The sequence below is a fragment of the Pholis gunnellus genome (assembly GCF_910591455.1).
Source record: "Pholis gunnellus genome assembly, chromosome: 3".
Lineage (NCBI taxonomy): Eukaryota > Metazoa > Chordata > Actinopteri > Perciformes > Pholidae > Pholis > Pholis gunnellus.
The window spans coordinates 9,274,565-9,418,743 of record NC_136529.1 but is presented as its reverse complement, the minus strand read 5'-3'; the positions used below and the strand labels follow the sequence as shown (position 1 = coordinate 9,418,743).

At 40.3% G+C, this 144,179-nt stretch overlaps 1 protein-coding gene across 1 annotated transcript; it reads left to right on the top strand.

Annotated features, from left to right (window-relative positions):
* Window positions 1-67,553: 67,553 nt before the first annotated feature.
* On the top strand, window positions 67,554-142,874 carry cdh22 (cadherin 22; the record flags this gene model as incomplete). Its single annotated transcript, XM_079186458.1, has 12 exons — window positions 67,554-67,778; window positions 78,746-79,040; window positions 94,419-94,538; window positions 96,630-96,797; window positions 98,535-98,716; window positions 100,169-100,425; window positions 104,608-104,744; window positions 118,456-118,577; window positions 132,121-132,238; window positions 136,731-136,880; window positions 137,213-137,314; window positions 142,333-142,874. 12 exons carry the CDS (start codon window positions 67,554-67,556, stop codon window positions 142,872-142,874), a joined length of 2,418 nt encoding a protein of 805 aa, XP_079042584.1.
* Window positions 142,875-144,179: the final 1,305 nt, after the last annotated feature.

Sequence of the window (144,179 nt, the reverse complement as noted above, 5' to 3'; positions counted from 1 at the left end):
CTTGCAACAACCTGTAACATTTCTAACAGCCTCAGCTCTGCTCCCAGACCATCATTTGTCTGCTTAATGGCCACTGAGGTGCCATGTTGAGTCAGAGTGATGACATATTAAGGTTTATTCCACTGTCCAATTTAAGCTCTGGTGAAAGAGCAGTGCCCATAATTTCTTCTTCCATGTAAGCAGTGCAGCTTTTCCTCATCCTCTTGACTTTCCCAACTAAAAATGCAAAGGTCTTACCAGCTTTGTGTGTGTGCTTGCAGCCATGCTCTCTGGACAAAGTAAATAAGCCCTTCACAGACAAAATGTAACACAGAAATGTCACAGCGATGTCAGCATTTTAAGATCAGCTGAATAGCAACTATGTTCTCAGTTAGCATGTTTATAAATGTTAAAATGATTAATCACTGTATTTCATCTAACTTGCCATTTTGTTGATACAACTGTAACTAAATTAACTAGTTCCACAGGTTCATTAATTAGACTGATATTTGTTGTGTTTCTAATGGTACCAATCATCCGTCATTTTGGCAGATTTCCTGCATCAATACTAAAATGATGGTCCTGTTTATCATGGCTACCGTGGCTTATTCCAATTCCAACCAAAATGAATATTGTAATCGTTGACTCAGCGTATGCCCCGAATATACACATAAGTATATCCAAAACATAAGGTTTTTTTGTATTTTCAGCCTGTTGTATTTGTGAATTAGAAAAATATCATGTTATGATTACTTTTATACGTCATGCACACTTATAATGTAATGGCTTAAAATTGGCACAATTAATATAAACAATTGTGAACATTTGTGGTGGTTGTATCCATTAGTAGTTAATGCAGGAAGAGCCGGTACAAATGACAGTTTTATGACAAACTGGCTTTTATGTGAATTCTGAACACATTTGTAGTGTCACCATTTAAACAAATGGGGTCATATGTCTTATGTTGTAAGTCATCTGTGTTGTTGATTATGCTGCCAAATGGTCTTTATCATATAATACAGTTCAGAACAAAGCAAAATTAACTGCTATTCTCTTAATCACGCACATCATCATCTCAAAGGAGATTTCCAAAACATGTGTGCAGAATATAAAATTAACATTTTCAATTTGAGCTGTGTGTTATATTCATTCAGCATTTACCAGTAACATTACCAGTTACCTTTCAGTGTGGGTATGACATTTTCGAGCAGAGGGCTAATAATAGGCTCGGGGTTAAAGAGTTAAGAAAATGCAATGGGATATCATGCTCATAATTAAACTCATAGATTAAACTCATCATAGTACAGGTATGGTCTCTATCTGTTTAACTCATTTTGCAGAAGTCTACAGTAAGATTTGTGAATATCTGAATCAGCAACCTGTTTCAGTCGTTTTAAACTGTTAATGTGCTGCTTTTTTCTTAAGATAACACAAATCTATAATGTTAAATGCTGGATTAAGTAATAGAGATGACGTTAACTGATATTATCCTCCCCTATTTAGCATTCCCTTCACAAAGCAAAATCCATCCTACTCTTTGTAACAAAATGATGTGCGGTTCAGCTTTAAGGATTGTATATGAAAGATATCTTGGGTATATTAAAGTCTTAAAATACAATAAATACTAAGTCATGTTTTTGCAAAGCGGAAAATAAGTAAAGGAGTGCAATATGTTGTTTAAGTATAAGAAGGCATGGAACAGGGAAATGGACTGCCAATAAACCAGTAAACTGAACAATCCTGTTAGTTTAATGCACAATTTCTAGTAGAAATGAAGAAGGAAGCAAGGTGATGAAAGAAAAACAGAGGATTGGGGTGGGGCTATAACTTGGGAAGATGAAGTACAACATGTGATTTTTGCGGGTTTCTTTCACTGTTTAATATATTCCTAATCTACCCATTAGTGCTTGCTTTGGGACTTTCTGCAGTATTAGAAAAAAGGTATGCTAAGAACCCAATTTTCAATTGAAAGGACATTTCCCATTTTAATGTATAACACTGGAGAAGTTGAAACAGCAACAATAGCTCTGGGGAGCGATACACAGGGAAAATTGCTTTTTTTACTTTCCTGTACTTTGACTTACCTTGTCTTAAAATGGTCTCTTTTTAAAAAATTCTAATGTGCAACTCTAAACCTGCGAAAAAATTAAAATACAATGTGAGCCACAAGTTCATAGTCACCCTGGCTGTGCATCAGTACTTTAATTCTTACAAGCTTTAAAAGCAACCCAGAGAGGAGGAAAAGACAGACAACAATATCAGTCTCAGATTGGATCATGTGCTGCATGACACCCTCAAGAGTATGTTCCTTTCCAGATTTGCAATCCTACAAAACCCTTAAATCTCTCAGAGGCTCAGCCAACAAAGTTAGTAAGGTTGCAAAGCAGATCTGCCAAGACGGTCTGGAAAGTTCCCTCTCCAGTGAGCTGAAGCTCTTTTCACATGTTGACGAGACTCTAAAACATTGATAAGTTGAGCTTTTAGATGAAGATTCGTGGCAGTCTGATTTGAAAAATCTTTGAGCAGTTGCCGTGGTGGTGTCATTTTGAGCAGAAATGTAGTCCCCTACTGGGAACAACACAGCCTCAGTAGTTGGTAGTACTCCACATACAGTGCATTCTAATTCAACTGTATTCATACAGGGTGATTTGAAAACACCAGTTATCTGAAAAGCTATAGAGTTGATAGAGTAAATAATGTGTGCGTCGTACTCCAATGGACTTTTGAACTGGATGGTGGTCGGCTGGAAATTAGAGAAGTGAGTGACTTCTTGCGGTGCCTGCAGTTGAATCTTAATTGAAGAACAGCAGTGCGATCTGCAATTTTGTACACAGTGCGTGTATTTATACTGCAACATGAGTGCTCATTTAACAAAATTATGGGAGACCACGCACACATCCAAATGAGCAAGTGCATATGCCTCCGACAGCACCAGTGATGATGACTCTACTGGCTTAATTCACTGAACATCCACAAGAAATTACAAGCTTCAATGAGTTATGTGCTATAAGTGTTTGGGCGTTTTAATGCATTGTTTACACATTGCTGAATTTGCTGTACTCGCATTATCTGTCTCAGAGAATTTCTGATATGAAGATGTCACATCTGTTTTTAATGGCGCACAGCTGCGTGCACACTTATCAGTAATCCTGGGACACGCTGGGATTTGTACTGATGATACATATCTTTGTAAAGATTAAACCGCCATGCTTGCATATGTCAGTGTGTGTTGTGTGTTTGCTTGCACACTGGAGTTACAGTTCTGGGCCTGTGTCTCTTCGTTGTTTCCGCAGTATAATGGGCTTTGTAAGATAATACCCGAGAGACATAACAATGCTTCTGAGCTAGGGGATTTTGAAGCCGTCCCAGTTCGCAGCACTGCTTTGGCTCCAAGCTTCATCTATGATTGGAAAACCAGCAAAACCTGGATTTACCGGCAAATGATATTAATCGCGGCCGTGGTCCTCTTCACTTTATGATCTCCTCTCTTTTCAATCACTAAGCTCTCGGTTTCAAAGCTATTTTCCCTGTACCTCCTAATTCACTCCTAGAATGACACTCAATGTCAAAATAAGTTCATCCTCAGCAATGTTTTACTTTATCGCACCAGAAAAGAGAGACCTTGGCAGGATCAAGTTGTTGGCCTATACTACTGCAGCCGGTTTACTATTGTCAAACCATTGAAATGCTCAAAGCTTTTTTCTTTTCTAAAATGAAAAAAGGTCCCAAATATTGCTCACAGATTATTCTGAAGTCTATTTTTGTAAAAATGAGGGAAAAAAAAAAATTGCAAAAACATACCTGTCAACATAAGGCTGTAAAAAGAATGTAAACAAATATGTGAAAGTGAAATCAATTAAGTCTTGAATTCATATCAATTAAGTCTTGAATTCATATCAATTAAGTCTTGAATTCATATCTCACAGTAAGTAACCGAAACAATAAAAGAAACGAAATGTGCAAGAAAGCATCATCAAAAGCCAACATCTCAACTTTACATCACAAAACGTTAAGTGCAACCGATGCTGCAAACGTGAGTGAGTGAGTAGGTCTGCAAGCCTCGGGCAGTTTTTTTTTTATAGCCGGGGTTGGGTCGGACTCGGGCTCATTTAACTTCTCAACTTCTCTCCGTGTGTATGTGTGTGTTTGTAAGCATCAAAGAGAGTGTGCGTCAGAGAAAGCTTAAAGTGATGGTGACAGTGTCGGTCTGGGGCTGAAAAATTGCAGACTTTCTCGGGCAGGGGCTGGGCGAGGGCTTGAGCACCACTGGCTTTACTGTGTTTCCAATTTTAATGTGTGGCAGCTGACGGCAGAGCTGAGCGAGCCCAGTTACAGGATCGTTTGACATTGCATGCTCTACACAAATTTAGCGGAATGTGTGAAGAACATTGTACTGTCCTCCAATCGAATATGGCAACGCATATCCCACGCAAACACAAGAACTTGTGAAAATATCGTGGTCAAACATCCCAGTATTGACAGAGAAATAGCTTAACGGTACAACTTTTCTGCTTAAACTCATGGCTATTCTCAGGTTTAACGTTGCAGTATTTACTTACATTAATTGTATCGGTGTTACATCCCTAGCGTTACACCCCTAGCTTATTATAGCTTTGTTTGGCTAACCTTTTAGTAAGCTACTATTTGTGTCAAAATGTGGAGATTAACAGTTACCCAAATTATATCATATTATTTATGTTTGATTAAATGTAAAAACACAATAGCCTTTTGTAATGTATTGTTGAATAAGAATTGACACAACCTGGTTCAGTTAGTAAGGGTCTGTCAAACTAAGCTCTGCTAACTAGCTGCAGGTAAACTGAAGCTAGCTAACATTAGCTTATTAACCACATTTGCCATGGAAAATACTGTCATTTCAATTACAGAGACACATAGTACAGACAGTCTCAAGCTCACAACAAGAGAATTCAAGCCCAACATTTTCACATTGCTTCACTCCTAAGGAAAAATATGTTATATGTTTATATAGATGATGAAACAAGCTACCATAGCGTCAGCTGCTAACAATTGCTAGTTAGCAGCTGACAGCCCATGGAGGTAATTGGGGGATGTTTTTTATTCAGCAGATATCGGTTATCTGTTGTAAATACAATTTAATAAAATATTAGTTCTTATTAAATACTGTACCTAATATTTATCATGGTTGTTAGTATCCATACAGTATACTCTGGCACTCTTAGCTGATAAGCTAATGTTAACTTCTGCTACTAGCGAGCTAACGTAATGGCAATATGGTGTAGGTTACAGGACACATTTTTAAGCTTTAAATGCATCTCTTTTGAGGAAGGGCTACAAAAAAATGCAAAAAGTAAAAACTGAACTTTAAGCCAGATGTGTGCTGGTTTTCGAGAAATATCTCAATCTACCTGTATCGATCTCTATCAGCAGAAATTGGGGGTGAGCTTCTGTCAGAGTGAGATTGTATGTCCTTTTGTTGTTTCCACATGACAGTGAAACAATTCATGTTTTTCTCGCCTGTGGTGCAACCACAGTTTCACCTTTAATTAACAGTTGTTATGGGCCACATCATTGTTGAATAGGTTTGTGCTTTCTGTTGCGGCCCCAGAAGTTAGTCTCTGAATCCAGATGTTTTAGTTTGCCACTGGGATGAGCATGAAACAGTGACATGCTGATGTAAATATTTCACATTCCATCACATTCCATTTAATTAATCATGTAATTTTATCACTCGCAGGTGTAGATAAATACTTGTAATTTATAACACATAAATATTGAATATAACATGACCTTAAGTAACTAACAGGTATGAATTATGATTTTGACAGCAGCGTGTTTCAGGCTGTCCTGATGATTGCTTTGGTATAGGAGACGTTGCACTCCAGAAGGCATTGAAATAGATAGCATAATTCTTTTTTGTGAGGGATGCACTGTTTATTAGTGATCTATCAAGCGAGATGGGATGTTGCACAGTAACGCCACAGTACCTATGTATTTATTGCCCTCGCTTGATGCCTCTGGAATAGAACTGATAAACAGGGCAATTATGCTTGGAGCTCCTTTAGCTTGTATTGATAAGAACATTTGGCACTTAAACATTAACTGTCTGGCTTTCATTTCTCCTGACAGGTTAGAGTTTAGAATGCCCCACAATCTTACAGAAGCTAATTTTGCACCTAACCAGTCACTTTCTCAGCCAGTCAGTTTGCTTATCCAGCCAATTAGGACATTAAAGAGACAGGGATAGAAAATTGAGGTTGCAAACCAGGCCGTCAGTTATTAGCTGTCCAGCCCACTTTTTGCTCTATGTCTGTCAAGTTTTTTCAAACATTCAGTCTGCAGTTTATTCATCAGATTGTTTAACAATTCAACCATTTATTAGCAAACATGTTGGATGGGTGTTCAAATTAGCTAATCTGTTTTCATTTGTTTAGTGTTTGGAAAAGTAGGGCTAACACGTATTCCTGCTGAATCTCATCCTATAGGCTTCTAAACTCCTTGCCCTTCTGATTGGACAAAGTGCTGGACTGTCAAACTGTGCTGTTTACCATCTGTAAGTACAATTGAAAGCACACAGCACACATTAAGTTGTTTTTAATAGAGGAAATGCTTTTGACTCCCAGTTCCTGCTATGTTGTTGTAGCATTTTTGTGCCATGTATGTGTTAGTTGTACCTATTGCCTGCTGTTGTTGGCTCCTCCTGTGCCAGCTTTATAATGGTAATTATGGTTGGGAAATATGAGACGCCTTTCGATGAAATGTTGTGTACCAGGCCTTTGGCCCTATAAAAAAACCCATTATTTTTGTTTAAACACTCATTTGAATTAGAAGTAATACCCCCTCTTGAATCGACTGAATTCCAAATTGTGTTGACCACCTTCTCTGACTGGCATGGACTTCAAGGAGCATATTTGTCTGAATTGACCCTTCGTTAAGTCCTGTCTGTCGAAAACAGACGTGCAAATCATAGTGTGGATTGATCGACCAGGGTCTGACCAGGGTCTGACAACTATCCGCCTGTGGTCCATAGTCTCCCATGCAGTCGTTTCAGATTTTCTTCATTTTCAGGCTGGTTTTGAAGATTTGGAGCTAGTCATGGTTAAATGTTGTGAAATAGGGATCCTCGTTACAGATTGGAAGGAAATGTACGTTTCTAAAACATTACGTTTCTACTTAAAAACATGTTGGCACTAATATTAGCAGAGCACGTTAGCGCACCATTAACTATAGTGTTAGCACTGCTAAGCCATTCAAGCTACTGAAGGTATACTGAATGCAGCGTTTGCTTTTTAATGTTTGTAACAGCGGAAAAAGGACTATTATCCCTATACTCTTCCCTTTCACTGTACTAGTGGGGATAAGATTTGACAGACAGGTTGTTTTTACCCTCCTACCTGCATACTTAAGGGGGATTATGTGGCACCGCAGGTTTAATGTAACGTCTTAGTAATGGATTCTCAACCCTGTATGTTTGGAAGAACATTTACTGCAAAAACAATTAAACTCGCTGGGTCTGTCTGTGCACTTGTGTCTTTGTGATGCCTGAAAGGTTTTGGAGACGACAGCGACTGGTTTGTTAGTCTGAATGATGCATGCACTTAATATAGTCATTTTAATATGCTCACCATTGCTAGCAAGATAGTAACGTGGGGTCATTTTAATAATGCTGATGACTAGGTAGGCTCTGTGACCTGCTCCTTTGTGTATGTGTGAGGTTTTGTAATATATTTTTCCAGCCTTTCTGTCTTCTATCCTAGCTGTCTGGGCTGCCCAATTGTACGAAGCCAAGCGCATACTAAAGACGAAAACATGTTGATTTATCTCACCCATGTGGAAATAAGGAATATAGATTTCTGTTATGTTAGTTTGGCACCGGTGAGGAAAAGGACGTTTTCAGTTGCAGTGTGACGGAGTAACCGTGTCCTAGTTCGTATAGGTTGTGTTTCAACATGTCCGAGATTTGGGTGACAGATGAGGAGAAAAGCGGACTAATGAAAAAGAGGGTAGGGGAGTTGAGGTGAAATGACAAGATGGAGTTTACAGTAAATGTCACCTGCAGGCGGCTATAGCCACAGCGGATTTGTGGAAGCCCTGTCAAACCATCATAAACATTTCTGTCAATGATGAGGTTGCGCATTTAGATTTTGAGGATAATCTGTTGGGTCTCGGTAAAAGAGTTAGCACAGAAATATCTGTCCATTGTGGTGCATTTATATGCCTACGTTTTAACAGTGCTTCGCCTTGCATTGTTGTTGTAGATGTTCCGAAACAAACGTATTCATTTGTTTTATGTATTTAATCCAATTTCACTGCAGAGTAGTTGTTTACCGTGTTTTACCGAATATCATGCTGGCAGCCTTTCAATTCAAAGCACTGTTTCTAAATTATTGTTAAACCAAAACAGAGTGACACATACTATATTCAGTGTTTTAAATATAAAATAATGTGCCTTACAAATATGCATTTAACTTTATAAAAATGATATTGTTCCTCGCTCCGCAGATTCACCTTCATCAAAGTTTATGCTGCTGGTTGATATGTCATACTAAGATGGCTACTGCTGTAACACAAGTAGCATGGGAATATGCTTTTTTCCCTATTGTATAAGGAGATGTGAGAGATACTCTCCATCATACACTAACACTGTAAATTACAACCCTATATTTGTGCAGATGATACTGTCCTTCATCATGAATCATAAAACTCAAAAAATGACATTTAAATGCAGAACCCTCACACATTTGTTCAGGAAGCTACAAAACTTTGAGGAACAGGATCAACAAAAGATTATGTAAACAAGCTACAGGGACTTTAGAAGCTTGAGGCGGGACTTTGAGTTCTATGACCTGGATAACAGAGAAGCTGGAAGTCTTGAAATCCTTCATGCAACCACTTTTTCATTACTAGTATGTTAAAAAGACATTTAACATACTTGGTAAATTAGAACACCAAACGTTGTTATTCTGTTGGTTATTCTTTGAAGCCCAGTGCCCCAGATGTTTACCATGAGAGAGAAAAAAGTTTCTTCTTTGTATCCTTCAACAAAGCCATACGTCTAATGGCCTTCATAGGAATATTTGTCTTTATTCTTTCATTTTTCTCAATAAATACCAACATATAAGTAGAATGCATGGCTCCATTATGTGTCTTCCATTAGCAAAATATCTTTAACATTTCCTGTTTATGAATCATTGGTTGTTAATGGAACATTAACTATTCCAGTCACAGTAAGAGGGAGGGGAGGGGGCAGCTGGGAGTCCCAGGGGGACTCAGACCCGTGGCAGATCCATTATTCATGGTTCACCATGGGCTTGTAGCGAACACTGACACCCGACCTGCCTAAATCAAACAGGGCCAGTGAGTTTAATGCCCCTTGGGAAATGCGAGGCTCAGGTAAAGGTGGGGGCGGGGAGGGTGGAGGGGTGTAGTGGGGGTGAGGGTCAGATCAGAAAGGGAAGAGAGGAGGGCTAAAGAGGAAAAAAGGGAATGGCCCCTCTTCTTACTCCACTGGCTCATGCTTGAAAGCTGCCAGCACAGTAACTGCTACAACAGTCCCTCTCCTTTGCTGTGGTATGCTTGTTCTTCCTTTTCGTCCTTTTGTCAACACTGCTGTTGCTCTCTTTTACCTACTGATGCTACTTTAAATCTAATCATAAAAGCATTTCTTAGGGGATCAGCATGCACAACAACTTCTGCCTCGTGCTGATAAACTTTACATTTACTTTCACTCATTGAGTGATAAGGTAATTGTAATGGGAAAACCCTATCAACTGAATGTTTTGATATTGTAGTTGCGCTTTGCTAAACTCTGTGCCCTTTGCAGACCCGGTACATGCTTTGTGTCTGCACATGTACTGGCATTGATTTAAATGAACCCTCTGTCGTCTTTGTCCGAATTGAAGATCTCAACCTTGGTCGGACCTGAAAAATGCTGTAGTCTATAAATAATACAATATACTGCAAATTTTAAAATATTGTACGTGTATGTATAAAAGCGTAGTCTGGGTGACGAGGTTTCAGTGACGACACCGAAGGCTCAGTAAGCCTTCGGATTGGATGTTAAAATGATGTAAGGGAAATCAGCAAGACCTCACTGGTGTCCTTTCTGTGTCATTGCTATGCAAGAGAGTTGGTAGTAGAGCTCCATTCAGCCCCAGAGCCAGAAGGTGACACTGTATTGAAGCCAAGCACTAAATACCCAGCAAGGGATTGATTGCCGTGTACCAGCATTGGTACGAGTTAAATTCACCTTAATTGCTGTCTCGATGTGATCAGGTCTTGCTTTCACAAATATTCTGAAAACCTTTATCTCAAGTTTGTGCACAATGACAAACAGCATGGTCTCTCTGTACAGTGAAGGGGTTCATTGGCTTCATGAAATAAAAAAACACACAAACTGTAAATTTGAATTAATTCTGTGCTCTTGTTGCTACTGAGCTGAAAAAAAAACAACATACTCACAAACAGATAACATAACATTTTCCCCAATGTAACAAGTCATTACCGCCTTGTTTGTGCATGTCTGGTTTTCATAGAGTGATTTTATGAAATCAGTGAAAAGCATGGCCATGGCAAAACTACATAAATATTGTTTCCTTATTCTGTTTAGATATGGAATCTAATGGATCCAGAGACTGCTTTACTGTGTTCGTACTTGACTCGCAGCTCATTTGCCACAGACAAAGAGACCCTGAAGTCCCTTGTAATTACCCACAGAGATGTTGAGTTCACGGGTTGCGGCTTTATCTCCTTCAACTCGACAAGTCCCATGGGCAGCCCCTCCTGTTCTTACTGAAAACTCTTCAGTAATGTGAAGCATTTCTTTTGATCTTGCAACATTGCTAATCTAAGTCAAATTTCCTGGATTTGCTCATTAGATAACCATTAGCTCGTTTCCACATAATTTGCCATTGCAATCAATAGTCAGAGCACATTTTATTGATTCGAACAGAAGCAGAAAAACAACAGATAAGGATGTGGTGTGTTTGATTGCAATATTATCTGTGATATCTATAATTATTAAGTACTTTGCAAATCTGAACTTTTTATTCAATATGCAAATTCATGTAGACAGTTTCTTAATGCTTTATATTCACAAGGCAGTGAGTAAGAACTTGGTTCATCAGGGGAACTTGTCCCTATTTGTCTGTTTTGGCTTATCAAATGTTTTTTGTTGGGAAGGCAGCCAGGGGCACTCAATGTTTCATCAAACCTGCAGCGTCACCTCATTGAGCTTGTCACTGCATTAGCTATGTTGCTTCTAATTAATATGCAATAGTGTGCATAATATGCATGCAGCAGTTTACAAAGTTTCAACAAGGCACGGCCAAGAAAAGTGCCTTTAATATAAACTTTCTTCTAAGTTTTGAAAGGCTCTCTGCAGATATGCAGCCGCAACTGCAACACAAAAGGCTGAGGAACAAAAGGAAAAGCAAGCAGTACCAATCAAAGTTGAAAGGAGTCTGCTTCTTTATCAAGCCGATTTAGATAATGATGAGGGAGAAATGATCTTACATAAAGCATGAGAAAGTCATTTTCAAGCAATTGTCTTCGTTGGCTATGGGTTAGTCTTTAGACAGACGGAACAAGACATAAAGGATTGCAGTGGTGTTGTCCAGGTGCTTCAATCTCTGCTTTGGCCAAAGATAATCTGTCATAAAAGAATAGAATGAGAAAAAGAAAATGATTTATTATTATTGTTATTTTATATTTTCCTCTCCTCTTCTCTCCTCTTCCTGTTTTCGATAGCTTTCCTCCACTGCCCCCTTCCATCCATTGCAGATTAATGCATTTGACAAACCACTGAGCAAGAAGGGGCATTAATAGCTACTCAAAGCAGAGAGCTATCATGGGAACCCTTGTTGTGAGAAAATTACGCATCTTCAAACCCGCAAGGCGGGACGCAGGGATAACGGAACACTTCTACACACTGTTTTCTAAACACTCTCTTGGCCAAGCCTGAAAAGAAAGAGGCGGGAGAGACTTCAACTGGCAAGACAAGGCAAGGCGAAGTGTGTGTGTGTTTGTGGGGTGGGGGGGGGTCTTTTCCCTGGGTGCATTGGTATAGGCCTCTGCTTCTGAAACAGTTAGACCACAAAGGCCTAATCACCAAATGACATGATGATCCAGCTTACAGTGGCAGACTGAAACTGTTTTCCATTCCTTCAAATGCACCATGGGTCTCAAACAATGTGCGTACACACAGGCTTTAATTTGTGCTCATGCACACACTTGCATGCGTGCGTGCTTCCGTGTGCATGCGTGTGTGTTCACACTTGTGTTCATTTCTTCGTACATCTAGCTGGATTCAAAATATAAACTCTTGCCTAATTCTCTTGTGGTTAATTTGCAACAGTTTGAGAATGTTTTTTTTGTATGTTTGATGTTATTCTCCACAATTGCTCTTGACAAATGACCACAAAAAGGCAGCAGTGTTTACTGGTGTCTAAATACATAGTGTGTTTTGACAACCGTATGACCTTCAGCACGTTGTCCAGCACTCATAAACACTGACGACCCGAGGTGAAAAGAACAGAAATATACTGTAGCTATAATAATTAAAAAGCAAATGCATGACAGTCAAGGGAATGATGTGAATATGTGTAGCTAATTAGCGCTCAACATCGGAACTAGGCAAAACTCATTTCTGTCCCCCATTCCCACCATATGTAATTTTGAAACAGGTTTGTCAGTTTCTCATTTTTAAATATTATTGCGTTTTACTTAATTAAAACATTTGCCCTAAAAAGATGAAGTATTCTTTATGTGGTGAATATTGTAGGTACAGCTTTGCTTTTTCTTTGAGTAAATCCTGAGGCAATTATCAGATATTTACTCAGTTTGTTTCCATAAGATTTAGTGGCACAATCCCTACTGATGCTATTTGTTCCTCCTCATTAGTAATCAAAAGAAGAAATGCATTGTCAATACAGGGTGTTAGTGATGCTGTCAGTATTTAAAGCATCCACCCACCACCAGAAGAAAGAAGAAATGAAAATCTACCTAATTCTGCTCCAAGTGTGTGAATTATATATTTTGAACAAAACACAAATTGGTACTTCCCTCATTTCTTAATGAACATGAATCGAGCAGTCCATTTAGATTCTGCAGCACTCCATTTATGACCAACACCAATGCTCCCTGCCAACACAGGAAGTAGTGTGCCCTTTATGCAGCCAAGTGAAACGTGAGCGTGTGAAGGTCGGTGTAGTGAATGAGCCTTCAGCGTCTCAGAGTGTCATGCTAATGACGGAGGATCACATCCAATCTCAGACCAACACTTAAGGACGTGCTTTCCCTGACCTTTACCAACTGTTTTATTACTTAACCATGCTGTAGTTGCCATGCACAGACATTGCTGACATTGATGTGAAGTTGTTACTTTGTTCTCTTAAATATGGATATGTTTTCCAAAATGGCCCTCCTGTTGTCTGAACCTGATTAAAGTGGCTATGATAGATCTGTTTTACATAAAATGTGCCTCAATTAAAAAAAAACGCATTCATTAAAAAAGGTTTTAATTGACAAGAATTTTAAAACCGTTAATTGACTAATGCATTGACCAAATGGAGTTAACTAAAACAAACAGGACTCAAGTTTCATTAAAAGATACTGTCAATACTACTAATTGTTGCAAAGACTTTTGCCTGTAGTTTGAAGCATTCGCAGGTCATTACAGTATTTACCATATTCAGTAATTAGTACATTTACATTTATGGAGCTATAACAATTAGGTGATAGAAATGTGGACAAGGTTATTAGTATATGAAAACAATTTGATACCTTAAGATTATATAATAATTAAAATATATATATATAAATTACAATTTTATTTTATTAATAATTGGAGCGCTGATGTTAGCAGAAATGAGACATTAATTGAATGTAGTGTGTGTGCGTGTGTAATAATGCCGCAGAGCTCCATATCATCTTTACAATCAACTTCTTAGTAGTAGTAAAAAATAAAAACATGTTAAAACATGTTATTTAGAACTGGTTGCATATTACCAATTTGCATTACCTCCAGTGTCATTTATACCTGTATACTGAACACCTTTTAACAAAGCCTGAACAATTCATAAATAATGCCTGTCCTAACAACACCTTGAATATACAAGTCCCACTATTGTAAATATCAATTACAGTTCTGATTACACTCAGCTAAACCGGCAGAACACAAGGGTAAAGTTGGATGAATCGAGAGCCGATGGAAGGTTAGTAGCGTTTCCTCATATAAACTGCACCTGAGCTAGGCTGTGGAAGATAAAGAACATTCAATTTTCTGTCCCTGATTGAATGTTTGAGAGCTAGACTGTGTAAATAACATTGGACACGCACACGCACACACATCACATCCATGCCCGAGCAAATAGATGGAGTACATTGTCAAGCATACGTTATACACTTCAGAGAAGTGACTAAAATTTCTGAGTGCACCTGCCTCATTCATTACTGCAGTAACTATAGACATAATTGTGCTCTCAAACTGTCTGCGGAGAGTGGTGTGTGTAGGTGTGTGTGTGTGTGTGTGTGTGTGTGTGTGTGTGTGTGTGTGGGAGAGAGCGAGACGGTGAAGAATAGGAAGACAAATAAAATGTAAGCCTCATTTGAATGGCTTTGGGCTGTTGACAAAGGTTGAGAAAAATGCTTTTCCTCTTGTATTAAAAAAAGAAAAGAAAAAAATCCCACATGTGCACACAAACCCTGACACACACGCACACACCAGTACGCACCAACATGTGAACTCACACACACACACACACACACAGAAGCACGCATCTAGGCAGTGATCTGACAGGTGAGAATGGCTTACAGCTAGGTTAAAGGGGAAGCACACTACATAAGCAGGTCACCTCTCCTGGGACACAGCAATTTTTCAGTGTGTTGCACTGGGAAGAACCCCCCCCCCCATGCAACACAATGAATGGGGATACAACCTGGTGATCTTTGAGTTGACGGTTTGTCCCCATCTTACCTCTGTCTTTAGTTTCTTGCAAGTGACTTCTTCATTAAGTCCAATTCTCCACTTCAAAAAAATGTTGGCAGCCTTGAGAAAAAAGTCAGTGAATAATTTAGTGTGTTATATAACAGTAGTAAGTTGTATGACCTTTCCTTGTTAACACTTTACCCATGCAAATGCCGTATTGCTGAGCATTTTATCCTTTGAGTTTGCAAAGCTCGGTGCAGTATGGGCAAGACACGTCTTGACCTTGACCTTTGTTTTCACTGTGTGTGTGTGTGTGTGTGTGTGTGTAGGTGAGAGAGGGGAAGAAAAAAAATAATGTTGGAATTATTAGTCCAAACCACCTCTTACCAAGCAGCATCACTTGCTGTAAGAAGGCTAAAAACCTGCATGTTTTGCAAATCTAACTGAAACTGCAGCAGTGGAATATTATGGTCTGCCAATGGTAACAAGACAGTTACAAGTTGTAGTTTTAGACAGTTTTTTTAGGTATAATGTTTCAAAGGTAGGTAGTTACATACAAAATACATGGTTGGAGAACTGTATGTGGCCATAATGTTTAAATCTTTTGATTTGGGAATCAATGTGAGCACTCTTTCACTACCACCCTCAGGAGAAAACGTGTCCCCTGCAATTTAAATCTAATCCAGTTTAGTAAACATTAGACCTGAGCTGAACAGCTTGGTTAAATAGCATTTGTTCTAATACAATATTTGAAACATGTTCTTATTTAATTCGACAAGACTAGACTGCATGTGAACAACAACAAGTGGTTCATTGTTAAGTAATTGCGGAATAGCTCCATCCCCTGGAATGTCAAGTCCATTTAATTTCTGGGCTTCAACTTCGGTTGACGGAAATTCACATTATAGCTAAAAATCTAAAACTGAATTGACTTTACATTCAGTTTTATTTGATGTCATTAGTTTTTATAACCAGGCAATGTCGTCTCAGTTTAGTTAGCTTTTTCTTGAAGGAAATTGCTTTATTTAGTTTTAATGCACCACAATGTTTTTCACTGCATATGTTTTCATTTTAGTTTCAGTTTTATGTTACAAGATATCCCCGGTGCTTAGTTTACTCAGAATGTCCCTGATAATTTCCCAAATCTACTAAAAGCTATTTGTCCTGTATTAAATATGATTTCATTGTTTTAAGGGGATGTTTGTCTTCTCTTTAGAAAGTCAGACTGCTTGCAGTGGGTCTACTGAATGCAAGTGCACCCTCAACATGTTGCTTAACAATGGTTTGCGTTTGCAGAGGCTGAATGGGCTCTGCTCATCAAACATGTTTGTCTTTCTTGTTTTAAAGATTCTCCAATCAAGCCTGTGTGCATTATTGGCACCACTCAGTTCGAACAAAGTCGAAAAAGGCAGGGAATACTAAAAGACCTCTTACAATACATCTGTCATTATGGGAACAATGGCTCCATTTGGATGGGTCGATAAATGGTAGTTCATGCAGGGTCATTCAGAGCACTGCTTTTTTTCTCCCATTGAATGGTTGGAGAGTTTTAGAAAATATACATGAGTCCCAGCTCTGTCCATCACACTGTGAAGATAAAAGCCTCATGACTAAGGTGACATGCATTTACCTGGCGAGTCGACACTTTGACACTGAAGCAGCGACTGCTTCTGCTCTCTGATGCCTTGTTTCCAGTCTGCTGAAGTCTTGACTGGAGAGATAACTTTCAGATGTTGGCAGGCTGTGAGAAGTCAGGCCTGTGCTCAGCATGCCGCTTATTCTTATATAAATTTCTCCATGGGCCAGTTCTGACAAAGGGAATTTGATAATGGAGCACAGTGATAACAGTAAGGAGGTACTCGTACTTTTAAAGCAGTGTGACCAATTGTTGCAACATGGGTTTAACACCAACACCGGAATATTTATCTTTTCACTTACTGTTGACAAGTTTTTTGAATGTTTTTTGCAACTCTACAATTTATACACGATATATGTGTGTATATATATATATATGGTAGGCTAAAAACAGACACCAGTGTGTTTAACTCCTGTGCATTTGAGAGCCTTTTTCCGACAATGCTGTAGAATCTGAAAATACCTTTTGTATGATAATTTTAAATTTCTTATTCGCTCAGTTGTCAGTGTAACACTGTATGCATTATGGGGCACCATTCTCTCTCGGGTAGTATTAGAAACGGGCTGGAGCTAATGGTACTGGCTAACAAGTGACATTCTCTCATTAAATGGGAAGATTTGTCTGAGAGGCCAGTTCGTTGGAGGACATTACACAAGGTCAGAGCCTCTGGCTGCCATGAGAGAGTAAGTGAAGTAGAAAAGAGGCCAAGCAGACGGGCAGATACTTACTGTGCTGTCTGAAAGTTTCTCTACTCTGTGACTGGCAGGGCTTGATGTGTGAAGAGTTTGAAGTTTGGACTTTGGTCACTGCTGCTTTTGAACACGGAGCTATTTCAGTCCTGAACGGGGCATGTGTGTGTGTGTGTGTATGTGCATGTGTCTGTAAGGCAGGGTGGGTGCTGGTCCATGTATCTATTTAAACTGACTTTGCTGACCATCACCGAGGGGAGAAGCAGGTCCTCTTCCTTCCACAGAGCTATGAGGTTTGCTAGCAGAAATGGAAATCAATAACGTCCATGTGCATTAGGGTGGCCAAGTGGTTTTAACAGCCCCATTGTCATTCCGCCATTTTCGTGAAGCAGTTTGTGGGCTATTCTTTTTCACTTACATTTTCAGAAGGCTGAGGAAGACAGACAGCTACAGAGACAGAGAGACAAAGACAGAGGGAGAGAGGCATAAAGAGGGAGCCCTCAGACAATCAAACTGGAAGCGCATATCTGACACGTCTTCTGTTCGACAGCCATTCACAGAAGCTTTCAAGATGTGAGTTATTTCCAAACCATCAGCCTGAATTGAACCGTAGCGGTTCTCTCATCAGCACTGAACACTGCACACAAGTTGCCCTTCACCAAGCATTCATGAGCAGGTCTCCTAAAAGTGCATTGAACATAAAGTAAATGTTTTCTTCTTTTTATCACAACAGTGATCTTGTATGTCCTTTTATTGAAATGTGACACAGATCTACTGAAAAATGCTCCCTCTGCAGTCGTGTGCGAAGTTGGTTTCAAAGAAAACATGACAAAGCGTATCAACTAGTTTTACATAATAATTCTGTAATATTTCAAACTTATTTCAAAAGTCATTCCACAGGAACCCCTTCAATAGGGCTTTACTATATAGTGTATGCATACTTTGCACCAGTTTCAACACATTTCTGGATGGCTTTGTGCTAGAGTACCACTATCATTCTCAGACAAGAAATTGAAAACCTCGATATCTGAACAATCATCCAAGTCTATCTGGATTGGAGCTATACGCTGGTGTGAAATCAGAAATAATGGCTGTAGGGCAACTTCTTTCTATCTCACTGATTGTGTGAGACAGTAATGAAAGCTTGGTAACACAGACCAGGGCCCGGTGTGGCTCAACTAATTCAGGCTAACATGATTTTATCAAGCTAAATTAAGCCTGTTTATTCGCATCCAGCTAATTTGGCTCTTTGAACACAATTATGGGATTGCTTCGTTGACCCTGCATAAAGTTATGTTGTTGTGTGTACTTATTTAGAAATAAAGGCAAAAAGAGTAGAGTTTGAAACCATGGTCACCATTCATACTGTATGACTCGCTGAGTGCTGATCATGTGATTACAGTTTTAGGTGGGTGTGCGTGTTGGGAAGCAGTGGGACAATAGATTCATAGACTCATTTTATGTCCACTGTTTCCACACTTTGATAGTTGCTATATAATTAGTTGTTATGCGTGAATGTGGTTGGACCGTCAGTAATGTTGTGGTCAAGATGAAGCAGATTTAATTGCAAACTATTTCCCATCGTAATGTCATCGTTAAATGTCTCATTCTCTGTTTCCAACTGTCTTGTAAAGGTCAGAAACTTTTAGCTGAGTTTATATCTTTCTTAGAATAGGATTGGTTATCTATCGTATCAAGACTATCTCTCCACACAGTTACCTATTCCATATGTACGGGAACGGACCCCACTGGGGCAGCTGACGTGGGTCAGTTGATAGAGGTTGCCCCTCTCCCTCTGGGTCAGAATGGGGTCGTCAGAGGAGGATGATGTGTTTCCTCCTGGGTAGCAGGTGACGGTCATCGAGGAACCAGCAGTCGCCTCCCCTCTATGAGTTTGTTAGTAGGGTGGCTGCAGCTCTGAATACCCATCTGCCATCTGATCAGGGGCCCGACCCCTCCCACTTTGATGATGAGGCTAGAATCCAGTATTTCCAGTTGCTTCTTTCTGACTTTGAGGAAGTGGTGCGAAAGCAGTTTCAGACACTGTCGTGGGTTGGTTGCTGGTCTGGGCATAGCTAGCGGATAGACTGTGGGCCGTTACATCATGTGAACCAGGCTTTGGCAGCCTTGGTGTCTCCTTTTATGTCCTTTTTTTAGAGTTCAAGAGTTCAAGAGTAGTAGTTCTAGCAAGAACTACAAAACGGTGGACGCTCTGTTTGCAAAAATGCACGGCTCTATGGTGATCCAGACCCAGCTGGCTAATACAGGGGCCATATTGGCTGTTTGCTCGGTTAGATTGTAACCTTGGTTCTCTGAATAAAGATCCGCCCAGGGCAAGGCAGCTCTGGCACCATTCCAAATATGTTAATCAGTGAACTCCCGATCATGGGCCACGTAGTGGTGTGTCTTAAAGAGGTATCCACGACAACTGCAGTGTAACCGAGTGCTCTTTTCTTAAGAGTACTATGTTTTTGTTGTCTACTTCACTCTACTTATTTCCATCCGTCTGAGATCAGGAGTCATTTGTTTCTAAAAAGAACTTCATGTGTGGGGTTGAAACTAAAACATCTTGGTCATGGTCCAGCAAACTTTTAATAAACCTGCACTTTTGCAGGTTTGGGCAGAAGGACTGGCTGCTCTGACAAGAGCAGACAAGATTACAGACCTGCGTCAAATCCTGTTTCAAGTTAAGGAGAATAGGGCACATGCCAAAAGTGTAAAAATAATGCATTTATGAGTAAAAGACAAAAAGTGCCAACTCATGTTCAAGATGTTACACTCTCAGTCAGTCAGAATATTTGTTCTAGAGCAGAAAAGAATAGTTGACATCGGGAAGCTGCGCTGCTGTCAAACTGGCTGTTTTATGGTAATTTGCCAAGATGCTATTGTTCTCATTAAAGCATCACTTTGAGGCATCATTAGCCTCATATCTGTCCAGAAGCATCACATAGATCATTCTGTTTTGTAGTGACATCGCTTCATACCCAATCCTCCTCATACAGAGAGGTTAATCTAAATCTTAATGTAATCGTAGTCCTGGTCTGTATATATGCTGCTGGGCTGAGACTTGCTTTACACAATTGTTTAATTTAGAAAATTGAATTTAGCAATTCCATTTATCCCATCATAACAGTGTGGATTATTATTATGGGGGAAAGAGTGGTTAATTATTGGTCCTAATAATTTCTCTTAGCGAATGCACAATGAGTCTTTTCAAAGTCATCTTCACTATGATGGCTCAATGTTTCTTTTGCTTTTGTTCTACGTTTACATTGTTGTTCATTGGATGTGAGATTCCATTATGTTTGAAGGATCATCTAGCGTTGGCGGGGAGTTTAAAAGGTTTACTCACAGACGGATACACAGGTATAGTGAGAGGTAGTGAAGAGAGATTGGTGGTCATGAGAGACTGTAGATGACAAGAGAAAGAGTAAACAGTCAAAAGAAAGGATTAATCGATTGTGAGTGCGACATTCAGTTCTCACTTGTTCTCTCATTGTTCTCCTGCGATTCTCACATGTTATTTTCACAGCAAGATTGTAGAAATTGACTATGGAATACTGGTTGCTATACATATAATATAATATATATATATTGCCGCCCGATTCCCAAGAGGATTAAAAATAAATTAAAAGATGTGTATTTGTGCAGCTATGATATATTACAGAGAATTCTGTCCTAACTTTCATTAAAAGTTCATTAAAACTATTTTATGATACAATGTTAAACAAAAATTCTACCTCCATATACAGAGAGGATGAATGCATGAAGACAGACAACATATGTTTCCATTTATTTTCCTGCTCAATTTTAACACCTAATGTACTGTAAAAATGTGGCAAGGCAAGTAAACCAATGGCACTGTAAGATTGTTTTTGTCCATGCTGAGAGTCACATTTATCAAGACAATTGCCTGTTGGGAACTGTCTTATGCAGAAAGCTTGCAAGATGGAGGCATCTGAGACAGATGAAGAGAGCAAATTGTCCATCAAATGGATGTATCTCTTTTCAATTGCAAAGCAGGTAACCTAATGGATAGCAACATGAATCATATCGGAGTTCTGTCATTGTGTATATCTGGCGTGTGCATGTATCCATTATAGCTCATCCTGCATCAGCTTCCACTTAAACGCTAACTATTACAGAGGGAGACGCAGGACGATCAGTCTTCTGTTTCAGGTGTGATTTTTGGGGGGTAGATTGTTCCAGTGGAAGTGTATGAAATGAAACCTTATATAGTATGCTCATTTCGTTTAAACTCTATTAAAACATGCATCCAGAGTTCTTAACTCTAATCTTTGTTGGTCAAATCAGAGACTCTACAGATAATTTACTCTCTTTAAATTTTCTGCCTCCTCATGCCTGTGTGGTGCAACAATTGAGTGTTTCCCTTGGGATGTTAATAGTTACCTGTTTCACTGTTAACCAACAATAACAATTTTATTTAAACGATTAATGCTACCAGTTAATTAAACGGTAAAAAAAAGATATATAAATATACACAACACATTTTCAGTCTTCAGCTTCACTGTATCGGAAAGACCAATTTAACAGGTCTTCCCTTAAGGCTGGCTCCATACACAGATTAAAATAACCCCAAGCAGCTAAGAGAACCTTTTCCTTCCCTTGATCGTGTTATCATAAAGGCGTATTCTCTCACTTCCACCGAATACTGTCATGTTTCTCAGCCCATGTTTTATTTCTCTGCTCTGCACAGGAGAGCCTTGTGCCAACTGAGAAAAGCAAAAGAAATTGCCCTTTCTCTGTCTGTCTTTTTGACTCACTGTAGAGCTCTCCTAGCCCCTTTCTCAGTAGTAAATAATGCTTTTTCATTGCGTGCATACTTTAGCTCAACAGTGTGGTGAAAGGCATTTAATAGAAATCAAGACTTGTTTGAAGTTGAAGCTCATTTCAAACTTAAATCTCTTGGCCTTCTGCACCAGCCCCTCCCCTTTCCGCATTCTCTTTGATATGCAGGCAGTGTACACAGAGCTGATTGAATTTGTATTCATTTTTTCTCAATCTTTTTCTTCTTTGAGACCTAATTTCATCAAATGCATTGGTATGACTTAATTTATTGTGGTTGATAAGCCATCCCTGCAATCATATATCCTTGATGTCTTTTGGCGAAGATTGCTGGATGAGAGAGATGAAGAAAAGGTGGCTGATTGACTTGGATATTTGTTTTGCTTTCTGACTGCTGTTTGAAGTGGTATACACATGAGTGGGATGCTTATGAACCCCTGCGAGTCTCTAAAGCTTCCAGTGTCGATTCATTTGGTGTGGCGTGCTCTTCACAAATTCCACTTGCCCAACCGCACTCACTTTTGCACCACCCCCTATAGCTCCTACATGTTGCCAGCAGACGAGCGCTCACATTTTCTCACATAAACACACACAAAGTCACAGACACACAATGCTCTCACTCACACAATGCACACAATGTGCCGACTTAAACCCAGAAACAAAATACCTCAGTGAGGGCTCTGTCAGGCTTGTCAGATTTGACAGCCTGTCTGCCATTGGCATAGTTTAGGCGAACAAATCAATACACCTCTGGCCTTTAGGAGAACTTGTTGACGTCGGCTTCTGTTTCAAAGTGTCATTTAGTAGAGCAGATTGTTGTGGCTTATGAGTCTGTGTGTATATTTAAATATGGATAAACAGATACGAACAGTGTATACTGGGAAACAGCACATGCCTTCTTTCTCCCACATTTATACACGCACATAAACGCGCACACGCGCTCACACATACTCACTGAATCATAACTTGCTGTGTTTTTAGCCATAGGGAAGTCCTTTATCCACATAACCAGATTAACTCACAGTGAGCTCTGATCAGCTTAATTTGGATTCAGCCTACTTACCCCTCCCTGGTCTTCCTGTCAGTCTGTCTGCATGCTCATCTGTCATTCTGTCTACATGAATGGCAAGGTTTGTGCCCATATGTGCGTGTAACGTCATTTAAGCATCTCTCTCTGTCTAGTCTTTAACAAGGATTACCACCAGCAAGTTACACCCACATCCCCTCAAGGCTCAGTGCACAGTTGTTTTGTTGTGTCATAAATAATATTTTACTGTTACAATGAACAGATGAATATATAATATATTTGGTTTATTCAAAAAAGCAGTACACTTACTGCAGGTATATTCTTTTGTCTTCTTCTTTTTTTAAAACTACATGAACTCATTCTGTCTGATTGGGTGTCAATGCAATATGTTGACTGCAAACATCTCTCAGTGTCTTTGCATTGTAGAATTGCTATGAAGCCCCCAGGGACTGACTGACAATAACAGAGATAGTGGGGAAACTGTCAATTTCCTGAATTTGAAAAGTAAATATTTGTACATGAAGATTTAATGCATTTTTCAATTCACATCCTCTGACAATTCACAAAACATGATGTTTGTTGTGTATTGTTTTCATACATCAATAATTGAGTTTACTCAGAAGCATTCTTGTTATGGTTTACTATTTCAATTAAATTCAGTCACCCTTGAAGTACAGTGGCTCCATCCAAAGCAGCTTTACTGCCCAATCAAAAAGTCACCTCATAGCCAACATGGCAAAACCAAAACCTACCCTGTAAAACATCATCCCGGAATTTTAATTTGTCATTAACATAAATATATTAGTTTATTAATTAAAGTTTTTGGGACTTAAATTGGTAAAGTTGTTTCTTTTCATAAAATCCCCCAAAAAATCCTAGCATGATTAGTAAAATCAGTCACAAAGTTTCACTTCTAATTTAGCAAGATCGCTCGTAGCAGACTTGCATGTTGTATTTGTACCAACTTTGGTAGAAAGTGTTTCAAACAAGACAGGCTGCAGCTGTAAGTTCCTTGTGTCCAATGGGGAACTAACTTTTCAAACTGAGAAAAAGTAAATAGTACTATACTCTGTATGTAAAGTGTGTCATTGTGACTAAACTGTTGTTTATTCAACTTAATATTGAAATAATAAGTTTCACGAACAAGTTCAGTTAACTTAGCTGAATGTGTTTTAAATCTTCATAACTAATAAGACAGTTTGAGACTAATTATTGACCCAAAGTTCGACAGATATAATAGTGCTTGCTCCTAATGGCGTCACTGAACTAATGATGAAATGTTTGTGAGGTTTAAATTTGTGTACTATTTTTTTTTTTACTCTTACATCTTTAATAGAGTGGGTATTGTGGGCTCAATGCCAATGAACCAGTTTCCCCGATTATAAACTAGACACTTAAGACTTGATGGATGAGGAATTGGGAGGACATGGCCTTTTGGGACATAAAAGACGAGTGGCCAAGGCTTAAGAGGCCATTACAGAGCTCAGCCTGGGTTCACAGGACTAAGGTTTCAACACGTAACTATCAGTTCTTTACTCTCCAACTGGCAAAGATGGGCCGCAAGGTGCGTTCATTACTGAAGTCTAGAGAAAGACAGCAAGATGAGGGTAAACGATGGAGAAAAGGATGGACACAAAATGGGAGGGGAACAGGATAAGGAGGTGCAGAAAGGAGAATTATATGAAGGGCCAGAGGGAAGGAGGGGAAAGATAGTAGGGCAGAAAGCATGGGATGCTGAGGAAAAGAAGGGGGATAGAAATAATGAGGGATGGAGGGAAAGTGGGGATAAGCGTGGAAAGGAGGAGAAGGAGGGGGCAGCAAAGAGCGAGCTGAGGAGGCGCTGGGCCCGAGGGATTGCTGTGCGTTTATCCTCCTCTGCAGCAGGCTTCTGAAGCACTACCTCAGGAAAAGACTATAAAGCAGGGTGGCTGCTGCTCTGTGCTGATCTGTTAATACCCACAGATACATGAGGCTTCGCCATAGTACTCTGGGGGTGGGGTGGAGTGGGACAGTGTGTGTAAGTCTGCATCTGAGTTTGTGTGTGTTTTGTGTTCAAGGACCATATCATATCTCTGCAGAAGATATCCATTGCCCACCACTGGCTTCCGCCAAACTCACCCGGAGACATGAAGTTACCGGAGCGATTTAAAAGATTAGATTGAACTATCGTATGGCGGTGTGTCATCTAAAGCAGCTGCAGAGAGTTGGTGGGTGGGTTTTTGACTACCTTGTTTTAGGATCCTGTATAAATAGACTCCTTCCTCCTGGGAAAAGTACTGGGGAGGTGGAGACGCTGCATGGGATTTGTGCTGGTTGCTTCACAGAGGACCATGTCATGTACTCTCATGGGGTGCTTACATGATTAATTCAACGAAAGTAAAAGACCTAAGGGGAGGGATGGAGATGTATGGTGTGAAAGATCAGTTTCTTTATGTTTTACTGATAATGTGAAATCATATATCATCATCAGTTGATCAGCTTTTAATATTGTATTCCTGTGAAGTCATGTCAAAATGCTCTTTATATACTGAATAACAAAGGTACAAATGCCCAATTGGGTAAACTGAAGGTGTTCAACTACAGTCAAAACCCTTTCCTGAAAAATGATTTTGTTTTCCTCGGCTGCCCCATCTTTGTTTTGAGTAATTTATTGTTTTCTGAATTTACTTGAGGAAAAAACTCTATCAGACTAGACAGACTTTTTCATGCAGCTTTGTGCAACAACACCAGAGCTGTCCCGCTTAACTCAGTAAATCTATTTTTTTAGCAAAGCACATGTTATCCATTGGATCTGGCACAATGACTCAATTTGAGTGTCGACGATGTTCTGTCACCTGACTTGCGGGTAAGTCTTGTAGTTTTGGTTGTTCAGCTATAGGCTAATGATGATAAACAACTAGACAAGCAAGCAAGCACAGAAGACACCCATCAATATGCCGTTACTGTCTGAATTTGTGTGTGTGTGTGTGTGTGTGTGTAATCATATTATTCTCTTTGTGTGGTCTATAATCTCTGCACACAATCGCATTGTGGGTACTCACTTTCCAACGGGACAAAAAGCCAGTCCCCACGAGGTAAACCAATAAATATTGACAATTGCTTTTATTAAGGATATAATTATGCTTAAATTAAGGTTTAGGGCAGGGGTCTCAAACTGCTCAGTGCACAGTTGTTTTGTTGTGTCATAAATAATATTTTACTGTTACAATGAACAGATGAATATATAATATATTTGGTTTATTCAAAAAAGCAGTACACTTACTGCAGGTCTATTCTTTTGTCTTCTTCTTCTTTTTTTAAAACTACATGTTATGAACTCATTCTGTCTGATTGGGTGTCAATGCAATATGTTGACTGCAAACATCTCTCAGTGTCTTTGCATTGTAGAATTGCTATGAAGCCCCCAGGGACTGACTGACAATAACAGAGATAGTGGGGAATGCCAAAAATATCGTATTAATATCGCAAAATAATTGTTTTATTTGATATTTTTTTCTAGTTGTTTCATATCAATTTAAAGTACCCCTTAATATACAATTGAAATAAAAACTAAATTCTATTAAAAAATGTATTTAGTTTGGTGCAAAATAATGGCAAAAGTCAAAGCTGACCGCACATGAGCGGATAAGAAGAGAGCAGGTGACGCGGGGCTTTTGTTGTTTGGCTGCGAACAACAAAGATGTCTATTTCCAAACCGAAAAGGAAAGTTGATGATGATCACAGACAGTTTAAAGATAGATGGACGTTGCAGTATTTTTTTGTTGAGTTAAGAGCAGAAGTGAAGAAATTCATGGAAGATGGCAGAATGGTTTCATAACTTGATGATCCAGGATTGGTTATGGACCTTGCATTCCTATTGGACATAAAACAGGAGCTGAACATTCTTAACCTGAAGCACCGGGGCCCTGATCACAGCAGCTTATTTAAATGTCAAAGCCTTCTCCACAGAACTGAAATTGTGGAAAACTCAGCTTTCTGCAAACAAAATCTCAGCCATTTCACAACTTGCAGATATCTTGTGGATGAAGGCTCAGCATTCAGTGGTGATGTAAATGCCTGTGCTATTGAAAACCTACTGCAGGAGTTTGATCAGCGTTTTGCTGACTTCAAGGCATGCCGTGACACTCCAGCTGTTTGCAGACCCCTTCTCAGCTGATGTGGAAAGACATGACATAATAAATGTAATTTATGAGAGAATTACCTCCATCCATTCCCTGAGCTGGCAAAAGTATTCAGTCGGGTAATGTGCCTTTTTGGAAGCACATATCTGTGTGAGAAACTTTTATCGACAATGAACTTTAATAAATGCAAGTGCAGTTCCAGGCTTAGTGATCCATCTTGAAGCTGTTCTCAGGGTTTCATCTCTGACCTCGATCAAGTCAAATGTGGCTCAGCTGTGTGAGCAGAACTGCTGCCAGGTGTCTGGCAAGAAATAGAATGTATAAGTACAAATGTATTCAGGGATAGCATTTGTTGGTTCAGTGCAATGTTTCAATTAGTTAATTAAAATAATGTAAAGAAAAAATATTTGCAATGTTAGAAACTAATCTAAAAATGTCAAGAAACTATGACGAAAATATGTTAGTAATGTAAAGATAAAAAAGGAAATTTTCAAAAGTTGAAGTGGCCCAGCAGCGGCCCCAAGCCAAATTGAGTTTGAGACCCTTGGTTTAGGCCAGGGGTCGACAACCCCCGGCTCCGGAGCCGCATGCGGCTCTTCAGCCCCTCTGTTGCGGCTCCCTGAGTCTACATCCACACTAATACGTTTTTTAAAACGAAAACGATCTCCGTCCACATAGTGTTTCAGCATCGTTTTCGAGATGATCTCCGTCCAGACTAAAACGCCTGAAATCGAATATCACGTGACTATTCACGTACACTGGGCATGCGGGTGGGTGCTGGTGTAAACAGGAAGTAGATTGGTTGCTCAAAGCCGCTAACGTGACTTCAGACGGCCGCTCCGTAGGTCTGGACACGCTGCTCGCTAATCACTCAAATAACAGCTGCTTCCTCCGCAGAAATGCAGACTTTAACTGAACAACAGCTGCTAGTAAAGACAACAAGGTCAGTAACGCCTGTAATCATTTGCCCATGTTGTATTGGTAGTGGATCGGTAATCAAGGCTGTTGTGGTTTGTGATCTTCCGGGTAAGGGTCACATGATAGGGGCGTGACGAATCAGGGAAGGACACGTCATGACTGCTGAGAATCAATCAAGTACCGAACGTGGGTGATCGTTTCTAAACTTATGTGATTACCAGCGTCCACACAAAGAGGTAACTCCGGAGTTTTCAAACTCCTCCGTTTTCGGTGCTTTGAAAACACCTCTTATCTAGGAGTTTGAGGTGATACTGTGTCACTGAAAATAAATAACGTTTTAGTATTTTGTCAACTAAAATGTGCGTCACATCCTATTACGTCGCTGTCAAGCGCCTTTCCCTGCAGGTGGCTAATCATGATTTTCAGACCCCCGCCTGAATTGCACCTGAATTAGGACTGAATTGTCCTAATAAAATGGTTACAACTAAATGATGAATAGAAGACAAATATCACCATCAGTATGAAATACTACTGAGGGTATCACATTGATGTAGTGACTGCTATGTTATTTGTTTGAAGTTGCGGACAAAACTATCGCAAATTGCCACTGTGGGGACAGGTAAATTATACCTTAAAATGAGATGAGATGATGAAAGAAACTCCAGTATCACAGCAACAGGCAAAAGCAATGACAGAAAAAAGATTGAGTGGGAGGAAAAAACAAAGACAAAAAAACCAATGGAACCATTGCTGGCCCAGTGAGGAATCTGCACCACTACATATAGGTGTTTGATCAAGATAAGCTCAGAGCGTCAGCACCTTCTCAAGGCCCTCTGCATCCATTCAGCAAAAAATCTGCAGAAGCTCCCATTTGTTTTCTACTACACACAGTTTGACTTTTCTACGTACTTAAAGGTTAAAACACCATGCTTTACACAAGCCCCGCTTACAAGTTTAACATTTGTTATATCAAACGATATATAAGTGTTCACAAATGTGAGTTTAGCGGGGCGAAGAGAGGAAGAAAATAAGAATAATCTTGGTCGATCAAAGTAACTTATGCTTATATAAATGATCATTCACGTTATCATAATATGTATATTGACTTCCCAACAGGTGGTATAAGTGCCAGGATCCTGCCATTTTCTTCATTCCTATGCTATCATCTCCTATTTAAAGTGTTGCAGCCTTAAATTGAAAAAAAAGTAATAGCATGGGAAAATATGCTTCGTCATGTGCTTGTGTTTTTATAAATGTGTCCACTCACACTCAGTTGGTTATGTCAATACAAGTTAAATGTGGTCTGTAAGACTGTAAGTTGTTTTTTATCGACCAGGGCCACTTATCCACTTGATCAAAATCACCTGTATTCTCAGATAACATGACAGGCTATTAGAAAGACGTGGTTAACCAGGCGTGTGATATTGCCTTCACTAGTCTTTAATGATGGCGCAAACAGCAGTGGTACTGGGTCACTGCTTTGTGGTACATGCAATTGAGTCTCCGCAGCTTGTGCAAGGGAGTATTTTCTTAATGCATAGTACAAGGTGCTCCTACAGTAGAATATAATCTGATTAAACAACCTCACAAACAGACCATCTAAGCGCAAAGAGTTCTGTAGAATCAGCATATCTCTGATACAGCCTCAAAGAAAATGGAACATCATTCAGAAAGTTAGCATTCATTGCCGGGTTATTTTCTGCTGCAGTGGTTTCTACTGTTGTACATTATAGTGTTTCAGCCTCTTGTGATTGCATTGCTGTTTAAAATGATTAAAAGACATTTAGGCTCCGTTGTGCATAAAAATGTTCACAAACATTATGATAAATTTCAGAGGTGACACAGACACCTTACAGCTCTCCTAAACATTAATGGATCGTGTAATGGCCAGACAAAAACACTGGAGTTTAGGAGAGCACACGGAGAGCGCAGACGTCCGCCAAGGTCGATTTCATAACTGAAAAATAATGTGTGTATCCACCACGTGATTTGAATCTGCTCCAAAATGTAATGTGTTCTTCCTACTTCTTCCTTGGCCCGTGCTACATCCTTCCACCAACTTTCATGAAAATCGGGCGGGTAGTTTTCCCATAATCCTGCTGACAAACAAACCAAAGACATTGCCTCCTTGGCCGAGCTAATGAATGTATTTATAATATCTGAAAATATCAGTATGCCAATACCAATGCTTATCATACCTAGTAGCACAATGTGTTGTCATAGTGATTGGCATATGTCCCCAGAAGTGTTGCAACATTGACTGAAGATTTGCTTGCGCTCGCATTTCAGTCACCTAAACATCTACCCAGTTCAAATGACCTCTATTGCAGCCAGTCGAGAAATATTGTAAATAATGTTCCACTGAATTAAGAGGCCTAAATCCTGGAGCTTCATCTTGCTGACAGAGCCCATAGCTTGTAATCTGGACACACAGTTACATGGCAACTGGGTTTCAGCAGAAAGCTGTTTTGTAATGCCATCGTCAGGACAAAGTTTGCGTGATTAGACTCAAGTTGGACTTTAATTAACATAGTTAAATAGCTGCACTGCAGTCTCCATGGACCACTTCATGTTACACCCGTGGTAAGGCAAGAGGAGGGTAGTGGGGGAGGAGGTGGTTTGTCGATGTAAAGCAGGTAATTAAATGAAGATTGTAGGCTATTGAATGATCTCCTGGGAAAATATAGTGCCTCCTCCCTCCCTCATCTCCTCTCCTTCCCTCTCCCAACCCTCGCTCTCTAGCCTTGCACCTGAGATGAAGATGACAGTTAATGATGGTGTTTTTTAAAACCACTTTACCTCCTGCCCTATAGCTCACTCTCACTCTCTCCAGACAGACTGAGTTTTGTTCTTTTCTTCTTTGGCCTCTTCTTTCATCCTTTACTGAGATAGGTCCACACCATTTTTCTCTATGTTCCATTAGCAAATTGCCTCCCCCTCTTTCCCTCCCTCCTTGTTTCCAACTCCCCATCTGCCCCCTAACCCTCCTATTAGAAATCTAACTGGGAAATGTATTCATTTAAACTGGAAAAACACAATGAAATTCACTCCAGGGTCTGTTTTATTTTTCAGAAGTTGGAGCGGAGCCACAGATCTGGAGAGAGACTAATGTGGGATGGCATAAAGACAACCTGAAGGACCTGAAAGCCATCATTCACACAGAGTGGCAGCAAGGTCATCTGGCTAAAGGATGGTGAGTCTGTTATTTGCATATGCCGTGGGCTGCGAGGTAATAAGGTCTGCTTAGCTTCTCTATTTTAACCATTTAAAACAAGTGCTAAGACAATCATTAGTAAACTGACCGGCAGTTTCTTCAATTTGCCAAGCTATTATCTACTTTCATGCATGCGCTGGCCTCGATAAAATAATCCTACCCGACATCCTAAAGTTGAAGAAAGACATCAATTTAGAAAAGGCCAGAAAATGACATGCCTGAGAACGTTACACCCAATAATGAAGATAAATCCTCTCTGAATCACAGGAGATATACTGCATTATTAACTGTAGGCAAGTCTGAGTAGCATATAATCTCAACAAAATATCTTGCTGAATAAATGCATGCATGTGATCCATTATTATTAATCAATCTATTACATTCACGACAAATTTGTATGCACAACACAACAGCTGCCTTACATTTGGGGTAATTATCACCTGATTACCATAATAAAATAAGTCAGTTAGTTAAAGCCGAGTCGATTAAATAGAGAGGGAGACACACGCAATGTTTCCAATCTGTGTGTGATTCACTCTATACTCTGGCCTCATTTGTGTTTCACTACAGTATGTGTTTTCCCAATGCTCTGGATTACCCCATATCCGAAAACTGCTGAGTCAGTCATTTTAGAGCCCTCACAGGCCGCTCCTTCTCCTAATATGTCTAGTACTGTGTCAGGTCTTTGGAAATCCGGGTTAATATCTAACCGAAGGATCCAATCTTCGAGATTATGTGTGTTTTGATTTTGTTTACACCATCTGCCATAAAATGTAATTGAATGTACTGCATGGTATAATCTGATACATCCGTGGGGAGATGTTTTGCTACCGCTGTCGTTGCGTGTGTGTGTGTGTGTGTGTGTGTGTGTGTGCGCAGTGTCCCATAGCCCATAGATGTCCTGCAGGAATTTGTCCCGGCTTCATGGGCAAACCATGCTCTCTAAACTTGATTCCTAACTCATTATGGTAATATCCTCTGCATTTGATTAAGGTGTTGAAGGTTGGCACACATCGTAATGAAAATCATTTTGGTTTGTACTCATTGGTGTATCCGAATTAGGTGACAACAATGCCAACTTTGTTGTTTTCCCGCAGAGACCAGATTTTCAAACAGAGCTGTTCATTGTATGTGTACTTCTTAATTAATGTTGTTAGTAATTGTACTAACTAACTTAAGTATTTATGAAGTGTAAAAGAAGTCCAATTCAGGCTTTTACGGCAGCAATAGGTTATCGCTGGGAACATTTAACAGCACAGTCCTCATTTACTACAACCTGAAGCATTTGATAGTCACACTTGACATATACATTAACATTTTAGACTGATGCTACCATGGAGAGTGATGAGTGAGCAGGTGCAGTAAGGGTTCAGTGTCAGGCTCAAGGACACATCGACAGGGCACAAGGCTGCTGCTGGGACACATCGGCCCTTGAAGTGATTAAAACGTCCCTATTTTAGCCAGGTGTCGCTAATCTGCTGCTACAGAATGAAGTAGTATCAACTGTTTTAGTAACTGTATCTAAATTAAAAGAAAATTATTACTACAATAAGAAATGTATGAAGGAGTTTTACATCCTCTTAAAGGAATAGCATTTTTCAAATATGTTTATTGGCTTTCTTGTCCAGGGATAGTACGATATCTATACAACTCACATATCTGTCTGTTAGTATGAAGCATAGACAGGTGATTGTTAGCTCAATGTATATACAGAACTGGAAACAGAGCAAAAATATCTAGCCTAGCTTTGTCCAAAGGTAAAAAATAAGTTGTATCAAGTGTATTAATAACAATACTAAATTGTGGTCTGCAGGAAGTAACATGATGGACTCTTTCTTTCCTGGGTATCTTCCTGGAGTCTTGTTGATACAGTGAAGTTACAGAAAACTCGCGCAACAAATTGGTGTTTTCACAGTTTTGTATGGATTAAACAAATGAGATTCATCCATTTCACATGTTTGTACAAGGTTCAGCAATGCATTGAAAAAAACAACAGCTACTGTAGACTTCAAAGCTGTATCACAACACATACAAACAGAGGATGTTACATTTGATTTGTTTAGTTTTTTTTCACCCCACAGAGGATGTGTAGTTCAAAGAGGTAGACGAGTGAAAAGTATGTCACTGGTACCAAGCCAGGAAAAGGTATTACTAGCTTTAAATCCTTCTGCACTGATCAAAACTAGACTTACTGCACACACAGAGAGTGGTACATTCAGCACACAGCCCTTCACTCTCACACACACACACACACACACACACAGAAGGACTAATGCTATGACCATAACACCAACAACAGCGACCTTTATGATCCGGTTCACAGGCTAGATAACAGTCAGCAGTTGATCATACCATGTGGCCAGGGATGCTGTTGTATTGTAGTCTTTCTCTTTCTCTCTCGCAGTCTTAGGCTATATTTATTTTTGTCCATTTTTAACAACTGCAGTATTATCAATAATGCATAAACAAACACGGCCTAAACATTGTTGTTTTCTCCCAACCCCACTGTTCTTTCAGATCTGGTTGTTATGCTCTAGTTGCAGTCTCCTTGTGTACAATGATTCTGTTCTTGGTCTACTGTGAAATTATATATTGTTTCACATTCTAACTTTCTATTTTAATCTCTCGTACTTTCACCATTGCACTATGTACGAATGTAGCACATAGGAACAGTTGTACCTTGGGGCACTGAAATGATGGGAGATGGATAATGCTCTTTCGAGTATGTTGCTCCAGCCCCAGAGGTTTAACAAGCAAAGATTTGGATTAACTTCTTCAAATGAAAATATGACCGTTAAGTCTACATGTCTGAGTTGGAGGCTTTTCAGAGGCTTTTCCAAAATCTCAAATTCTCATAGTTTATTTCAGTAAAATGTGTAATATGCAAGCTTTAAAAAACCTGTGTGAATATTAACAGTGTGTCCATCTATATTGGTTTCTCCCATCAGAGTGTTTACAGTTGTGTATGCTGTATCTGCGACTGTGTTAGACTTTCTGAGTTAATTTGCTCGTGCTTGTGTACTCACATGCCTCCATATGTCTCATAATCCAGGGGACTGGCACACATCATAGTGTTGGGAGCCGGGGATTTCAGAGCTGTTCTGCCACATTCATCAGTCAAAAGAAATGGACAGAGAGAACTTATGTGGCTGTGTTTAGCATATTACACAAAATAAAGGAAGATTCTGACTGTGTGCAGGGAACAGCTGCTTCACTAAATGAGGAATCCGCTGTGGAGGAGATTCAAAGGGGCAATTTTACACCAGCTTATGAGCAAGGGAGTGAATAGAGGGACGCATACTGCCTGGAGACCGCCAGATGTTACACAAGGGAATCCATCTACAGCAAGACTGACCAAGGGTGGAATGATTCTAAATTGGCTCTGAAAAAATTGGGTCCTTGCATACAAACAGATGAAGGAAATATTTAAGGAACAGAGTGTCTTATGAAAAACGGTTGCCAGTTTAATTCTACGTCTTTTTCCATTACCTCTGCCAGGGAGTGTATGTTACGAGCTCTGTTCGTCTGCCTGTCGTTAGTTCGTATGATGTCTCAAAAACTAGAGAGCAGATTATAATCACATTTGATGGAATGTCCAGCCAAACTTTTATCATCAACTGTACAAAACTGGCACAGTCAACGGTTCCAAAAGGCACAAAAATGTCATTGCATACAATATGACAAGAGTACGTATTACTTATTATTTATTTAGGTCTCCTTTTCAACAGAGGACTGGCTTAGGCGGCAGTGGGGAGGGAGTTACAAATGGATTAAAAGATGTAAAATGTTACAAATATCACATATCGCACAAGAAAAGAATTATAATTTAACGGTCACAATGGAAAAAAACAACAACATAGGGAAACAGCATATACATACCTTCTGCCATATGTCCTTTGTGCAGGCTGGCTGGCCATTGCCATAGTGGCCAGAAATTAAACTCAGATAACGTTACAAAGAAATAGCCACAAAACCGAACCGTAGAAGTAACATGGTTACTGCAGTTTAGATCAATGTTGAAACCTTTTTCTGGCCACAATGGTGCAAAAGGACGAGATGAATTTGTACTGCAATTCATAGATACTGCTTCAGATGGCTAATCCTATAAACGCAATAAAAACACAACCCAGTGTGAGGCTGATGTTTGTTCAAACCCTGTTATCCATCTCCAGAGATGCTGTGATTTCATGGCAGATGGGAGGTGAGAGGCAACATCATAGTGCACTGCACACTTATCATTACATTGGCCAAACTGTGTGTGTGTGTGTGTGTGTGTGTTATCGTGTGTATCCTCGAGATTGAAGCAACCGCTGGTCTAATCATTCAGTGTGTTAGCTATGGCAGGTGGCTGGCAGTCAGGCGTGCTCCATGCAGCTCCTGTTGCGTTCATTGATCTTTTATCTTTTAAGAAGCAACAGACAGGGATTTAATTTTTTGCATCTGTAAGCACTGACAGTGGTTGCAGACTGTAGGGTTGATTGTTACTGACTGAAGGGCTATGTATGTACAGCAGAGATATGAAGAAGTTGCCCTTCAAACTATAGTGCAACAGATTTTCTTCAACCATACATATACGAGAATTAGGTTAGGTCCTGACTGTTGATCCTTCAATTCTTTTTAGCTTGTCTTGCAGTACATGTTGTTTCCTCTCTATTACTAGAATGTAATGATGTGCCTCTACAAGATAAACAGCCACACTACCGTGATTCTTACATGCTAACTAATAAGCTCCCTTTAAGTCTTTTCTCTCTGTTTGAAAAGGTTTGCTCACATTCTGCATGCTTTCAGTCTCCCTTTGACTTCCCTCCTATCTTGCACCAGCTGAAATAAAAAGAAGAAGAAAAAAAAAAGAAAAGCCACAGACATGAAACCGGAAGGGGAATTCTGCCAGGCTCTGCCACCTCCTCAGATGCAGTACTGAACCATGCAAGGGGATCTTTGAGGAAGCAAAGAGACTTTTAATGAACAGGCCCTTCATTGATCTGTGGACAAAACAGTCGTTAATTATGTGCGGGTGGGCATTTAATTGAGGGAGTGAAACAAGGTTCCTGCTTGCTAAGCTAATGCATGGTCAAGAATGAGGAGAATCTGATTGAGTCCTGTGCCATTGGGGTAAAGGATGAGACACAAACGATCACTCAGCCAATGCCTGTGGACCTTCCTCCCTCTCACACTAGTGTCTTTTTTTTCTCTTCTGACCGTCTCCGCCTCTCCCGTTGTTTGTCTTTTTCGTAAATGACACTTGCTGTGTTATTCAGCTCACTTTTTCTCCAAATCTGGATGAAATGCCCTCCATCTCCTTATTTTCCTCAACATTATGTGCTCTTTTGTCTTCTCTTCATCCCAGTCTGCCTGGGGCATCTTTGATTATCTGACTTGTAAATGGCGGCAGTGAGGAAGTGTCTGAAGCAGCGGAAAATCTGGAAAATGAGCATATTGACTGAATGTGCTGTCAGTGTGCGCGTTTGTTTATTACAGCACCCGTTAGTGCAATCTTGTGTACATTTTTGATTTGTAGTTGTCAGTCATCATCAGGCAGCCAACAGTCGTATGGGTCTTCTCAGTGAGTCTGTTATATTGTCCCGCTCAACACTCTGAAACTGGTGGTCGTTTAATATTTTCTCGGCAGTAGTTTTAGTCAATGATTCTAACTGTTATTTATCAAATATACACGTTATTATGTCCTCTTCCAAGAGTTGAGAAATAAAGCTAAAGAGATGGACAGTTGATGATGAGAAATAAATGAGATTAAGAATGAAGATATGACTTTATAATATGCGATATTTCAAGATAAAAAATAAAGTCACACTGTAAAAGTATTGATTACAATCATTTAGAAACCATACAACACAGCATATGAGTGAAATTCTGATATTATATCTCATTAAATGAAGACACACACACACACACACACACACACACACACATCTGAACACCCTGCCATTTGGGTCTAATGTGTTAGGCAATCAGATCAGGCTTAAGTAATCAATCCCAGTGTGGTGTGTCACATGAGCAACATTATAACCTCCGTCACTCACATCACAGACACATCTGGAGGTGAATGGCGGTCGGGGAACTACACAAGGTGTAATCCCTACAGGGGATAAGTTGCGTTGCGTGAGCATGAGTGTATAAGCTCAGCGTGAGTTAGATTCTCATTAAAAGAGGCTTATTTATCTCTACACCTCCTAAAGAATCAAGGCTGGCGTCTTCAAGTATTTGGGCTGGCAGCAATTACCATACCTATCAAGTAGCTTTTATAACGCCTCTTCTGTGTCACAAGAAAGATGTGCCGAGCTATTACTCAAGCTGCCGGCACTTTTCACAAGGTGTAAGTGCTGAATGCTCTCTCAAAACGGATTTATGTAAAGGGATCAGTTTCTGTGCATGCAACAAAAAAAAGAAAAAAAAAACATCCATTTTAGAAGTTAAAAATATAGCTTTGCTTGTCAGGGGAAAAGGGAATAAGGGAATAGCAGCTTGTATAGTTGCAAGCTGTTAAAACCTCTGCAGCTATGTTTTGCTTTAAGTTTAGAAAATGTCTAAACATTTGCATGAATGATACTGGCAACATAACACAGATTTGCAGAAAATGAATACAAATGAATGTTACTCATTCAATATAATTCGTATTCATCTTTGTTGAAACCATTAAATAATCATCCAAATTATTTAAGGCAGATATACCTTACGACGATATAAAATGAACAAAATGTAGTGATTTAGAAAAAAATTCTAAATGCAAGCACACTGTAGAGTAACAAGACTTTAAGACTTTAAGATGACTTTGAGACATGATTAATTTAATTTTACATGTCTGATGCCATATTCATCACATAGAAGCTGCTATATTTGACAGTTTCTGACATGTAAGTGCTGTGCATAGCAAATATGCAAGTTCCAAATATTTCATCCAGATGTCTAAAAGGTAAATAAACATACAGTAGATTATTTGGCTTTGCACCAGCTCAGTAAACCTAGAAGCTAATTTAGTGTCATTGTGTAGGTTCAACAAAACGCAGCCTATCCTATTTACTCCATGCTGAGAGTGATTGTGAGATGCGCTATCAATAACTTAAGTCATACTGGTAGTTTTAGTGCTAGTTCAACTTTCAGTACTATTCCTTGGACAAATATGAGCACTGATCATGTATGATGAAACACAGAGCAACTCCTTGGAATCAGGGTATCCAATGTTAATTTAGCATATGAAAAGATAAGTCCATTTATTATCCCAAGTTGAGCTATACCTCTTTAATAATGCAAACACTCCTCCAAATGTTCACCCCGTGTCAGGCTCTGGTTGCAGGAATATTCCTCTTCTGAGAGTATTGTGTGACTAGCCATAATATCCTACTGCTGCTCGGAGGGCTATTACTGTCATAGTATCCCAACAGGGTGTCATTAAATGGCTAGCAGCTGCAACTATTTGTTTTTTTCTGCGGTAACAGCCTCATAGCTGTGTTTGTGTCTGTGTATGAGCACAACGAGGAACGTGTACATGCGTGCGTGTGTTTTCTGGCCTGCATGTGTGTGTGTTGTGTGTGTATGTTTAAGATGCGGCATGTATCAAGTGTGTGTGTGTGTGTGTGTAATCTACAATGCAGTTTTCTCCCAGGGTCTTTGACCTCCCATTGCTGTATGATTAATGTGTGGTACTGTTGTGCATGTGTGGCCTTAAAACGATCGGCTAGCTGCTGTGTTCAGACACATCATTACCCCTATGGATCTATTGATTGTTTGTTGGTGTGTTTTCTTTTCTCTCTGTGTTGTTCTTTTTTTCTCTTCAATTAGCTGCACTTTCACACACATTAAACACATGTGCTAAGTGATTTGCACGACTGAAGTACAGTTCGATGCGTCGTCATTAGAGACTGCCCTCATTGAAAAACAACAACAACAGCACTGATCATTGAAATGCTTTAAGTGGCACGTGTTTGAGTTTTTTCTAATAGGAAGCCTTTTGTAGATGTGTGGAAAATGATTCTTCTGGCCCCCAAAAAAGTCTGTTTTGGTTGTTTGTTCATATGAAATGCGTTCGTTAGCATTGTTGGTAGTAGCATTGTTTGCTTCCTGTTTGCGACAAACAAATGATGTTGATTTCTTTTAAACATGAAGCCACTCCTTAGCTGACATTAAGCAAAACTAATTATTTGCCTTAACTTGATAACGCATTACATTACAGTCATTTAGCAGATGCAGACGCTTTTATCCAAAGCGACTTACAATTCAGATTCTATCACATTTCTACACCGTAGGCGCAGCTGCGGGAGCAATTTTTTGGGTTAAGTGTCTTGCTCAAGGACACATCGACATGCAACTAGCGGAGCCAGAGCCGGGGATCGAACGGCCGATCCTCTGATTGAAGGACGGCCCTGCTGTCCACTTAGCCACAGCTGCACCTTTACCATATTAACAGCCAATCAGAAAACTTAATAAAATTGCTTCGGGCACAGATTTGTCGTTCAGATATGATGACTGATGTGATTCTCAATAGATTGTGGCTTCAGATCTCACTTCTTTCTATTGTGCCATTGTGTCTTATATACACACTTAACTGAGTTATAATTACTTTTCGTAAAATTTGATAAAATATCTTTCATTTATCATTAGAAGCACACATCCTATTTTAAGTTGGGCTACACACTTACTTTATATGTACTGGTGCCCTCTATGGACATTTAATAGATATGCCTACATTAAGCAAAACCCTTAAAGCTGCAAAAACAAGGTGATATGACACTCTTAGGCTATTTTGGTTATACAGACTTCTTTCATATCGTCAGTAAAGAAAGTATTAGTCCCTCTAATGGTGTTTAACAGATTTTACCTGAGGAGTCATCAATTACCGTATCTTATAATCAACATTAATTGATCGCAGGGATTATGTAGGCTTTACATGATTAGTGTGACACAAATTTATTTGTGTGTGATGTGCTCCATGTGAGGTCAACGGCAGCAAGTAACTTGCAGTCTTGGATAGGAAGGTGAACCCACAAACCTTCAGGGCCTCACTGTCTCCAGCTCACTACTGTTTGGAACCGATCAATTATTTTATTTTGCAGGTGTCTTTATCAATTCTCAAGCAAATCACTCAGAATTGACACCTTATATTAAATCATAGCGTGGATTTGAAAGTTTAATTTGAAGTATTTTCATTGAAAGTTATGGGCTATACAATTTGGGGTGAAGGGTAGGTGTTGCTCATCTGTGAATAGATAATTTCTCATTTGAATAAGAATACAGGGCACCTTTCTCTTTGATGCCAGAAACCAATCAGTCTTCACGCATCGGTGCGGTTAGACCATCCCTCCTGCTCTCCTTCCCATACAAACTCCTGAAAGCTGACAAGAGAGTTTCAATTTCCAGCAGCGATCTCTGCTAACAACCCTGGCCTAGCAGGATCTATAAGGCCATTACCATTCCTAGGAACAACAAGAAACAAGGCAGAGCAGATGTCCCATAAGACTAACAGCAAATGCATGGTCTTGTCTCATTGTGTTAAATCAACATCATGCTCTGTTTAATTATTTTTTTTGTTCCATGAAGCTTTGCTCCCACTGTTTGCATCTTTGCCGACTGTGAAATGTGTCTTCTCTGAAGTAGGATCAGACGAGCCCTAATGCTTTATTTTGGCAATGCGGCACGGCAAACTTAGAGGACACTGATTGCTTGTGTCCTCCACTCTAATGCTCCTGTTAATTCTCCAATGAAGCTGATTGCCACATTCAGATGTGGATGGGGTTTAGTGAAGAAAACTGTTAGCGGTGCGGCGACGAGGTCCTGCCATTAATTCAACCACTGAGTTCTTTCACTCCTTGTCTTTCCCTCTCGGTCTCTCGCGCTCGTCCTCTCACCCTCTCTCTTATCCCTTTTCTGTCCCTCCACTGCTTCACATAACGCTCTAGGAATTAAATTAGAGCTCGCGAAATCTTCAGACATGCTTATTACCGGGCTGGCATTGTTGTAATGTGTCTGACCTTGACCTGTTACGGATTAATCCAAGCAGACGGGGCTGAGCAGGCACCCTGGCTGATTCCCATTCAGAGCACAGACACCAGTTGTGTTTACCAATCTGAGATAGAAGGGGAGAACAAACATCAAGTGCAGTTCGAACCGGACTCACTGTGTCACTTCAGACAGACGAAAGGGAGAGATGTGACAATGAATGTGTGTGTTCAGGCCTGCATATATGTCTGTGTGTGTGTGTGTGTGTGTGTGTTATGGATGCTCAAACCCGTGTACGGTCAGCATACCCACATCAGTGTGTATTTCAATGTCCACTGTGTTTACTTGGAAAGGTTAAAACTGAAAGAACACATACTGTACATCACAGTCAATACTGGCCACAGTGAGGTTAGTGACTTCGAGGGGCTAGAATTTGGGCTCAGTTTGGACAGCTAACATGTGCTCCATGTGGTCTGCCAGTGTGGATTGCTAATTGGGCCAAAGTGGGTTTCAATTGGGGGCCATGTCAGCAACCAGCCTTGAGACCTACATGGGTCATTTTGTCCCCACTGTTTGGGCCACGGTAGGCCGCCAGAGCGTGTGTTATTTTTTGAATACTTCTCATTTTCATCCCAGCCAATCCCTCTCATTATTTAATACAAAAAACAAACTTTGACTGCATTTACACAAGGAATTAACGATATGTTTTCTTCCGGAAAAAAACGAAAACAATAATGAATCCAACAAGCTTATGATTTGAAAGCAGTACTGGTGTACAGTACTGACCTGCCATAAGTGTCATATATGCATCCAATAAAACAACCTTTAACATTGCATGCAGCCAAACTTCAACTCAAGCAAAAGGCAATAAATGTCATAGCATATTAAGATGAAGCAAACAAAAAATAATCTGTCAATAGAGCTACAAACAAAATGTAGATTTTTACTGCGCAAATGTATCAATAAATATTCAAGTCAATGCAACTTTGTATGTATTGTTTAATACAATACCATACATACTAATTCAGTGTGCTTTGAATAAGGTATTCAAAAACAAAAACAACAGAATGAAGAGGCAGGAAAAGAGATACATAAATCGTAGAGAAAACAACATACTTCATCTCTCATATTTGATTAAAAACACTGACGACAAACATACATTATAGCCGCGATTCAAAAGTAATAATATTTGTTCTCGCACAAAAGCCGAAAGCAGCTTCGTCGTGATTGGAATCAAATTTGGAAACAAGTAAGACCTGAGAGGTGAAGTAGGACAAGGTAAAAGGTCAGAGATGCTGTTTAGTCCTTGAAACATTTATGGCTAGAAGCCAGTGCAAAGGTTTGAGGTGATCAGCTGTCTTTGTTAACACCAAAGCAGCAGTGTTCTGAATTAGCTGTAGCTGCCTGAGAGCTTTTACAGAGACGTGTGGAAAGACCATTACAGTTGTACAAACTACCAGAGATAGCAAAAGTATGAATTAATCGTTCAAGTGTAGAGTTAGTGCAGTCATTTAGTCTGCATTGTTTAGCATGCTGTAGGAGCATTTAATGAGGTACTTTTAAAAACTGATTTAAGGCGGCACATGGGTGCGCATCATGTTTTATATATACAGAATTTAAATGCAGTGGAACCCACAGCGTGGCTTTGGAGCCACATATTTTGTTCCAAAAAGAAACACTCATTTACATTTGATTTGCAGAATTGTTACATTACATGGACTGGAAGATATGATTCCACTGTGAGTTAGGTTTTTTGCGTCTCTGTTATTAGTTTGCCCTGGAGCATATCAAATTAAAACAACACACGAAGTGAATTCCTAATTGGTAAGGTGACACGTTTCTCAAATCGGACAATATGCTCTGCTTCTATGTAGGTCATTAGTTCTGAAAATCCTCCTCTCTCAACGTTGCTAATCGGCTGCCTAAATTTAGTAATCCTGTTGGCAGTGAGGGCAGATATTCTCAGAGTTTGGCTTCTACAACACTTCTGAGGAGCCTGCAGAAATGTTGCCTCGCCAGTTTAGCTAGTTACGTCTTCAAATGAAGAAATAGCTCGAAAAATAGCTCGAAAAAGTTTTACGAATTTCCTTGTTGTTTTGTTGTCATTGAGCCATAATTGTCTCTTTTACAATAAGCAATGCATTGTAATACTAAATATGACTTTGTGAAGCATGTATGCTGTTTTTGGGAGAATATTTAGAGGATACGTTTGTTTCTGAGGGTGTAAAAATATTAGGAGCTCTGTAATGCACAAACACTGCTGTTGGATTAAATTAGACTGTACTGGTCGATATGCTACAGAATGTGTGTGTTTACCCAGGCTGCAATTAGTATAGACTATTCTATGCATTTCTAGCATGCTGAGTCTTATCTACCACATACATATGGAAAACAAAAAGGAATGAAGTTATATCTCTTTCCAGCTATTTCCATAGCAGCAACCTTGAGTCCCTGACCCCTCATTTGGATTCTCACTTGGCCCTCTAGCCCCTATTAGCCCTAAAAGATCCTTTCTCTTCTCTGTATCTCTTATTCTCTGTCCATTTTCCCACCTCTTATTCCTGTAGCTGCAAATGTATCCTCTCTGTCTCACTGTTTTGACCACATTGTTGTGTGTCTCTCTCTTTCTTTTCTTCTTCCTCTCTCCATGTCTTTGTCTCTATTCCTCTTTTCTCCTTCAGCAATGTTTTGTGATTGGCAGGTGAAGCTTGACTGCAGTCGAGTTAATAGAGAATAGAGAGGAATACCTCGAGGATTTACAGCTGAGTGGAGACGCACAAATAAGATAATGACTTGGGAATAACAATTTTGCTGCACCGTTTGGGAAGGCACTGGAGAGAGAGAAAGAGACAGGGGGAAGAAAGAGAGAGAAGCGACAGACAAAGAAAGCCTTCAAGACAGTGAGGAAGAGAGGGAGGAAAAGAGGCACATATAAGGGAACGGAGTCCAGGGGCGCCCCACTTAACACCATTTTTCTAAATTGGAGAAAATAGTCAGAACCCCTGTGAGTTTTCCGGAAAGATAAGCTATGTATTTGTAGACGAGTGGCACTGATGAACTAAAACAGTTATTTTCCCTCCTGATGGATTTCTTTTTTTTTAATACAAGTCCAGTTGATTGCTGACCATGTCTTTTGTTTCCTAATGGAAAACAATACACATTTTGAATAATAATACTTACAAGGCAATGTTCATTGTGTGTGTTTTTGTATGTGTTTAGTGTGGGGTGTCTGCATTTGCGTTATATCTAGCTTGTTTGCACAACCCTCATCTGAAACAATGGCTAAGTACCAACATAAAGACATTTTCCCCCACAACGAGAGAGGCGCCTGGTGAGGGGAGATAACCCACTAAAATTCATAATGCCCGAGCGTCCCTTTAACTTGCCAGACAGGAGTTGGTCACCCATCAAAACCATAATCTATAGTCATTTGGTTGTCAGAGTTGTTGGTTGAGTTATAGAGTGTGGCGGCACTCTGAAGGCCTTCTTACTTAAGGGGCCTAATCTCTGACGAAAGACAAGGGCTCTCGGTGATATCATTTTCCCCCTCTCGCTTCACTGCTCTGTCCCTCCATCATCCCTTTGACATCACTCAATGCTCAACAAAGTATCTAATGAAGCAGAAGAGGAGAGAATATTTGCCCAGTAATTAAGAAAAATGAAAGGAAGTGGAGTTTGAAATCTGACACGGTGCACACTATAATTGTCCTCAACTTGACGTGGGAGTGCGGCGTAGGCTGTACTTTTTCAGTACACTCTTCTTTATTCAAGTCTCATTAGCTTCTCACTCTTTGCCGCCCTAAGATGTCCGTCTGTCTCACAATTTCGTTCTCTATTCCTTTCTCCATGTGTCTCTGTTCACTTTCCCAGTCAAGTTGTCAAGTTATTCATCACATTTTGCAACAAATTGAGGATCTATGGCAAGAAAAAAAAAATGTATAAAGCTGTCAGCTTTTTTCTGTTCAATTTTGTTTCATCTTAGACAGTCGCGTAACAGTCACACAAGATATAATCAGTGTATTTCATGGGACAAACGGCACCAAACCTAAATGATGTCTTAAAGGTCATTCACAATGTTTCCGATATTTCTATGAATCTTCAAAAACACTAAGCAAGGAACAGAGTTCAAAGCTTTCTCTTTAAGCCGCTTCTTTAAACACGTTCTGGAAAATCCACATAAAAGGCTGAGATGCTGACCTCAGATTATTAGCGATGTGGTGATGAATATATCCAGCGCTGAATGCAAAGGTTCGGAAATGTGCTTAAGTGCTTGTAAGCATTAAAGTAAATGTTGCTTTTGTTGAGAACACAGCTACAAGTCTTGAAAATCTCTTCAGAAATCCAGCATCCAGTCTGTCTTCTGTCCAACATGAGAGGACGAAGAAGTAGAAGCTACAGGGTCCGTGTTTGTTTTTATTGTTTCTTTATTAGATTAAATCTTAAGTGGCCGGCGGCGGCGGCGCTGGAAGACGGACCTTCAGTCAGAAGTTAGCAAATTGTGTTCTGTGCAAATCCCAGAATGTACATTGTAACTAGTCAGAACTAAATGTCAGAACATAACAGATTAGAGTATAGCCTCTAATGTTTGTTGTTGTTCATACGTGTAGTCAACATTTACCAGATTACAGGAATCACATTGGTTTGTTTACTCTGTTTCTTAAACTGTATAAATGTATTTTCTTTGATTTTGAGGGGTTACTAAAGATAACAAGCTACCATTAGTGGTTGGGTAATCAAAGCAATTAATAGTTAAATAAAATCCTAAGCACAATATTATATCCCAAAGGGAATAGTCTGTAAGCTCCATTTAAAGAGGTTTTTTTCAGTGCCAAGTGTAGAATTTGACCTTCAGTTTTTACATTGATTAACAATATTTTCACATCTTGATTTAGTTACATTTATCTAATTTCAGGGTGTTATTGTGCAGATTGCACTACAGTAGATTGTTTCTATTTGCAAGGTCATTATTAAATTAGTAACATAAATTATTATGAAACAGTTTTCCACTTAAATTCTCCATTCATAAATCAAGATAAATCCTTACAGTAGCTTGCCATGCATCCGTTCTTTATATCTGTTCATGTCACAACTTTTACTGTAGGACACACTATATCCAGTCTTATATTTTCTGAAGGCTGCGGACTAAAATGTGCACATTACAAGCATTTTTTTAAATCATCTTACAGCTACAGTAGTATAAAATAATAAAGAAAAACAGCATTGCAATCATTGCAATCTAAGGAGCAATGTTCCCTTTGCATCATATTGTACACACCAGCAAAATGAGATATTTTTACTTTACAAAGTCCAAAAAGTCATGCTAACTCGGATGAATATAACCCCACCCCCTCACTAACACAGCCGGCGTCCTCCTGCCGGTCCACTTCTGGCCACATGTTGTGATTCTGATTGACTTCTGATGGACAGTATTATTTTTATGATGGCAATAACAACTTCATCGCAGTCCTAATGATTATGATCATAATGTTGGGAACTCACTCTCCCAATAGTCGGTTGATAGCCGTGCGGCAAACCTCAGCGGGGAGTGAGTGAGCTGACTTCAAAAGGTGTGAATTACCTCACAGTGGAGTGCGGGGCATTGCAGCACCCGTGGGCGGCTGTCATTTTCTTGTTGAACTTCTCCTTTTTGATCCCGTAGTTCAATATTAGTGCTGTTCACTGGCCGGGTACTCGAGGACTGAGAGAAAAGGCTCTGAAGGTGTTCAGGGATTTTCTGTCTCTTGTTTTTTTTGTTGTGTTTCTCATACCTTCCCCTCTGTCTCTATAGATAGTCCATCCATTTTGTAATACCACTATTATGCCAATCTCGGCCATGTACTGTAGTGCCAGTTTGGATTAGACGGTGAGGATAAGTTACACAGAGCTCACCTTGACATAAATATTGATCAGTTCGCCAGTAAACGTCATTACTTTGCTAAGCCGTCAATTGAACCTAAACAATCGCCCACTCTCTTGTCTCTCCTTGGAATTCTTCCTCCACAGGTCTGGTCATTTTCATGCAAAAGATTGCCTTTTCTGCCTTGAGCAGAATACAATGAATAGATTGATTAGGCAATACCGTAATGGGGATAGGGTAATGAACCTGTCAGTCATACAGCAGACAGTGTCTGACAGAGAAAATACGCCCATGCAGCAGAATTACTTTGCTCGCAGATAGGGAGCACAAAAATGGTTTAAGGATGAGTCAAAAAGACAGATGAAACAGAAACTCTTTGAGTGAAAGAAGAGACAAAAGGTAGATTTACATGCTTCAAACTGGAAGCCAGTTATTGAGGGTTTTATTAATTTCATATGTTATTTTTTGTGCGCGAAAGTAACAAGGTACGAAAGAAACACGGTATGAAAGTAACGAGATTTTCTCCTAGCCGATATATGCCAAACCAAGTCAGCATGTAACGCTTACCAGAATCATGGAAAAATGCGTGGAGACTTTGGCAGTGTTTTACCCCTTAAGTTGTATTGGATCACAGTCATTTACAGTAAATTCATTCAAGCTGTCATTTTTTTTTAATGACAAGTTGTGTTTATTGTCGCATGTGTCACAGTCATGATCATTTGAGGGATTATTTAGTATTTTAACACATCCTGAAGTTTGCCATGTCAGAGTTCTTCAGCAGGTTTAACGGTCACGAGTCGTTGGCAGGACGATTCAGATGTTTCTTTTGTCTTTTTCAGGTGTCTTTTGTCTCTCTAGTGAAAGATGTTAACAATAGAGCTGTTATTCTGTTAATACTGTTGTTTTTTATTAAGATAAAGAGACATTTTTCTTTGTGTTAATATTTTAGTAAGGAAATTATTAGACATTTTGATAAAAAAAACATAATATCAACAATTGAAGTTTCCACCCTCGTGTTCCTTTCGTCCCGACTGATGAAGTCGAAAGTAACAATTTGCAATGTTCGCTCAAAGTCAAATTATCAAAGAGAAGCTTTCTTTCTTTGTAGGTTTAGACTGTTGATGGTAATGTTGATTCCTACCTAAATACCCAAACTGCACATCAAAGCATGAAGCTGGTGAATTTGAATCCTCTCATGAAAACAAAGGCTTCCAGCTGACAGCAGTGAACAGTTACGTCCTTATTTACTGGCAATAAACTGACAAGAAGGAAATGAATAATCGTTTGATTTGCATTACATGCCACTCTGTGTGTTCCTCGGTCCTTTTATGTCTAGGATAACTAACCAAGAGGGTCAAGGGTCACACAGTGAGGGCATTTCTCATTTCACACACATCTGACTGATATACTGTAAATGCCATTCGTCGTGCCTAGTCATTTTTAGCATGAGCAAGTGAATTATAAACCCATAAGGAAAGAAACCTCCTCGCCATCCCATTTGTTTTGCTGCTGGGCACAGAGAGCAAATTCGCTTGTATCCAAAGCTGAGGCAATTTGTTTTATTTGACTTTTCGCCCCATAAACTGTCAACTCTGGTTCTCCTAACCCAGAAGATGTTTGCTCCAGAAAACAAATGGCTACCGTAATGACCCTCTCCAACAGAGTTCACTTTTGGGGCGTAAACTATGTATTTATCCAAGAACATTTGCTCTGTTTATCAACTTCTACCGAGTTCCCACCTGTGCGCCTCAGTGCTTTTCCCTATATCTTTTCATGGATCTCATCATTTCCTCAGAGGGCTGTTAGAGATTGGGGAGCAACTTAAAATATTTATAGGGGCTTCAGAGAAGCCGTTATGAAATTCAGGATGATTTTTAATGTTGTGTTTGTCTCAAACACACCTTTACCACATAGACACTACTATTGGTGTCTATGTATGTGCCTATGTGTATACTTGTGTCCGTGTCTGCTGCACAGAAAGGGAGAAACATTTGTTTTCATGTGTGTGAAACTATGAAGAAGTGAATGTTCTGCCAACTATTGATTTTGGAAAAGGCTCTCACTGAGATGATGAGGAGGTGTGTCCTGTGAAGTGCCTATTATGTGAAATCAGTTGCCGTAGCCTGATTCTGTGTGCTCTATATCCATTGCTTCCAATTCTTTGAAACGGCTTAGGCTGCATCTGCTCAGGGTGCACCCATTGCATACAAATCCCCTATAGTTTGAAGAACACAGCAGTGCCTAAACAGGATTCCCATTTGCATCCACCTTAATTGTGCCAGCTCTGAGCACAATTGGATTAATTGTTTTGATTTTCTTTGCCCCTTGCAAGATTTAGAGTCGGATTTGTGTGGAAATCCACCAATTCTGTGTTGGAGGAAAGGGAGAAATGCCTATACCCAACTTTCTTGATTGCTCACAAAGAAGCATGCAAGGATTAACATTGAAATACTGTATTACTAAAAATGTAGGAAGTGTACAGAAACACCGGTTTACAGCAGCAAACTTAACAAAGCAGTCTGTCAATGCACTTAGGACATGAAACTGATGGCAAAAGAGCCTCATCTAGTTTCAGATATTGGTGAGAGTGAATCAACCTCTGCCAAGCAGGCTAAAATCCATTTTGTAGATGGTAAATGCAGAGATGTGCAGTGGAGGAAATGCTGCTCAATACAGTCTTTCAGAGACATTCTGAACAAGATACGAATGGCAAGCAAAGACTTTTAGAAAGTGAATAATGTGAGGAACTGAGTAAAGAAATCGTATTTAATCAATTTCCTTTCTCAATTTCCTCAACACTGGCATTTGCTAAAACCCGTAGATGAGGATTCAAACGGCTTGTATCCTGGCTGTTGACATTTGACATGAGGTTTCCTCTAATTTCTGAGCAGCTACGTAATAATTACTGCAGTTACACAACCCGTCCCCAGGCATGGAGGCTTGACCTTTCCGCAAATAACATGTCCATTTCCTTTAATGTGAAACACGGATATAATCACCTATTGTCCGCATGTTTTAAATATATATAATGAGGAAGCCAGAACTGGCAATAATTACATCAATAACGTCACCAAACTCACCATGGTGTGCTTATATTTCTTCACTGCTGTTCTTTATTTTTCTATTTTGGATTTGATCATCCATCCTTGGCTGGGGTGGTGCTGCACCCAGGACTTGAGAAGAGAGGCATTAGGGAAGGCCTTCACACAATTTCACAACCACACACACACACACACACATACACAAACACACAACCATCACAGGGTTGTGGAGGGGGAGAAGAAACACCCAGTCAGGTTGGGTCCTTTCTGACCACAATCTGGCCTAATGGGAATCTCATGGCTCAGTGCGCCACACAGCGCACAGAGTCAGGATGTATGGCCACCTAGCAAAAGCATTCCAGCAGGAAAAATGAACTACACTGAGAGGAAAAAGTAGGGCAATATCGTGGGAGGAGGGAAACAGGAGGACAGAAAGATGGGGGATTAAAAAGAAACAACATCGGGTTGGTAATAAACAATATATTTCTCTCTTCTTTATGAGACACAGGAGTTTAAGTTCTCAAATTGTCTTTTCACACATGTTTTTAATAACATATGCAAGCCATTATTATTAATTTGTTATTTGTATTCGGTAACTACATATTTATTACTTGGTCCGGGGTTTGATATTGGCTCCTGTCACAGTGTATTGGCTCTTTAGATTCACACAGAGATAAATAGGAAAGTTAAATAAACATGTAACTGCCTCCGAAGTCTATTCCTCTGAATATATTAAAGGATTAGATATTGTATGTAACATAATTATGAACAAAGAAGCTGAAGTGTTATCAAAGTGAGAGAGACTAAACACGCACACACACGCGCACACACACACACACACACACACACACACAAAGCCATATACACAGGAGGTGGAAAAGGTGAGGGATAAACAGAAATTATGAAACGGATTAAGAGATTACTCCAGAACAGGATTTTTTTACATTAATGAAAAAAAACGAACACTAATAACTTATAGAAGAAATGTAAATCCTGGAAAAAAAAACAATCTTGAGGTTTTACCTATGATTTTATGAGAACTCTGCTTAATAAATATCCATTGGGCTCTTACTGATATGCTTTCACCTTCACAGGTTCAGTACACAGTCCAAGCATTCATTTAAGTATCAAAACATGACATCCATGGCAAGCCATATTTGTGTGTCTTGTTTTGTTTTTTTTACAGTATGTTTTCAAAGAAATACCTTTATTCTTACTTTTGCTCTTCTAGCTTTATTTTACATTGGGTTGAGTTAATCGTCAGTGTCCTATTGTTTTTTTCTTAAGGCTATGTTGTTGTTGCTATGTAAAACACAATGGCCACTTAGTCAAGAGTTAAAATAGATACAGTAAAATAGATGTGGTCAACAGGTTTTGATCTCAAATTTTCTTTCTTGTATTTGAGCTACATTTAGTCACCCGATTTCTCTGCTTATCGCTTGCTTTTGCATTAATTAGATACAATTCATAATCCTAGATCTAAAGTACTAATACATATTTTTTGCCAAAGGGCTCAGGTTCATGCATTCACTTTCAAAGTGGTACCGTTTCCTTTATGAGAGCTGTATTCTTTTACTTAAATAATTTCCAGTAGATTGCATCTTACAGTCAGCCAGCAGGGTGCAGGGTATGTGTGGAGCAAGAGGAAGAGGAAGTAAACAGTTAGCCACTAGATGCTCTATTTCCCATGGGCTGGGGACATTTCATCCACCTAAAAGTGAGGGCTGGACTAGACATGTAGGTACCTTACTGAACTTCTTATTTGGTTTTCCAAAGGCCTGCTTCCAAATTACCTCGTAACTTTGTACTTTCACTTCCTCACTTAGCTGTGAGGCTGAACATCAATCTCTGGAAAAAAAAGTAACACTATCCTAAAAACCCTCATCCTCTCTCTTAAGTTCCCTGATTTGGCCCTTCAATACACTGTGCTTTCTCAAAAAACATTGGTGAATAAATAATTTGCAACCAATAAATATGGTGAATTGTGATATTTCTTGCAGAGGGAACGAGGGATGGCAAATTGAGAAAAAGAGTAAAATTGGATGACATGATGTGCAATCCTGAATTTGCCCTCTATACATACATGTCTATTTTTATGTTTCTATACAAGGAACAAATATAGTTAAAAACGCTTGCTGAATAATTGCCTTTCCATGTTGTTGCAGAGTCTTTCCAACATTAAAAGCTTTACACGCCAGAACAAGTTGCACAAGAAACCGGTGCCCATGGCAATGTATACCCATTTATAGGAAGATGTTGTCGGGACTCCATGCCAAGTGAACCTAAGGCTAGTGTGCAATAGCGTAGGATTCTATTGCTCTAAAATGCTCAGTGTAGGAAGTGTATCCCTCTGCTCCAGACTAGTCTCCATGATGAATCAATCCTCCTTTCGTAGCACGATGCTCAACTTGTTGACATAGCAGTCCGTCCAGTTTGCTTAGTTTTGCATTTGCACTGGCTGGAAGAAGCTCTGATAGGACCCTCTAAGGACAACCAGAAAACCACTGGTGCCTAAGCATAGTCGGCCTGAAGCTAAGGGCAGAGTCAGAGCAGTGTGTTGACAGACACCAGCGCTCTTCTACCATCCCGAGCCCATGTGCACTGACAGCTGTCAACTACCTTGGCCATCACCTGTCTTTCACGAAGACACACAAACACACACACACACACGCCTACTGTACATGAATTCGTGAACACACACAGTCACACGCATAATATTTCCTTAGCAAACATGCATGCACATAAGCATAAGTCGAAACACACACACACATACTCAGGCTCTTAGTGCGGTCTACCCCTCCAGATCCCACTGCCCTTTCCTTTTTATTTGTTGCATTCATATGCTGCCTCTCTTGCTCTCTCTTTTTCACCCCCCCCCACTCCCGTCTCTCTCTCTCTCTCTCTCTCCCGGCCAAATCTGGGGATACAGAGCGCCAGCCACCCGTGAGATGAGCGATTTAGTAATTGTGCAGCTAGCAGCCTAGGCATGGGGGCCTGTGCAGCCGTAGTGGACAGTGTGGCATGTATGGACACAAAGGCTAGCCCAATGGGGACAGGCAAGAGAAAGACAGACAGTCAAAGATGGAGAGACAGACCAGAAAGGAATGGAACAGTGGCAGTTCATGAAAAAAGATCCTGAAGAAAAAATTATGGACGTAAAGAAAAAGCGAAGGAATGGGTGCAGGCTCATCTTGGTATGTGGGTGGATGCTTTTGACTTTTGAAGAGTGGCAGCAGTATTGGAATGGGAGATTGGGAACAAGGGAGGTGGTGGGGGAGGGCAGAGATTTAAAGAGAAAGGGATGGACGGGGGTGGAAAAGCAGCAATTAGTGTAATTAGGAGACCAGCTTTAGCAAGGCACTGACAATATGTCACCTCTCATTATAACCCATAAGCAAACACAGCAGACTAATGCAAGGCAGCACCCTTTCTCTAGACAGTTCCCTGTGTCAATGCAGATTTTGTTCTCCCCGGTCACGCTCGGCTGCATATCATTGACTTGCCAATACAACATGGGGTTTTGGATTCAGAATATAGAGTCCGGTTGGGGAGAGAGAAAGAACCAAACAATAGCAAAAACCAACTAGCATGCTGCTGGAGTATAGGATATTTGGCAGCCAATCAGAAAGGAGCCCGGATGCTTGTTAAACTACATGGGGACTGATTAATTCAGATGGATGAAATGTGTTGTTTGTGCAGAGGTGGTTTGAATGAAGGATTTTGTTTGGAGAATTATGGCATGAGAGGACAATTTTATAGACTTTGTTAATGTATGATTGCACAATACTTTATGTATTGAAAACAAATACTGACATTATAAATAGTAACAAATATAACTGTTAACTTTAAAGTTGCATTTAAGTTGCATATATGTTTATAAATAAAGAATGTTTGTCTGTTTAGCAGATCATCATTTCTGCACATTTATAATTTACACAACTTCCATGAGGCTGTACACTTGTTTTCAAAGCAACCCTTCCACACTCCAAAGGAAACTGTTTTTTGTTTCCTTTTATTTTATTCATTTCTGTTTTCATTTTGTCAGTCTCACAGCAAACAGCCCATTAAAACTTTACCATTGCTAGATACACTACATAAACAGACATGTTTTCTGTTGTGCCATTTTTTTCCCACTCCTCTGTGACATGGCACAGGGCTGCTGAGCCAAGTGACTGTGACAAATTGGGATTGGAAATGACAAAATAGGCTATTTAATAAGCATGGCAGAGGGGATTGGACTCTGGTGTCGGGTTCACTCGAATAAGCAGACTGTCTGAACTCCTCCTGGGCCCGGCTTTGATGGCAGCTTTCATCCATCTGATGGGGAGACTCTGGCAGTGGAAGATGGAGCCAATGGAGTCTCGCTATCTCTGGTGTGAGTGTGTTAAGCTTTGCATGTGTGCGTGTGTGTGTGTGCACAGGGATGTTTTTGAGTAAATGCTAAATCAGTGCACACATCAATCTGAGGCCGAGATATATTGTGGCTAGCGAGCAGGCTCGGGGGGAGTAAATGTGGCCATGTGTTAACCTCAGGCTGTTAACTTCCAAATAGAAACCTTCCCTCAGATGGCAATCACTGCCATTATTTGTCACAGTGGCCCTTGAAATACGAAGTTATTATTAGAGAGAGATGCAGCAATATTCCCTAATGATACGAGGCTCAACTGAGTTGGCACATTGTATGTTTGGGTATGTGAGGAATGTTGGTGTATGCATGATAATGTGCAGAAAACACAAGAGGAAGTTAATGAAACATCATACAACACTGACCTGAGAAAATGTGTTTTAAAGTAATACAGGATGGAACTGAAAAACCCCATAAAAAAATGAAAGGAGAGATGGATAAAAACATTGAGAAAAAAAAAGAGGACAAACAGATAAACCTGCAGAGGGAGCCTAACTGAGGGAACCTGCTGAGACTGTTGAGCATACAACGGGCAAAAAAGGTAATAAAAGAACAAATAAAAGTGGCAGTAGAGTGCAAAGGAGAAATGGAGTGAGAAAGACTGTGTGGATGGGCAGACAGCACAAGGGATGATAGAAAAGCTGTAAGGGCAGGGTGACAGAGGAGACGAGTAAGCCGAAGCCAAAGCAAAATACAACTAAACAAAGTGACACAGAGAAAGAATGGAAGACTGAAAAGCAACAGGGTTTAGAACATGTTGACAGTGAGTTAGACACAAGACACAAAGACAGAGAAGGCAAAGAGGTGCATGGAATATAGAATAAGATGGTGAAGGGAGGTGAGAAATGAAGAGTGAAGAAGATAACTAATGGTAGGATAGGTGATGGAGGGACAGAGAGAGGCTCTGTTTGGTGTACACGCATACATTAATAAAATCAAATGATTATCCTTAAGTTTGCATACATTTTCTGTGCATATGCTTGTGTGGGAAAAGTGTCTGTATTTCTGTCTGAGAGAGAGAATGTCTGCATACATTTACTCCTCCCAGGGAGGAAAAATAACGTTTCAGCCCAGCAGGAGCATTTTTGACCAGCTCCAATACACACCAATATCTGTGAAAACATGAATTATGAATTAAAGCATGGCATTTTCTGCTAATGTGCAATTCAATTCTATGATGAATTTCAAATTTCCCTGCCTCAAAACATTGCATGGTTCAAAATTTGGTTCGAGGCTATAACTCACAGCTGCACTGCACTCAGGCAAGTCCAGCTAAGGCAAGTCCAGCTAAGCTGTTAGTGACTGTCATGTTTGAGCTCAGACCTGTAGCCTCCTCTGATGGGAAGAGCTGAGTACAGACTCAATGCTTTTGTTATAATTGTAAGGAATTGTTCAAACGAGTCTGCTTGCCAATGACACTCTGTAGACTTTCTAGCTTTACAGCCTAGAGACCTTGAACCACACCATTCCTGCAGCACATTAGCTATGTTTTTTCTCAGCAGTGATGTAGTGTATTGTTTGGACACATTCACCGTCAATTCTCACTTGTTTAAACCTCTCTGATAGCTTATGTCGCAATGCCCTTTGGACTCCATTTTAAAGCTTTGTCTATTACTGTTGTAGCATTCCCTTTTTCATAAAATCTGTAGGTATGATGATCAATAATGGCCCAAACTATATACATTTTGCTTAATTTCTAAGAACATGTGTATTACTATAATATTAGCTTTGAGCTAAATGTTAACATCAACATGGTAACATGCTCACAAAGACAATGCTAACGTGATGTTGAGCAAGTCTAACATTTAACATGGTCAGGTCTTAATTTTGTGTGTTAGCGTGCTAACAGTTTTGAACACTACAATTTTGACCTAATAATGGAGCTAGATGAAGTGTCTGTACCATATGTCATGGCAATCTATTTAATGTTTTTTGAGATATTTCACTCTCCTGCCAGTACATTAATTAAGTGGTCTAAAGAGGTATTGTCCAGCTACCTGTTTTGCCAGCTTTTGTTGTCTGTGTTTGCAATAACTGTCAGTGCCTTAGAAATAAGCCAGCGTGATGTGCTTTACACGGAAATCACAAATGGTCCAAATCATTGCAGAGACTGATTCATAATTTTCCACCCAAGTTAAACAGTAAAAGAAGCAGCCTTGCATTTTTCACTCAGTAATTCACAGTTCTCATATATGCACTCCACACAGCTCTCTGAAGTGGTATCTAATCTGATTGGTCAGGGAAGGCACAAGAGAGAGGAGAGCGGGCTAATGGCAGTGCAGAGAGGCAAAGATAACAAGCTTATCACAGTTTGAAAAAGTAAGAAAAAACTTGTTTTGGACACAAACTCAAATAAACCACTGACCAATCAGCTGATGCGTCAGCCTCATTTAACAACCAATCCTTAGTATTGAACTTTATATAATCTCCAAGAAAATGGATACAATTTGAAAGAGTACCATTTATATATCTTCCATACTGCTGTTTATATATATATATATATATATATATATATATATATATATACAGTACGTACAGTATAGTATGTGTATGATCCCTTTCCCCTACTACTTGTACTTTTCCCAATCTTCAACAACTCATCAGGAATATCTTCAAAATGGTTAATTCATCACCACATAATAGCACTTTCCCCTTACATTGTTACAATAAAAAAACAACAACAACATACATGATATTAGAATAAGCTATAATGTAGACCGACTAATAGGCGGTCCGGATCCGGTTCGAGACGCCGTTGCATCTGGACCCTAGACCGAAAACCGGTAGAGAAATGAGAATTATTCAATTTTGAATGAGCGCTTCTTTAACACCGACTAATTACATGCGTTGTAAATCATATCACGTGATGCTACTCAGCTAATCAAATATCTGTATTCATATCTGTAAGCATTGAGGTTTATGTGAGATACACACAGACAGGAGAGACAGGACGAGAGGCTGAATAATCGGAATAGTACGTGAGTCAGAGAAGTTATTTCACTTTGGGTTCTCCAAAAAGAAGAATGTGGACAGCGAAACCAGAGCCTTTAATTAACCAAGAATGGACAAACTCTTAAATGTTAATTCTTCCCACAGGCAGTTCAAAACGTCTCATATATTCAGAGATTGTGGCGATTATTAAAAGCGGTAATGTGAAGCGCCACTATGAGACAAAGCACAAATCTTTTAAACAAACACACACAATCACATCTGAAATAACCCTAAGAGCCCAATATGATCAGATTACTAACACATTAATTCACTTTCCAACAATGATGTTAACAGAGAGGAAAATAGAGCTGAAACAAGTGATATCAATAACCACAGATAAAGTCCCTTCATGCTAATTTCTCTTTGTAGAAGATGTATTACATTCGCTACTTGATTGGGTCTTAGCAGTAACATGTCCTTCCCCGATTCGTCATGCCCCTATCATATGACCCTTTTCCGGAAGAAAACAAACAGCCAGCTCTACTAGTGATTAATTTCAACATGGATAACGAATTGCAGGCGTATCAAGCACAACCTTTTATTATTAAAGAGTACAATATACTCTGTCGTATTTTCTGTAACTTAGCAACCAATCTATTTCCTGTTTACACCAGCAACCGCATGCCCGGTGTACGTGAATAGTCATTTGATATTCGTTTTCAGTAGTGGGGTAACGAACCACTATCAATCCACCATCCCTACGAATCGCCCCTCACTGTTCAGCACACATTTAAACCACGGATTAATTACACAATTTAAGATTAATCATCACAGTGTGAAATAAAGTTTTTACGATCAGGACAAAGGCATTCATGCTTTTGTAGTCGGTGATCTCGGATAATGTTACATTGTAAACAACCAATCCGTGTTTAAATTGACAGGAGGATAGCTAGTAAGGTTGGCAGCATTGCTAATGGTCGACGAACGAAGGTTCCGTTCGGTTACATTATGTGTTCCGGCTCTCTTCAGTGAAAATAAGTATTGGGCGGAGGTCAATTCTAACGTTATCATGTGTTCACATGTAATCTTGTAAAATGTAGTTTTGGTGAGAAACTTGAATACATCCAGTTGTTTGAAGGAGATTTTTTCACAGCAACATAAAAATATATTAGAGATGATTTATGACCTGTTTACACTAGCGCTAGCAGCTTATAATACATCATTAAAACTAATAATGACAAGATTTCTTTTAATCCATAAAAATACAATCTTTTAGTTCTTAATCATTTAAGTTGTGTTTATATGCCAGAAAAAACACTATAGATGTCAATAACAAAGTTAAAGGATGACATTTAGAATTTTTGATGGTTTAAGCTGACTTCAGAGCTGTTGAAATGATTTTTGGGACAGATGGAGCCCTATAGACCAGCTACGAAAAGGGATCTGTATCTGCCAATATGGATCATCAATGATCTACAATTAGTATCGGCGGCAAAAAAAACATGATAAGGGATCTCTAAAAGTTATATTTACTCCCTTTTTTATTTTGTGCTGATCCGATCTGTGATCCGATCCGTGACTCTGATCCGTGATACGATCCAAACCGAGACTTGTATGATCCGTTGCACCACTAGTTTTCAGGCGTGCTAGTATGCACGGATATCATTTTGAAATATGCTGAAACGCCTGTTTGAACACCGGTTTTAAACGGAAACGAAGTAGTGTGGATGGATCCTTAGACACTCACACAGTTGTCCCCTGTTGGCTAAAAAAAAATCATCAAAGGCATGATTTTTGCATGATCAACAGGGGTCTTCCAAAATGTCCCGTTTTGGCTAAAGAGTCCCCTTTGGATAAGAAGGCAAGTTCACATACACGCAAACAAACACACACACAGCTACATTGCATAATTGCACACTTGTGGCTATGTGTGCGTGTGTGAGAGTGTGTGTCAGAGACAGAGAGGGCTGTCTGCTCGCCATTGGCCCCATGCCTATCAGTTCACAGTGATCAGTCTTGCCTGGCTGTCGTCTGTCCACTGCCAGCTGTCAAAGGGCATGCTCTGGGCATGCCCACTGATGAGAGGCTGCAGCCATACTCTAGAATCAATCCAGCACTCTAATAGGTCACGTATGGCTGCACAGTGCTTGCCAATAGCTTTGGATTGGAGAATGAGTAGAGGAGGTAGTGGAAAGACTGTAAAAAGATAGATCAGCTAGAGACAGATATGTCAGCCACATTTTAATTTTCAACAACAGGTTTTGCTAGCTATTGCTAGAAAATAAGTTGAAGTAATTGACACAAATTTGCCTCTGCTAGTGACGGCTTCTGACTCGACTGTAGTGACGGCCAAGTTTTAGGGAAATATAAACACACTGACATATTTTTTTTTTCAGTCTTCCCCTCTGACTTATTAGAGTTCCCTACATTTAGACCTACATATAATGATGAGTAAATGTGTACACACTTAATGAAATTCCCCAAGTGGGGAGGAAGAACAGAAGCAGATCCATTGGAGGAGTGCAGATTTTGTTTTTATACCGAACAGTTGGTGCTCAGCAAATGTTTAAGTTTGCAAGGCAATTTCTGGGATGTTGGTGCACGTAGAAAAAAATATTTTATACAACTGCTCTCTAATTAAACATATTCAAACTGCCTGCCGAACTGTTAAGTCATCTACTATAAGGGAACAGGGAAAGTGTAGATAGGCAAAAATAAATTAATGTTATCTTCCCAATGCTGTTTGCCTTAGAGGCACAGAGGAATAAACAGTATATATATATATATATAATTTTTTATTAATAATTTTTTCCTCAAAAATATCTAATTGGAAACATGAAAATAAATATTTTGCTCAATTCCAATCAAACGAGGGCTTAATATGAGTTTTCTGTTTTTTAGATCAACAATCGTCCAAAATGCAACAAGAAATGTACTTCATTTTTATCTCACGTAGGAATAGTTGAATTATTCATAGTAAAATATAAACTCTTAATTTAAATCATTAGGTTAGGTTATGGCAGTGGTGGGCAGTGTATTTTATACCATGGCCTTCAATGCTGTCTACAGTAGAACCAGCTCCTAATAACCTCATTATGACGCCACAGCTACGGGTTATTATTTGTTTCGTGTAAAAAACCCATATTTATGTAACACTGCAACATTTGACAAGTGAAATTAAACATTACATGAAGCTCAACACCAGCAAATACACTAACTACAGATTGCAGATACAAGAATATGCACATGACGGAATGCTTCGTCATTAGCGGATAATGCATATAGTCAAAATCATGGTAATTAACACAATGACAAGAACAAACTCACAACAGTCCTATATATGACAACAAAGCATGACAAAGTAATCCAGCAAACCTGCTGCGCTAAAACACGCATTCCGCCACACACTCAAGAGCTCGGGCCATTCAGATATTATTCACATCAGAGGGAACAAATTTACCATATCATAAAAACGTCACGATAGAAAAATTAACACAGTAGTAACGAAGATGTAAAAACAAAAGCAGTTCACTTACCAAAGCTGCTGTTCACTATTTAAAGACAAAGAATATCCTCCTTTCTTTGATTACAAAGAGTTTAATGACACGGTTGTACAGTACATCGGTTCAGTTCCAGTAAGAGGTCCTCCTGCGAACGTGTTCGTTGAGTTGTAGATCCACTCAGGTTGAAAAAGTTTTTAAAAGCACCGTAGCTTGTAAGTGTCCTGTTGAGTCTTGTTGCTGCCTTAGTCAGGCAACTCAGGTTAGCAAATCCAGCGTAGCTCCAAACACCAAGACACTCAATCGCAAATAAAACGCATTCCCAGCCTTAAAATGTCCAACGCTTCTCCGACACCGGGAATACCATTTGTAGTTGCTGGACTGAAAGTAGCACACAAATTATTTTCCTGGCTGGGTCAGGGCTGATGTCCAGCTTTTCTTGAAATGTCCTTCTCGAGAAATCCGTTTCTGTTCCTTCAGCCTTTGAGTGTTAAAAAAACAGAGCTAGGTAAAAAAAACTCTTACTACAAAGTTCTACTAGCTAGTTTCACAACAGCCATGCTAGCCCACTGACCAATCACGGCACACGTTAATGCTGACGTACTCGGCTAGGCCACCCAGAAGCGAACAAAAAATCTTGATTGGTTGAAGACTATGACAATCAACAATATCGTCCCCATTTACTTCAACTGCAAATGGATTCACTTGTAATTTTGCAGGCCTCGGGCAGATATCTTTACCTAGAGATAGCATAGGGGCGAAATCTCAATGGATAAAAGCTCTACTTAAAACATGCAGCGCTGGAAGCAGGGCAACTGAGGAAGACAGTAGCTATGCAATGAGATAATAAGCTAATGGGAAAAATATTTAGAATATATGTAGTGTATTTATGAAACATTTTAATAAAAAGAATAATATTTTATGTTATGTCTGTGTGTGTTTATCGATCCACAGTGATCTTTAAGCACCAGGCAGATGACCAGGTACCTGCTTGAGGGTTATTACAGATCAGAGCTGCATTGGTGGCTGTGTTGCGAGGTGGTGGTGCTGTGAAATTAAACAAGATCCAGGAAGTCCAGTTTCTAGAATGCCAGACAAAACAGTTAATGAGGCAACATTTTCTACCTCTGGAAAGTTGCCATGGCAGCATTAGTTTTACTAATTAATCTTGATGCAAGGGAAGCAGTAGTACAATGTTACGTTGGTAAGACACAACATATCTGGAATCTCAATGTATTTGTTTGGCAATTACAGTGTGTTGCCCAGTCTCAGAGCTTCGCTAGCAGTCTAAGATTGTGTACGAGTGTTACTATCAGTAGCCGTTCCACCAAAGCAGATGGTGGAGGAGCAGGACATTGTTCATACGTGCAAAGGATGACTAACCCCAGGGTTCTTTGCGTCTCCGGTGGGAGAAAACGCAGCAGACAGACATGCAGTGATATGACAGTAGAATGGTCTGTGACTTTTGCAGACTGTCAGCCACAACCTTGGTTTACAGCGATTATGGAGCTGGAGACTCAAGACTGTTGGAACTTGCTTTTAAACAACACAATATGGGTGTCCAGGCTGTAGAGGGACACAGTTCTGCCTCAGCAGAGAATGATAATAGTATGTCATCATCACTGCCAGGCAGCGTCAATTGGCCGTCATCCTCTGCAGGGGCATGTGGTGGATTTTAGAGACGGTCACAGGGCAAAGTCAGAAGAGCCCAGTTACATTCTGCTTCACTGCTGTCAGAGCAAAGCTGGAGAATGCTGGAAAATAGGCCTATCACTGCCAACAAGCAAACTCCTACTGTTAGTAGACGCAGGCAGCGGCACAAAACGAGTATGGCAACTCACGCCTCCCATCCTTTTTCTCCATTCTGAGCCACTCAAAGCCTGCTCAAAGCCTGCTTTGAGTGGCACAGACCACGCAGAGAGCGGAGAGCGGTGTTCAACAGCCACCAGCCTGCCCGGCCTGCTGCACACTGCCCAAGATTCCCAAGATCCCGCTAGCAGAGGTGGGATCACTTTCAATGCTTTGATGGGATCCTTGCTCCGAGCGACAACATCCATGAGTTGTCCATGACTGCTGTCTCTCTGGAGTTCAGTGTCATGTCTAGTCCTTTATTTAATTTAATTTTGTATTTCATTGTTAATCAAAAAACAATACACTAACTGAACAAAACGAGTATGGCAACTCACACCCCTGCCTCTCATCCCTTTTCTCCATTCTGAGCCACTCAAAGCCTGTGGTACCGACCACGCAGAGAGCGGTGTTCAACAGCCACCAGCCTGCCCGGCCTGCTGAACACTGCCCAAGATTCCCAAGATCCCGCCAGCAGAGGTGGGATCACTTTCAATGCTTTGATAGGATCCTTGCTCCGAGCGACAACATCATGGTCAACGCCCCTGCCGGCAACACTCCGCTGCTGCCTCCCGTCATGTCTGCTGAGACACTGGCTTCGTCTGCAGATGATGACGACAAGATCGTATCGTGTCTGCTACATCAGCATCCCCGGAAGTTCACTGCCAAGATCCTTCCACTGGGATTTCTAGCCCCCGTTGCTATCAAATAACTCTTTGGATTGATTGTATTGGTCACTCAGTGTTTTAAACGCCTGGATGAGGAGAAATCAAAGCTCAGCCGCCATCTGCTGCTCACTCAACCTCAGAGGAAAGCTGAGACAAAGCGTAACAACACAACCCGAAGGGGGTGTTAGCGGGGTAGAGCACCCACTGCCTCTGGCTGCCTTCGTTTCTCGAGCCGCCTCATCAGAGGCACACCAGCATCGCCTTCATTACAGCCAAGATGACCAGGTGCAACCGAGAGCAGAGGCACCGCATCAACACAAGACTTTTGCTTGGAGTGAAGCTAGGGAACAGAAATTACTGTGGAACGGAGCGTCCTGATAGTGGGGGCCGTAGATCTGTGGATCTGTTTGCCAACCGACGGAACACTCACTGCCTGCTATGGTTCTCCCTGGCACAGCAGGACGATCCACCCCTGAGGGTGGAGGCATTTGCACATGTGCCATGGTCATGAAAGCTACTTTCCGCCTTTCCACCGCTTTGCCTTTTCCTTCTCCTGTTGTAGCCTGAAGGTATTGTCATTCAAGACAGCTTTGCTGCTTGCACTGACAGCAGCTAAGAGTGTGTGAACTAGCTGCTCTGATGGTGCACCCCAGTTTCTCTTTGCTCCATTGTGACTGTAGCAGGGCTACCTTCAGACCAAGTCCTTCCTCTGTTCCCAAGAACATAAGGTGTTCTTTCAGATCAAGGGTTGTACAGCTGGATACTTTTTGCCTTCCACCCCATGCGTGGGACAGGGAGGCAAAGTTACATCTTCTTTGCCCAGTTTGTGCGTTGGATTGTTATGTTGAACGCATGGCCCAAATCAGACACACTGAACAGCTGTTCATGTGCTTCCAAGATGGGGTGGCTGGTAAAGCCCTTTCAAGAAATGCCTGGCAGGATGGCTTTGTAAGTGCATCTGCCAAGCTTATAGACAAATTCAACGAGACCCTCCCATTGAGGTCTGCGCACACTGTTTGGTGGGGTGAGTGTATAGGAGATATGGACGGCGGCGTTGTGGTTGATGTCCTGTTCGTTCATATGGTTCATATCGGGTGTCTGTGCTCACTGGAATAAAACAGGACCAACGGGAAGTTGTGGATGTATGTTTACAAGTTTACTAATAACAATACTAATAATTCCTCTGGTCAGGTGTGGTCGTAAGGTGTCTTTCGGGTCCTGTTGATAGGTTATCTATTTGTGACATTAAACTTTTTTAATCTTATAAGAGTCCTACATATCCTGTGAAACACATTGTATAATGTATTTCCTAATAATATAAATAATACCAGTAATGTTATCATGGTTATCTCATGTTTTGTTATCTTTATTTTTATAGAAAGCTTGGAGGGTCTAATGAAAGATGAAATAAATAGATTATTTGTGAGCTTGACCCATATTAGCATCCAAAAGTCAAGATAGCTTAGCCTCTGCTTAAATTATTTTATTGGCCACAACTTTAGTTAAGACAGACATATCCAATATAAAACTAATTAAAGGATTGCCATAAAATTGTTTGAAACTATTCAATGTCCCAAGAGGGTTAAGTCTACTGACCTGGTGATCCTTTGATTTTTCCTATAGCGCCATAAGGAAGTTGATATTTTAGTGTGTCCCCTTTGGGATGAAATGTAATGACTTTAGTTATCCCTGACTTTTTATTTAGTGGTATCATTAGGTCAAAATTTAAAACACTTTTGTTAATTACCATTTAAATAATAAAATTCCCATCAGCCTCATTTGTACTATGAGGCTACTACTAGTATTGAGTGATAGTTACAATGTTAATGTGGCAAATATTTCACTGCATCTACTTAACATCCATGTGTTTGCATGGTCACAGAGAGCATGTTAGCATGCTGACCTTTCACATTTAGCTCAATGGCATGGCAACTCAATTGGGTATTGCGAAGCAACCCCTGCATCACATGACTGAATACACCGTATGTTTGACAACATCACCAATATGTTATATGTGCCCATAACCCCATAGTTCCTCCTTTACCAACATCAAGAGTACTGAGTGAACAACGAGGTCTAAGCTGTTACGCTGCTCCTGACCTGTTTGCTCTGGAGATTGGAAACCCCCAGAGCAGTTGGTTTCCAATACCACGGACATTGCCTTGGCCAAAAGTCTGAGAAGGAATTATTTCCGGAAGCTCCAAGCACGCTACTGGGCAGGAGGAGAGTGAGATTAGAAGTCCTCTTCCAGCCGGCAGAAATACAATAGGTTAAACCACCTACTGGCCTGAGGAGCATTCCTTTGACTGGTGTTATGATCTTCCTTTCTTGAGGTTGGAAGGCCAGAGACGTACTAAATGTTATTGTTTCTCCTTTTTCTGTCATCCGCCTTTTGTTCTGGAAATTTCAAATAGACCATTAATCGCAGCCACACACCGTCTGTCTCCTGTTCTCTGTTTTAATCTATCGCTCATTATTTTCTTTTTCAGTTCTCTTTCATGCTCTTTTTCATTTACTCTCCCTCTAACCTCTCTCTCTCTGTTTCTCTGCTCTGTCAACTCTGTCTTTCTTTCTCACCTCTATGCATGTTTCACAACCGTGAATGACCGTATCTGCTCCCCCCTACCACTCTCCAATGTTTGTCTGAAGTATTAGCGAGTTGTTGCCTTATTGGATAGAATTAATTGATTAATACTTTTATCCAATTAGTGCTCCCTCATGCAATTAATCAGCTGGCTGATGTTAGGGCTGCTCCATCAGTCGGACGAAAGGCAGACAGATGCTTTGGGTCTGGTGGGTGATGATCATTGACCTCTCCCTCTCTCTCTCTGTGTGTCTCTCTCACACCTGGTTTCCTGTCCTCTTCTCACTGTTTTGCAATCGCTCTCGAGCACATTGTTAGAAGTTTTGCTGAACACAAGAAACGCTGGTGGAACAGTTTCCTTCCGATATTCCTAAAAATACCAACATATTATGGGTTTTGTGGCTCAGAACACACATAGGTAAAATGAGCAGAAACGTGGTGTTTGATGATTTATTTTCTTTATTTAATGTTTATGAATTGAAAAACATTATGTGCTGTCAATGCTATATGAATGCTATATGAATGACACAAATTATTCAATCCTAAACCCTGACAGATTTTGAGGCTCAGAAGGACCAAGTACCATGTAAAACATATTTACAGATTCAGCCCAAATTGCAGTTATAACATACATATTCTTTTCTGTTTTACAGGTTTATCCAGCTCTTGCCTTTTAAACACTGATGGAGTTGTCATGATGGTCAAAGAAATACCGTTGGACCTTTGAAGAATGAACTTTCCAAACCACTGGATTGTTCTGGAGGGAAAAGCCGTCGAAGGTCAAAGAAAATCATCAACAGTAATATTAGTTGGCCTTTTCTTAGTTCAAGGATTCTTCTTCGGGAGACAAAATTATTCATGACTTTTCAAGGAGAAGAAGTTCAAAATAGTAATTTTGAAACACACACCAACCATTGGAAAGGACGAGGCTACAAGTAAAATCAGATGCACTGAAGTAGTAAAAAGGACAAATTCAAGAATGGATGGACACCATCAATCTTCAGGGGCGTTTTTCTCACTCCAGTTGTATCCCTGTTTCGCACTAGTTTCCCTACTGATCAGTGAGACAATCCAATAAAATCTTTTATTTTTGTTTCCTTCAAAAATCAGCTTGAAAGGCATTATCCTTAAGGTCATAATTTGAAAAAGTGCTATGAAAGTTGCTATGAAAGGTGGGGCAGATACTTGAAAGAATCAAAATGACTGTTCATGCTACAAAACAAACAGGCACTCTGCAGGTGGTAGGAATCCAATATGCTCCATGACGTACCCTGTATTCAGCAGATAACCTCAGATTTATTTGTGATCTCATGGATTAACTTTTAAATTCTTACACAAAGGCCTTTTGTATTTGGTGTAAAACTACAAACGAAAAAAAAAAAAAAAAGCCACTTCCTGTTCATATGCATCTTTTATATTACATGTAGACCCAGGCTGAATTTATTTTTTCCTTTTCCTATTTTATTTTTAATCAAAATGGCTCTTTCATGGACAGCAGGGGCTTGGACACTGGCAGCATTGGGTTTTCTTAGCTGCTGTAGTTTTGGCTGTGAGGCCTCAAGGACTAGTGGTTCGATCTCAGAAGGAAATAAACAGGAGCAAGAACCCTCATCGTTGGAACGAGTGAAGAGAGGATGGGTGTGGAACCAGTTCTTTGTGGTAGAGGAGTACACGGGCACAGAGCCACTCTACGTAGGAAAGGTAAGGACATTTCTTTCTATAATGTAAATATCGTAATAAGAACTTTGTGTTAATTCCTTAACCTGAAGGGAATTAAGATATGTTTTCAAGTTGTAGTAAAATGAGTGCAAATGCCTGCATGCTCCCTTGTCATCCAGATAAATATCTTATTAGCAAGAGCATTGCCCACTCACATGAGCGCCACATAGCAGCAGATTGTTTTCTAAGAAGCAGAATTAAAATCCAGAGGTTTCCACATTCACTTTCTCCTAAGTGTCGTTTATCTGATAAGTGATTCAAAAAGTTACACTGAGTTAGACAATTGCATGAGAATGTCACCAGTGCGCTGTATTTTCCAAAAGACCAGATTTTGTTGACGTATGTAAATGCATAAAGAAATGCTCCAAAGAAATAGGGGGCAGCATTTCACCTTTACTGCTGGGTCCATACAATCTCAATTACAGTCAACAGTTATAAAAATTGCCATCTAGCAAGAATACATAAAAATCAAACCAAACTGCTCAAACTCTGAGAACTCAAAATATCATTGCAATCTCAATACAGTCTGTGCAACATAACGTTTTGATAGTTTGTTGATTGGTTTGGGTCTGGGCTAGCAGAGACGAGGGAACAACTCATATTTTTGTTTTGTCCTCCCTGCTGATGGAGTACTGCTTCACTCAGAAGGGAGTGTGCAGAGGCTCCGGGGGATGAGTTTGAGTTAGCGGCTGTGGTGGCTCGGATTTGGCTGGCGAAAACACGCAGGGCCGATAGTCACAGTGGGCTGGTGAAGCGCTGGGTCTAAGCTGTGTAACGGCAGCAACAGAAAGTTTGCTGATCAGGTGGGGAGTCAGAGCAGCAGTCCCCTGGGATCTGAGCCCCGATGCTGGGGTTTGCTGAACTGCTAATAGAAGCTCCGTCAGCCTTCTGCAGCCACCTGGTGCTTTGCTCCCGGCAAAGCAGCCTCCGGGCGGTGGTGAGGACGAGGCAAGGGTTAGATTCAGTTTCTCGTTTCTGCCACATTGAAATGAATCCAGTGAACAAACTATTCACAGAGAACTACCTCTTTATTCTCTAAACGGAGGGCAGTCTGGCGCTACAGGCATCTTGCAAGTGGTATTACAACAACGTATGGGCTGGGGCTAATCAGTTAGCATGCTCATTTCCGTTGATATCTCAACACAATACATTGGCATCTTTGACATAAGATCAATATTATAACCTTCTCACTTTCTGTTGATGTTGTTAAATTACAGTGTTGGCCATATCTTACACATTGCAAACGTAAGAAAAAAAAGCTCAGAATGATTCAGCAGTTTTTCAGATATATAATTGTGCATATTTGGCTAGTGTCCAGTGCTTTATTGGAAAATGTGTTTAAGATATCAGCACTGTCTGCTACATATCAGGCAAAAGGCGAAAAATAATGTGCCGTAATTCATTGATATCCCACGAAATTATTTTGTATCTTATCCCAGTAATCATGAACAACGAAGTATTCAGACCACAAAATCTCACATAAAGGGGGGTGGGCACAACAAAGAGTGATCTTTCACCCAGGAGACCACGGTTTGTTCCCCTTGTGAAACGAGAAGTCAGCTTTGTCAGGTAACTTGCTTACTTCAGTAATGGCACTTTGGTGGTTGTTTGAACCCGAACAACACTTTTTTTTTCTATACCTAACTAGGTAGTGTTGTTGCCTAAACCTTACAGAGTTTCCTGTGAAGACTGACATTTAAACAAAAAAAAAGACTGTATACATGTAATAAGCGGAAATTGACACATGTTGCTGGCTTTAGTAGGAAAGCTCACTAGAATGAAGAGTAGCTTTTCATAAGATATACTAACCATTAACATACTTTGCACATCAACAACCATCACTGTTGTTAGTCATTTTCCATTCCATTAATCTAACCCAGTATACAAATGTACCATAATCGCAATTTAGTTTTAATGTGGAAAGAATACGTACAATAATTGTGTGAACTTTGAAAAGTGTAAGTGTTTAGCTCCCCCAACAATAACCACGAACTTGTGCATTTGCGTTGCAGAGATGCAGTTGCAAATTGGCCAAAATTGTTGCCAAACTTGCACAATCACTCAACCCACCTAATCAGTAAAGGGTTATCTGGAACCATTGGATTACTACACTACTACTTACAGATAGTAGAACAAAGAGGGAAAAAAACACATTGGTCATGGGTTTAAGAATAAGAAGAGATAAAGATCAAGTCCCAGTGTTTTTCTGCAAAACACCTCTGGAAGGTGCTATATCACCAGTAGTAATAATCTTTGCCACTGCAAAGAATCTAAAGCTCTTTATACATCTGTTCCTCCATGACATTGCCCAATATTTGTCTTCAACTATACTGTCAATTTTTTAAAAAAACTTATTTTTCTTTTTTCAAGCCCTGGCATCTGTAACCACATGCAATTGAGGAGAAGCAGCCAGTTTTGAAAAGTGTCTAACTTCAGCTGTCACTAGCAGAGCTCCTGTGTAACGTAGGCGTTGCGGTGGTTTTGAGTTTTGTTTCACTCCCACGTTCTTGTTCTCATTGTTATCTACCGGTAGAAACCTCATTGTTCTCTGATCCACTCTGCTTTGTTGTGCTGTAGAATCTCTGAAAGCTGTAAAAGTCCATTGGCTTCTTGTAATGCAAACTGAGTACTTTCTGATGATGCTTCATGTGAAAAGCTTTCCAAGGGTGAATCACTGGAACAGTTTTTGCTCCACTACATTTTGACTTTAAGATCATACAAACTTCAAAGGAAACTTTGCCCAGACACAAACTGTATACTATAGCAAATAATACATACAGATTTTGACATCCTTTCCTGAGCAGAAAATGGAGTCACTCTCAGTCAGTGTTTCTTGTTTTCTGAGCTTTTCCTTGCTTTCTTGACATAGCCGGGTTGGCCAGACGTGCTTTTAGTGCATGTTAGCGTGCCCCAATGGTTAGCTCACAGCCTCCGCTCTACACTGCGCTCATACGGTGGTTAGAGCTGATGATGTCGTCCCGATTGGCAGCATTGTAGCAGAAGCGTAGCTTCAAACCTCTGGTTTCCCATCAAGTAAACACTGTTAGCTCTGTCAGCACTTTAGCCATAGTTTGCACTGTTGGGGCTGTTAGCTCACTCTTGGCTATGAGCCGCCTGTTCGCCGTTTTCGTGTTGAGACAGGCTATTGATTGAGAGGCAATCAAAATGCTCCCAATCTCGGATTTTGCACCTTTAATGGCCAGTGGCATTTCCATTACACATGAAGAATACTAGCACTGGGCCTGAATCACAAGTTCTAATCATACACATCATTTACCATATTTACCTTAAGAGCTGTACCTGTCTTTCCACCAGAGGCACCAGGGGCTGGATCTAGTTCCTTTGCCCTAGTTCTAGGATCACAAAAAGTCTACTTCAGAAGGAAGTACTTTCTGCTCGTCCAGGAACTATCAGGGCAGATTTTACAGTTCACTGATCAAACACAACTCCCAGTGTACAACTTGATGCACACAGTTAGCAACAAGAGAGTGAACACGGCAAACAAATCCTCATTGGCTTATTGTTTCATTGCGGTTGCCTACTAAAGCATTAATAACGGACCATAAATGCTCAACATGCCGATCGCTCGGTAGGCAGGTACTCTGGAGACTACTTTTCCACCTCTGCATGTCTTCTTTGCATGCGCTCATTACATTCGTTCTGTGTTGTTGTTTTTCTGCGTGTTTTTCAATCAGCTATGAGAGTAATTTGTCCAATCTTCACTAGGACTTTGTTTAGTTCCTGTGGTTCCTTTGTTTCTGGAACTGTTTGGTCAGACAGCGGCGTTACTCAGTGATGACCGCCTCAACGATGCCCTTCTCTTTGATGTTGAGGACAATGTGTTGACATCAGAAATGTGATTATTGAATATTATTTGAACGTGATTATAGAGCATGAGTATTGGTCAAATTAAATAGTTTTGCTATAATCTAAGTGCCATTTGTAAATTTGGGTATATTTTGCCCACTTTATTTCACTCTTCTTGGTCAAATCCCATTCATCAGCTGTTTCTCAAATGAAATTCATTGCGTTAATAAGAGTGGACAGCGTGTACGATTCGATTGCCTTACATAGGACGTGATTTGGAAAGACGGGATATTAATGCAGACAGCATGAGACTCAGCGATGAGTCACACACATCAATCCTGTGATCCCCTTGTTTCTAATCGTTTAGACACGGCAATTGACCAGCTAATATTTCATCTGCATATATTGATTCCTACAAATGAATGGAGATGTTCTCCGCAGAAGGGTTGGCTGTTACAGAATAATTATTCTTTGGTCATTATTTGTTTGCCGTCGTGAATGCGCTGCATTCCTGATGGCAAACCAACAACAAGTCCAGCAGAACAGAGAAATAGACAGAGAGTAATTGAGTGGTACGTGTTGAAAGGAACAGAGGAAGAGGGGAGGTTGCAAAGGGAAGCTGGGGAAGAAGAGACTTCACACACTGACTTGTGATTCATTAAAGGACAGGGCGCTAGGGAAGGCAGTGAACTGATATAAAAGGGCTGAGGGGAGCTCGAGAGGGCTGAGGGAAGCTCGAGGGAGTGACACAGCAGGAGGCGAAGGGAGATGATTTTATTAATAAAATTATCCAAAGTTATTGGACTTCATGTGACTAGTTCACCGGCTAGTACCAGTAATATTAATGGTTTGTGTGAGCGTGGATGTCTATGTGCAACTCTCTCTCACATACTGATGGACTATTCTGGGCTTTTTGGTATCAACACTTTAATATGAGCAGTAGAGGATTAAAGCCAGTGTGCCTCTGTACTGGATAATTACAACAAGCTTTCTTTTCATATTACTTCACCCCAACTCAGCAAAGTTGCCAAGCTCGCTCTCTCTCTCTCTCACACTTTGGCTGCCACCACTCTGCTAATGAAATCAGATTTACCAATAAAATGGTCACTCACATGGCGTTAAACTGCCAGCTTTGGGCAGTAAGTTTATATAATAAATACCTGCAGACCTAAATGATACAGCTATATTTTGGAGTGAAGGAAGGAAGGGTGTGGGGAACTTACAGGAAGTGTACTTTTGTAAGTGGCAGAGTTGCTGTTGAGCCCATATAATCCTAAATGGTTGTTAAAGGAAGTAAATGAGGCAAATGACATATTCTTCTCTTCCTTTCTCCACAATTTGACAAAAGCTGTCAGACATAAATCGATTTTGACGGTGTGTGTGTGTGTGTGTGTGTGTGTGTGTGAGAGAGAGACTATGTGCAGCATGTGTATATGCTTTTATATTTCAACAACAAAAAGAGTCTAGTTCAAGGGTTTTGTGTAAAGATTCACAGTCTCTTTTGTATCCATCCACCTCTTTGATTTTGACGGATGTATCTGGAATAGATTTCCTCATCCTGTCTCAGCATGAACTGTGCTTGTCCATGGCCAAGGTGCTTCTTTGTACCTTGTTTTAAAACTCAGCATTCAACTTGAAGCCAGATAAAACAGAATCCCTTATCTTTGTTGTGCCATTTGTGTTTGGGCTGAAGCAGCTTTAGTGTACTTTTGGATATTAAGTATAGCCTAATCCTCACAAATAAGCCTATGTATGTTGTTTCTGATGTGTTTCCTTAACTGCAACAGCAGGTTGTCAGAGAAAAAAAGTAACAGAAGTGAAACAGGAGAAAGCGGTTGGAATTGTTCATCTGTTTTATATTTCTGTGATCCAATACAGAGTTCCTGTGTGATACCCGAGTAGTCTTGGTTGGCATAATTTTAACTCATTGTGTTTGTTTATGAATGAGAGGGAAAAATGTTTGGCCCTGGACACAATCAATCAGACAACAGAAAAATGCACATACTGTTCAACATGCCTGTTGAAGCAATTCTCCCTGTCGTAATGATCCAAGCTATAATTAGTCAAATCTAGGTCCAAACATTGCAAGGAGGAACAAACCAGCTTAAGATGGGAGGAATGGAAAGAATTAAACAAAATAAAAACAAACAGAAAATGTGCTGCTGTGGGACATGGTGTTTTAGGGAGCCACAATTCCCATTTTGGAAGAAGAAAAAGCCTTTTGTTTACTCTGCTTTGTCATCTTAAATAATGTTATATCATTTAATGTGGCTCTTTTATTCTCTATTTGTGCATTTCCATGTTCTGTCTAAGCCTCAGCAGGTCTGCCTCCCATCTCATCTCAACCCAGCACCATCGCCCCTTCCTTTTCACTCTCTCTTCTCCCTCTGACTTTCTTGCCTTTCTTTTTCCTCTTCACTATGCTACAATTTACTCTCGTCTCTGGCTCTGTCTCCCATGGTCTGCACCCTTCCTTCTCTCATAGCTGTCTCCACCTAGGTTGTCTCTGATACAGTCACCTTGTTAACGCTTTGAAGCTGTTAAGATCAGAGAGTTTGACAAGCTGCAGTGAAATGTGGCAGGCCTACTCCTGATTACACAGACTTAAATATAAGACAGCCAATTTGCTCCCACTTTGAAACCCTCAATAAACCAAGGCTTCAGTGTAACCCACGTCCTGATATCTCCACTGGAAGTGTAAAATCGTGCTTCATAAGTATCTCGCCTTTCTATTCTATTTTTTTTATTCTGCCATGTGATTCTGTTATTATATAGTATATTTACTTTTGCTTAAAATCCTGTGAACATTTTTGAATTCGTCAACAGAACAGGGGCGACTTGCAGGTCCTGCAGATGTTTTTAGTTTCTAAAAAGGAATGTCCTTCCAATACCAAATCACCACTCTGTCATACATTTACTCAAGCAAGGCGTGTGCTTTAACATACTTTTAATACACAACTCAAAAGAGCTGACTACCAAATAAGAAGGAACATTTCTGACAGTGCATGTGAGTCACATATCACCCCCTTCAGCAGGTTAGCCTACAGTGACAGCGAGACACTTTCTTATAACCCAAAGGTGAACCTGACAGGGCATCAGCAACCTCACTCTCCCCTGAGTCACCCCACAGCCCTCCACTGTAAACCCTAATGCGTTCCTAACTACTACTCGCATAAAGCTTAACTTAAAGGCAGACACTGGAACATAATATCGGCTCTGCTCTGATTACAAATGCACATTTTTAGTCAGCAATCAAATCTTCAACATGCTACTACTATATTGCTTTGCCGTATGTATGTTGAGAGAGTTATTGTTCTCTGAAATCTTTCCATTTAACAAAATTCTTGTTTCTCATATTATTATAGTAACAAACATTTTTTATTTTAGTATACACATGGTAGTATTAGTATTGCGTGTTCATTATTTGTTAACTTAACAAAACAAAAGGCAACTTAATCCTTTAACTTAAACTTATTTTATAGTTTTTGATCTCCAATAATCATTAAATATTCAGATTCAGTGAGTTATACTGTAGGCTAAAATTTGAGCAAAAAAAATTTGCAATTGTCACGGGATTAATTGACAATAACTCCCTTCCTATTGTTTATGAACACCAGCATTCATCATCCCTTTCACCTCATGCAGTTTCTGTGACCTCATGTCTCTCACCCCCCCCCCACCCCCCCCCCCCCCCCCCCCCCCCCCCCCCCCCCACCCCCCACCCCCTCTCACAGTTCTTGCCTTACAGTTTGAGGTTAGCATAATCACACATGAAGTTAGCAGACCCAAAAGATTCTTTGTAATGTCACACTTTAATTTTTTCAGAGCATGGTCCACTGTGGCTCAGGAGTCTAATCCATCTCCGTCCTTGGGCAAGACCCTTAACCCCAAATTGCTCTCGAAGCCACCGGTGTATGAATGGGTGTGAATGCTTAGATAGTGCATATTTTTAAAATGATTTATGCTCCTGCCTTTAACTGTGATTACATTATGTCCTCAAACAATTGATACAATCCAGTGGCAATCCATTTTCACTGTTGGCTATTGACATTTTTCAAACCGCAAACTCTCAATGACCTGCAGCACAATCCATTCCCGTGGTCATAGTGTCAAACACTCATAGCTGCATTAGTTGTGTCTTTACTGAGTGTTCGATCATCAAAAGGTAGACTTTGTGTTGAGTATCAATGTAACATGTTGATTGTGTTTATACCCTTATCTCTACTAATACTACTGACCTGGCCAACGAAAATCACACACATCAAGTCCAAACACCCCCTGGCAAAGCAAATCTTCATTTTACTGCATTTATGTTTATTATATTCAAGAAGGGACAATGCACATTCATTTGCATGAGCACTTGAGTCCATCATGTAAATGTGCACACACCCATAAACATGAGCACAATAGGAAGCACAATTAAACAATAACATAACCACTGCTCCAGCTGCAAAATCTAGAGACGGAAAAAGCTCAGAAAGATGCAAATATTTGTCCAATGAAGCAGCCATGATTCTTGCCCAGCAGTAGTCGACTTCTCATGGGAATTCGTTAAGGTTAGATTTGCACTCCTGGTTATTTTTTGCTAACAGAGTGACGTCCTGGCTCTGACCTTTAGTTTGCTTAGAACAACTTAGCTAAGCGTAGTGTGTGTTTGTTTTTCAAGCTGCCAACTTGAATCACTCCAGCGAGGATAGACTGACAGACGGATGGGTATATCCAGCCTGAGGGAGGAGAAATAGCATCATCCCAGCAAAATGATGAACTCTCTATTTATATATGTGTGCCTGCTTGTGTGTTTGTCCATATAAGAGCAAGCATGTACAGTAGGTAGGAACCCCATGGTGCCAGAATTTGTGCAATTGAATTAACCAATGATGACAACATTTCACACACATGCTTGTCTGCAGAATCTAATTTAGAAATACAGAGAGCGGGTAAAGGGGAACATAACCAGTGGCGCATGACTATGGAAACTTTTATTGGATAACTCTCAGAGTTTGGACCAATGAAACTTCTTTTATTATAACTGAAATATTGATACCACCGAAGTATCCGGCAGTATATTTCCTCTGACTGTTCATGCATTTGTCTTCAGGATGATTCAGAATGGTGAGAAAAGGCAAAAACAGATAGATAAAAAGGGAGGGGAAAATGGATGAGGGAAGCAATATCAAGGCACAGGCTTGCATTATTCCGCGGTTTTACGACAAATACTTAATGAAACCCCGCAAGGGTGATAGAAGCCTGTATTTAATTAAGCCTTTATAAAATATTAACCAGGGAGGCCAGGGCAATTCCCCCTCCCCTGGTCTTCTCAGTAGATTGAACCACAGTTACACTGCATAGACAGCACTGAATTATAATTCCAGAGAGAGAGAGAGAGAGAGAGAGAGAGAGAGAGAGAGAGAGAGAGAGAGAGAGAGAGAGAAAGAGAGAGAGAGCAGGTCTAGTGCTCACTAAAGAGCCAAAGGGGAGGTTGAGATGGGGGACCAATGCTGCGCCTATTGCTGCCTCTGGAATGTCTTCTAATCACATTAGGGGGGAACTATAGCTCTGATTTATAAGGGCTCTTTTAAGTTCACTTTTCAGCCCCGGCACCTCTATGTCTCTACCTTTAACAATCTTTGAAATGACTTTGATCTCCTAATTTGGGCGTCACATCCTGTGAAGGGCACGGTGTGCAGAAAAGGTGTAAATCATCACTAGAACTGTGGTGTCTTTTTTTTTTCACGACGATGATGGCTGCTCTATAGGGAGCAATGAGAAGGCCTTTAGCTGCAATTGCTATAGGGAATAAGATAAGGGAATGGTCGAAAGGAATATGCATTATTTTGGTCACGGCTGATGGCCAGATGTCTTTTTCTGACTATCAACTTCACAAACTATTAGTATTCACAGCGGTAAAATAAATAGCAAAATTCCATCCAAAATGTCTGATGTTGTGATCTCAATTTAAAGGTCCACGTACTAGTTTTTCTGAACTTTCAAACCAAATCTTGCAGTTTTATCAGTAAATGGTGCAAGCTCAGGTGTCATCAAGTGTTTAATGTCAGTCATGCGATAAGTGGTCATGCACTAGCTGAAGATCGTATCTCCTGATCGCTCTCTGGCAGCTGAATGGCTCCAGGTCGATGATTTTGACCCCTTTCCAGTCAATGCTTGACTAGTGTGACGTGGGCTTTACAGGTATCTTGTGTTGTCATGGTCATAAAATGTAGATTTTATGGTTTGAAAAAGTAGTGTCTTGTTTAGTACTTCTTAGCCTTCAAACACACTGCAACTAAATAGTACTTGAATTTAATCGAAATAAATGATGGTAGCTATCAGGGCATTCATGACTGCTGCATTTTAGTAGTATTCACCTACTTCCAAAAAGTAGTCAATAGCTGATTAATTGCGGTAGATAAGTTATCATTTCTGTTCACCCAATAACGATGATCAAGTATCATCATAAAGTCTCAAATACAACCAGTTAATGATTAACTAGTGTAGGTAGGATCCAGCTGGGGGTATGTGGAATAACAGACTCCTTGATTGGCTCTGAGAGGCTAATTACAAATGAGCTGGAATCTGATTGGACTAAAGCTGGAGATAGATAATGCAACTGTCTTGCCTTCACTAAATAGCTTACTTTAAATTCTGATGATTAAAGTGGGCATATTGTAGAAAAGAATGATTCATACAAATCTAGGATTGACAATTGTAGTCAAGCATTGTGACTTACCACCATCTTCATTTCTGTCGGCTGCGCCCCACACTATTTCCTGTTTGAAGGACAAAAACTAACTTCCTATTCTTTTTAGAACACCAGCATTCACTTTTCCTTTACACCTCACACAGTATCTGTGACCTATGCATTACCACTGCTTTATTACTGCACCATGCTGAAACCACAGATGAACGAGTAGTCCACAATGATGCAAAGTGTCGACTAAAGGTTTTGACAGTCGACTACTGGACTATGTTGTCAAACCCCTTGTAGCCACTGCAACACTCGTCAGTGTCAACATATTCCCCAATAAGTTGGTAAAAAGATAATCTTGGCAGCATTACTTTCTGTTTCTGTTTAAATGTAGTTTCTGTTGCAAAGTAGTATTTTGCAAATATAATTTTGACGTTTTTTTGATCTCAATTTACAGATCCATACAGACTCTGACGAAGGAGAGGGGAACATCAAGTACACTATCTCTGGAGAAGGGGCGGGCTCTATCTTCATCATCGATGAGCTAACAGGAGACATCCATGCCACAGAGAGGCTGGACCGAGAAAAGAAGGCTTTTTACACACTTAGGGCCCGGGCCCGGGACCGGCTTTCCCATGACCCTCTGGAATCAGAGTCTGAGTTTGTCATCAAGGTCCAGGACATCAACGACAGTGAGCCCAAGTTCTTGGAGGGTCCCTACATCGGCAGTGTGGCAGAGCTGTCCCCCATAGGTAAGGCAATAAACATTGCAGCCAGACAGGGGCCATCTGGATAGCAGTTTCAAGCATTGAGCTCAGGATGGCCCAAAGGAGCACACACTGAATGAAATCACCGGTTTTACAGCTATTTTCATGATGCATAAGTAGGACCTGTAACATAATGCTTTGTCCATCTTGGCCCAGGGGAAGCTAGAAAATGCCAAGAAGAGCAATATGCTAAAATTCTCCCCCATTGTCGAGATGGGGAAAAAAAGCAGACATGAGATGGTAGATGAAAGTAAATTTGGAGTCAGTGAATCCATTGTGGATAAGAAAGAAGTAGAATGGTGTCAAGGACATTTGAGGAGGATCCCCTCATGCGCTGTGTCAGAGCTATGCCCCGTAGGTAGGAATAATAAGGAAAATGACGGAGAACGAACAGGCACACAGAGAAAGGAGAGGCGAAATGCACTACTCCCAGATGAGCTTTGTGGCTGTGTTCTCTGACACACTGTTATGAGGTAAATCATGACGGGGGGGGGGGGGGGGGGGGGGTTAAGGGGGAAATAGGAGGGGTGCTCCAGAAGAGTATATAATAGCGAGGGTGCATCATATTTTCAAAGAGGCTTTTGACATTGAAACCACAATGCTTTCAATCTTGACAAACATGTTGTTATTGTGAGCAACAGTATTAGCGGCACACCACGGCTGCTTAAAGTTCTCAGCGAAATGGAAAAGACGGGTGAACGAGGGTGTCAGGGGCTACATTAGCATGCTATTAATGTCACAGGCCCCGCTGATGTTTAATAAACATAATTCTGTTTAGCTGCCAAGCGATATCACAATACCATGTGTGCTCAGAATGTCGTGTGTGATACTGATTTGTCTGTGTGTGTGTGTGTGTGTGTGTGTGTATCTGTGTGTGTGCGTGTATGTCATCATGCATATGCAGTAGAGGTGTGGCTGCTTCTTGGGTGAGTGACTCCAGGAGTGGTGCAGAATGGAATGGCTCTTCCCTGTTCAAGCCTGATTGGAATTAATTCCTGCTTCCTCAGCATGAACCAAACCATGGGCATTTCTGCCTACAGTGCGCTCTAAAACAGAATAGTGTGTGTGTGTGTGTGTGTGTGTGTGTGTGTGTGTGTGTGTGTGTGTGGTTGTGTGTGGGAGGTAGCGGAAGAGGGAGAGAGTGAAAGACATAGCAACTGAAGGGTACCACAAAATAGGAGAGATAAATAGAATAGAAATTTACCCAGAGATTTAGAAAAAGATGTGAAAGCTTCGGAAGCAAGAAAGCTATTATCTCCTCAAGAAGGAGATACATTGGAGTCAAAGAGTTCACGCTCAGTTAATGTTAGTTAAAGTAATCTTAATGATCGCGACCCTTCCACTTTGGCTGCTCCCCCTTGTTCGACCCTGTTGCACCTCAGTCAAATTACGCACTAAGTGAGTGTGCAGTTCATGTTTTAAACATCGTTGTGGAGCGCTGGCACTAATGAAGTAACGGCTACTGCTTAGTCAAGCATTCTTCTGCCCTCTCCCTGTTTCTTTATGTCGCGCTGTTCCACTGTCCAACATCAGCTAGGGCCAGCAGTATTTTTTTGTCATTTCAGTGATAAGGTCACAAGCACAATGACAATAAATGAAAGGATTAAAAAGAAAAGAAAATAAAGGCACCGGACAGACGCTCCTTCCGTGTTTGAAGTATAGCTCAAATAGCTGGAGAATATTATCACTTTAATGTGAAGACAATGTGTTTCTTTTTGTCCAAACCAACAAGACCTACCTTACTAACAAGTATTGCCTTTGTGACCGAGGCCTGAGGTTAGCCTTAGGTAGATATATTCCTCTTTGTCGTAGATGTCTGTTGTTGTCCACAAACTAATACATCAGTGAGCCATGCCGTAACCCTGGGTGATTACGATGGGCTTGGGCACTGCAGTTTATTTGAGGTCAATTCCACATACGCTGTCCGGCTGTTGAATAATCAACCTCAGCACAAAATGTGTATTAATCCACAGATAAAAATAATCCCCAACAAATGTTACTGTTTCAAAAGTTGGGAGTAAAACTTGCTAAAACCTGTAGTGCCCAGCTGTTTTTTGGACATTACTTAGCCTTCTCTGAAAATCAAACTATATTTGTCTAACCTGTTTTGAATTTACATAATTACAAATGGATTTTGGGCTGAGTGCTGTATGCAGAAGGTTAATCAGAATGAATTGAGAGACGGACAAATGCATTGCTGGTTTTAGTCTGAACACAAGGATAATTATGAAAACCAAAGAAACACCAGCCACTTCTTTGCGATATGCCCTTTGAGCTATCTCAACAACATCTACAATTGTTTTCATTTTCCCCAACTGTAGGCAGCTCTTCTATTTATTTTTTGCATTGCCCGAGAATACTGTCCGTTAACACTATCGTCATATATAGACTTGATTTATTCACCTTTCCTGTGTGAACGTGCAATATACTCAAAACCTGGTAACAATCAGTTAATTTTATGTAATTTTGACACGGCTCCTGTGAATTGACACCGGGTTGCTTTTTATGCCGTATTGGAAGTCGGTTGCAAGCGTCAGCCGCACCAGTGATATGCTCACTGTGCTGTTTTAAGCCCAACCGTAAAGAAAACTGCTTTGGAAAACGTGAGGCCATAATAGTAAGAAAGTAATCAGTAGTCAGCTGCCTGAGGCATATTCATTTTTAGTTATCACTCCTGTCATGTCCCCCAGTGCCGGTCTGTGTCATAGCTTTGCCGCCTCAAACCCTCCCTCTTTATGCAGAGGCTTCCTGCCTGCCTGCCTGCCTGCCTGTCTGTCTGCATGCTTGCTCAGCATCTGCTCCAAAAAATATAATACTTTGTCCGTTGGTTTTCAAGGGTTGGTTAACTCTGAAAAAGGAGAAGAGAGGGCAAATAACACACGAGCAGCAAAGATGATGATGATGAAATGTGAGGGCCTGAGCTCTGTGTTGTCCTTTGGAAAATTTGCTGCTAATGAAATTGCAGTCTTAAATCAAATTTGTAGTGCATGGGTGATTGAATGTTGCTTTGAGAACCTTGCATGTCGTTATGTTGGGAAAGAAGAGGGAACATGGATGGAGTCACTGCAGAATGCTAGCTGTGTCCTCTGACTCATGATAAAGACTGTGAAAAATGTATTTAATACAATTTCTTGGTCGAGGACATCCTGGACTAAACACAACCAAAAAGAAACTGACAAGAAGATGGGGTTTCGGGACTACCCATATCAATTACAGCCCTAATAAATATATTTTCTATTTCTTTACTATACAAATTCAAAATCTGCGATATGTAGTCTAGTTGGAGCGAGCTGAGACAACAGTGTGGCCCAGAGGTAAAGTGCTTCACTGACAAATGACAGTTTGCTGGCTCACTAATGACCACCAATTGCAGGGTGTATTTTGAAATAGTGTTGCTGAGAGAATTAAAACACATGAATTACATTGTGATAACAGTTAACCAAGATTGGTTTAATTAATTCATTTATTTCAGTACATGTTACTGACTTGTTGCTTTACTGTACTCCCTTTACGCAGGCGTATGGGTTCGGTTTCTTCATTGGTGGGGACACATGCACTTTATTTCCTGCATTCTAGTGAATTTTTCTACATCAATTTATGGTGTAAATGTCTTTAATCATGAAAGGTAAACACATAATTCAGGTATGTTGAGGTGACATTCCAAAATATGACAATATAATGTTATATATTATCTATATAATATCTATATTGCTTTCAAATATGTATTCTCCTGCAGATAATGTTTTTCTCATTTTATGCTATCTCTGCTAAGTCAACACATATCTAGGCATGATTTCTTCTTCTCTCCTGCATTGTGTCTTTTATTTGGGGCAGTAGGAGCCTCTTTAAATGTGCATGTAACACTTGTTCAACTCAATGATATATTGATTTGTTTTAGTTTATCTATAACGCCCTGGAATTAAATAGCCCATATGTGTTTCAGCAATATTTCATGTTCAATACACTCTGCACATTCAAAACATATCCCATATCAGACAAATATCATATTTGTGTTCTCTGAGATGTCGATAATGAAGTTGTAGTAGATTGAGAAAAAAAGTTGTAATATTAAGAGAATAAAGTGTAAATTGAATGACAATAAAGTCATAATTAAAAAACAATCTTAGCCTGTAAAACCAAATCTAACATAAATCTGATCAGGCATGAATCTCACCACGGTGTGGCTTATTGTTAACTTCACCCCCTCAAATAACGTCCCGGCTAGATCCACTTGTACATTTCAAACCAGCAGTGGTATTTGTACCTAGTAAACAATAACCATTCCACAAGCACCATTGATCTCAAATTCCTTAAAAAATGAATAAATCAACTCCGCTCAATTTTTTCATCAGCACTGCCAGACCATCACATTCCCCACCTTCGGAGTACAAAGAAGAAGGCCGGAGTGTATGCTACTGACACCCAGCTGGTGGCCAGCTGTGGAGCGAACCACTGCTGATGAAATTATTATAGTCGGTTGTAAAAAATCTAATAGCATTAAAAAATGGCACAACAGAGTGTCAATAATCTTTAGTAATTACGTCTACTTATTGTGCTTAGCTTATATGACCAAGTACGATTTTAGTTTTCATATAGTTTTTGTGTGCAGTGAACACTCTGGCAGGTGGGGACACCGCGATTCTGCCTTCTCCAGTCACCTCACCTGAGCAGATAGCTACCCTATTGATAGCTGTCAGTTTTACGCAGATTCACGTCATTCATATGCAGAGAGACAGTGGGCTTTTAATTACCACGGTCCTCATAGTTGGCTGAGGCCATGTTGTCCACACCAGAAGCACATTTCTCCGCGCCTCTCAATAAGCAATTTTGCTCCTCTGTGTGAATATGTGTGACTGTGCACTTTGTTCACTCCAAATTATTATTATTATTTTACATATTTCAGTGTTTTTCAGGTTTAAGGTGCAACACCTGAGATTGGGAGCATTTCTATTGTCTCTAAACGGCTCTCAACATGGTGACGGTGCTGTCAGCGCAAACTACAATGCAGCAAAAGTGCTGACAGAGCTAACAGTGTTTACCTGAGGGGGAAGCGGAGGGTGGGTGTCAGTCAGGACTGAATTGTCAGCTGTAACCGCTGCATGAGTGCAGTGCAGAGCAGCAGCCGTGAGCTAACCAGTGGGGCAAGCTCACATGCACTCAAAGCAGATGCGGGCAGCCCCGCGATGTCCACAAAACAAGCAGAAGCTCCGATAACAATACACACAGAGGGAGAGTGACTTCATTCCCTGTTCAGGTAGACATTACTACACTATATCTTAACATAAATATAGTTTACTTCTATATTAATGGTCAGAATGTTTTACAGCTCCTTTAAAGGAAATGAAGAAATGAATAATTGCTTCATATGTCTATTTGATTAATGGATGTTCACTTACAAACTAACAGGTCATCCTTCTCTTTAAGGCTCACCATCCATGGTATATTTTGTGAATAAAAATGGACCTATACCATTATGTAAATCACCTGCGATTTGAAAAGCTAATGATGCCTGATGTCCATTTGCGAGGTAATCTGAGATTCACAGGTCCGTTCATTTAAAACACCCATCCTGCCATTATAAAAACATCAAATTCATATTTGGCAAAAATGGTAAATGGACATCATACGGCGCCTTTCTTGTCTTCTGACCACTCAAAACGCTGTTTGTCAAAATTCACCCATTCTCACACACACACACACACACACATTCATACACTGACGGCAGATGCTCCCGTGCAAGGTGCCACCTTCCCATCAGGATCTAATCTAAATGTTCATTCACATACACTCACACGCCAAGTACATGAGTAACCATAGCAACAGGGATGCATTCAAAGTCTCCGTTTACAATTTACATGTTAACAAGCTCACATCTAATTACAACATTAGTTACGTCGTGTAACTCCAGAGTGGGTTCATCCCTACACGCAATATTTTTTTTATATTTGAAAATGTAAAGCAGCATTTTATCAGCTGGTTTAAGTGGAGCCAGAGGGGCCCACAGATTAGAGGGCTATCCCTTTACTCATAGAATCAGGAGTTACAAAACGTACTAACAATTTTGTTCGTATCGGCTCTGCTCTCTAAGAGATATCCCTATTGGGTTAAGGGTGAAGCTGGTGTAGTCTAAGACCCAGTGTGACACCAAGGTCCACAAGCAGACAACACAAACCAGTTTTCAAACTGTAGATGCCACCCATAATAAAGAATGGAGGCACAGACTGTTCTACAGTTAACACCATGTCAGCCCTTTTCACAGCACTGCCGTTGCAGAAGAGTCGTGACATTCTCTACGCTAAACGATGATGATCGGATTAGAGGCACACCATACGTGCGTAAAAGTGCAAGATCTGCAGCGCTCCAACTACTGTTAAACACATTTAACACAGGATGAGTCAGGGAGGATTCAGATACATCTCGCCGATAGAAACGGGTGGAATACCACGGAGAAGCCCAGGATGCCGCTGCGCAGATATCTGCCAACGGTCATTCTTCTGGGGAGAACCATGGATGAGGATAAAGCACTTGTGGAGTTTGCAACGACGCCCTGCGGAGGTTCTACTCCCGCTGCACTGTATGCTTGGTGTGATGGCGCCACACAGCCAGTGAGACAAATGCTGCTTTGAAAGGCCACGCCTTGTGAGTGCGCTCTGTAATGAACAAACAGTTGCTGCATCCTCTTCATGTTAAACGTGCGTACGGCGTACTGAGACAAAGCCTGCACTGGGTAGAGTCAGTGAGACATTTCTCCTGCCTCATTCCGATGAGCCGGAGGGAAAGATCCTTTCTTGACGAAAAGGAGTTTTGCAAGAGACTTGCACTTCCGTCCTCTCTAAAAGAAAGGCAGGACGGCGAGACTGACAGCGCACATAGATCACTCACTTTCCTCCTGGGCAATGTCAGTGTTAGGAAGAGTGCTGTATTGAGAGAAGGTATCTTGAGAGAGATTTGCCCTATTGACTCAAAAGGGTGACCCCCTAAGTGCAAGCAGCACCAGGTAAATCCTACTGTGGTGCTAGAGAGTGTGTGCCAGGTGTCCACCCCATCCAGAGAGGGACGCATCCCTCTCCCTACTGGGACCCTGAGTAGTATGCCAGGTCTCACTGCAGTGACCATTCACCTCTTGTTCTGCACTGGATCGAGGCTGAGGTGGCAGAACCATCTCTGGATTTTTCTCATATGGAGGAGTTCCAGGGGCGCACAATACACAAACTAAGATCATAAAAACCGGAATGACCCAGACAAGAATTACCTAAGAGGTTTTATGTCTGCCAGGCCCAGGGATCTGCTGTATCCAATTGCAAATGTCAAGATATGTATGCCCAAATGTCCATCAGATTTGAAATCTTTCTAGCTTCACCCAAAGTGCGCCGTGACCTACAATGTGGGTTAGAGTCACGATTTATCATTTGTTCGTGAACTTTTCCTCGATGGTAAATGAACATGGTATAAGTGGGATAAAGCCCTTGTAGGTGTTCACGAATCAATTCCTGATAAAGGACGCCTCATTGGGCCATTGGGCCTTACATATATCATTTGTTTCTGGAGTCTTTTCATCCCTGTGAGGTTGCAAATCAACCACTGGAGAGGGTTTCTTGCAATGCCAATGAAAGGTTTTGTAGAAAAAAGCAATATTTAATCTGCATGAAGGATTATTTAACGTTAAGGGCTAGGTTGTGTGGATGACTTTTTGTCTTGCTCAAAAAGTCAGGGTCCTTATGTTTTTTAAGAAAAGCATGGTTGTAACTATATTCACATTGTCAATGAATGAATATAGAGTTCTCTTTTATTTTTAAAGTTGGTCCATTAAAAACCGGAATAGTCAAGAGATGTCTTTTACTGTAATAACTAAAACAAATGATGTTATCGTTTGATTTGATTTTCCATCTATTTTTCCGATTTGTTACTGTTTGGAATTGAGTTCATAATAGCATTTACTTAAAGTGTATTTGTTCTTGTCTTATTTTCTCTTTTGCCGTCCTTCATTCGATGTTTTCTAATTGTTTTTAAATGATATGTCTATTCCACATTAGCTTGCTGTTCCTTGTTTATCAAGTATGCATTTTCTTTCGTCTTTGTACTTAGCTTTTCCCCAAAGTAATATTGAGTTTACAGATGCTTGAGAAGAGATTGGTGGGGTGAGATTTGTTTTAATCTGTGCATTTAAGACATTTATTACGAGGATATTGTTGCCTTAGAAACACATTGTTTGTGGTTCAGTATGATTATTTATTTAAAGAAATGTGATGGACATCCCTATGATAAATCATTGTGACTGTAGAATTAAACAGATGGGAAACTATTTCTTTCCTATTTCTTGCTGTCCGGTACCACTGCCACTAACAGATGTGATTTTTAGGCTGTGAATTTCGCTTTATGAAAAACAGCTTCTTCGTGGTTCTTATATGTTAATACCAGGTAGCTTATGTATAACAGGATGACATTTTGGGCAAATATTTATGTTTTGGAAAGCATCATTAATATTTGAATTGGATGCATCTTTTTCCCTTTGATTTTTCCCAGCCATGGAAAGTGTTTAAATATTAATGTAGCCTTGAGTTACGCCTCAAAAGTGTTTAAAACCCAGAGGCTAAAGTACTGTCGAACTAGTATAATGCCCAACAATACTACTTAGGTATAGTTTGGCATATTGTAAGCATTGGATGGATTTAGTTTTTAGACACAATGTCTGGGACACATACTGCACACAGACATTATTGGCAGTGACACAGTGGCACCCCAAGCTAATGCTTATGCTCGACACGCCCAGCTAATATTGAAGTAATAAAGACAGGCCTTGTCCAATTTTAAATCAGTATTACATCATGTTACAACATGCATACTGAGACATCCGTCACTTTTTCTTCAGTCCTTATGTGAGCTGACTGACAAAGCAGCGCAGTTTGTTGGGTTTGAAACCATTTAGTCACCGAGGCAGACATCCTTTCCTACCACTCAAAGGTCGGGTGACAGCAAGGGAGTCTGGTGGAAATGTGGCTAGGAGGGGCAGCTCTTGATGGTGGAATCAGAACGGGTTGAAACGTTTCCACAGAGCTAATCCTGTGATTGATGTGGTTCCATTAGAGAGGACCTGAGGACCTTTGAGTGGCAGAGATGTGGCACGACACGACATCTGTTCCGTAGCCTCTAACCTCAGGTAACGCTGACTGACAAGCCACCGTGTCCAAAAAAACAACAGGCAGGCAAATAGCAGTCTGATAACAGACATTAAGCTGACCGCTATCCTCAGCTATTATCTACTAATGATAAGTTGATTTAGTGTAGAATTACCAAACACAAAGAACCAACAATGCATTATTAGCCTTGGACTGGCATTTATCTTATATGTAATGCCAGGTGGGAGAAATTGACAAACTGCTATGGCTATTTAACGCCAGGGATATGTTTTTAAGAAAATGTCCTGCATTTTTATCTAGTAAACAAATCTCAGCATCTGAGGCTTTCTTGCATTCCTCAATACCTCTAGACGTGTTATCTCTGTAAATGCCATAAAACCCAGTGCATTTTATAGGATTATTTTAATGTAACTGCATTGTAGCAGTTTGTCTTTGGACCAAATGTTAATTTTAACTGAAACTATGAGGAGTTCAAGAATCAAGCACACTTTTTTTTAGGATAACATGACTTAGCACACAGTTCCTAAATAAGTAAAACACAAGCAGTATCTGCATCGGATGATTTGCTCCTGGAAAAGATATATACTAGTAAACTGGTGCTTCATTTTCAAAATATCTGAAATGAGTTATGGGGATAGACAAGACTGAAAGCCAACAGAGCAGCACAGGAGAAGCCTTGTGGAATGTATGATTCAAGGGTCTTTATGAAGGTCAATGCCCCATCTATAATACACACAATAACGGGCATAATGTGTGGTGACACAGAGAATAGCACAAGGCAGAATAAAGCTGGAAGAAAAGGAAGCTGCGCCAATAATGGTTTAACAATATGTACAGATATTTTAAACAATTTTTGTGACACTTGATAAGGAATACGCACTGTGGGCGGTGCAGACTTACTAACCAATTGACGCCTGGGTGCTACGTTAGGCCGCCTACTGTGTTGAACCCTTGACTTGATCAAATGACAACTGTGTGTCCTTGCTGCAGGTTTGAATGCAAATGCCCCCTTCCTGCATTTTGTTACCACTTATAATTTCATTATGTCTGATCATGGCCTTCTCTCACCTTTTGTTCTCTATTATTTACATACAGTATAATCACTGCTTTTGCTCTCTCTCTCTCTCTCTCTCTCTCTCTCTTCTCTTCTCTCTTCTCTCTCTCTCTCTCTCTCTCTCTCTCTCTCTCTCTCTCTCTCTCTCTCTCTCTCTCTCAGCATAGTCAGCTTGAGAGATAAATCCCCCACTCCTTTTGTATGTAATGTGAGACCTCCACAAGTGGATTAAAGTAATAATCACCCTTCCTGTTGCTGTGGTCCAGAGAGGTTGCCCAGGAGGCTGCAAATTACTGCAGTCACCATTAGGACAGCTGGGGCCTGTCATGCTAACAGAAGATGAGACATTTAGGGCAGCAGAATCACAGGAGAGAGAAATGCGACAAGGCAGGAGCAGCTTACAATCAATATTCTCTGCCAACCTCCTTTATGTATATGACCAGTAACATCCACCATTATGTGCCTAACCGCAGTGCTTGACATAATTGATTTGGGCTGATATGTGTGTGTGGCCATGTGTATGAATCAGTATGTATGTGGCAGAGGGAGGGATGGAGAGAGAGAGAGAGAGACAATGCGATTCAGTGTGTGAGGAAGCACGATTGATTCACAATTGTGAAATTAATTAGGGCTTTTAATTGTTTCATTATTGTAGAGGTATCAAGCAAAGCATCGACACAATCAAAAAAGGTTGATACCTGGCTTGCAGATCCAAGGGTGTCGAAAGGTTTCGTTCCTCAATGTTTACTCTTCTAGAATAGCAACTTTTGCCATTGTTTGTCTCGAGACAAATGCTTGAATGTAATAAGATATCCAAATTTAAAGTTGACATGCCATGCTGGTCCACAATATTGTCTCCAAAACAAAGAATGATCTAATCTTTTAAAAGATAAATGTTCAAAGACTAACAAAGAATAGATTTACAATATAGTATGTCAGAATAAATGAAAAATATCCCAAAATTCTTGGAAGAGAGTCAAGGTAAGCAGGCCATTGGCATTTATGACATGGCAGATTTTTCTCCCCTTTAGTCTTCACTCTCTCTCACCCTTATCTTCTCTCCCTCGTTCTCTCCCCGCCTCTCTCTCCTGAGGCATTTATGTGGACGAGAGAGGAATGAATCACAGTGGAAGTAGTGAAGAAATAACTTTTCATGTGAAAACACCTCAGTTTTTATGGCTTTACTAAATGATCCATAATGCGGGCGGGGAGCACTCAGTCCTGCAGATTAAGGCGGGTCGTAGCGGGAAAGAGGCTCAGTGCTGCAGCCGTTAGACCCCTCCACTGAAGCTCGCACCAGTACCACACCAGCTGAGACAGACACAAATCTCTTTTATGAGGCTGTCTCTTAAATAGCTGTCAGTCTAGTGTCTCACACGTGGCACACTCCTCCAGCTCCCCTCACAGTAATTGAACCATCTCTCCCAGAGCTGAAATGGTGTGGGAAGCCATTCCGACAGCCTGTGTTGATACCATTAAACCAAACTTGTGCATAAATCCACGGAATCCTCCAAGACTAGAAAAACAACCCTATTTCTTACTCCATTTAACCAGAGATGGTCCCAGGGTTACTTTGCATCTGAATAGTAATTACATAATCCTTCGAGAGAAACTGTTTGCTTCTTAAATATAATTGGCAACACAGACTGTATGTTCATATTTTGTGATAGCTGTTGCTTCTGTCATGTTCTTCCCACCATGTCAACGTTACAGCATTGTCAGAGGTATTATGTGTACCAGTAAGAAACAGACTAATTCATAGAAAGATTCATAGAAAGGACTAATGTCTGAGCTGCAAATTCTAAGCATATTGTATTTACTTCATTAGTTGCTAAACTCACATACCTGCTGGGACTTTTTAATGCATTAAAGAGGTGTTATACTTTAACAATAGAATTATAGAAACATTAATAATATAATAGAAGTGGTAAGAAGTGTGAAATAAACAGCTGGTATTGAACCCTAATTATGTCTGAAGCATTTTGCTCTGTTAGAGGGTTAAATGATTAACCCAGTCATATACTCGTTAAAGTTGCACGGCAATGAGAAACCTTGCAAAACACGGTTCTCATGAATGCATTGGTGAATGCTAGGGAAACATAACAAAAAAGGAATTTGCTGTCATATCTTTTAATTATACTGAAAATCACTTGAAAAGATTTGCATATGAAAAATAGCACGTTGCTGACTTTTCTATTTTAATATTGTTTTGATGGTGTAAATATCTGCAGGCTCTGAAGGCATGAGTAAGTGAGGTGAATAAATATCCATTTGTTCAGCAAGTGTCACAATTCTAAACGTGTTGTTCCCAGGCCCTCTGACCTCTGGTTGACCCTTGCAATTTTGACCTCACCTGACCTCACCTGACCTCACCAGGTCACCCAACAGTAATGTACTATAATAAACACACACACACACACACCTGGCTACACCATTTCAGTAAGAAGAGAATATCAACCATTGATTGATGGCAATAAGTTTGAATGTTTAAATAAAAAATAACAGCACCAACAGAAGGTATATAATTGACTGGGTCATTCAATTTCATCATTGGTGTTATTGCATAGATATGTTCAGAAAAATAAAGTTTTCTTGTATAATGAAACCAAAAAAACTCATCCAAAACAAATGTGCCCATCAGGGGGAATAAAGAGAAACAAACCTGTATATTTTGGTAATTAAAATTATTATTGCTACGGTGCGTGCTGTCTCATCTGAGAGCAATTTGTGATTGAAGTTTTAGCTGGTGAGAGAAAAACAACTCTTGAGTTAATGAATATCTGGAGCTTCTCTCCATTAGACATACTTCTCCTATTCCAATATGCATTACATTCGAATCTGAGAAAGTCAATAATTTTTATTGAATTCCCACAACACCATCAACAGTAGAATCTGCTTAAGTGAGATTCCAACCACGCCAACAGTTACTGTAAGTAATGACTTCTCCCACTAAAAACACTGATGCAGGCCAGAGCTCTAATAAGAACCCAAGTGCCAAACTCCCTGGTTCACTTCTCTTTTTAATATAAACACAATAAAGAAGCATTTGCATTTATATAGTTCTTCCAAGCCATATGACGTTGCTGCAAGCCTTTACCCAGAAACAGCTGAGCATCAAACTGATTGTTACCTGGGGAAAATTAAGATAAGGGAGTAATCCCATGGACGAAAATGACTTTGTTGGACCCACAGCGGTAGGGCCAACCATGTAGACAGAATTAGCTCTCCCCTGCCTGCTGCCAGTAATGAAAATACCTATAAAGCCTTATGTTTTCAATATGATAAAGACAATATCTCACTCATCCCCCAACTGGTATTCAGCATATCTTGATCTTCTAAGGATCAGGGTGGTGTGCACTTTGGTATGTTTGGATGGAGTAATGTCTGTATTGTACAACTCAGAATATGAATTAAAGGCTCATTCCATCCTATTTAATATGCAGCGCTTTGAATCCACTGGGAGCGGCAATATATCAGGATACAAGGCTGTTGACATTGCCAGAATTCATGATTCTTTGGAATTGCACATGCTGGAGGAATGCTGATCCATCCATCCCTCCCTCCATCCATTTCTGTGTGTCCTCACTTATCCCATTTCACACCAATTGTTTTCTCAGGATAATTTATCTTTGAGCTAATTTGTCACATTCCCATGCAGATCAGAATAGCTGCAAAGCTGAACACCCTCATTTCTTTCACTCTTATCATCGACCAGGTAGACCACATATGCTGTTCGAATGCAAACGGGCCAGTTCCTGTTTACATTAAGGGCGAAGAAAAGAGTGCTATCGGCGACAGTAACAGGATAGTGATCTGAGCTGTCTGATTTAATGGCCAGCTGACTTTAATGATAATCCACTGGCCTCTCCTTCCCTCTTTGCCCCTTAAGAGCTCCATTGGATGACAGGAAACAAACAGTGCTCTGACACTTCCCGCTAATTAGCATCATTAGCATATGGCCATTATGTGGCTGGACAGTAGCATGACAGGGCTCTGAGAAAGGCTTCAGCGGTGACCTTTGGTGGACAACACCAGCTGTCAGTAATTACCCATAGCATTGGCCAGAAGCATGGAGACAAAGACCGACTTCTTGTCCTTGAGGACCTATGGCGCCCAGTAACGTCTCCCTTTTCCTTTTATTTTTCCTGAGAGTGAAATTATTTATAGAAAAGAAAAGAAAATGCTCATTTGCTAAAAGGCAAGTATACAGTTGTTTCTTAACCCAAACATGAAGTTTTAAAGGCTTTAGGTCGAGCTTTCACTAAAATGTGTGACTAAATGGAGAGATGTGCCAGCCTATTTGCTGCCATAGGCTTGTGTATGCACACTGTTGACAAATATACTACTCTGGAAATAATTACTTTAACACCTGCTCCACAAATTCAAATTTTGAGGCTTCATGTGAAAATTATTCTATTCTCTGCCTAAGCGCGGTAAACACAAGTAATTGTTTGTTGTAGATTTCTTCAGCTTCTATCAGTCTTTGAAGATAAATGTTGACTTTATGCCTCCATGTTTCCTTTCATCTCTGAGTGCAACTTCCTTGCCGATGAGAGGCAAAGACAGCTCTGAGCATCGGTGTAGTGAAAAGGTAATTTCAACTTAAAAAAAATGTGTTGAAAAAACGAGATAAAATAGCTACCTGGTGCAGTGCTATCTAAATGCATTAACCTGCCTCTCCCAAGTATACTCACAGAGTATGCATGTACACACAAACAGGTCTCGGCACAAACTCATACATTCATTGCTGTTACTTTACTTGTGAGTCCCCCATATCAATGTGCTGCATTCCCTAGCTCACAACCTTAACCGTAACCATCACATCTGCGTGCTTAACCCCAACTTTAACCCGTCTCTCTTAACCTTGACCTAAACCAACATTTTTGTTGAAGCATAACAACAATGTGTTGCCCTCAGGCCGCTCTTTGAAAGAGCAAGTATGGGCACTACTTTGAACAAATCTCCTCACTCTCAACGTCTTCAACTCATATTGGTCCTTGCAAAGATACAGACGGACGGACGGACGGATGAAATAAACACCCACATTCCCACTTCAGCCTTTCCATATACAGTGTACAATTACAGCACTTGTCTAAAGTTTCCCCAGTGGCCTCCTGGCTCAGAAGCTTTTATTTATTTATTTTTTGACAAAATGTTGTTTCTTTTCAACAGGAACCTCCGTTATGAAGGTTACTGCGTCAGATGCTGACGACCCTGCGTACGGCAGCAGTGCCAGAGTGGTGTACAGTGTACTGGATGGAGAAAGGATTTTCACTGTTGACAGACACACAGGTAAGAATGACAACAGCAACACATTCAGCCCTCCCTACATCTGCTACTTTTTTTGTGCTTCTTCTCTTTTGCTACAAAACATTAATCAATGTCAAGCCCGGAGACCACAATTCCCAGATCAATCAAAATTCTGTGGCCAAAACCATATAATCAATTGGCCCAAAACAAGCATCTTATAAAGTTTCAGCCAATAACTACCAATAGACACAAAAAAAACAACTAACACCTGCATTCATTATCTGGAAATACAACATATTTCTGCAAAATTTTTATAGTAGCCAAGACCCAAATGACAGGATAGATAGTTTTGTAGATACACAGTAGAATTAGATATGCAATGCCTCACGAGATAAGAACATAATGCAATTGATATAAGTAAAACAATCTTCGAACATCATCCTTTTTTAATATTAATGCAATGTATTATCATACTGAGGCTGCTTTATTTCACAGTTGGTGCTCCTTGATATGCATTGGAATGTGGATCGCATAGATTTAACTGACTGCATTCATGCAGTCCATGTAGACCCATCTACATATAGTCCATCATGATGTTGGAGCAATGGTGCTGTATACTAGCTGCGGATTGGGCCCGTACTTGTGACAACCCTAATTTAGATGCATCCCCTCTGGCCTTTGGTGGATGAAAGAGGAGCATGTCATCTGTCTCCTTCCTTAACTCCAGTGCTGCATGTACCATATTTTGGCTACTCATAGAACATGGCCCTGGGCTAAATGTGAATCAGTGAGTTGTGTACCCAACACAATGCAAACCTTTGGGAGTGAGACAGCACACCAAGCCCAGGAAATGCATCAATAGATTCTGATGTGGAAAATCCCAAGGCGTAAAGTGGAATTATATTACTACTGCAGAGTAAACCAGCCAGCTTCTGATGCTGCTGTTACTGGGCCAAGAAAGAGAATGTCTCTTTTAAAATAAGAAGGACTATGTGCTAGTTTGTGAGAGAGACAGATATAGATAGAGAGACAACAGTACTGGCTGTTTGAGTAACCAAATGTAGTTTTTATGGAAACTTCAGGTGGCAAATGCCATATTTTTTCGTCCTGATGACAACAAGACATTGTGGTCCAGAGCCACGTCTAACATATAATCTCGCAACCTATTGGCTCAGTCTGACCACGACAAGCCTCTGGAGACAAGGTCCAATGTCTCTGTGGTTCCAGTGTAGACAGTGGATATCTGGATAACTGATATCTGGATCAAGACTTTCCCGTACCCGGTCATTGTCTTCAATCCGATTAGCAACTTGAGATGCGAGAAAAAGGTTGAGAGATGACCTCTACACCTACTTGTGATTGCGTCACAAGTAGCCAGTTTAATAGCTTAATCGTTGTCAGACGATAGCCGTTGTGTTCCAAAATTTGGGCAAACAAGTTTAGCCTCTTCTGCCCCCCCACACAGACTGTTTACCTGCCTGCCACCGAAGCCTCCCAAACAATAGTACTTGGACTTCAAACAGACTTCAAATGGAAACCAGAACGCTTCCGATGCCAAAATCTTGTTCTGTTGCCTTCAGATTCTGTTTTCATCTCACCACTAACTCTGCTAAAATGCAACAGAATATGCACTCTGGAGTGAACAATGCCATTGCATATAGTTCTCTCTCTCTCTCTCTCTCTCTGTGTGTGTGCGTGCCTTCTAACTCACTCACTATATTATATAACGTTCTCCATGTCCCTTGCTTGCTCTTTGGAGATTCATTTCTTTTAAGTTTTAGTCTCAAGTTTGAGTGCAGTCTTACCTACCATGGATGAGTTTTGATGCCATTCAGTGTGACTGAGGCATGCCTTCATTCCACCCCTATATATTATTCCTTTTAATACAGCTGAGCCATACAATGTTGTATGAGCAGAGGTGCAACTATGACACGATCTCTTCAACCCAGCCAGCCTGAGGAGGGGAAGTGGCATGTGCTGCACATTGTACGTGTCTCCATAATACAGTGCAGAGCATAACTGCTAACCACTAATGCAACCTTTCCCGTGACCTCACTTACTCCTCCTACTTTCCGCCGCTCTCTCGCTCTGTCTCTCTCCTTTAATCTCTCTCCTCCATCCCTCCATCATTAGGAATCATCATGACAGCAGTGGCCGATTTGGACCGTGAGACACAGGAGCGGTATGAGTTGGTCGTCAAGGCAACAGACATGGCAGGACAAATGGGCGGCCTCTCCGGCTCCACCACGGTGACCATAGTGATCACAGATGTTAATGACAACCCGCCGCGCTTCCCACAGAGTGAGTGTCTCCTGCACACGATCTTACTTTAGGGCAGTGACAGAGAGGGTGAGACGCAGGTAGGAAATGTCTGAGAATGTAAAAGACCGAAGTGAGAGTTAAGCGATGGAGGAGAGCAATGAGCCGACACATAGAAACACTGAGAGGATGATTAAAAGACACACAATATAGTTTGCAACCTGCCGGCCGCTGACACCGATATGCAGCGGCAGCATCAGAGACCACATTGAATGGCCTGTGTGTAGTCCAAGAACATCAACTAACTGAACCTGTAGCGCCTAACAAAGTGTGGAGAATTGATACGTTCCACCGCACATTTGATCAGTCTTTTTAAGCGAGGCTCAAGAGAGGACTGAATCAATACTGTTTATTGTTCCCTCATCGTAATGTTACATGTTTATGACGGTCAGGTTGTTTTGGTGGAGAAAGAAGAAAGTCTCTTTAGAGCAAACAGCTTCAAGAGTCTCATTTATTTTTTGACATATTGGACCAACGGAAGTACTTGTAGCACAATAAAAAGTGAGTGTATTTAAAAGTCAGATTTCCCTAGCCACTAATGTTCTTCCCAATTACTGACATGTTATTAATATATTCATGAATAAAATACTGAAATAGTTGGCCTCTTCCTTTTCTTGCTTTCATTTCTACTGTTCATTTTGCCCTCTTTTTTTTTTGGATTTAAACCAGAACACTGTTACTTCTGTTACAGCAGGGGGAACAGCATCTGACAACCTGGTGGATTGTATTTGATATGTCTCCACACACCTTTTCTTATTTCTGTATAAATCCTTTTTTTCCATCTCAGTAAATCATATTTATCCAGTCAGAGGGATAAACCCTGCAGGATTATAGTATCGTCAGTGTATGGTGTGAGGGAATGGAAAGAGATTGGAAAGCAGCTTCATAAATAAGATGCAAGGGAAGATGACATTCTGTATATGCAAGGACTTTGATGTGTTCACATAAAGTTTCATCTTTTTGCTTTTATCTTTGTATCTTGTTCATAATGGACTCTGGCAGACCGTAAACCTTTTCTTCAGTCTGTTCTGTCATTTGAACAGAACTTCAAATTTAGGATTGCCTACAAATAATAGTCATCATATATTTGATCATGCCGATTACTAAATATGATACCTGCTTTGTTGTTGTTGTCTTTTATTAATGCGATTTCAACACAGTTACAACTGCTTATTATATTGATCTAATTATATTTTAACAGGGATACTGTTACTGACTGTTTACTGTCATGTGTTCAGATGGAAGGCATTGATGTGTACCGACAAAATATTACTTTGCACACTCCCTTTTATGTGAATGCAATAGTCACACCTACAATAACTGCCTGAGGTTTACTTGTTGCAGTTCATTCATTACAATCCCAACTTCATTTTCTCACTACCCGTCTCTTCCTCTCTTTAGCTTCTTTATCTTTGTTACTCTCTCATCCCTTCCTCCTCCTTCTTTTCTGTTTCTGCTCCCAATCCATCTCCTCTACCACTATTCTCACTTCCAACCTCTCCACCTACAGCCATCCATCCATCTTTCCTCCACTGCCGTTGTTTTTCCTATTCTTCTCCACGTCACCTTTGTCTCTCATCCTTCCTCTTTTGTGGTGTTCTATTACTCCTACGCTGTTTTTTTTTCCACGTCTTCCCTCTGTTGATTTGCTAAACCTAACTCTCCTTGTTTTATCCGTCAATGCGATTTCCACCTTCGGCCACCTACTCCATATACCAGAGATGTACCAGTTTTCTGTGTCAGAGGGGGCAGCTGTGGGGACACCAGTTGGACGCGTCATTGCAACAGATGCAGACATGGGAGAGAACACAGACATGAGCTATCTGATCAAAGAGGAAGGGGAGCTCTTCAAGGTCACCACAGATGTAGAGACACAGGAAGCTGTTATCTCCATCAAGAAGGTACAGTTAACTTAAACGAATGCTGCGCTGCTGTTTCTGTTGTCTGTTAAGCCGATATTGATTTTCACCAGTGAAAAGGCAAAAAAAAACAAGCACATACAAATACTTTTCATTGCAAACACAGTATCTGGTTATTCAGTCTCTTTCCTCCACAGCATGCCACCAATGAGTTAAATGATCAAGCTTATTCCTTCCTGTGTTTCAAATTATAAACGAGAATCAAGAGATGGCTTATTTACGCTGGAAAAGGGTAACTCAAAAATCTAAGTAGCTACCATCAGGTATCTTTTAAATATTATATCAGGCTTCCTTGTCACACACATCAATCCTTACCATGTATGGTAGAATGGTATGACAAGTGATTGGGATTCTTTTGGCTAGAAATCAGCAAGTGAGGGCCATCTGCAGCTTGACAATCAACAAAAACAGTTTCGGGTCGTTTTGCTCACGGCAGTTAAATCTTTTTAGTCAATAAGCTGAACCACTAATAGGCCCTGTTCCGACAGAGAAACTCAATGCGCGTCTGAGGAGATGTAGGAAGAGAGATGATTGGTCTTCGATGATTGATGATCATTAGTTTCGCACTGGGGTTTGACAGCTACTGTCTGTGCCGAGTTTCTTCAAAACCTTAAAAGAAAATGCTGAATGCTAGCAGTAGTATCTTTTCATTGAAATACACAGATGTTAAAAGTGTTTCTCCTAAGTGACACATTTGTTGTGAATCAGGCCTAATAGCAGAATGGACATGCAACATTCAGCAGAAGTGTTTTGCGTCAATAGACTGTCAACGATGTTTTATCATTTTAGCTACCACCGGTGTTGACTTAGTGGTAAGTTGGTGATGCAGATGCAACAATAACTGGAAAGAATCCATCAACTCGGACAAGAAGGGATACGTGTACACTAGCGGTGTAACGGACCACGGTTGATCCGTGATCCGTACGGATTACTCGTCACAGTTCGGCACGCACGTGAACTGCGGATTAATTACACAGTTTAACGTTAACCACTGCAGTATGAAATAAAGTTTATTGACGATCGTTATCTGATAATATTCAGTAAAATATGTGATTACAATTAGTCTGGAGCCTTGTAGACCAGCTGCTATAATGAAACAACAATATGGATCATCAATGATTGACAATCAGTATCAGCGGCAAAAAAAAAACGGGATCACGGATCACTAAAAGTTATATTTGCTCACTTTTTTATTTTGTGCTGACCCGAAATTTGATCCGATCCGTGACTCTGAAACGTGATACAATCCGAACATTGAGTTTTATGATCCGTTGCACCAGTAGTGTACACTAACACATTGGTTGAAGTGCTGCTGTCATTCATTATTACTGTTACAATATTATGGCCATCAGTGTCAGTAATACACATGATGCCACTTTAAATGGCTTATGTTAAAGGAAACAATCTTGAAACAGAATCTTGTTTTTCTTTTAGCCACTGGACTTCGAGAGCAAGCGCACACACAATGTTGTTGTGGAGGCAGTAAATAAGCACGTTGACCCTCGCTTCGTAGACCTGGGTTCCTTCCGAGACCAGACCATTGTTCGCGTCAGTGTGTCGGACATAGATGAGCCACCCATCTTTCAACCAGCAGAGGGCACTACCATGGCGGTGCAGGAGGATGCAAAAGTAGGAGCGACGGTTGGCATCATCACTGCCAGGGATCCAGATGTGAAGAATAAACCTGTCAGGTATGGCAAGGGCTCAAAGGCCAAATCACCAAAAACTAAAATTCATCCTACTGTTAGAATGGTAGAATATTTACTAGACTTGAGCTACTTGTGTCAGAAAAAAAAGGTTATGGCTAATTTTTAGTCCCTCGAGTTGCATGTGAATTGTTTGTTATATTCTCAAACCTTGATCGGTGTGTACTGTCCATATGGATAACATAGGACAATGTGTACACACAATCAGGGTCCACAATGGAATGCAAACTTCTGCCACTGAAAAAACTATAAAGGGGCAGTCAGTAGAGGGCAGATCACCGCCAGGTGTGTCTGAAATGACAGCTGTTGTATGGTGTGACTGAATGAACACAACTCACAATTGGCTATCCACCCGTTTGGTCCGAAATTGTATCAGACCTGTACTTCATTTGCACGTCTCCCACCCTCTCATTTTAATCTATGCAGATTCCTGCACTGCCTCTGTGAAGGCGCGTCTCAGCTCCATCTCACAGGCGTAACTGCGACTCGAAGCAATTATTTAGGCAAAAATGTGTATATGTGGGGTTGAAGCCCGATAAAAAGGCAAGGAATAGCTGTGTGTGTAGTTCCATTAGCTGCGGCAGAATGCAATATTAGCTGTGGAAACAGAGGTGCACAGTCACTCACCCTCTCACTCACTCACTCACTCACTCACTCACTGATGCACGCACGTACGGATGCAAGCAATCGCAGGATTTCCCTTGCTTAGAAAATAATAATAATAATAACGCATAGAACAGACTGGCGCTTTAATAAAGGACAGAATTTCTTCTGACCCAGTATTACTGATGTTGCTCTGGTGTGAATCTGGGATTTTATTTGATGATCATATTCAATTTGCCATTAATGAAACTATTTTGGCTCTGAAAGAGTGAAACTGTAGAGATAATATCAAAACAGTACTTAGATACTGTAAGCACACAGTTGGTTTTTGCAACAGTGGGTAGTCTGATAAAAAAACATCAACCAAAACATTGGCAATAAACTATTGCTGTGGAAAGATTACTGCTCAAAAGGAATAATAATATTAGAGAGCAATGTTTTGCATGACAATGAATACCTTGTTTTTATATGACTTGGACTCTGCAGCACTGTCACACGGACATTCAATCTACAAACCTACTATTGTGCACTTACTGCACCTTGAATGAACTGTATATTACTTTACGACCATAGATAGATTTGTATTCAAGCAAAAATGTCTACTATGAAAAATCTAACTCAAGAGAACAATAACTCACTAGTTGTAAGTAAATGCACAGATAGCTGATGGGCTTAAAAGCAAAAAAAAAAATTTTTTCTCTTTTTTTAACAATTCCTCTGAAAGATGGAGTGAAAGCCCAAGCAAATGGTGAATAGTGGGACTGGACAATGGATGAAGCTGCGCTGTACGTCTCTTTCTGCTCTCAGATCACTGTGTGTGAGAAAAACAATATCCTCTGGTAATCTTCTGTACCAAGGTCTGTGGTTTATATGTCCTCAGATGAGCAATTGCAGTGTGAGAGGGGAATGTAGATAAGGGCTAAGACAGTCTCACTGACAGAGTACACACAGAGACACGCCGTGCCTGTGCAAATTACCTCGATTAAAAATGCATGAGGCTCAGAGTTTCAGGTGTAATAAAGTGCAACACAACGGCAGAGCTGTCGTTCACCAGTGTCGTGGCAGCCTGGAGCTGAAAGTGTGCGTGTGACATGTGTACAAGCACATATGAGTGAGTGTGTGTGTGTGTGTGTGTGTGTGTGTGTGTGTGTGCATGCATGTGTTTCAGTTAGTGGATAAGTGGGTGAGAGAGAGAGAGAGAGAAGTTGGCTAGGGGCCACCTACTGGGCAAAGTTAGCGAGCTTGTGGCCTCTGGCATTAAGCATCTCTGAACTCTGCATAATCATGCACCCTGAGTGATGAGGTTTTAGTGCAAAATATGCTTGCGCTGTGGATCTGATCAGCAAGACTATACCCTCTATTGCTAAGAGGTCTGCAATTGGAACCGCTCCTCGTGTAATAACTAAAACAGAGAAAGTTTCACATACAACGTTGCAAGCAGGTTATCAAACTTCTGGCAGATGCACTTATCAAAAGCTCTTCAATGCAAAACAAACAAGATAAAACAATTTCTCTAAAGGACACAAATACTACTTCGCCTGTGGTGGGGATGTGGATTACCATGTGTGACGCAGCCAAGTTTGGTCTTTGCGATGTAGGCGTCTTGTGTTGGAAAGAAAGTGCTTTTTTTATCCCAATGGTGAAAAGACTCAAAGGATTGTTAAGAGACTAAAAACATAGGGATGATGTCCCCCCTACTCCCATCCCACAAAAACTGTCATGTACTGGAAACCAAGGATCATTTTTTGTTTACTTTTGAGCAACAGTGATGCAGTATGCATGGAGGGAGACACGGATGGCCAAAACCAATTAAGAGTTGTTTATTTGGACTGTTGAAAACTGGACTGTACTGAAGGAAAAACAAAGATAAAAACAAGATATCGCCAGCACAATAGACCCTTTTACAGCAGACATCATCAAAACCAGCGAACTGCTACGGTATTACGAGCGTTTCAGAGCACCAGGTTTTTTCAGTTAAACAAGTGACTAGGTTAACTGGTGCCCGTGGTTGCAAAGAGTGGCTTGTGTAATTGATTTGTGTAGATAATAAAGACAGATGAGTTATGTATTTAAAATTGATTGAAGGCTTATACTAGAGAAAACCTACATCTTCTGTTGTCCTCAACTGCCGTCACTACGAGCAACCATGGACACATTCGGCTGAGAGTCACTCGTTAAACCCAAACACCTGTGGCATCTATACCTGCAAGATGTTAAACTTGTTTGTTTTGAGTTTATTGAGTTTTAAAACTCAATGGCCACTACAAAGAGTCTATACCATGGTATTTGACGTAATGTAAATGACCACAGATCACATAGTTGCAAGCATCAAGTGACTTGTATGCTTGGTCTTGCTGGTGTAATGTTACACACTAGGTTTCTCCACCAAATACACACATATATCTGTAGCACACAGATCAATTTGTTTCGGTTGCATTTGTGATCTTTGGCGGTTAATGTCCTTGCCTAGCTTGACAAGCCATTGCACTCTGCTGTACTACGGTTGTCGAACTCCTCGCACATCATTGTTTACAAAGGGTGAAAGGGACTATTCAAATTTTGTTAAAGGAGATAGAAATCTGTTGTAATTGTTTATTCTGGAGTGTTAATGACCCGCATAAATGTATTCCAGTCAAATCAAACCACTGAATATGATGCAATTTCAGAATGAACATACACGTAGGCTGTTTGTATCGCTGTGTGTAATCTTTGTTCAGTATCTTAAACAGATGGTTCACTAAATGTTGACTGTTCAGATTTATTCTCAGAGCAGATTATCTTGAGGTCATTGTAACTAGGAAACAGTGAAAGAAATATTTCATATAATGACATGTGCTGATATGAATTAAATACGAATACAAATGCAATTCTACATCCACACTATTTTGAATCAGACACCTTTTTAGTCCTTTTGCTGTTCTTTGTTCTCTTTTGTCTGTCAGTTAAACATATAGTTCTCTTGGAATTATTTTTTTATATACATGTGACCGTCATTCTCATGATACAGGAGACTGCTGGCTGGCATGTTTGTCAGAGGGGCCTTAAGAGCTTATAATGCCCATGGGACATTATTATGGTTTATGTGGGCATGAGTAAGCCAACCGACTGTGTGTGTGTGTGTGTGTGTGTGTAACTAAGAACAAAGAAACCTTTCAGCGGATTTTTGTTGACTCACCAATCTTTACCCAGCACCCAGTACCCCAGGAAGGAAAGTTGCATTTGTGTTTTTTTCTAGAGCGCACAATGACAATTTAATGATTATATTCTTACTCTGAATAGGCAGAGAAAGTGCTATAGCCACTTGCAGTTAAGAGACACATTGCAATATTAGGGTCACTCGACTGGAGACAAGTATGCGGTAAATGTTTTTAAAATAGAACCCTGGCTGCTTCTATATGAGCTGGTATTATTTAGTGCATTCCAAAGTAAAATCTCCAAGTCTTTTTTTAAGGAAAAAAAAACAACTTTCTTGAGATTCCTGTATAATTATTGACTCTTACCTTCCTCTCACTTATAGCTTCTCATATTTAACATCTATATCTTATCTTGTGTATGTTGTTACAGGTTCTCCATCGATCGGTCCACGGACCAGGAGATGATCTTTCATATCGATCCTGGATCGGGTGCCATCACACTGGAAAAGATTTTGGACCGAGAGACCGCAGGATGGCACAATATCACAGTGAGGGCTGTAGAAGCAGGTACATTACTTCCTATCACAAATTGTGCTTATCACACATATGGTTTGTACATCTTCATACTGTTGGGAGGAATGTGATATTACTTAAGTGGTTACCTTTTCACCTTGCCAAAGATTCTCAAGGTTGGTGAAAATACTGTGCAAAATCCAGTTCAACAAGTATGTATAATTACTTCCACCAGGTACATTCTGAGCCAAAATTAGTTTAGATAAATGTGAACATTTTGTCTGTATGAGACATGCAGATTTTAAGATGACAAAACAAAGCCTTGATGAAATGTGCCATTAAGATAACACCAATATAACAGCAATGAAATGAACAAATATTTAAAATGTAACTTTATGATCCTTCACAATTATAGTTAATAGCAGCCATGTACTATGTTCTCATTAGGGATGGGTATCGTTTGGGTTTTTTCCGATACCGGTGCTAAAACGATACTTTTAAAACGATACCGGTGCCTAAACGGTGCCTGAACCGATACTTTTTTTATTGCCAAGTCAAATTTAACAATATATTTAACTGTTTAAAGTATACTATACATATTAGTGCTGGGCAACGATTACAATTTTTAATCGCATGGAATTGTTGCGATTAATCTCATTGTTATGGCAAAGTTCAATAATTAATTCAAAGGTAGTGTAGTGTGCACTTTTATTTTAAAAGTACTGCTATATGAACAAAAGTGCAATAACATTTGGTTTGCAAACACTTTAAACAAATAAGGTTCTTTTTAACAGCAGTATTCCCTTTACACAGTAGCAGTTACATCTCTTCACTATCTGTGCTCAGTGTGTGACTTCATGTGAAACGTTCCACTGCTGTGCAACAGGAATACAATGTTTCAGCACGTTTCATCTAAATGTGTGTCGTCTTCATGACAGAGCATGTGAATGCAGCTCTAATGTTCATCAATATAATGCTGTAACTCAGAGGTGATGATGGTTACCCAGCGATCAAAGAATAAAGACACACTTACGCACAATGTAGGTGTATTTTCCCTTTAACTCACGAGATGCAGGTAGCATGTTTTATACTTAATGTGAATTTAATTCATACTTTGTTGGCATCTTATTCTGAAAATCGGATGTTCCTCTGAAGAAACCGGATGTTGTCTCACGTTAAATCTTTCCGCTAACTTTCAAAGTCCTTCGCTCGCTCCCGATCTGTGCCGTTTGAATGCGTTTACCGTGAATTTCAGCGTATAGGTCACTAACATCTAAGTGTCTGCTGAGTTGACCACGGAGACCTGAGTGTCTGCTGACTTTACCGCAGCGATGTCCAGTAGTCTCCATTCCTCCACCGCTGCCAGTGAGCAACGGACTTTCAAAATAAAAACAACCACACTTTTGACCGTTTACCTTTCGGCATTTTCTCTGTTAAAAGGTTGATGGCTAGCTAGCTGCTGTAGCTATACAAACGGTAGCTATCATTACCTGCTGCCAGGACGGAGTCATCAGAGTAGTGTTAAAAAAAAGTATTTCAATCGGCTCAGGCACTGAAAAGAAGCACCGAAATCTGCGTTGCGTTTCGGTCCGGTAGGTTTCGGTCCGGTAGGTATCGGTCGTATAGGTACCGGTTCCATATTGGCACCGGGTTTCGGTACCCAACCCTAGTTCTCATGTCCCGGGTAAAACTAAATAAACAATGACAATACTTAGATATATAAGGGGCAGCTAATACTGCTCTAATAAAGAACATTTGTATTTGTTTAAAAAAGTCTCGGCCTAGTTATTGAAAGTTAAGGAAAGCTAGAAGTGCTCTGATGATTGGCAAGCTTTGCCTACCCAGTGCCTGCCAGTGATGAAGACTGTGCATGTTGAATTAGCGCTCCTCACATTTGTCTTCTCCCACCAGGGTGATAAGGGGTGACAGACATCCTCAGACTGCTGTGATCATTAGCTACCAAAGCTTCTGGCATATTTACAGCAGAGGAGTATTGTGACTTTCAGCTTTGTGAAAATGGGAAAGTAATGTAGGGCAGCAGAACAGCACTTCAATAGGCAGTGTAAACTAAACTTCAGCTGTATAACTTTTGACCAAAAATAACTCCTTAAATTCTTTGGAACAAAAGAGGGATTTGGTCTGAAGGTAGCCTAGCTGTAGTCCCCATAACGCAGCAAGCAACTGGGATACACACACTATAGATTTCAGGACTGTCACACACTCGTTCAGCTGAGGTCAGTGCAAGCAGCAAAGCTGTTTTGAAGGACAACGCCTTTAGAGAGGAATGCTCCAGAGGCTCAAAGAGGCCCTTTCACTGCCATTGGGGGAGGCAGGTATCACCGTGCGTTGTGACCCTCTGATAGAACAGCGCCACGAGAGGGTGGCCAAAGACTGGTCTGGCGGCAGGAAGAAATGGCTGCTGTGTACACTTAAACATTGGCATGAGACAGCCCTTTATCCACCAAACACTGCAAAAAGGAGAGAATAGACCCAACTGCACAGGACAGGGGATCTAGCCTCCTTTCCATGCATCTGCATCGGAACCCTTACCACTTTTCCCCTAACATGCAATGGTGAATACCTCTCCTGCTGCCTGGTTGGTCTGGACAACCTGCAAAGACAGTGAAGCCCTCCTGAGCCTGTCCCTCTGAGGAGCCAAGCCTGGAGAAGATGGTCCAGGGTAGGCAACGCTCCTGTCGGACCCACCTCCTGAGGCAGAGGCCTCCAGAATTAGGGGATGGTCCAGGGCTGGGCCATCATCTTAGGAATTTATGCATAACATAGCGCCGAGCAGCGACCTGGGGCTACCAGAATTACTTTAAAACTGCTCTTGCCTCACTCCCCAACAGGAAAGGAGGAGTGCAGCAGTGGAAAAAAGTGTAAAGCAGCTTTTTTGGCAATGGCACATGTACAAATGTATCCACCGGCAGGGATGGATTATCCTGCTGTGCTCGTGAGAACTACGGTGGCCAGAGGGGGTTTAGCAAACAGATCCACTTCCTCTTTTCCACCTCTGGGTGAAGCTTCCACTCGTCTGGTAGGTGTCAGCCTCTCGATATGAACACATCACCCTCGTTCTCTAGACTGCGGAGAGCTGTCCGAGACAACAGGTGCTCTGAGGCCAACAACCACAGGCTCTCCGCCATACCCAACAGGGCATCGAAGCTAATTTCACCCAGCTTGTTGATATAGTCCGCAGTGGTGCGATTGTCGGTCCTCACCATCACATACTTCCCTCGTATCAGGGGTCTGAATTGCTGTAGGACCAAGAACACTACATATAGCTCAAGGAGGTTGATGGGTGAAAGAACACTAATCACTCTCACTTGGCCATGACGGTGAGGTCACTGAGATAAAAGAAGACCCTCGTGTCATGGTTGTGTAGCAGCTGCGACGTGTCTTCCATGCTGTAGATGCAGGGGACCAGTTATACTCATAGGCTATCCTCTGGAAGGGGAAACGCATACATTCCCTCTGTTTTGGAGCCACCTCGACATGAAAGCATGCATTCATTAAGTTAATGGTGATAATGAGATATTATCTTTATTATCGGTCTCAGCGTGGATGACCGGAGGAAGCGGTGGAACATTGGTGGCAGGGGCAGGGCTACGGCATCAATCTGAAACTCCAGCTTGCTCTCATCGCAGTGAAGAATCACATCGAAGCATCAGAGGTTACCCCACCGTTGCTAGCTGCTTGCTTTGAATTTTGGGCAGCACTCGGTAGGCAGGCCGGCCAGGCTGCTGGCATTTTATTATAATTACTTTATTCAACATTTCATTGTGCGTAGTTATTAATGGAATTGTTTCCTCATAATGTAATAACTGATTACATTATGCAGTTATTATTCTTATTAAATGATGCACTCATGGTTTACATTATGATCTTTCATTACACTATGAGTTGCGACTGAGCTGGTGGCTTAGTTCTGCCAACTCATCAAGGACATCATAGTCCTCAGTAGTAGCCATGAATGTCATCTTTCTGATACCAGGTTGAAAATACAGTAATCATTCAACGCTTCTCTTAGAGCTGACAAACATCACTGAAAAAGGAGGAAGCGCTTACATTTTGTTTTTCATCTCTTTGGTCGTCTTGCCATAGCAAAGAGAATAAAGAATGTAATAACTTTGGGGAGCTGGGAAGTTATTACTAAACCATTACAAGTAAACTTGAGAAAATGAGGAGGCCTGGTATCCCTCACTTTTTCAATCTCATACAGATGAAGTGATTTTGGGATTGCAGTGAAAGCAGAGGAGATTGCATTCAGAATCTAACTGTTTTTTTCCGCTATCACACACAAGAAGGAAACAATGCACAAAAACAAAGCTGATTTTAAAATGTCTTCATATTTGCTCCTCTCTAATATAGCCACATATTTTGATGTTCTAATAATCAATACAGCCTAAACTGAACACTAAGCACTCACCCAACAGAAACATTAAGACAAAATTAGACTTTCTCTGTCTTTTTTTTTTTTCAAGCTGAATTCCCAGAGCAATTTGGGAGCTTTTGTTCTCATCTTCTTTGTGCTTGGCATTATGTCATAGGCACATTTTAATGTTAATTGAACATTTCCAGCGGCCCTAACCCTTCCAATATCAGACATAAACACATGCCTGCACTTGATAGATAAAGCCTCTCACATTGCCTTCCAAGGAAACATCCCGACAGACGGAGTCAGTGGTCAACGGCATCAGAATTCCCATCCAGAATGTTTCGTTATCACCAGTTAGCTCACGGAGTCCTGAGAGCTGTACACGAACAGACAGGAGACAGAGAATAATACAAAGAGATAGAAAGAAAAAAAGGGCCACAAGAGAGATGGGAGTAGAGGGGGGGGCAGGGACTTGCAGGCAGTATTTTAAGAAAGGACTTCATTTTCAAAATAATGATTTTGTTCTTCTCCTATTTTTTCTTCGGTCCCCATGCTCATTAAGGCTGGAGAGCCACAAGGTCAACTTGTAAGAGGACATTGTTAAAACTACAGTTTTGTGGCACAACTCTTAATTATTCCCCCAGTCCATTACTGACCTTTGAACTATTGCATTGCCACTGTATCAGTATTGGACAAGTGACAGCAGCTTTCGGACCATGCTAGGAGTCTATGCCCGAGGATTAACCCCCACTAGAAAACTGCAAGAAACGCACTAAATGTCAATTACCACACATGAGTCTGTGCAGTGCACAAAGAAAAGACGTTTTAGTTCGAGCACGAGTATGACCAGACACTGTGATGATACCCCACCAATCGAACACAAATATACACTTATGCACAGCATGTCCTCAAATTCACCCAATTAAAAGTAGCACCCGATAGCATCTCTTTCTACAAATATTGTCACTGTAGAGGAAATAGCCTCTCATCTTTATAGTACTTGTCTCCCTTCCACAGAAACACAGAATCTCCTGAGTACAGGAGGAGCATTTAACTGCACTGTCACTAGCTGGGGTACTCGTACTTCCTGACAGTCTTCTCCATAGAAACATATCAGGGTAAGTTAGATTGACATATCATTTTCGAGAACTGATAGCAATTATGATATCACCTTGCAAAACTGCTTTTTTACCCAGACAGGCAGGTGGGAAAAAAAAAAGAGCATCACCCTGAGGGCAAAAAGATACCAAGCTGGAAAGTCTTTATCTTTTGCACTGTTGCAGGGAAAATACATTTTCTACAGCATAACTTTTCTCACCTACTGTCTGGCAAACAAATGCTACACCGTTTGATTTGTATTACCGTTAGAACATTATTCTCCTCCCTCTATGAAAGGGAGATAAGTGTCTCTTTTCAATCACAGTTGGAAAATGCAAATAAAAACGGATCTAAAGAGGGAAGAAAAAAAAAGAAGTAAAACCTATTTGTGGACTACAAAACGTGCTTCACATAAGACTGGGAGTCAAAATGAGACTAAATTTCACCAAACCTGGCATGCTATTTCTTATAAACTATGCACCACAGAGAGTTTAAAGGGCTCTGCTTGGATTAATGTATTAGATGCTATTGTGGTGCAACGCACATCTGTCAACAAGGGAGAGGAGATGTGTAATCAGGGACCAGGGGCTGTGACCTGGTTGATGTGTACTGTTCATCTGTCCTGTTATATAATTACTTACGTGTCCTTACTGTCAGTGTAGCTGCTGTGGAGGAGGAGGAGATCCTGAATACTCAAACAGTTGTATGATGTGTTTTGTTTTCCTAGGTTGACATCATTTATTTGTGCCTGGGGGGAAATTATAGCATTCAAGGCCACAGAGTAAGTCTCAGAATAATGTAAAGATGAATGGTTACATAGACGTGACAGTCATCAGGGTTATGTAAATGTTGTTGTTTGTTGTCCAATTATGTGCTTTATAGAGTAGCAGTCTTCCTTGAGATGAATATGAAGTGAACTTTTTGTTTGGTTGCTTCATCATCTCTGCATTGATGTTTAAAACTCCTCTCAGTAAATGTTGATTAGAGTTGAGGCTTCCGCCTCTGGAGTGCAGCATGTTAATAATCACATTATTGCACTGATTACCATTACTTATTTGTCCCTCGCAAAAACAGCACGGTATTCTGGAGGGATGTGAAATAACTTCACATTGAAGCATTTGACGAGTTTTCTAAACTCAGATTGCACCTCGTTGCCAAAACCAGAAGAGCACCGCGGAAGAGCACCCCACTGATGAGGTTTCAGTCACCAGCAGAGGTGTGTTCTGGGAGGTTACGATCGCTGCCAGTTTAACTCTCCGTTGTCAAACAAACATTGGATATTGAAGATTTTCTTTCTGGAAAATGCCATTCTGGCAGCATTGCCCAAGGCCTTGTGCTATGAAGCAGGATTTGTGGTTAGCAAGGTTTTTGCAGGTTTAACCCTGTTTTTTTTAGTTCGACTACAGGGGTTCACTTCCTAGCGGTGTGAGGTAATGCTAGATAAATATGAAGAATGTTAAAGCCATAATCCAGAAAAACAACACAGTTTAACTGACAAATGCAGAAAAAAAGAGCACAGACTGTATGAATGCGTAAATTAACAGGCCTATAATATCACTGCCCCATAGTGCACCATAGATCTAACTATAATTGCGTGGGTGTATTCATTCAAATGAATGTGTTGCTTAGATGTATTCGAATGGCGTGTATTACAATATTTCAACCTTATTCTTTCATCTGCAAACCCGGTGGTGTGAATCGGATTTGGGAGCAGATAAAAAATAAATAGGCTATAATTCAAAGAGGTAAGTAACCTTAGTGTAGCCTAATTTTTGTCAAATTGAAATGTCAACGTTATAAATAAAGCTTTGAAGTATTCGGTACATCCCTACTTCTAATATTCGTTTGGTATTATACTATTTGTAGAATTAGATTGCAGTGGTGGCTACGTAGGATTGTTTCCGATTCATGTTTTTCCTATTATTTCAAAATGTTGTGAAGTCAAAAGGTCAAAATTTCTTGAAAAAGTGTAAATGTAATCATCTCCAAAATGATTTTTAGTTAACTATATACTGTGCGTTAATCCATATTTCTTGTTGTTAAGCCTTTTAAAAATAAAAATGTTACTGAGGTACAAAAAAAACGTTTGGTCTCCTACATGCAACATGCACCTTAAGGTGATCTAGCAGCAATCTGGCCATAAATTACATTTATATAAACACAATAACACAAAATTATATATTTTTCATATATTGCTCTCATATATTCGCTTATGTGTGTTATCTTCTTAAGCCGTATGTTGCAGTGTGACATGCCGGAGTCATGCACTTACAGTAATGCAGACTTTATGCATTGCCTCGCGTTACTTTGCTCGGGGTTCTTTTATATATGCTGTGGGTGATTATAAAATATGAAAGTCCATTTCACACTGCCTGTGTTGCAGCTGAAAGCTAAAATTGTCAAATAAGCCATAATTTCCCCAATGTGATGCATGAAGCAGCCTTCTGTACTATAAGAATACATCTAAGCAACACTTTAACTTAAAGGAATACACAAACTATAAGTATAATCAGATCTACCAGTGCCCTAGATGGGGCAGTGACATTATACGCCTGAAAATTCACACATTCAGCAATTTTTTACCAGCTGTCTTTCCTGCGTTTGGCAGTTGCAACTGTGTTACTTTTAGCATGAATTATGTGTTTAACTTGTATTTTTCTAATAATATAGTTTGCTTTTCGCTTGTAAAATATGCGGTAATGCTGACGGTTGACTTGTCCATGTTTGCGACTCGTCATACCCTTTTATGTGAACGCCCTTAGAGCCCAATTAAAGAAATGCTTGTTTGAAATACTTGGTTGATAACCATGGTCATAGGGCCGCTTAGTGGGATCGCGTTTGTTAGAGTTAGTGAAGCCAGATAATGCAAATATATCCCTGGTATGTTGAACTTGCTTTGCGCAACAGGACCCAGTTTTATAAAAGTGAAATTGAAAAAACAGTCTCGTATTACGAAGTGAGATATTGGGATTAATGTAGAAAATAAAACATCATTATTGATATTATTTTACAATTCTGCCATAAGATCCCCCTAAATCAGGGGTGGCCAACCAGTCAGAGACCAAGAGCCACATTTTTTACTGTGTTACCGCAAAGAGCCACATCATACACATGGGCACACATGAACATCACCCTATCCCTTCCTCACACACACACATACCTTTGCTCAGCCAGATTTATTGTAAATGTCACACACCAATATGATAATGACAGAAATTGACTCCTAAGACCACAGGCCAGTCATTTTCAACAATGAACATTGTGTGCACTGTCTCACACAGACAAACTCTCAGTTCAACCAAGTCCACAAACAAAAATATAATAATTTACAATAGTGTTTTTCTTTTACTATGCATGTTACTTAGTGGGACTTCTGGCATTCCTTGCCTTGAACAATCCTCTTCAAATCTGGCTTGTATTCCGTTGTTGCCACTCGAAGCAATTCTTTCACATGGGTGTCAGTCAGAACAGATCGATGCTTTGATTTCACGTGTTTCAGGGTAGAAAACACAGACTCGCAGACGTATGTTGACCCAAACATTGACAGTATCTTAAGCGCAGCCCGTTTGACATTGGGGTATTTTTTCATTGGCACACTTTTCCAGAACTCAATGGTCCCGTCCCTTAAAGGTTTGAGTTGGTCCTCCTCACAAAGATCGATCATCTCCAACTCAGCCGCAGCCTCATCTGTGACTAGCGGGGCTTTCAAACAGTCCGTCTCGGCGTTAAATGGGTCGACGAGGAACGTAATCTGTGGCCGCAACATGCGCGTTTGACGAAAATACCGTATTTAACTCAAGCGAAGCGAACACGAACATTAAAAAAACACAAATACAAACTTCGATATGAACATAAGAGCCGCATGAAACCGGGCAAAGAGCCGCATGCGGCTCGGGAGCCGCGGGTTGGCCACCCCTGCCCTAAATCTTACACACTGTTCCTTTAATTTCTTCTCATTGTTTGATCACAACAAAATAATATGAATCTGGATGAGGTTTGAGTTTTGGAGCACAATCTTTTTTTGTGATATTTATAAAGCATCAATGAGTGTGTATAGTAGAGTTTACAGTGAGCATGTCTCACTTGGTGTTTGGATGGAAAGTCCAATTGGGATTTTATGTATTAGATTGGTGCTATAGGTTTAGCAAGATTGTTGTTTACATTCATTTTGTCCATGAGTTTTTTTTGTCATTGAAATGAATGAAAAGCAGCCCAGAGAAAACCTATGCATTTAGAAGCATGTTCTGATTATCCTTGGATCAGACATGTGTGTATTCCCTGTTGCTAAACCTGTTTAATCTTGATGGTGGTGGAAGTTATTTTCCATATTTGTTGGCTGAATATTGTAATGGAATGAGTGGCTGTCACCAGCACCTGAATCTGTTATCTTTTGTGAAAAGCAAATATGAATATTTCCATTATTCAGTGTGTTCAGATGCTCCTGAAATGTTTTGCTTTGTTTTGTTACTTACAAAGCATTTACAGCTGTTATTAATTCTTAAACACACAATAACTCAAACCGTTATGAAGATGTTGTGCTTGTACACTTGTGAGTCTGTGTAATATTGGAACATTGTAGCAGAGGAAAAATGACCATAATATGTCGTAGCCTCTGTGCCTACGTGACTGGCCCTGTGGCTCAGTAAAGAGACCAGAAGCAGACGCTGCTGAGTACATTTGTATTCTGAATTTCCCCTCCTGACAAAAGTGACATTTTAAACCAAACTGTTTCCCCCAGCAAAGAAGATGAGCCTATTGGTCACAAGGAGCATGCGGCTCCTGACACACACCCACACACACACGCAGACACACGCACATGTATTCAAAGACATCCACACACACTTTCACGTCCTCTGTCTTCCCTGAAGTTATGTCAGTATAATGCAGTGCTTGAGAGATCTATTATACAGTCGTTCTGAAAGATTTACAACCGCTGGTGAGTGCCGCGCAGATGCAGAGCAATGCCAATAATCTGTTGAAATTCCTTTATTCTTCTTTTGTATCTGAAGACCAATTTTAGAACGAAGCCACTTGGTCCAGATGAATGAACCTGTCTCACTAAATAACTATTTTTCCCCATGAAGGGAGTTTGGGATGGATAGAGGCGGGGCAGTCTCATATTGTTTCATCTTTTTTCAATTCTGGGAATTGAAATGTAAAATGTGTAACATCCGATGATTGCTGGTTTTCATTCCGACACAGCGGGGACAGCCGCACAATGTGAAGACGAAATTAGAGGAAGAGGAGAACAGAGGAGATATTTAGCACTGGTGGAGCACTCTGTGCATTTATGTTCGTGCTGCTCCGGCAAAAAACAGTCAATTATAACCCTGCATTGATGTAAGGATTATGCTATTAGTCGAGACCAGCATTCTCATTTGCTGCTGTGCCAATATTAGGCAGAACTGTGTGGTGAGATAGAGGGAGAGAGCTTGAATTTGTCCTAAAAAGTCTGTTGATTACCGATTTGCAGGGCTGCTTTTGTAAATCAGTTTTGTCTCTTTTTTCCATCTGACCTGTGGCCCACCTGTATGTCATCTGGCATCAGTTATGCTCTCTGTCCTGCTCGTAGACCCTCGGGAAAAATCATATACACAGTGTCTCTGAGTTCACCAACAGTTTACTTTTACTTTTTTAAGCCTGAATTTTACCCTTGATATCACCCAGCCAGGAAATTACCACGGCTGGGTGTGGAGGAGATTTATCAATTAAAGCAAACACGCCTCCAAACATGTCACCCGTTGAGCCTTAATGTCCTCTTTATGGAACACTTATTTTGAAAATTGCTGTAAAGACACAGATTAGAGGAGTGACTATTGAGACCCAAAATAACACAAAAATGACTTTGTAGAGGAGTTTAGGTTCTTTCTAAGGACATCAGTCCTGTCTCCAGTAGCAGTTATTAACAGAACTAATTACTCGTCTAACTACCAATTTGTAGAGTGACCTCTTGCAACAGTACAAACAATACACATATTTTTTTTTAGAAGAGTGCCGATTGTATATTTATGTTACATGTTTATCTACAGCGGCAGAACCAGCAGTATTGCAAGGTCTACCAACGTTCAACGTTTCCATATTGATCCATATCGGTGTGATAGGGATCACGAAACACTCATGGATATTTGTTTCTGTTAGGACTTGACTTAACTTCTTCTTTGGGTATTTGGCTCAGACTTCCCAAGGATAACATTTTAGCAACAATGCACAGGGGGGCTATGTTTGCCTAATTTCTTATTGTATTACTGTGCAACTATTTCAATGTATGAAAACCAACATGGGCTTTTATGGAACTTCCTTCACCTATTTCTATCCTAAGGTGTTCTTTACCTTTCAGTTTTAGTCTCCAAAGCCTGAGCCCAGTTGTTAAAAACTTCAGGATGTAATATGTTGACTGCAACCAGAGGTTAGCAAACATTCAGCTCCCCAGAGCAGACAATCACCTGCTTCCTACTTCTCAAATTGAGGCCAACTTTTGGACATGCAGGAATGGGTTGATAATGTTTAGTGACCTCTTTATCAAAGGCAAAGTTAACTTCCTTTACATTTCTTAATAATTACAGCTACACTTTTTATTTCCCTTTTTAAACCACTTGAAAAAGCAATAGATGCTATAATTATGTGGGAAAAGGGGGGTGTTAAATGTTTATTTTTGTTTTGTACTCTGAAAATCAATATATATTGTGTCTAAAAATTAGCAAACACTGCCTGGAACCTTTTGATGCAAACTCAAAAAATGCATTTACAAAGTTATAGTTATATTTAGTAGATGTAAGTCACTGCCAGCTTATCTAATTGCAATACTAAGTTACTACTACTTATAATTAACTATCCATTAAAATAGCAAACACTAACCTGGAGCACTTCTAAGTGTTAATTTAGCTTTCACAAGTACATGCATCAGTCGTTTCACAAAGTGAAGGTACTCATTCACAAGAGTGAGTTCACTGAATTGCACTTAACAATTTGCAATATTTACATAATTGCAACTCTTTAAATCCATTCACTGGGGCTCTTTTTACTGCAAAGATTTATGTGTTTTTCTCATCATTGGATAATTGTCAGTAGCTGCATGTCATTACAATTTCTGTAGGGTGCATGAACTGGGTGGTGACAGCTGTGTATACTGATTTATCCATGAGCTATGTACTCTAATTAACCAGGATATCCAGACCACTTGAAGTGAACAGATCACTCATTTAACACAGAAATAATGTTCTCTCTCTTCCTCTGTTACTCACCTCAAACACACACACACACACACACACACACACACACACACACACACACACACGCACACACAGACGTACACACATGCTGGGGGCCTCAGGCTCCCTCCTGTACTGTACATAGTGTTTTATGAATAAAACGGAAACTCCTTCAGACATTATCATATGATGACAAACGGGAATTAAGATTCAAGGAGATAATTTGAAGTGGGTTTTGTTTGTACTAATTATATAATCTTCTCCACCCTCACATTTCCATCCTGGCCTATTAAGAAAAATGTCTTTGTAGTGCATTGTGGTGTTCTTTTGGTGTGTTTTATTTTTTTGAAAATGTTATGAGAAATTAAATTACAGAGGTACATTTGCATTGATTTGTCACTCTTGTGCTGAGGTGGGCCTCTTGCACTCAGACCTTTTAAACAGCTCTATACTGTACCGTCCTTATTGGATAGAGAGGACTTCGAAAACAACAAGGACATTTTTCATTTTCATGTCACTCACTGGTGCCAGAAAGTGTTATTCAGGTAATGGGTGCAATTGAGTAGGCATTCATTCGAGTTAAACCGTTCAGCACTTAGGCACAATGCTTCTTTCTTGTGGGAAATTGCATCCATCTGAGTCTTGTCTTGCTCTTACCAAAGGCAGACAATAAGAGCATTGATGGTCTTGCCCATAGACTCTTACACCTTGTCTACGACAGTGTCTTATGTGAATCCGGTGGTGCTCGCAGCCAAGAGTAAAGATCTGTTTTTGGGTTGGAGCTACTTGCTTAAAGCATAATGAAACGTGTGTTTTTATGCAGCCTGTGTACACAGCTTATTGATTCAAGCTAAATATTTTTTGCAGCTGTGCACAAGATGCACAGCTGAAGACTGTGACGGAAATGCTTTCAGTGTAGACAGCCTCTTATTTGAGAAACAGTCCAACCAGGATCAGAACGTCATGTACTCTTACTTTATCCAACCATGATATACATTGTAATTGTGTTTTAAATATATCAAATGCAACTATAATGTCATGCAATTGACGTTGATGTGTTTTTTTTCTGTCTCTCCTGTAGATAACCACACCATGGCGTCCCACTCAGCAGTGAGCATTCGTATTCTGGATGTAAATGACAATCCTCCTGAACTGGCCACACCGTACGAAGCCTCTATTTGTGAAGATGCCAAACCAGGCCAGGTACGTTTTTCCTGATTCAAAATAAAAAAATCTAGTAATATCATATGTATTTTCACAGAACAAATGTCATCTGTAAATGTCTGAAGTCAACTGAGCAACATGTTAAAGATAAATATTGTGTCACAGATTGATTTTGTGTTGATGATATTGAAGGCAGGAGTTAACTTGAAGAAACAGCGCTGTGCCAAAGCACTAATGAATTACATTAACAGCATAACAAACAAATACTTGTAACAATGCCACAAAGAAACCTATTGCCTGTGGGTAATTCAGATTGAAAGGCAGCACCAAAAACAGTGCACAGCCTACACAATATTGAGCGCACCACATTTATTAGTGTACAACACTCAAAGCTAGTTATTACTGTGAAGCGAGATGAAGTGTACTCAGCCGGGGGTAGAATGATAGAACATCAGTAATTGATTTTTGCATTAGACACATTAATCACAATATTACTATAGGAAGAAGTACTTACTGCAAGTAAGTACTTCATACATGAAACAATTACCCACAAATATCAAAGTTACATAGCTCCATTCCAATAAATATATCACTACATGAAACATTATTAATATTCTTAATTTTCATTAGTCACTATTCCAAAAATACACATTGTTAAAGCATTATTCGACTCTGACCTTTATCTTAACTGAAAATAGGAATAGACAGAAGAAATGTTTTGATCTACGTCAGTAAAGGTGTCTGGTACTAAGAACTCTTTGTTCTGTGAGCTTAAACCTTGATAATACAGCCATTCTATGTGTAACATACTGGAAGAGACTCACCTACAATAATACATAGCATGTGAAAGGATATGTAAAAAGACTGAAGAGTAAAATAGAAGATTTCAATGATGTGTGACAACAAAATGAGGAAATTGAGTCTGAGCCTTTTAACACACTAACAGTAACAAATACATGCGTGTGGTCATTTAAATGTAAAAGCCAAAGCAGAAGCGTGTGAAGATTAAATGTAAGGAGTAAACAAACCTGTACATCAGCATCACAAGATAGATTTGTGACATCTGTGCCAGCGCATTGATACAGCAAAGCAAAAGACCATATCACAATGTATTGTTGAGATTTATTTTGTTTAAGTTTTTTAAGTTGCTCAGGCACGACCTTCAATACATACACACTTCCTATGACATTATTTAATACTGTATATATGACAGTATTTTATCACAGATATTTTCGTATTGAGCTGCTTTGTCCTACTCGCACCTACAAGCCGTTTTTCTTGTCTGTCTATAACTGCCGCATTATTTCCATATTTCTGGTTTGTATCGTTTTCAGTTGCACACTATGCTCTATCTGGCACTTAATACCGATGGCAATTTATAACTCAGCTTTCAGGCAATGGCACAATTTGCCAAAGACTGTCAGGAAGAGGGCCAGAAATAATCAGTTTCCAAAAAAGAATATATTAATTTTCTCAGTTTTTTTAATTTTCATTAAAGCTTGATGCAGATTAAAAGTCAGTAGCTTTGAGTGGTCGGAAAGGTATTGAAAGGTAGGAAAGGCGCTATAAAATACAAGGACATTTACATTTCATATTTCACACATTTCAATATTGGCATCTTTATTTATGTCAGTGCTGTGATTGTTTAAACTAAATACAGTGGAGTTGGGGAATTCCCATCGGAGTAGATACAGAATTTCTCAAAAACAGTCATGAATTTGTTCCATTACAAAAGCTAAACAGTGAATGAAATGTAGTTCTGCTTATTGTCGTTCTCTACCTATTTTTTGTTAAATCATGTCACACTAAAAGTGATACAGCAGCACAGTTGAACATTCATCCCTAAATGGGAAACAGATGACACATTTTATGTTACATCAATACCCAGCACCAATCAATCTATGGGAGCCTGTTGGAAAAATCAAGACAAAAAGGTAATACCATGGTTATATCTGATCCTGTATCACCATTAAAAACGGACAGAGTCATTAGGGTGTTTTATTCTCCTTATGCAGCAGGCCTTGGGCTAAGTTAAACCCAATTATCATGTGCAGAGCAAAGGAATAATTAAAAAAAAGCAAGGCTTTAAAGTGGGGCCTCCATGCTGGAAGCTGCATTTACATGTGTAATGAGACTCAGGCCTCCCCTCTCCTTGATCCACAGACTGTTAACCACTTATAGCCCCCCTGTGCCTCTGCAGTGCTGCCCGTCTGTGCCTTTCTAGGTCTGCTCTCCCTCACTCCCACCTCGCTCCTTCTCCCATCCGCGAGAGCCCGCATTAACCTTCAGCTCCTTATCACCCTGAGATGATTAGTCTTCCAGCAAAAAGATCATTGCTGGCTCTCAGCATTGTAAAATAAAAGGTGTTTAATGCTCTCATTAGAGAGAAATGCAGAGAAATATGTCACAATGTAATTACAAACCGAAGATAGGGATTCCAAAGACCTACAGGAGAATTTGGCATTCAGCTTCATTGCCGTCCGTGCATCTGTCCACCAAATTCTCTTTTATTCTGCACTTATGACCGTCTATCTACAAGTGGCCGGCTGACAGGAACATCTGACAATATCTGTTCATTTTCGTTCATTTTCATTCATTTTCGTCGGCTTGATTTTTTTATCTCAGTTTTTTTGTCTCTTCTCTGTAGGGTCTCTTTTTTATGTTGTTGTGGGGAACTCTGTTGGAGTCGGCTGCTGAGATTGAATGAAAATGTGTTGCTTTGGGTCAAAGGCTTTCTAATGCTCATTTTCACCCTCAGGGGTAACCACCGGGGGGGCATGGGGGAAACAATTTTATCCTCTGTTATTTTGAGAATAATATATAAAAAAAAAAAAAAAGTTTCCTTGTAGTTGTTGGCAGTAAATGCATTTTTACCTTTGAAAAATGGAGTAAGTGGTGTGAAGAAAATGTGTTGGGTCTCTAGATTTGCTTTGTCTGCGCTGGTGCAGAGCGTTGGTATTCGTAGTATTTCTTTTCTCTGATTGATGGCAAGGATAGAGCCTTTCTACTGTGGGCCTTTCAACTCAGAGAGAGAAGTGAATGAGAAAATCACTCAAATGAATTACTCGTATATCATATATATACACCTTTCCATTGAAGTGAGACCAATAAACCTGAATGTAATGACAGGATCAGGATGTTTAACCAAACATTTTTCTTATAAACTGAAGTCAGTTTCATGCTACGGAATTTCTTCTCATCAATAAGTGAAATTTTGATTCACAGTACTCTAAGAAAATCAGAGATGCTGGCACTCTGCCCTCACTGAAAACTCTTTGGTCTCTTGAGAGGTAATCAAGTTGTTTGGCAGCTGTCCAATCAGAGCAATTTGGCCATGTCCGATATCCAAGCCAGCACTTGCACAGGGATTTGGAGCAAACAAGATGTTGTCACACAGCCTTTATGAATCTCTGCCATAAATAAATTGATGCATATTTTGCTCTCCTCATTATGTCTCTGCAACTTAGAAGAGCTCTGTGCCACTTTCTGAAATATCAGCCACAAACACACGCACATACACGCACACACACACACACACACACACACAGCTTCAAGCACATAAACCATTTTTATTATCAAAATCACATCTGTAGTTATACTTTTGACTTCACAATACAAAGGAGCAGAAATGCCACTGTAGAAGGGTTGAATGTATTTAGGTTTGTTTGAGGCAGCATGTTAGCAATGCTGGGCTAACTTAGCCCAATTCATTATCGGCTATACATTCTCTTGTCATTAATTATCATGCAGCAGAGTCACACATTCTTAGCATAACTTATTTGATTCTAATTAATACGATATTTTAGGAGTTCACATAACGTTGTCTGTGCAGTTGGCTTGGATATTAGATACAGGCCAAGTGTAAAATAATTTAATGTGTATATAAAATTCAATAAGGGTAAAGCAGCGGTTATGCCAATGCTCTAGCACGTAAAATAATTGCTTCAATTAACATTTCACAAATGCTAACGTTGTTAATAATTGTTTGCATCTGTGCTTTGTCTCCAGCCTTGTGCAAAACCATGTTTACTAAGTGTCAGCTTGGAATCCAACCAATAATAGTCAAGGATGTCACATTAAATCTCGTCTCATTGTCTTCTCAAAGCAGGTCTGTTGATGCGTACTGTAGTACTGACAGCTGGAAATATATTTGTAGAACATTTTAACTAACATAGTTTACTAAGCAGTGGGGAAGGGGCCTTCCCAGGATGCACTTATTTATTTATTCAGCAAAACAAGATGCCAAAGGAGGAGCCCAGAGATATAAGCATCAGCCAACAGATGTTTGCTTGTAAAACAAGCTTCAATTTAGTTTCACCTCCCCAGCATGTTGTTAATCTTATTTTTTTACTTGGACAGGGCAACAGCTCTTGGAAATATGTATAATTGAGTCCATTTTTCTTTCACCTGGAATAGACGTCAAACAACGGCGAGCTGCCCTCCTTTGCCTAATGCATATGCCTCTGGAGGACCCAGAGCCCTTTGCTCAATTCATCTGGCCTCTGTAAAAAGGAAATCGGAAGTAAGACAGGGCTATTGCTGTTTGTTCAGTGTCTAGCCTGTTTCACCTTTGTTAAAGGCCTGCTACACTGGCAACTCCTTTTATTTTTCAATTGAATCAACTGTGAAATTGCTTGGCTCAAGGTTGACAACTTTTCCATGTTGTCATTGCAAATCAGCTAAAACCCACTCATAAGTCATAATGAGTATCAGTTGATGGATAGCAGGACTTGATTGTGGCTAATTATAAGTAAACAGTCATTTATTTTGTACGTTAAATCAATCAATCAAGCTGTCAGTGGAACAAGGCACATACCATCATGTACTTGGGGTTTTCTGTTGGTGGTGGTGGAGTTTTTTACCTATGCGACACATTCTATAAAAACACAGGTCAGCAAGTCATTTGTTTATGTTACTTTGTTCTTTTTTTTGTATGCGTGTGTTTGCGGGGATCAAAAGCTGTTTTCACAGAGACGTTGTGGGGACTCACCTCCCATTTGGGGACCTTTCCCCACGACAATAAAAATCGTTGCATTCGTCTCGTCCCTCTTGTCTGTCTGTCAGTCTGTATGTCCATATCAGCTGAATCTGCTTACGCTTTCCGTTTACCACAAATTGTATCATAAAGACAATTATACATGCCTGTCGCTTCACAGACGCATGCTACAAGGAACTAAAGAGACGCTACACACACCCACACACATGCTGTATACACACAGCCCTAACTGTCACACTTTTAATACGTCAGATCAAACCCCGGTTTACTAAGCTAATGAGGAGCGTTCCTTTGTCTCCTGTTGTGTGTTGTGTTATCAACCAGTCTCGTTCATGGAGTGTCAGCTCCCTGGCTCAGGTCTTGCTTTCGGTGGAACCACAGAGAAAATCAGATTAACCTAAGCCTTTTAACTGCGGTTGGATTTGATCCCATTCGAGAGTTGGCAGCACAACCTATTTTGTTTGTGTTTAGAGGGAGAATACATGTGGATCGAAGGGGAGGGGTTGGCAGAGAAGTAAATAAAAAAAATGGGTGACACAGGCTAAGCAGCTTTGCTTGGGGACACAGTTGAAGCCAGGGCCATTACGTGTGTTATATAGCTTCTCACCTTTTATCTGCTATTTAGTTTGATGGTCAGAGATGGAAAGAGGAAGCAAGACAAGTGACTTTACAGTAACACAGAATGAGGGAAGACAGTTCAAGGAAAAAGGCATTGGGTAAATACAGATTGGATTCACACTTCTATGATACTATCATGCAAAATAATTCATGTATTAGTTACAGGTTCATCAGTACAGTAAATATAATTATATCCTCCGATTTCTATCTGCAGTTTAGATTTTAGCATACACCGGTAGAACATTTCAAAATTCCAAACGAAGACAAATTACTGCAAAAAGGTTTATCCAGGTCATTTCAGTTGTTTTTTTTACATGTCCTGATTTGACTAGAAGTGAGTTCTTGTCCCATTAGCAATGACTACGTAAAGCAGGACAGAGAGACGCTGTTTTGCCATGGGCCTTAAAAACCCTCATTTGCAACACAATCTGACACACACAAATTTGAACTGCTATGCTTTTGAGGACTCTCATTGGTGTAATGTATTCCATGACCCACAACCTTAACCCTCACAACCAACCCAGTTTGAGTCAAACTTTAAAATGTAAAAATTACCACATCCTGTTACTCTGGATAACAGTGTTATGTAAATCAATAAAATGCAAATATAAATGTATTTTTATTGCAAGTATATCTGCATAAACAAAGCCAACAGGGGAGCAATGTAGTGCCACACATATCACTCTGCTCAAAACCACCAATTTGTAAAAGAGCCTCACAGTTTCTAAGATGTGATTCACTTTCGCTAGTATGACCATTTAGCCATGTATTGGATCAGTCAAAAATAACAAAAAGCTTGATGATGTTATAGTTATTGTATATGTATTTCCACTATTGTGGATTCATTTCCTGATTTGCCCATTTTCCCAATCTGCTGCACCTCAAGGAATGAAACGTGAACAAAATCTTCGCCTCTCAGCCCATTCCTCGCCCACCTTGTGGTATTTATCTGACTGAATGCAGAGGGACAGATATCATACAGTGCCATGTGTGCAGAACAAAAGGCTGGGTGGAAAGCCAAATACTAAGTATGGCCTGGGGTAACCGAGGCCTGTCAGCTCTGCCGTGCCGCCTCACAGCTGGCTGAGTGGGTCACTGCGACAGATCACCTCAGTCTGGCCACGTCACCGCCAACCTCCAACCCCTGGGAGAGTCTGTTTGAAATAGCTAAATGTTAGGCCTGTCTGAAACCCACTCATCACATACACGTGAACGCAACAATTACTCACCTCATTCACATACAGAATGGCTGCTCAAAAACACACACACACGCAGGCACACAACAGAAGTGAGTAAAGGAAGACGCAAACAAACACTGATGAGGAAAAAAGCCAGACAGACTCAGTTTTGCCAGACAGTATTTCATGAGTAGGAGACTAAATGAGTCATCTGTTCTACTCACCAAATGCCTCTTCCTTTTATCTCTAAAATGTTAACGTTGAAACAGACAAACCAGCAGCCTAGAGAGACTGGAATATTCACTGTTTTCTGCAGTGTTTTTTTGGGGGGGGATTTTCCCTGTTCATGTCAATGTTTACAGCAAACAGGTACATGCTACGTATTCTTCTCTCATCTTCTCCATCATTCAACGTAAAAATGTATTGTTTGAACCAGGCAGCATGTCTGTCATTTTAAGCTGAAAATCAATGCTGTATTTTTAATGAGTACAGTCTCAGATTTAGTGCTTTACACTGGCTAGTTTCACTACCACAAAAAAAAGTACATTTTAACATATTCATTAACCTCGTGTATACTGGCTATATCTACTGTTTATGCTAATGATGTAAAGCCCAAAACATGTCATGTGATTACATGGTTTTAGGTTGCTAAGTAAAAATCAAGCATTGTAGCTATTGTAATGTAGGCATACCAATTCTTTTGTTTTTCATAAAATACTGTCTAGTATTTTACCTAGAAAAGAAATTCTTGGCTTTTAATCATATTTTAGCTTTTTTTCATTTGATGCTGGTCCAAAGAAAGTATAAAAAACATAATTTCGTCCTGAAATTGAATCAAGTTCAGACCAATGCATTGAGACATGTAATGCTCCACTGGACACAATGAGGATGCTTTTTACCACTGAAAATAATGGATGTGTTTGAAAACACACCTCTGACACTTATAGTGCATTCCAAGCTTCAGAGATGAACCACTCTCAGCCCATAATAAGTAGTTGTGTGTTTATTTATTTATTTCCTCCCTGTTCCCATCGTGAAATGGTTGATTTCTGCTGTGAATGAGTAAGCCACCTCCCTTTCGCAACCTTGACCTTTCACACACCTCTAGTGCATATGATATGGGATGTACTTTTGGGAAAGTCTCCCTTCTAGCTTTCCAGGGATGTAAGAGATTTAAAGGGGTCAGGAAAGGGGGCCGCTAGATAGAAATCTAATTAGGTGATTGTGCTTGAGGGAGCTTCGCTGTAGCTGCTCGATAAACTCCCACACGCTTGCTCTGCTCCTCTCCCGCTTCACACTCTCTCTCCCTCAGCAGTTTGCACTCACCCCCGAGACACCGCCTGAGAGTCCCCCTGCTAAGGGCACAGTCACAGGACGCAGATCATGGCTCACTTACTACATCTTCACTATTTCTTCAAAGAAATTAGGAGTTTCATCCCTCAGCTGATAACAAAGCTTTTGCTTTAAGTGTCTTCTCTTTGCTCTTTATTCTTTTACCGTCAGACTCAAATACACCTGAAAGAGGCTCAAAGAATGATGAGAAGATAAGACAAGGCCTGCTTTGGCATGCAACTCACCCAGTTGGATTCTTCATAGATCACTGTGTATTGACTAGATGCGTGGTGGCCTTTGAAATAATGAAACTTAACTTAAAAACCGCATGGTACAGTTATACATGTGAGTTATACAGTAGTGTGGCAGCTTTTGCAACCCTGTGTCCTACAAATGTCATTTGTATATTCAACTACTGTGCATTAACACCGTGTACTTGTTGGTAATGGTAATGTAGACAAAGACAAAGCATGATAGTGTAATGTTTAACTAACCCTTATGATGGGGGAAACACTATTGCTGCATTGTTTGATTTGCTTAACTTTAAATTAGTGCTGGGCAACGATTACAATTTTAAATCGCGATTAATCTCATTGTTATGGCAAAGTTCAATAATGAATTCAAAATAGTGTATTGCGCACTTTTATTTTAAAAGTACTGCTCTATGAATGAATAACATTTGGTTTGCAAACACTTTAAACCAATAAGGTTCTTTTTAACAGCACTATTCCCTTTACACAGTAGCAGTTATATCTCTTGCACTATCTGTGCTCAGTGTGCTGACTTTATGTGAAACGTTCCACTGCTGTGGAATGAAATTAAACGCATGAATAAAATGTTTCGGCACGTTTCATCAAAATGTCTGTCTTCTGTTTTCATGACAGTCAGAGCATGTGAGTGCAGCTCGACTGTTCATCAATATAATGCACTATAACTCCGAGGTGATTATGGTTACTCAGCGATGTCCAGTAGTCTCCAGTGAGAGCAACAGCTGGTGCACGTTGTAACGCCTTGGCTTTTGTAGTCCTCTCCTTTTCATGCAACTCCTGTATTCTTCTTGCGATGGGGCGTCTTGAGGGAGGCTCATACGTGCCGTCATTCGTTGTATCCTAAAGGTGCGTCTACACCAAACGAGACGCGAACGCACCTCGAAAACGTTCCTCAGAACGACATCTTCCACAATACTAACCGGCTGCAGTTTGTATCCACTTCGCTGTGGCATTTGTTAGCTTGTCTTGCTTTTGTTTATCTATACTTCTCCCACACGCTGCATGCAACGTAATCTGCCGAAGCCTCCCTCCACCGCTGCCAGTGAGCAACGGACTTTCTAAATAATAATACTAACAAATAATTGTCTGCGTTAATTAATTAATGCGTTAACGCGATAATAACGCGTTAGCTTGCCCAGCACTACTTTAAATACATGGTATTGTAATCTTATTTTTGTTGCCAACCATCTATATAGTTGGCTAGCTAGTTAGACAATATTAGCAGTCAATGTTTTGCTGATACATTCAGCACAGTATGAACATTAGGTCTGATACTGTATGTAAAAGAGAAATGTAATCTTAACATTCCACAACATTTATTTTGCTGTGAATCAGAGCCTCTGTCTCAAAAGCGATAAAAGCCATTGCAGAAAGAATAGTAATCCGGACAATGGGTCAGGATTTGAGATGGCGTGTATTGATATGTTCTCTCTTATGAACACCTTTGTAGGAATATAGGCAGAAACTCCTGGTTCATTTCCAAGTGTTTGTCTCAAGAGCAGATTCTGCAGTGCCATGGAAGAAGCGTGTGATTTGCCCTGAAATCACGCCGAAGCATTTTGTAATTACAAAGTAAGCCATATTATCCCAAACAACCTCCCTGAGCTGTGGGTATGACTAAGCCTGTTCTGTGTCTGTGATGCAACGTCAATGCTGAGGAGCTGTTTATTGTGAAGGTTTGTAGCCCGGAAGTGTGCTCGGCAGTAGCTTAGTCACAGTAATGCATAGCCACGACTGAGGCTCATAAAAAAAAAATGATTTGTGTGCAGTGCCAAAAATGAATGAGGCTGTCATTTCGCAGGCACGCAACATCAGCTTAAAAGTTACACAATAAAGCAGATGTCTTTATGTGCCAGAAGTGTGTGAGATATATATCTACAGTATTGTTGTTTGAATAATCAATTCGCAGGTGGATGATGAACGAGGGACACATTGTTCTGGAAACAACAAGCATGAGAGCCAGATACTTTGGAGGAGATAAATGCAACAGACAAGGCATCAAGAGGAAACGGAAATCTCAGTGAGGAATATACAGAGCAGCCGACAGAGGAGGAGAGGAAAAGATAGAGAGAAGAAGAATTCTGTCCAGTATACAAAGCCATGTTTAACCTGTTATAAGTACTGTGTCCCTTAAAGAGGAGACTGCTGTTGTAACAGCCATTGGTTTGATATATTTCTGTTGATCGTATCTGATACTGTAAGGTTTTGTGAGACAACACAAAGGAATCACTGCCATTGGACATCCTGCTTCAATCATTCTGAGAAATGCCTCACTTAATAATAGTTCTGGGATTTGTTTGTTGTGTGCATCTCTGCGGATCTCTAACAGTGCCTCTAAGCAGTTTGCTCGTGTGTATGTGAGAGAGAAACAGAGGTGTGAGGTGGGGGCACAAACTAATTATTTGTATTTCTTTGACTTCCAAATCACAAAGTTGCACAAAGATGAAACTATAATTACTCACTTGTAGTTGTATTCCTCCACCAACCAGTCATTTTCCAGTTTACATCCATGTCTGTTCAAAATGTCATCACTTCGTATGAATTCTTGAGTTATGTCTAAAACATGTTTTCTGAGGTCACAGTGACCTTTGACCACCAAATCAGTTCAGCCTTCAGTCCAAGGGGACGTTTGTGCCAAATTTGAAGGAATTCTCTGAAGGTGTTCCTAAGATATCATATTCATGAGAATTAGATAGACATGGGGTCACAGTGATGTTGGACCATCAAATTCTAATAATTTCATCATTTAGTCCAAGTGGACATTTACACCAAATTTGAAGAAATTTCCCCCAGGCATTCTTGATATATTGCTGTCATGAATGCCAGATGTACAGCCAGAAAACACAACGCCTGTCGCCAGCGCAGAGGCATGAAAAGCCATTTGTGGATGTTATAGATTTCTTTTCTCAGTCTCTTTCCACTGCCCGTCACAATTTACATAGTCATGTTGTGCAATTTTTGTGATGGAAAGAATTCTCTCCATGAGCTTCCTGACCCCATTTGATGTGTTCTGATTCCTCCTCATGCAATTAATTGAAAGGTGTTGTTAGTGTTTCCTGTAGATTAAAAACATTTATTGTGTTATTGACAAAATGACATTTGCCATATGTGCTACATGTCCGTTGCATGCTGTGATAAACAACGCAACAGCAGTAGATACAGAGTATGAAGACAGCTGTTTGGTAGAGGGACACAAGCATTCTGAACTATACAAACTTGTAAAAAAACTTTACTGAATTAAAAAGTAGTTTAACTATATGCTACTGCTATTCAATAATAGTAAACATTTTCTTTAATAAAAAAGGTACAGTTTGGCTTCTTGGAGACGGTAGCACATCTGTCTGGTGCGAAGACTGGAAGCAGAGAGAAACAGCTAGCTTAGTTCTGTTCAATTGTTCCAAAACTAGCCTACTCACCCCTTTAAACCTCACTAATTAACACTTATTTTGTTTGTTTCCAAAATAAACCACAGTAATACCCACAAAAACAGAAGCATGAAACCCCGAATTCACCGTTTTTGGGCCGGGAGGAATCTGTAACACTTCGGTTTTTGAATGTATTAACCAAATAATATATGCCATGTGTGAGTTTAAGAGATGCTTTCAAACTTTAAAATGTAATGAAATTTTATAAAAGTTGGGGTTTAATCAAATAAATGATTGGACGGGCTACCTGCCTTGCCCGAGACATTTACTCCAGTGCAGTGTCTCTGGAGTTTTCTACAAGCTGATAACTTGACAGCTGTAAATACCAACAACAGCCATGTTAGTTGTTTATGTTCATAATGGTAATTTTGGAGGAGTGGCTTTGGAGGATAGACTGAAGGGAAGGGCTGTCAGAGATTTAGCACTTATAGCGCGTGCAATCAACAAATAAAGAAAAACACATCATTCCACAAAATATTATCAAAAGAATAGAACCATTATTTAAAAATGGGAAGAAACTATAGCTTTGAAATATTCTCAGGCTAAATGTACAAAGTTTTTTGTCACGCATAATAGAACAGCTATTGTTAGCTCAAGGCATCTAAGCACCATTCGAAAGACTAACTGATGATAGATTATACAATTCTGCATGTTTTGGGGAACATGTCATTGGAGTTACTGTTTTCAGTAACTGTGTTTATATAGTTTCAAGACACTGAGATCAAATGTAGAATAATACCACAAGGGGATTCAAGTTTAGTTTTAGAGCCTTAAGGGTAATACATTTCAGCCGAAACCTCTAATAGCTTGACTCATCATCCCGCTGTTCTGTTGGTCAACTGTCTTACCACAAATATAGAACATTCAAGCTACCTTTAAAAACACACGTTAGTGTTTGTACTGCACTGTCTATCTTTATTGTATTCAGCTACACTGAAGAGAAGATCTTTCTTTTAGTTTTTTTTCAGTGAGAAAAGGCGAGGGAAATTTAAAATAATAATAAATAGGTGGACTCAAACATAGTGTCGTGGCAGAGAAGGTAACAGAGCTGAATGATGCGATATGAAAATATCCTTCTACAACTTGTTGGCTGCAGATTCATAGGATGAGAGGACGATGAATTGTCACCAAGAGGCCTGTGTTAGGGTGAAAGGATCTCCGGGGGCTGTTTGATGTCTGTTCAGCTCACAGTGAATCATATCTCACCTTATTGTGTTCACACAGAGTTCTCAAAATTGGATCACAGTTGAGTTTTATCTTTGAATGTAGATCACCATTATTTTGTAACATCAGATAGAAGGACTACACTCTCACTGAGCCTCTGTGTCTGTCTTTCTGTTCCTCTGCACATTAGCATTTATACTTTACTCTTGGAGCAAATAAGGCAGCCTCACAGAATATGGTAGTCCTTTTCTATTCAGAAAAAAAGCTCTTTAGCAAGGCTTTTTATGATAGTTTAGCATTTTTTATATGTTGCTGTGTCAACTTTCTGAAGACAGATTTTTTTTGTATCTCTTTGTGACTATGGCTCCTTTGAACTGCATTTTGACAGGAATTCTTCTCAGTCTGTTGCATCCAAGTACCCTCGCTCCATCTCACTCCCTCCCTTATGAAATAGGCATTTGAAATGTAAAGTGTAAAGTGTTTTTCATATTTATTTTTTCTTGTTCCCATTGAGTGGATGTGAGCAGAAAATCTAACCCTGTTTCTTTTTTGTTCTTGTCCTTTTTTCCTTCTCTGCATCGGTTGCTTCTCTTTTCTTAGCTAATTCACACCATCAGTGTGGTGGATAGAGACGAGCCACAAACTGGTCATCGCTTCTACTTCACCTTGGCCCCTGAAGCCTCCAGCAATCGACACTTCACCCTCTGGGATGTCAAAGGTGAGAGGGCAACGGTCTTGTTTAGGGGCTATTGGTAAAGTAGCATTATTTGATTTTTAAGTTACAATGGTACTAAGCAGAGTCCGTAAGTTGCAATATTTTTTGTGAGTGGGTTTGTTTGCATTTTAAACATGCACAGGTGCAGCAACATTATGCTTGACTGAAAAATTGTGATGAAGCTCATACAGATGAGTTTCAGATCACTTCACTCTTTTCCTGAGTGATTGACAATGTGAGTTTGGTGAAATGCTTGAGGGCATTCTGCAAATGTAGACCGTAAGGCAATATTGAGTTAGTTTAATATACCGCAGCTCTGAAAACTAAGAATTATTGGTGAGTATTTTCACAATGTCGTAGTTACCTAATTCAGGGGCCAGATGGTTGATGTTTTCGAACAAAAGACAATTCATAGAGAACACTGTGGATGTTGACAAATCACTGGGGGCTTTTAAAAGTACATGGACAATGGTTTTTTTTTTCTGCAATTTATTTTTTGAATACATGTTCCTGTCCTCCTACCAGTTCCATTAGAAAGTATTACACGCCATTGTATGTCTGACAGTTTTTTTGTTTCTTTTTACAGTTATAGCGTTTTATATTGAATAGAATTTCAACAGCAAACATAATTTTCTCAGCGTCATCATGTAAATTGCATTTTGTAAAAACATACACATGCTGTATCTGCACAATGCAAGGAAACATTAAAATCACCGTGCTCCCCATTGATGACTTTGCTTTGTCAGGAAGATTCGTTTTTTTTCATGCTTGTCTGTCTTTTTGCGAACGCGCTTGCAGATCCCTCGTTTAGAGATGTGTACCTAACTGAATGTGACATCTGGTTAAATCAAGATTGATCTGACACCAGGAAAATGTCAGGGGAGCAGCCCTAGCAAGGGAAATGTCACCGCATGAAGGCAGCGAGGCCGGCTGCAGCCCCGTTACATGTGTGTGAATGGATATACACATAACACAGGACTTGTGTAAAGTACACACACATACTGTACACACATATGCATAGACCGGGAGAAACATGACAATAGTGTCCCTCTGGCTTTTTCGTTCTCTCCTACACACAAATCCACACACGCACACGCACACACACTAACACATCATGCAGACCATCAGGATCTGCTTTTCTTTTCGACAACCTCTGGTTGTGTGTATGTATGATAAGGGAGAATGATTAATAAACAGTGTATATTCATGCTTAGATATAAAAATGTCACTATTCACCTCATTTACCAACATACAAATACAGACATAAATACAGACACACAAACACTACAGTAGACTGTATATATTTTGGAGGAAGACAAACAAAACCCTGCATAGCCTTCTGATCCTCCCACCCCTCTTTTTTCACGATGGTGTCTCTTTTCATTGACACATTTGTCAACCTGTCACTTTCAATCTGTCACTTTTTCTTTTCCCCATCATGGCCTCACATTGCGTTCTGTCTCCAAGTTTTGACACAAAGTGATGAAAGGACTCCCCCCCCCTCCCATATTGCTAAAGGTTGAAGCAGTGTGTAGAGCAAAACCTCATCTTTACCAAATAAACTTTGCGGTTGCACGACAGGCTGCCTTCATGTAACCTGGCAAATGTCCCATATCATGCTCTTGAGACCGAGCGCCCCCGTTTTCGGGGGCTGTGGAGAAAGCTTAGCATATACTTACGAACGAATATAATGATGCACATATTGCAACTCATATTAAACAGCAGAACCTGGGCTACAAGACATGTTTACATGCTCCAAACACAACTAAAAAATAAACTAAAAGAATGACCAAATATCAAAATCCATATAGCGTCACCTAGGCAACCCACTCGCCACATTTCTGGCTCTATCGCTGTGGTATTTTATGCAATACGCACACATTACCTCAAGAAGAAAGCAGACAGTCCACAGATTCCGCACATATCAAACAAATCCAGCTACAACGAAGCATCAGCGAGATATGAGCCAAAGAACACCAACAGCATAAATCACATTATCGCTTTATGATCAGCAAAATGCTCCTTACCTTTGCATTTTTCACGAAGAAAAACATTTGTCCCGGCGGATTCACACTGGTGTATGTTTCCGGTATATCCTGTGTCTCACTCAAATCATTCCGAAACCTTCGGGGGGCCGTTCAAACCAGGGGTAAGGATTTAACTTTTAGCGTATCGGATTTTACGCTTCACGTTAGACGGCGCCTTGTTGATTCTGACTGGCTAACAGTGCTGTCAATCTTTTCCACGTGGGTATAGCTCAATTATCTAGGCTCTGACATGTCGATGAGAGGTGTGAATCACTGAAATCTACCAATGGGTGGCTCAGATACAGCCCTGTGTATTGGGGGAGGGTCTGAAATCGAAAAAAACTCCAGTATGGAGAGACAGAGGGTGCAGAGAGGATTCTGGCCTTCAAAACAAAGCCAAACTACTGTATTTGGATGCATTGAACACATTAGTGATATACAAGTTAAATATATAGTTTGGTACATGAGAAAATTGAAATGGCACACATTGTGCCAAAATGACCATTTTGGAGACCTCGCCTGAATTCTCTCTACTAAAACCTCTCTAATTTGGTTCTGCTTCACTTTATCAAAGTCAAACTTTGCAGAGAGACTGTTCACACAATATGCTATGATTTGGGAGATGTTTAAACCTGCAGCTGCATTATTACAAAGAAATAATAATCCTGAAAGTGCTTTTTTATTAGGTGAACCTGAAACTTTGTACAATTTGTGCTGTGTGCCATCTTCATTTACGCTTAACAAGTAACATATATACTGATATTTACACATCTGAACAAATCTCACAAGTGTTCCCTTTATTACAACACACCAATTATTCAAATAGACCTTGTGGTTGCAGAGATATACTCTTTTTAGTATGGGTATGCAATTTTTGAGCAGGGGCCTAAAAAATAGGTTTGTTTTTAAGAGGTTTTAATTAAAAAGAAATCTCATAGGATGTGAAGCTGCAAGAAAAAAAGAAATTCACTTTTTAGTTGATTACCTTTACTTGTATTCAAAGCACATGTGAATGTTTTTTTATTCCTTATTTTATTTTTGTAGGGGTTTGTCAGTCAGTGACAACATTTCAAAAACCTTTTTGCACATGTGCTACTGTGGGACACATTTTTTAAAGCAACGCTAATATAATACAACATCCAAGAGGAGTCCTACTTTTCAGTAGAACAGACACACAACGTTAAAGTAATGCTACACTGTACAAGTCTTCACGTTGCTCTTCACTCATTTTATTTTGTGTCGCTGCATTTGTTTTCTGTGACTTTATGCCTTTAACTGAGTACAAAATATAAAGAAACTTTTTTACATATTGTGGCAGGGGTTTAAATTCAGGTTTAAGATTGTCCACAAAAGGAAAAAAAGAAAAAGATTTCTGGCTCAAATGCTATAAATGACCATTGCTGACTGGTGGCCATGAGACTTCTGTTTGCATTCAGATTCCTTCCAGCAGTCAACATCGCTTTCTCTTAACTATGACCATGATCTTTACCAAACTATAACCAAGTAGTTCATCATGCAAGGGGTGTGGCTCTAGAGATGTCAGTATCAGTCGGTTGGTCAGTTCACCTCTTTATAAACTACTTTCAGATGATGGTGGACGTGGGATTGTTGTTGTTCGTTTTGATTCAGAACAACAGAAGACGTCTCAGTCTATAAGTATTCATACTGTATGTTTTGGAGAGAATCTTTTTCTATAGCAGACAGCCGTGGAGGACAATGCTGTGTAAAAGTCAAAAGGACAAACTCAGGGGCGTAACGTTCCCGCACATAAACAGTAATATGAAGATTGTTCTACATGTGCCAGAGGAGCTCTAGGGCGACATGGATAACGGTGATATATGCTCTGGGAGATGGATTGCTTGGTATCCGCAAGTCTGCTCACAAAGCTTCTCTGACTCTATTTGTCAAAGCCTCCTGTATTCTTTGTTACATTTGTCTATGTCTCTGGGAGAGGGCTCATATATACACACACACACACACCGGTGAAGTTTAATTTCAAACAGTGGCTCTCTCTCGCTCATTTTCTCTCCTGTTTTTGTTTGAAGAAAAAAAAAAGAAAAAAGACACATGATAAATACCGGAGTCCTTGAACTATACATTAAAGCAAATGATTTCTTCAGACTATAACAAGGATGGTACTTTTCTGTCTTTCATTGTTATTCTTGAATCAAATGAAAAAACATATTACATTGTCAACAATGATTTGTCCTGACATTTTAGTAATGTCAAAGGAGTCTGCATGATCAACAACCCCACCTTTGTTACTTCCAACAGTTCAGAGTTTAGTAGAAGAAAAAAATAAAAGCACTCACTGGATGGAGTTTCATCGATTCCACCACAGTCTGGTAAAAAACAGACATCAGTGAGCAGACAAACAGGTTTCGTTCTTAAGTCGCTCATGTGTTCTCCTCTGCTTTACCTTGTCTCTCTGACCCCCACCCTCCGACAAACTCACACCACCCGCCCAGACAACACAGCTGGCATCCGGACCCAGCGGTCAGGCTTTAACCGCCATGAGCAGAACGTGTACTTCCTGCCTATCCTGGTGGTTGACAGCGGGCCTCCCTCCCTCAGCTCCACAGGCACCCTGACCATTCATGTCTGTGGCTGCGACACAGGTGAGATCTACTGAAGGAGCTGCACCATTATTAACGTCATCATCAATGTCACCTCCATGATCATCAGCAGCAGTGCTAAAAAGGTCATTTACATGCCATTGTTTTGGTTAGCAAACAGTTCTTATCAGCTAATATTTGAGGAGAACAATAAACACACAAGGGCACAAATCTGCAGACAAATGGCCCTCAACAGGGATTTTAGAGGGGTGGAATATAATATTAAAATGTTTTTCTCTTGATAAAAACAGTGCTTAATCATTATCCACTGACGTGACTCATAACTAGTTTTGAATCTGTATAGTAAATCCTTTTTTTTTTCTTTTGCAACACAGAGGGAGCCATCCAGTCCTGCAATGCCACAGCCTATGTAATGAGTGCCGCTCTCAGCCCAGGGGCGCTCATAGCACTACTGGTCTGCATGCTCATCCTCATAGGTAAGCAGATGGATGTACTTATGTATGTATGTACTGTATGTATTGATTGATGAATGAGGAGATTAATGTATTGGTGTATGATGGATGACAAGGTAGTTCATTAGTATTGCTTTTTCGTGGTCATTGCTAAGTTCAACTGCTCCTGCAGGACCACACCAAGCATTATGTCCAGTAAAAAGGCACGACTGAGGGCTGCACCTGGTGTTTGCTGCTCATAAAATCTTGCAACCAAGCATGTGTCTTTAAATGGATTGAACTCTTTCCAAGTTATCTATATTTCACGACTGAAATTGCACACACATGCAGTGGCAGAAATAACCGAAGTTGAATGACAAAAAACAAGATACATTTTTCATTTGCCTTTCATGAGCACCTTTCCTGTTGGACATTTTTGTTGGTGCCTTTCTGAGGAGAAAGCTTTTGTTTAAGCAGGAGGACAGACGATGCTTTTTATGAATGGGTTTATGAATGATATCAAGGCACTTCGATCCTCGGAACACAGAAGGAGACAGAATGAATGGAAGTGAAGTGGAGGGGGGGGTTAGGTTAGAGAGAGCAAACAGACAAAAGAGCTGCCTCAGCTACTTGTGTAGCTCTGGAAGAGCAGGCTTTAAATAGACGAGTCTTTCCAGACATTCTCTGATTTTTATACACAGACACGTACACACACGCCAACATACACATGCATGCTCAAGCTAACCCTCTCAGAGCCCGAAGAGGTTTAGTATTGTCATATCTGAAAATTTTATGAGTTAGCTTTGAGTTCTCCCCCCTCTGCATGTCTCAGCATCCCACTCCTCGGTGACAGAAAGAAACGACAGCGCTGTCACGGTGCTTTGTTTCCCCCGCTCGCGCCTATACCCATTTTACATTGTGCAGGCAGTGAATGATGAATGATGCGACACCCGGCCGCTTTAACTGTGACTTACATTGCTATCTATTTCTTTTAAGAGCTTTCCTAATGAGAGTTGTTAAAGCTCTGTCTACATTAACCAAACCATCTTCTGGAGTGAACTTCAAAAGCAGAGCATCATTTATTCATCGTGGTTTTAAAAGCCTCAACAAAAATGTTATGTACAAATCTAAGGCAACCTTTGCTGGCTATAAAAAACCTGTGTTTGCAGTGTATTGTGGTTTTGGTGTTCCGGGATAGATGGATATCCCCTCAAAGGCTGCTGTTTGAAAACAATTACCTGGTCTTAAAACCTGTGGAAAGTAGACACTGTGAAGGAGAATAGAGTTACCAGGTGCAAAGATTTATTTTCATTGCGGCCTTGGTGATTCGGACGAAACCATTTTGCAGAGTAACATGCTGTGGTGAGTCAACTCTTTGGGTAATATTTCATGATTTGTGCCATTTTGACTCTTATTGCAACGTTGATTTCCAATAGTGTCAGTGACTCTAATCAGTGCATGCCACTTTGAGTGACTGGTAGGTAGAAAGTGGACTGAACAGGCCTCATCAAAGCACTAAAGGACAGGCAAAGTCGGAGTGCCCGGCTTCCGCCAGTCACCAGGGGGGCAGTGCAATCTCAGGGCTGCGGGTTCTGGTATCAGGGGTATGAGCAGTGTTTTCACAACTATCATATGGTGTGAATAACAGACGGGACTGAGGCATGTGGCAGCAATTTTATCGAATGCACATTTCCCAACACTTTCCTGTTCCACACACACACACACACACACACAACCAGTGTGTATCTGATCGTGCATGGTAAGCACACAGCCACTCTCTTGGACAAATCACTCCTCACCTACAAACAGCCAAGCAATCCGTTCTCTCAACGTGCCATTACTGTGTGCTCCTTGGCTTTTCTCTCTCTCTCTCTCACACACAAACACACACACACACACACACCTAAACACACACACAGACACACACAGCATCTACCTAACCAGCCAGGCAGCCTGCACTCCATCTCTCCAGAGGCTGGACCGCCTCTATTACATCAATTTTTGGATGATGAGAAAAATGAAAACAAATTTCTGCCTAATTACCTTACAAACAAACAGTCCCTCCATCAGTTCATTTATAGGCCTGATGTGATGAATCCATTCCACTGCGTCGCAGCATCTGCATGCATCCATTCCAATTACCTCCCATCTGCTTGGGATGAACTCCTGGGTGGGGGCAACCAGCGCAGCCCAAGGGTATATTAACCGTCTTGTCAGGAACGCTTATTGCAACATCTGTACACATGGGGACAAGCTTTGTATGTATAGGAGGCAGCGATACACAGGTACATATGCTTCCTACTAAACTCTGAACATGGTGTTGTATTAACATTGCCTGAGGCATGCTAACCTCCAATAGAATAAATAGGGTTCCAATAGCTTGCAGTGTAAGCATCTGTGGACCTAATAGGCAGTGACACTCACAGACACTGAAGGCTTTTTCAGAAGTGAGGTTATCTGATTCAGACTGAACTGCCACCTACTGTCACTCCTTCAATACTATTTACTGAATAAAGCAGCTGATCTGCACATATGAGGGAGTTCGTAACATCAAGTTTTCTACTTGCTATTACTCTCCTCATTAGTCTGAATTTAGGGTAATTGTCTTACGGCTTGATTAGTATGCATGGCAGTGTGCGCCACAATTTACCACAAACCATGACTGTTTCCTCAACCCAGTGGCAATTAATTCACCCTATTCATGGAGGAGAAGAATAAACACAATGGTTACAGACACCGCACTCCCAGTGGAGCCCAGCAAACAATGTGCGAGGAGAACGAGTGTACATTATCAGTCAGAGATACTGCATTAATTCCACATTCAAGATCAACAAGGCTCTTTAGGCTGGCACAGCTTTTTAGGCAAGGAATACACAGGGCGTTTTCACTCCGCGAGTTATTTTTCAGGCCATTTAAGCTAAATGAAGACCATTACCAGGAGCAGCCACAAGTCATTATATGTTTGAAACTGATGAGTTGTTTGCAAAAAAAGAGAAGTGGAAGGCGTTGAAAGCAATACTAATGTGCTTTCACATGTGTGAATATCCTGTACACAGCACATAAAGTCATGACATTGATCTAGTTAGGCTGGGAAACGATGTGGGCACATCTCATTTTCACAATGTATGGATGGGTGTTCTGGTGGGTTCAGAGCATCAAACAATCTGTGCTGTCCCAGACAGCACAGGTTCCGTTATAATTGATCGTCTTTTTATCTCTGTGGGCTTGTAGGCATTTGTTTAGGCAACAGGCTATCTGTTCTAGAAGATGCATGGTGCCCACTGGTTAATGATCCATCTAAATGTCCCTTCACTGGCATCCCTTTAGAGTAGTTGCTCATTGTCCCTGCTAAAAGGGAAGAAAAAGGATTCGTTCAACTGTTACACAGTAGCACACCGTCCACTGGCCACAGGAAACACATCCTGCTGCTAATCAAAGCTCAGTAATTAGGACATTTTTATCCCTTCATCTGATTATTTTCTACTTTTTTGTCACAGGAATTCATTATTAATAGTGAGTTTTATCCCCAATAGTTTTTTCTCAGCATGTATGACATTTTCTAAAAGGCCACTCATAGCTCACTTAATAATTCAGTTGATTTTGCGAAGTGGAAGAGCAGGGGGGGGGGACACACACACATTCTGAATCCATCATAGAGAAGAGAATAAATCAACTGATCTAACTACCAGCTACTGTAAATTCATGCATTCTAGTATATAGGTTTTTAATTTAATTTAATTTAATTTATTTTTATAATATTTGTTGCATAATTTTAGCGACACAAATATTATGATGATGTCAATCTTATTTTTTAGATTTTGTGTCATGGAGTATTTACCATGTACTGTATATCAATCCTTCTTTTCTTACTAATTAGTTGATCAAAAAGAGGCTAGATTACAGTTTGTCCATAACACTATTGTAAATAGTTGTTAATTGTATTTCTCATACTCCCCTAGTGTGCATAATTCATTCATAACTGCCTGTAATATGATTGTTATCATCACTGAAAATTTGAAGTTGCTACAAGCCTGGGACAAATCTGCTGGAGGTTTCATAAGGAAGGGTGCAGCCCCGAGGAGGGCTGATGGAGTCAGGGGGTGGGTGTCTGAGCTAAGTGAGACTTGTCTAATCACAAATGTAGGCAGTAATTAAAATAACTAAGCTGAAATTAAAGCCTCATTGATTTATCTCTGCATACAGCCTTTGTTTTCCTCTAGTCTCATTAGTCTATAACGTGATCCATCTCAGTTGCTTTCCCTTCTTTAATTCAGACTTAATTTTTCGAGGCATTTCTTTCTCTTTGTAGGCGGTTTTCTCTGCTTTTAAGTAGTGATTGAACCACAAGGTCTTAGTTTCACTCGATTTGGATGAGTATTGATATACAGATTGGTCTCCATTAGGCCTTTTGAATCATATTTCTGGGCAAGCCAATCAGGATCATGAAAAATCAATGCTCATGCATTTGAAATGTAAAACTTGATCATATATTATCTTCCCCTGCTCTGCCTTTGCCCCGAGAGGTGAAATCAAAATTGCAATGGGCGTAGTCAGAAACTTTCCCATAAAAAGTACTTGTAGATCCATCAGACACAGTGCATGTTTGATGTGAAGCCAACAACATAAACCAAGAACACCTTTCGCACATCTATTTTCTCACAGTTGTGTACTGAATGTTCTGAATATGGGTTTGGTATGCCATTATTCTGAGCAAGAATGCAAGCTTTCTAAAGTCAGTCTGACCACTCTAATCCATGGCCACAGTGCAGTAAGAGAGTGAAAGCCACATACTTCTAAACACTTGCTGTAATGACAGTCATCTCATCCTACTATTCAGATTAATCAGACTAATTCATATTTACCTTAATATTGTGCAAAAACGTGAGGGTGCAACGTGTGCCAACACTTAAGAATACCAACGTCTTTTTTGTAAAAATGTTCAGTTAACCTGTACATATTTGACAAGTTGTGTGTAATTACTCTCTCTCTCTCTCTCTCTCTCTCTCTCTCTCTCTCTCTCTCTCTCTCTCCCCGTCTCTGTCTTGTTATGTCTCCTCCATCAGTCCTCGTCTTGCTGATCCTGACCCTGAAACGCCACAGGAAGGGCCAGAGGATGACGGAGGATGAGGAGGACATGAGGGATAACGTCATCAAGTACAACGACGAGGGCGGAGGGGAGCAGGACACTCAGGCGTACGACATGAGTGCCCTGAGGAACCTCTATGATTTCCCAGAGGCAAAGAGCTGTGACTCTGGCCCGGACATCCGCTCACTGCCGCAGTGGATACAGTCAAACCGGGTGGGTGGTGGTGGTGCAGAGGGTGCTGCAGCAGCAGCAGCGGCAGCGGCAGACTTCTCCCTATTCAAAGGCTACATCCGAAAGAAGGTGGAGCAGGCCGACGCTGACCTGTCGGTGCCGCCTTATGACTCCTTCCAGACGTACGCCTTTGAGGGCACCAGTTCACCAGCGCTTTCACTCAGCTCCATCCACACGCTGTCCACCACCTCCGAGCAGGATTTCTCCTACCTCAGCGACTGGGGACCACGTTTCAGGCAACTGGCGGGCTACTACGCTCCAGGAAACCCTGAGGAGGAAGGGTCCTAGCACAGCTTCTCCTCTGGAGAGAGACGTTTGAACTACTTCGTCCTTCTCTGCCTCCAACGCTCACCCTCTGGCACTCAGAGCCAGCACTGTGTACTCCTGAAAGACCGAGCACCACCTCTTTATCTTCTTCAAAGAAAAATTATAATGTCAAACTTTGAACTCAAGAATTACTTTTTTTTTCTTCTTCTTCTTTTTTTTCTTTTTTTTACACAGTTTTCAGACTTCAGCATGAAAGCTCTAGCTGATATGACGAAAGAGTAAAGAAAAAGATATCAAGTCACCAAAATTGCCATTTAATCTGAAGGGATGATTCTCTCTCTTTCCCCAAATCACATATTACAACCTTTATTTTCAGCTGTGAGACTGTTTTCAGAGTAACACCATTATGTAGGTAGGGTCAAACTATGCCAAGGCAAACTGTCTGACAAACATGTATTTATTTGAGGAGGAAATATTTATGTATTTATTTGTTTTTTTATGTATTTATTTATTTATGTATCTACGCCATGATCACTATGGTAACTGCAACAGTGAACTTTGCTGAAGTGCTAAAGAAAAAGTGAGAGGAGGACATTATGAAAAGAATGAGAGACAACACGGACAAAAGAACAACAGACTGCAGTGACAGATGACTACAGAAAACAGACATCTGGGTCAAACAAAAACTACATTCTGGAAATATTTGTATTTATTTTCTATGACCACTTTTGTAAAATAACCAACTTCAGACATTGATGAAAAGCAGAGGCAAGTAAAAAAAGAGTGAATAGATGGAGTGAAAGAACTGCTGAAGAAAAAAGCTGCCAGTTAATCCTGAACAGTTGAGACTGACTTACTTGTGCTGTATTTTAGTGATTTATGAAGGGTTTCTTGAAGGTTACAAACTGAGGACAATTGTGTGTAAACAGTTTCTTTTCTTATTCTCTCCCCAGCCAATTGTAAGGCAATAAGGCACAAACCGCAACAATGATTTAACACTTAACAAAATTACTGTTTAATGGAATTGGCTGGTTGCCAGTGTTGACCCATGGGGAGCCAATTTTCATTCCAGATTTTGTGTGAGTGTGTGTACAATATGTTCAATTCATTTTATATCCTGAGAGATTTGATTTTCTTTTTGACAATTTATTTCTTTAAGTGGAGGGAGGTGGAGAACTAGTGACAACAGGATGGTGGTGCCTAATTAAAGAGGGAGAGGTTTAAGGGTAACACATGATGAATGGACTGGTCACATCCACCTGATATCCACAAGCTGTTCAATGTTGACCTTAACTTGCAAATGTATTGAAAAAAAAGAAAAAGAAA